Source organism: Primulina eburnea, chromosome 9 (assembly GCF_022965805.1).
Source record: "Primulina eburnea isolate SZY01 chromosome 9, ASM2296580v1, whole genome shotgun sequence".
Classification (NCBI taxonomy): Eukaryota; Viridiplantae; Streptophyta; class Magnoliopsida; order Lamiales; family Gesneriaceae; genus Primulina; species Primulina eburnea.
The window spans coordinates 15193816-15337994 of record NC_133109.1 but is presented as its reverse complement, the minus strand read 5'-3'; the positions used below and the strand labels follow the sequence as shown (position 1 = coordinate 15337994).

The 144179-nt window shown below is 39.4% G+C and overlaps 8 protein-coding genes across 9 annotated transcripts; 6 read left to right on the top strand and 2 right to left on the bottom strand.

The window, feature by feature from the left end:
• Window positions 1-26491: 26491 nt before the first annotated feature.
• LOC140840432 (uncharacterized) lies at window positions 26492-29694 on the top strand. Its single transcript, XM_073207630.1, has 2 exons — window positions 26492-29288; window positions 29345-29694. Exon 1 carries the CDS (start codon window positions 26866-26868, stop codon window positions 28906-28908), a length of 2043 nt encoding a protein of 680 aa, XP_073063731.1. The 5' UTR covers window positions 26492-26865; the 3' UTR covers window positions 28909-29288; window positions 29345-29694.
• A 26808-nt stretch (window positions 29695-56502) lies between these two features.
• On the top strand, window positions 56503-71715 carry LOC140841306 (uncharacterized). Its single transcript, XM_073208605.1, has 5 exons — window positions 56503-56943; window positions 69349-69385; window positions 69494-69730; window positions 69882-69929; window positions 70907-71715. The coding sequence occupies exons 1-5, from the start codon at window positions 56642-56644 to the stop codon at window positions 71396-71398; spliced, it is 1116 nt and encodes a 371-aa protein (XP_073064706.1). The 5' UTR covers window positions 56503-56641; the 3' UTR covers window positions 71399-71715.
• A 2499-nt stretch (window positions 71716-74214) lies between these two features.
• On the top strand, window positions 74215-78703 carry LOC140841305 (autophagy-related protein 16-like). Its single transcript, XM_073208604.1, has 5 exons — window positions 74215-74427; window positions 74588-74714; window positions 75033-75214; window positions 75467-75662; window positions 77537-78703. Coding segments are annotated over exons 1-5 (1530 nt in total). The 5' UTR covers window positions 74215-74425; the 3' UTR covers window positions 78560-78703.
• A 15699-nt stretch (window positions 78704-94402) lies between these two features.
• Window positions 94403-95907, bottom strand: LOC140840431 (uncharacterized). Its single transcript, XM_073207629.1, has 2 exons — window positions 95314-95907; window positions 94403-95235 (listed from the first exon to the last, which is right to left on the bottom strand). The coding sequence occupies exons 1-2, from the start codon at window positions 95722-95724 to the stop codon at window positions 94600-94602; spliced, it is 1047 nt and encodes a 348-aa protein (XP_073063730.1). The 5' UTR covers window positions 95725-95907; the 3' UTR covers window positions 94403-94599.
• Window positions 95908-113658: 17751 nt separating this feature from the next.
• LOC140840749 (uncharacterized) lies at window positions 113659-117577 on the top strand. Its single transcript, XM_073207918.1, has 2 exons — window positions 113659-114057; window positions 114122-117577. The coding sequence occupies exons 1-2, from the start codon at window positions 113659-113661 to the stop codon at window positions 117575-117577; spliced, it is 3855 nt and encodes a 1284-aa protein (XP_073064019.1).
• LOC140840748 (uncharacterized) lies at window positions 117578-118213 on the top strand. The gene has a single exon (XM_073207917.1). The coding sequence runs from the start codon at window positions 117578-117580 to the stop codon at window positions 118211-118213; it is 636 nt and encodes a 211-aa protein (XP_073064018.1).
• A 96-nt stretch (window positions 118214-118309) lies between these two features.
• Window positions 118310-118681, top strand: LOC140840747 (uncharacterized). The gene has a single exon (XM_073207916.1). It carries the CDS (start codon window positions 118310-118312, stop codon window positions 118679-118681), a length of 372 nt encoding a protein of 123 aa, XP_073064017.1.
• A 2154-nt stretch (window positions 118682-120835) lies between these two features.
• LOC140840429 (uncharacterized) lies at window positions 120836-122558 on the bottom strand. 2 transcript variants are annotated; one of them, XM_073207628.1, is made up of 4 exons: window positions 121724-122558; window positions 121339-121629; window positions 121040-121242; window positions 120836-120953 (listed from the first exon to the last, which is right to left on the bottom strand). In XM_073207628.1, the coding sequence occupies exons 1-4, from the start codon at window positions 121830-121832 to the stop codon at window positions 120903-120905; spliced, it is 654 nt and encodes a 217-aa protein (XP_073063729.1). In that variant the 5' UTR covers window positions 121833-122558; the 3' UTR covers window positions 120836-120902. The 2 variants fall into 2 exon arrangements, with proteins under 2 accessions (XP_073063729.1, XP_073063728.1); XM_073207627.1 differs by having other exon boundaries at window positions 121040-121629.
• Window positions 122559-144179: the final 21621 nt, after the last annotated feature.

The window sequence follows — 144179 nt, the reverse complement described above, 5'->3', positions numbered from 1 at the left end:
ATGATCTTAACTAACACTTAAAAATTACAAAAAATTAAAGCAAAAAAGTTTACCTTTTCAAATTAAACAATTTAACTTTTAAATAAGTAAATTTATAAACCCACATATATATACATGTAAGGATTAAACAATTTAACTTTTAAATAAGTAAATTTATTTATTAATATAAATATTAAAAATAATTTCAAATTGAATATGTTATATATGTCAATTAATTATTGGTTCAAAGAAATTAATAAAAAATCACATGTTATAGTTAAGTACAAAATTTATAAAATTCTATTAAAAAAATCTACAAAAGTCTATAAAAGTCTTGCAAAAAAATCTACATAAATCCACATAAATCTGTTTATAAATCTGTGAGATTCCAAAAAAGTCAATAAAAATTTATCAAATCCATAAAAGTCTATCATTTAAAAAAGTCATTAAAAGTCATCAAAACTCTGAATTGAATACACCCCACTTAAAATTTTTCTCTCTTACACGATTTTAGTTTCGACTTAGGTTAAACTTTTTCGCTTTAATTTTTTGTAAATTTTTAAGTGTTAGTTAAGATCATTAATATTGTTAGCATAGTCTGATTCTAAGTTTTTTTTTTACATTATTAAATTTTTTTTTATTTTATGAAAATATAAACCGTCGCTAATTAGCGACGAAGTTTTGAAAACCCGTCGCTAATTAGCGACGGTTTTATAAAACCGTCGCTAATGTCAAGTCAAACCGTCGCTAATGTCAAGTCAACGTTAGCCTTAACGACAGAATAACGGTAGGGACCAATTCGAGAATATTTTGAAGACATGAAGGATTAATTAATCAGTCAAAAATCATAAGGGACTGAAATGGGAAAAGCGGTTAACGAAAAGGACGAAAATGGGTATTATCCCGAGATATGTTTCAAAGCAAAATTGACCCATAACATAATATGCATGATCAAACTAAACCACAGTACTGGGCTGGCAGGGATCATCACAGCCTTTCTACCGAACGTCCACTACCACATACAAAAGATCCCCAGTCATTCTTTACGAGGTAGATTGGTCCCTGGTCATGCTTTACAGCTTCCCAATCCTGATCAAAACCCGGTCATCTTTTACCGGGGTGGAAAGGTCCCCGGACACGTTTTGCGGCTTCCAAACTTGTAACATAATTGGTCACAAGACAATTCGCATACTTCAAAAGCATAAAACATTTTTTTTTTGCATGTCGAACATATTTACATAGCGTTGAGGGCTTCGTTGGATCTTGCTTGGGCGACTGCTGCACATACTAACACAATATTCCAGAAAACCTGGTGCTCGGGCGGTAAAATCTTACCGCTCGAGCGCGCCCATCCAGAAGGCCCGGCTCTCGGGCGTTAACATCTTAACGCTCAAGCGCCTCCCGGCTAAGCGGTTCCCAACGAAGCCTACAGCCCAAAGTCCTCAAGAAAACAAGAAAAAAATACATTTTTGACACAGTTTGAGCAGTCACCCGGGAGTGATCATAACTCTCTCTTCTCTTGTCCGAAAATTACGAATTTACTGTCAAAACGAAGATATTGAAAAGTAATACATTTTATATGTCAAAATCTTTTCCACAAAAACCGATCGAAAATTCGCAGGATTCGAAATGACAGAAGGTGACGGGTTTTGTGACATAGAAATTTCACAGTTGGAGCGATTTTACGATAAAAATCATCTCTCCCTCGTTTATTATCGGAAAATTACGAATTTGCTAGCAAATCGAATATATCAAAAAGTACTATGTTTTATATGTTGAAAGTTTTCTAGAAAACTCGCAGGATTCGAAATGACAGTAGATTCGGTTTTTGAGATCTAAAAACTTGTTCAAAATCGTTTCAAACATCATTACTCAAACTTTGCATAACTTAACTGGATTTTTATGTACAATATGCATTATAATATTTACTATGACAAGATCGATGCAGAAAAATGAAAGAATATAAATGTCTTGATGATTATACACATCAAAACGACGAATAACGACGCCAGGAGAAGCGAGAATCGATCCGGGACGACTTGTGGCACGTTTCTTGCTATAATCGAACGTGAATCTACTGAAGAAAATTGAAGGTGAAAGGGGTGGCTTCTGGATACTCTATGAACTCTAGTTCTTTTCAAAATAGAGAACAAAACAAGGTGTGTGTGTGTGTGTGTGTGAGTGTGTGTGCCGAGTGTATGTGTCTAGAGTGTAAAAACGTGTAGGTGTGTGTGTGTGTGTGTTTGTGATGATTAGGGAGATAATTAAGGGTTGATTAGTTAAATAAAAATACTAATAGCTAATTAACATGCTAAAAAAATACTAATCCCCCATATTTTAAATAAAATACCACATGTGTCAAATTTTCAAGGTTTAAATCCCAACTATTCAAATTAGTATTTTGAAAATTTTAAAATTTTAATATCACCTAATAAATTAAATTAGGCTTTAAAATGCTAAAAATTTTCATAAATCACTTAAAATATCAATTTTATTAACTTGAAATAAAATACCACATAAATCAAAAATCGCCTAAATTGTCATAGGTCTCTTTTCTAGATCACGTATAGAATATTCGTCTGAAACATAAAACTCAAGAAAATGTTTTAACGTGCATCAAATAAACATGTAATAATTTAAAATAATGAAAATCATAAATAATGCATCGTTAAAGATCATTTTAAAATTAAATAAATAATTCAACAATTTAACAAATGCATGGGTTTACGTGTTAATGATTTTGACCTCTACATGTATGGTATATGATGACAATGGGATGGGTCTGGGAATGATTTGGTCAATCCCAAGAGTTGCTTCATCAAGGGAAAATTGGGCTCGGAACCACCCCAAAATGCGTGGGATCCCATCTAGGTTAGATGTCGTTTGTACAATATTTGGGTTGCGAGTGTACCAAAAATGTAAGTGTCAAAATGTAAAAATTTAACTTCTAAAATAACCAAAAGTAAGTCTCGATTTAACCATTTATTATAATCTTCTTGATTAGACATTGAAATACTAATAAACAATTTATAAAAATGATGGTAATTAGATTTAAATTCAACAATGACAATCGAATTAACTTCGTAATTAATGGACGATATATATATATATATATATATTATATTATGCTTATATTATGTTATGTACGAGCTATTTTTAAATTGAATTAATCTTTTTTATTACGTATTATTTATTATTCACGGTTTATGCATCCTGAATCATTAGATTCACTAGACATGATCAATGTAGATGGTGTAGATGAGGAGGATAGAATTGAGCAGGCTCGAGCCAGTGGCAGTGCAAACCCGAGGACCTTATAGTTTACGGGATTTTATTATGCACATTCTAAAACTATTTTCTCTAATCTTATGTCTCAGTATTAGTGACTAGTAAGTTGAGACTTTTAAATATTATGTTGTATTTTTAAAATTATGGTGGATGTTTTAACTTGGATTTTATGGTTCTTGTGTTTAAAATGGTGGAGATTTAATATCAAACTTTATTTTAGTATGCGTAGTGACTGTTATGTTATTATAAGAGTTATATTTTTAATAAATTATTTAATAATACAATTTTAATTTTTTTCCCCAAATATTAGTATTTTAAGACACGGTTCGTCACAGTATCAGAGCGCAAGGTTTCCTGATATAGGGTTGTGCCTACTGCTGGTTGCGAGAAGCTCAGGAAATCACGCATCAAGTCTGTAGTTTTTACGATTTAAATGCATGAAGTATTAAGTACTAGTTTCTTTAAACTGCGTGTTTAAGTTTTTGAATCGTTTTTAGCATGTTATATGAGTAATTCTATTATGCATGTTGGTTAGGTGTTGGGTTGAATTGTGGAACAGTATGCCTCCTAGACATGTTATTGACTGTAAGGGTCGTGAGGCTTGTGAGGATGAGAGAGTTTCCCCTCCACGTTCACCACTAGACCTTCAGGCTCAGATGCTTATGCACATGACTCAGTTTTCGTACAGTTTGCAATGAACAGTTATGAGGTAGATAGGAGGACGAGGCCTGAGGTACTATATGAGCGATTTCATAAGATGAATCCTAAGGATTTTGGGAGAACGACTGATCCTATAGTGTTCTAGGGTAAGATTAAGTTTAAACACAATATTCTCAATGAGCTGCAATAGCTCGTGTTCTAAGAACGCATACACCGATGAATTAGATCTAGTTTGGTTTCAAATCAAGCGGAAAACACTCGATGTAATCCTTTGTAAGAAAAACTGATAGATTTTAAAATCTAATGACTTATGTAAACTGATCGACGAAATACGGGGAATCAGTTATGGCTTCTAGGGGTGGGCAACGGCCGGTTCGGTCCGGTTTTACTCTACAATGGTTCGGTTTTTCGGTTTTCGGTTTTGAATATCTCTAGTCCAAAATCGAACCATTTTATTACGGTTCGGTTCGGTTTTTTTGTAGTTCGGTTCGGTTTATACGGCCGGTTATATACGGTTAGCTAAAATTTGTTACGAAATAAAATTATACGTCACTTTATGTCTTTAAAATCTAAATCATAGTATTTTTCAAACATTTAATTTGTGGGACTTAATTTTTTATATAAAAAATTAAAGAAATATATACAGAAAAGAAAAGAAAACATCGACTGGTGAGTGGTGAGAAAGAAGAAAAAACAATCGGATTGAAAATTGAGAGTTAATGATACTAAGTTCTTAAATCTTAATAGGCCCATTATACATAAAAAGTCTTATACTAAACAATAATATGACCCATTATACATAAAAACCTTATACTTAACAAGAATATGGCCGGTTCGGTTTTTCGGTTTTTTCGGGGATGAAAACCGAAAACCGAACCGAAAAACCGAATTTCATAAATTTTAAAACCATAACCGACCGAAAAACCGATAAAAACCGAACCATTTAAACCGAATTATTCGGTTCGGTCGGTTTTTTCGGTTTTTCGGGTTTTATGCCCACCCCTAATGGCTTCTATCAGTTCAGCTATGGACAGAACTGAACTGATCAAATCAGCTTAACAAACACATTTGAGCAGTTAATACACAAGATATATTTATGGATGTTCAGAGACTTCAACTGCTCCTACGTCACCCCTTATACCACCTCGGGTAGGATCCATTAGAAGACTTTGATTTATACAATACCTTGTACAAACCCACCCAGCTTAGGACTTACTCACTGCCTAACTGAACTCCTAGTCTAGACTGAAGGCATCAAATTCTAGCCAACACTTGTTTAACGTCTATGTGTCAAAGACTACATACACAAGTTTTAAATCTTGTGCAAGATGGTATATGAGTTGTGGTGAGTGTGTGTTTTAGAACTGATATTTGAAAACAACCTGAAAGGTATTCTCACACACCGAGGGAATAAGCTTTTACACAAGTTGATATAACTTTGAACTGTTCCCTCAACTAGCTGATTGCTTCTTTGTAAGATGATATACAATAAGCTTGCCCTTTCTTTTCTCTCTTGTTTTTCACCTCTCGTTCATGTTTTTGTTGATGGTCTTGATCAGTATTTATATCAGTAGTGCAACTGTACATCAAGATTCATCACATGTGATCATTGCAGCTTGAATGCGCTCCTTGAAATTTGTGTCTCTACTTTTCCGACAACCATTCTGGAACATTTTGTCTTTAAGCTTTACTGCAACGTCCATTATTGTACTATTGATAGTACAGATGCTTTTGTACCTTTGTGCATAGCTGGATCCCATTGAATAAGCTTGTCGAGTTCTACAACTGATTGGTTATAACTGATGTTCTCAATTGTTCAGTTGAACTGGTGAGGTGAAATCAGTTGACTCGTCAGCTGAACTGATTTCACTAATTCAGTTGAACTGGTCAATTGTGTTCTTCATCAGTTGAACACTGCTGAATCTCATATCAACTGGACAATCAGTTGAACTGCTCTTGATACTTCATTTTTACTGGTTCAGTTCGATAAATCAGTTGGCACTTTCAGTTTGCTTCCCAATAGCTTTAGTTTTGGCTTGATAATTGATCAGCTCGAGTCTTGATCGGTTTCAGTTTCTGCGCACATGGGTAAAATCATTAGAAACACAATAACAAGTTTTTTCATCATCAAAATCAAGATTACAAACATGAAATGTTCCAACATGAGGTACCCTCCCGACTGATTAGGGAGTTTATGACGTTGAGGGAAGGAGACCACAGTGTGGCAGAGTTGGTGAGGAAGTTCGAGCAGGAGTGTCACTTCGTGCCCTGATAGCTAATGATGCCATAGAAAAGCTGAGGCAATTTATGAATGGTTTACAGTCGATCTTGCGTTGTGATGTTTGTATAGCTGGTCCTCATACTTATGTCGTTGCAGTGACTAGGGCTTTGGCAGTTGAACAGGATCAGAAGGACATCAAGATTTACAGGCAGCGCAAGATGCCTTTATAGGCACCACAGCGATAGTTTCAACAACCAACTAAGAAGCCGTTTCATGGGCATAACAAGGGTAAAGCACAGAAACCACAGAATAAGGCTGCTCAGCGGCCTACTGAATATCCGGTGTGCCCAAAGTGCAGTTGCAAGCATGAGGGAGAGTGTCTATGGGATTATGGCAAGTGCTTCAAGTGTGGATCCACTAACCACATTCTAAAGATTTGCCTACATTGGAAGCATCCGACTCAAGACCAAGTCTTTGCGATGCATGCCGAGGAGGCAGACCCAGACACTACACTCTTGACAAGTGATATAGTTTATTCAGCACCGTATTATTTATTGGAATTTATTATGTATAGTTCAAATTTTTGGGTAGATTAGTAGGCTAAATTTCAAATGTTTATGAGAACCTTGGGATAGTATATTCAGCATGTGCATGAGATTATGTTTAGTATTTTTTGAGAATTGTTGGGTTGACTGTATGTTAATATTATTTCAGGGATGATCTTTATGGCGGGAGTAGCCACGAATGCTCTGTTAGATTCCAGGGCTACTCATTTTTTTTATATCAAACGGCTTTATGAATTATTTTGGGGTCAAGCCCACTAGGCTGGATGTGAAATATTATGTGACTGTTCTATCTAGGGAGGAACTGTCTGCTTTTGGTGTGGTCAGAGACTTGAGTCTCGAGCTTCAAGGCCACACAGTCTATGTTGATCTTATTGTATTGCCGATGTCCTAGTTTGTCATCATTCTAGGAATGGATTGATTGTCGAAGAATGGAGTGTCAATCGCTTTCCAACAAAAATCAGTGAGGGTCAGACCACTAGGTGAGGATGAGTTTGTATTCAATACAAGTGGACGCAACATGCACGCATCGGATGATATCATGTCTTCAGGCGAGGAAGCTTATGCTTAAGGGTGCTAGACGTTTTTGGCGAGAATTATTTAAGCTCCTGTTACTACTAGTAAAATAGTAGGCAGACGTTCCAGTTGTCAGAGATTTTCCGGACGTCTTTCCTAATGACATTGTGAGTATCCCACCTGAGAGTGAGGTGGAGTTTTCTGTCGATTTTATGCCGGATACCATGCCAATATCCAAGGAACTATATCGGTTAGCGCCCACAGAGATGAAATAACTCAAACAACTATTGGATAAAGGATTCATAAGCCTTAGTTGTCCACCTTGAGGCACACCGGTACTCTTATGAAGAAGAAGGACAGAAGCATGAGACTTTGCATCGATTACCTAGAATTGAATAGAGTTAAAGTGAAGAATAAGTACCAATTGCCAAGGATCGAGGACTGATTCGATCAATTGGAAGGAGCTTCTGTCTTTTTCAAGATAGATCTTCGCTCCAAATATCACCGGCTAAGGGTGAAAGACGCAGATGTGCACAAGACAGACTTCAGAACTCGCTATGGGCATTACGAGTTCCTAGTAATGCCGTTTGGATTGACAAATTCACCAGTGATCTTCATGGATATAATGAATCGCATATTTCAGCCTTACTCGGACCATTTTTTTCATCGTATTCATAGATGACATCCTCATTTATTCGAAGAACTAGGATGAGCATAGCCAACACCTGTGTACCGCATTGCAAGTATTGTAGAATCATAAGTTGTTCCAGAAGTTCAGAAAGTGTGAATTTTTGTTAGAGAATGTGGAATTTTTGGGACATATTATCTCTAGTAATGGCATTGAAGTTGACTCGTCCACGGTAGAAATAGTGAAGGAATGAGTTGAGTCGAAGAATGCATCAGATATCCGCAGTTTCTTTGTCTTAGCGGGTTACTATAAAAAATTCATTCAGGGATTTTCTTCTATTGCAGTACCACTCACCTCGTTGACGAAAAAGAATGCCAAGTTCATATAGAGTGTTGACTGCCAGAAGAGCTTCGACATTTTGAAGTAAGCTCATATAACAGCACCAATATTAGTTATACTATCAGGGCAAGGCAACTTTGTGTTGTACACCGATGCTTCTAAGCTCGGATTAGGCTCCGTATTGATGATTCATCACGTATGCCTCCAGACAGTTGAAGGTACATGAAAATAACTATCAGACTCATGATCTGGAGTTAGCTGATGTGTTCTTTGCCGTGAAGATATAGATACACTATTTGTATGGTGAGAAGTGTCAGATATTTACTGATCATAAGAGCCTAAAATATTTCTTCACTCGGAAAGACTTGAACATGCGACAGAGACGGTGACTAGAGTTGGTGAAAGATATGACTGTGATGTTAGCTACCATCCGGGAAAGCCAATGTAGTCGCCAATGCCTTGAGTAGAAAGGCATGAGTTATGTCGTAACTGTCGATACAGAGACCTTAACAGTTAGAGATGCAGAAATTCGATCTCGAGGTTTATCCTAGGGGCAGAGCTCCTAGATTATCTACATTGACAGTGCAGTCCACTTTGATAGATCGTGTAAGGTCCAAAATATGATGACGTAATCCAACTGTATGCAAATCTAGGGAAAATAGAAAATGGTTAATTAAATGGTTTTAATGGCATGAATTAATTATGATATGCATGATTACATGTTTAAAAATAGGTTTTACTGTTAGAATGCATAAAACTGTATTTTCAAAAGTTATTCTAGACGCAATCGACGAACGGAGAACGTGGGGTGAAAAAAGAAAATATTTTTATTAAATAACTATTTTTAATTATTTAAAATATGGTACATGTTATGTGATTTTTTTGAAAATGAGGTAATTTTATACGCCAAGACGTATTTTTAAATGGTATTTAATTTTCGACGAAGATATGAACTTTTTGAGAACTCGGCTAATATTCTCACAACCTTTTCTAAATAAAATATTTTAAATATTACTTAATGTGCCTAGTATACCATGATAATGGACTTAAGCTTGTACTATGTGTTTTAATTAAAATAAAAGGCTAGCAAACCATCCCCAAAACCCTTATATTACACACCCCAACCCTCTAATTAAATACTAAAGGTTCTAAATCGCCGTTCTTCGCATCGCCAACTCGTTTTCATGCATAATAAGCGCAAATGCATGCCTTAATCTCATTTTTTCTAATCTATCACACCATATTACATGTTTGAATTATGTTTGCATAAAAATATGTGTACGTTGCAATTATTTTCGTTTTTATGCTATGTCATGTCAAGAACTTATTATTTCATGATCCAAAAACCTATGATATTATCGTATGAAGGGGCTTTAGTGGTAGGACACTTAGGAAGGACGTTTTTCCATGGTGCTAAGGGACACATGAAGTCACGGATAAAGGCTGGACAAGGGCTAGGGAAGGTTGATCAAAAACTTGCATGTTTACTGAACTAGGGTTTGGCTAGGAAGAAGTACTGCGTGCGGCTTGACCAGGGCTTGAGTTGGATGTGGTTAGCTGTGAGGAAGAGTCCTAGAATGGCTAGGACTCACCCACAGCAACTAGGGAAGAGTCCATGCGAGATAGGACTCTTCTCGTGCGATCCAAGGACAAGCAGCTATGTGAAGGGTCACGATTTGGCCAGGGTGGGGTCAAGGCTAGGTCTAAGGGTGGTCAGTGAGGGTCATGAGGGTTCGGGCTCGGGTGAGGTGTCCTCATCTAGTTGGAGTGTTATTGCATGTTCGATCGTGGTTCACGTGCAGAAATTTGTGGCGTGGGCTAAGGGATGGTTCAATGGATCAGTGGGGTCCCTATGGGGTTTGGTCAGGGGTTGGCTCGGGTGCGGCTTGAAGAAAACACGAGATGGCTGGAGAGGAAATAAGCTAGGGTTCAATTTTTTGAGTTAAATGGTTAAGGGGTCGATTCATGGTTCATGAGGGTAATTTAGGTATGAAAAGTTCATGATAAAAGTTTGAGATTAAAATATTAAAGTTTGAATTAAATTGAGAATTTAAATTCTTTACGAAGTAATAAATATGAAATTAAATCAAAAGCCTCGAATTTAAGTTAAATAAAAATGTTAGAAATTTAATTTAAACTTAAATAATTATTTGGGATGATCTAGAGTCAATGAAAGTAAGAAAAAGTCAAAACCGATAAATTTTACGTCTAGAGGTAAAACAGTTATTTTACACATAAAAATAGTTAGGCGTCCTGACAGTGCCCTGAATGTTGTAATATATGCAAAAAAAATTATTTTAAATGTTATGAAATTTTATGATAAACGCTAATGCTAAAAGACATGTTGCATGCTTGATTTAAAAGAAAAATGAGTTTTACATGCAAATGAATTTTTATAAGTGATGAAAATATGAAACGTTGAAGGAGGTGAAATGATTGTGACTAATACGATGATACGATGATATGATTGAAGATATCGTGATAGAAAAGACATCAGAGGGAGCCCGTTTATGGGAGAAGGCCCCAGAGGGAAGCCCGATGATCGTATTTTCATTGACATGGTATGATGATATGATAGGCCAAGACACAGTTGACGGGTGAGAGTATCGTTGATGTCCCCGCCGCCCAGTACTGTGGTTATACGTAGATGGATCCATCGACCTTCACCCGATATGTAAGTCACAATTAACGGTTCAAATTCAATAAAAAGAAAACGTTTACGTATATGATGAAAGAAAATATGATATATGATGAAAGAGAAAATGTTTAAGTTTATGCATGTTCATGAAAAACTATTTTAAATAAATGTATTTTAACTGTTACATATGTATGTATATGTATTACTTGTTATCATGTTTAAGGCTTGCTGAGTCAATAGAGGTTTTATGACTTATGGTGATTTTGAAAGGTTTTGAAAGAATGTTAGGGTTGAGCTAGTTTTGAAATTGTTAAAGTTAGGATTTGGTTGACGATTTACGGTTTTGATGCTTCGAATTTCTTTCTTTTCAATTTTCAAATAATAGTTGGGTGATTTATTTTAATTGTACAAAGGTATTTTAAAAATATATTTATATATATGTATGGTTTCGGGTGATGAGATGGGAAAAAAATTTGTAGTATATTTTAAAGAAAAATGAGTAGTAGACGTTTCAGACCGTATTCGTAGTGGACAGTCATATGATGAGAAATTGCAGAAATGGCGATCGAGAGATGAATCTAAGGGCAGTAAGCTTTATACAGTGAGCAATGGGATTGTAAGGTATAGATAAACGATTGTGTACCTAGGGACGATACGATTCTAGGATATATATTGTCAGAAACGCATACAACACCATATTTCATTCATCTAGGAGGCACCAAGATGTATAAAAACTTGGAGATACTATATTGGTGGCCGGGAATGAAACGAGACATTTGACGCTTTGTATTTGAATGTCTAACTTGCCAGTAGATGAAAGCTGAGTATCAGATACCAGGACGGATGATCAATCCTCTTCGTATCCTCGAGTGGAAATGTGAGAACATTATCATGGATTTCGTAGTCGGTTTGCCGAGGTCAGTCAGAGGATCTAACGCTATTTGGGTAATCATTGATTTATCTTACCAAGTCGGTGCACTTCTTGTGAGTAAAGACGACATTTTCTATGACGCAGTATGCAGAGCTTTACATCTGGGAGATTAGTCAGATTACACAAGATCCCAATTACCATCGTATCTGACAAAGACCCGAGGTTCACATCGTCCTTTTGGAAGAGTTTGTATTCTGCAATGGAAACAAAATTGCAATTCAGTACATCATTTCATCCTCAGACAGATGGCCAGTCCGAGAAAGTGATACAGATTTTGGAAGACCGTTTGCAAGCAATCATGATCGATTTCCGTATGAATTGGGAATCGAAGTTACCACTAGTGGAGTTCACCTATAACAATGTTGCGACTCTAATTGTTGCACTCCCAAGAGCAGGTTGTCCACAAGTAGTATAATTCGGTGAGTCCGATATCGTATCCACAGGGAAGCTAAAGTAATTACAAGTCCACTACAATATCTTTTTGTTTTGTTTTGTTTTTGTTTCTTTTTAATTTTAATTGTTTGAATCTTTAATGGGTAAATTTTAATTGTTCAAATTTTAATTTAAGTAGTTGAGATTAAAGGATCCACTCTTGGTATTTTAATAAAGTTAACATTAACGAACAATATTGAAATCCACTTAATAAAATGGTTCCAATATATTAAATAATCATATTATATTATGTTATATATTATTATCTTATAAGTATATACTATATACCAAAACTTATAAATGTGGTCAAGTATTTATTGTGCTATATATATTTGTAAACACTAAATCAAGGTTCCCACTTTAAATGGTTGGTAAAACCAAACTAACATTTAAATAGTACCAAGAAATTAATATTATGATATATTTATATATAGTAAATCAAGGTTCCCACTTTAAATGGTTGGTAAAACCAAACTAACATTTAAATGGTACCAAGAAATTAATATTATAATATATTCATATATAATAAATCAAGGCATCCACTTTAAATAGTTGGTAATATCAAACTAACATTTAAATAGGTTCCAAGAATTTAGTGTAACATATAACAACAATAAATCAAAACTCCCACTTATAAGTAGGGTATAAAAATACTTAAAGAAATAAATATAACATAAACAATAATTAATGATTAAATAATATAAAACATAGATTCTTACCTTTTAGTAACCTTATTATCATGCCAAGAGTTTCACCTTTTCATCTCAACTTTAGGAAGTTAGCTATTCATTATTCAAAGTGTAAAACTTTGAATATGAAATTATCATGCTAATTATATTTAATGAAGAAATAAAGGAAAAATATAGAGAGAAATATTATGAACTCAAAGGTTTGTTCATAGAATGAAGGATATCTCAATACATTACAATGCACCCCTATTTATAGCCAAATTTGGGGAGACAACCACAAATAAAATATTATTTTTTTACACAAAAGTCTTCATTGGTGTTCCAAGATATTATATTATATTACACATCACTTTTGAAAATCTTCTTCTCCGAATTTGCTTCTTCACATAAAAAGAAACATGTGGATAATTGAGTTGTCTAGTTGTGGTATTTTTTTCAAACCATTTGACCAAGTAATTTGAGAGATATGGTCAAAATACTAGAGCATGGTAAAACTGCCACTCTTTGGGTAACTTTATTTGTTGCTTAATTTGATCCCACTTGTGAGAAGATTTTTATCTCATGCTTGCCATCAATATTGTAGATATTAACATCAACTTTCTACAGGTCCAAGAATCATCTTAATCCCATTTGAAACTCCAAGTTTATTCTTGTTTTATCGAACCTGTAAAAAATAGTAAAAACTTGTAATTACACAACAACTTATATTTTATACAATTTATTATAAAACATATAATATTTAAACATTTAATAAAACAAAAACTATATATTTATATTATAAAATATTTAATTAATGTATAATTTTTATTTTATCACACCTCCCAACCAGCTTATTGCTAGTCCCTAGAAATTTAAGCGTTAATTGCAATAGAAAACATATTGATTAATTTAAATAGAAATGCAATCAGAACTATCTAAGTGTTTAAATTAAATCTGAAAACTGTCAAAGTTATATCAAGATCATCATAATTATAATTTATGAAATAATTTGAGATGATCAATTCAAAGCTTATTTCAGGTAGTTAAATGTACACGGTCATCAGAAATTCCTAGTAAGAGTCTCAACTTCATATCCTTACAGGTTAATAAATGTTTCAATTTATGGCAACGATTTCTCTCATGGAGTTGGAATACAGATAAATGCTCAGAAAAATGATTTACAAAATGCAGACAGACAGACGAGCCAAACTAATCAAAAGATAGAAAATCCATTGATTCAAAATCTAGTTGTTCTTATTATATATTTTTTTCCTGATATTTTTTTCTTTTTTTCATAACATCATGGAATCAGACTAAGTTTATGCTTCTTGACCACATATTTATTTAATTTGTACAATAAATTTCTCTCTTTCTTTTTTTTTATTATTTTTTTATGAGAGATATATGGGTTGTAGCATATAACTTAAAAATTACATAGATCTTCAATATATTTCTTTTTGTATTTTTCTCCTCTTTTTTTTCGGGAAATATCATTTTTTTTCAAAATAAGAACTCAAGATCTAAACAATAGATAGTCTCTCTCATGATCAATAAAGGCTCGAAAGCTGTTTTCTCAGTCCTTCTCCACTCACTCACAAAATATGTGTGAGTTTAAAATTTTAGGCACTCTTATAAGGTATATCTTGGGCCATATACTTTAATACCTGATTTTATCACAATGGTTAATCACTCGAAAAGATTTCATAAATCATATTTTTATATTGATCAGAATATTAAAATTGACTTTTTTTTTCAAATAAAAATTAAACATCCTTAGATAGATTAATACATTTTCTAATTTAAACCTTTCAAATATGTAATGTATGATATTTTTGCAAAAATTACAAAGATACAAGCAATAAACATGATTTTATTATAAAATAATATATATATTTTTTTATATTGTTTTTAAAAAATTTTTTTTATAAGTTTGTTCTCCCCCCAATCAGAATATGACATTGTCCCTAATGTCAAAATAACTATTAATAAAGAGTACATAATGAAAGAGATATCACCTGGAATTTTATTGAAGATAACAATCTGAAACAAACGCAAACCAATCCACGACTTTTGAATCAATGATCCAACTTTCTTTTCTTACTGCTTGATTGCGACCAATTGATCTTTGTTATCATCGGATCAGCTTATGAACAAAAGCTTCCAAATTATCAATTAATTGGTCGGCAGTCGAAGCACAGATGAGCATCCGTCGTGAATTTTAATTTTCCTCTAGTTTTACGTCCAGAAACGGCTTCAACGCCTTCTATGAGTCGAGGATATGCTTCCCATCCAATTTTCTTATAAATTGGCAAACATGGTCTTTTTTAATCGGATTCCCAAGACTATGACGCTCATCTTGGAATTGTTTCCATAAACGGAGAAGTTCAATATGCACATGTCCACTAGAATGCGTCTCAAGAGTCAATAAGATGTTATCTAAAGACTCCTTACTCAGCCCATTCTTAATGAAACCAATTTTATCTTCTCTGTTATTGGAACACATCCCAAAGATCTGCATCGTTTGTCACAAGTCCATCTCGCACACTTATGACAAACCCCTAAACTTTTGGCCCTTCGTTTTTTCGCATAAGTGCTTTTTCCTAATCCAGGCAAATACCGAATGAGCAATGATTGTGGAACTTCTCCTCCTAATCGGACCTTAGCTTCTATTACAAGACGAATATCTTCTGGAATTCCTTTTTGCATTAGCAATCTCAATCTTTCACACCTTCCTACATAAATTTTTCTTAGAACATTTTCAGAAACATAGGGAAAATATTTACAAATTTTTGAGAGAATTTCATCCATTTTGAAAAGAAAAGAAATGATTTTTTTTAATTTTGTATCAGCAATTGTGGGAAATTGATTTAACCGACTATGAGAGTCACGGAGTACCGTTATCCGCCATTTAACCGGGAAATAAAAAGATTAAAGAAACCTGAAATAAAAACAAACAAAATTAAATGCAACATAAAAATTTAAGGATCAGAAAGGGAAATAAACTCTTCTTGAAAGATTTCATTTTCCAAAAATGGTTTAATCCTTTGTCCATTTTCTTTAAAAACATCACCATTTTTAGGATTTTCAATATCCACAGCTCCATAAGGATATACATGCTTTACAACATATGGGCATGTCCATCTTGATCGTAATTTTCCTGGGAATATGTGAAGTCGAGAATTATAAAGCAAAACTTTTTTACCAATCTCAAAAGATTTTCTAAGAATTGTTTTATCATGAAATGACTTGATTTTTGCTTTATAAATCCTTGAATTCTCATACACGTCATTTCTGAGTTCATTAATTTCATTAAGTTGCAATTTACGCAATTTGTTGGCATCATCCATGCTTGAATTTAAAGTTTTGATCGCCCAATAAGCTTTATGTTCCAATTCCACAGGCAAATGACAATGTTTTCCATAAACCAACCTATAGGGAGACATATTCAATGATGTTTTAAAAGCTGTTCGATATGCCCAAAGTGCATCACTAAGTCGCAGAGACCAATCTTTTCTATTTGAGTTAACAGTTTTTTCCAAAATTTGCTTTATCTCCCTATTAACTAATTCAACTTGTCCATTTGTTTGAGGATGATAAGGAGTAGTTACTTATGAGTAATATCATATTTTTTCATTAATGAAGCAAATGGTTTATTAACAAAGTGAGTTCTCCCATCACTTATCATGGCTCGAGGAATTCCAAATCTACTAAAAATATTTTCTTTTAAAATTTTGATGACGATTTTATGATCATTTGTTCGACATGGAATTACCTCTATCCATTTGGAAACATAATCAGCTGCAACTAAAATATACAAGTATCCAAACGACGGTGGAAAAGGTCCCATAAAATCAATTCCCCAACAGTCAAATATTTCAATTTCAATGATATGATTCAAAGACATCATGTTTCTTTTTGAAATCGCACCCAATTTTTGACAATTTTCACAGATCTTGCAGATTTCGTGGGTGTCTTTAAACAAAGTGGGCCAATAAAAGCCACACTGCAAGATTTTTGCAGCCGTTTTCTTTGAAGAAAAATGTCCTCTGCATGCTTCTGAATGACAAAATTTAATGACACTACTTACCTCATTGTCGGGCATGCAACGTCGAAAAATTTGATCTGGACAATACTTGAACAGATACGGATCATCCCAATAAAAGTTTTTTACCTCATTCAAAAATTTTCTTTTATCTTGGGAACTCCATTGCGGTGGCATTTTTCCTGTCACAAGAAAATTTACTATGTTAGCAAACCAAGGTGTAGTAGTAACTGAAAATATATGTTCATCAGGAAAATCATCGTTAATTGGTGTCATTTCACAAGATGATCCTGTTACTAGTCTCGATAAATGATCGGCTACGACATTCTCGGTTCCTTTTTTATCTTTGATCACAATGTCAAATTCTTGGAGCAACAAAATCCATCGTCAGTCGTGGCTTTGCATCCTGTTTGGTCAACAAATATCTAATAACAGAATGATCAGTAAACATAATAGTCCTTGATCCAATCAAATAAGAACGAAATTTATCTAATGCAAATATTACAGCAAGTAGTTCTTTTTCAGTTGTGGAGTTCATTTGAGCATTGTTTAAAGTTCTACTTGCATAATATATCACATAAGGCTTACCGCTTACCGTTTCTTCTTTGACCCAGTACTGCATCGACTGCATAATCACTCGCATCGCACATGATTTCAAATGGTAAAGACCAGTCAGGAGGTTGCATGATAGGAGCTGATGTTAAATGTCGAATGATTTTATCAAAAGCATTTTGACATTCTTGAGTCCACTCAAATGCAGTGTCTTTTGTTAAGAGGTTACAAATGGGTTTAGAGATTAAACTAAAGTCCTTATAAACCTCCTATAAAATCCAACATGTCCCAAAAATGAGCGAATTTCTTTAATGGTTTTTGGAGGGGGTAAATTGGCAATGACATCAACTTTTGCTTTATCAACTTCAATTCCATGAGATGACACGACATGTCCCAAAACAATTCCAGAAGTAATCATGTAATGACATTTTTCCCAATTTAAAATAAGACTTTTTTCCTCGCATCTTTTTAAAACTTTTTCCAAATTTTCAAGACAATTATCAAATGTATTCCCAAAGACAGTTAAATCATCCATGAAAATTTCCAAACAATTTTCAACCATGTCGCAAAAAATGCTTAGCATACATATTTGAAATGTTGCTGGGGCATTGCATAATCCAAATGGCATCCTTCTAAATGCAAATGTTCCAAAAGGACATGTGAATGTAGTTTTTTCTTGATCTTCGTGTGCAATGGGAATTTGATAATAACCTGAATATCCATCAAGAAAACAGTAGTATGGATGACCTGCTACTCTTTCTAAAATTTGATCCAAAAATGGTAATGAAAAATGATCTTTTCTAGTGGCGTCATTTAATTTTCTATAATCAATACACATCCGCCAACTAGATGGGACTCGACTTGTTAACAAATCACCTTTTTCATTTTTTATCACTCTGATGGCATATTTTTTTGGAACTACTTGTGTTTGGCTTACCCACTTACTATCAGAAATAGGGTAGATAATCCCAACATCGAGTAGTTTGAGAACTTCAGTTTTCACAACATCTTTCATGTGTGGATTTAATCTCCTTTGTGGTTGTTGAGATGTTTTAGCATTTTCTTCTAAGTGAATTTTGTGAGTGCAAATTAGTGGATTAATGCCCTTGAGATCTTTTATTGTCCAACCAATTGCATTTTTATGTCTTTTAAGCATATCAACTAATTTACCTTCTTGATTACTTGATAGTTTGGAAGAAATTACCACCGGATATGTTTCATCTTCTCCAAGAAATGCATACTTCAATTCTTCTGGCAAGGGTTTTAACTCCAATATGGGTGGTTCGTCTTTGTTTTCATATTTTGCATCAAATTCTTTCTCTGATCCTGGTAACGAGTGATACCTGATAAAATCATCAAGATCAATTTCAATACTTTCTTTAATAGTTTCAATTGAACAAATATCTAATTGATCACGAGTACTCCCTTTTTGAATGTTTTCTTTCACAAGAGTTGCAATAAGATATTCATCTTCACTTTCATCTCCTTTGTCATGTGGTTGCTTACAAAGATTAAAAACATTAAGCTCCAAGGTCATGTTACCAAATGACAACTTCATTATTTCATTCCTGCAATTTATAAGAGCATGAGAAGTTGCTAAAAATGGACGACCTAAAATTACAGGAATTGCATTACAAGCTTCAATAGGTTGTGTATCTAAAACTATGAAATCGACAGGATATACAAAGTTATCAACTTGGACCAACACGTCTTCTACCTTACCTCTTGGCACTATAACAGATCTATCAGCAAGTAAAAGTGTTACCGAAGTAGGTTTCAACTCGCCTAGATTGAGTTCTTTATAAACTGAATATGGAAGTAAATTCACACTAGCTCCATGTAGTGACCCGTTCCAGAATCACCTACTAATCAGAACTTAAGCATGCAAAATTAACATTTAAAACTGAATCAGGTAAACAGCGGAAAAACAGTAATACAACCCAATCGAATCTGTAAGTACAAAATACTTAAACAACCAGATCGAACTAAATACCAAGAACAAATACCAACAACTACAGGTCAACCTCTGCCAGCTCCCTGTCCACTCCCTCCTGGACCGTCCAACCTGAGACCTCAAACCAGTAGATCCTAGCAATCAGTCCTAGAATCAAGTCTGCGTCCGTAGTCAGCCCACTGATGCCGCTAGCTCCCAACTAGAGCACAGCTCCGCTACAAAACCAGTAGCTCCCCGCTAGTGCCTAAACCTCGGGAAAAGACTAGAAACCCATCAGAAACGACTAAAACGCTCTGGAACACTCGGAATTGGCGAGTAACAAATGAAGCCTCGCGCCTCTATTTATAGACAACGATCGGACGATCCAATCCACTTCGGACGATTCGATCCACTGTACACTTCGGACCTTCCGAACCCTTATCGGACGATCCGAACCCTGCATGTCTTCCACGTGTCCAGACACCTGTCTTCGGACGATCCGAACCCTGATCGGACGATCCGAACTCTGCATGTCTTCCACGTGTCCAGCCACCTGTCTTCGGACGATTCGAACCCTCTTCGGACGATCCGAACTCTGTTCGGTCCTTCCGATCCCACCGAAATATAATTAATCCAATAATTAACTCAAATTAGGCATCGGGATACTACACTCCAAGGTCAAGCAATGCTTTTTAAATTTTTCGTTCTCCAATAATACAAGAAATAGTAGGATAACTTGGGTCTTTGTATTTCAATGTATTATTACTTTGAATGATTGCACTTACTTGTTCGGCTAAAAATGCTTTCTTTTTCACATTCAATTTTCTTTTCACAGTGCACAAGTCTTTCAAAAATTTGGCATATGATGGTATCTGTTTTATTGCATCTAATAAATGAATATTAACTTTTACTTGTTTAAAAATATCATATATATCAGAATTCAAATTTGATTTTTTGTATTTTTCAATGCATGAGGGAATGGTGGTGACACTGTCTGTTGAACCTCATCTTCGCAAATTATGGGTTCCACTTCCTTACCCTTTGAAGTTGATTTATCATCATCTTCACAAGGTTCAAGAATGGATTTTTCCACAACCATATCACTTCGAAGGGTAATAACAGATTTTACATGATCCATCGGTTGAGTTCCAGAAGTTCCAGTTTGTGAATGATGATCCTTGGGATTAGGCAAAGGTTGTGAAGGAAATTTACCTTTTTCATGAAAATTAAGTGCAGATGCAAATTTAGCAAGAGTATCTTTCAAATCTGTCATGGTTTGAGCAGTTTGAGTATTGATAGACTCTTACTTTGCAATGAAAGAATTCAATAAATCTTCCAAATTCCTTTTAGGCGGAGGTGCATAATTTTGAAAATTTTGTTGATTTTGAAAATGTGGTTGCGGAAATTGTGCAGCATTATCATTCCTCCAACTAAAATTTGGATGATTTCTCCAACCTGGATTGTAATTTTGAGAAAATGGTTCAAAATTTGGCCGTTTGAAATTGTTTAAAACATTGGCTTGTTCATGGAGACATTCTTTAAAAGAGGGCAAAATGGGACAATCTTTTGTAAAATGATCACTTGTATCACAGATGTGACACACAATTTCTTGAACAGATTTTAATTGACCATTCTTTTTCAATTCAAGTGCCTCAACTATTCTTGCCAAAGAGGTAAATATAGCTTGAAGATCATATTCATCTTTGAGAGTGTACATACCTCCACCAGATGTAGGAGATTGAATCTTGTTTGATGGTTCGATTGTACCTATAGTGTCCTAATTTTGAGCATTTTCAGCTAATGAATCGAGATACTCAATTGCCTCGTTTGGATCTTTATCTTCAAATGTTCCATTACACATAAATTCAACCATTTGCCTATCTTTAGGTGTTAAGCTTTCATAAAATTGAGAAACAACCCTCCAAATTTCAAAACCATGATGTGGACAAAGATTAAGCAATTCTTTGTATCTATCCCAACACTGATAAAAAGTTTCTCCTTGTTTTTGAGTGAAAGTGATGATTTGCCTTTTGAAAGAATTTGTTCTATGCGATGGAAAAAACTTTTTCAAAAATTGTTGTTGCAATTCATCCCAAGTTCGAATGGATCCCGATCTAAGATTTTGTAGACAAGTTTTAGCTTTATCTTTTAAAGAAAAAGGAAAAAGCTTAAGTCGAATGGTGTTCATGCTACAATTTAGATCATTATATGTGTTGTACAATTCTTCAAACTCTCGTAAATGCATGTATGGATTTTCAGAATCTAAGCCATGAAAGTTGGGTAAAAGTTGGATAATACCAGGCTTAAAATTGAAATGAGATGCATCGAGGGCAAAAACTAGACATGAAGGTGCACTAGTACGTGTAGGATTCATGTGATCTCTAAATGTTCTTCGTCTATCATGATCATGTTGAGATTGAATTTCATCTTCATTTTCTTGGATGGGTTCTTCCGCCATGTTTTGTAAAAATAAAGGGTTATTTCGAATGAGTCGACCACTAAGTGTACGTGACCAAATGCTCATGCAAAGGCAAATGCAAATGCAAAAGAATAAAAACACACAAAAGCAATAAAAATTCAAATAAAGAAAAATAAACTATAAAGTAAATTAAATAGACTTGAAATTAAATTATACTTCCCCGGCAACGACGCCAAAAACTTGTTGCGACTCTGATTGTTGCACTCCCAAGAGCAGGTTGTCCACAAGTAGTATAATTCGGTGAGTCCGATATCGTATCCACAGGGAAGCTAAAGTAATTACAAGTCCACTACAATGTTTTTTGTTTTGTTTTGTTTTGTTTTTGTTTCTTTTTAATTTTAATTGTTTGAATCTTTAATGGGTAAATTTTAATTGTTCAAATTTTAATTTAAGTAGTTGAGATTAAAAGATCCACTCTTGGTATTTTAATAAAGTTAACATTAACGAACAATATTGAAATCCACTTAATAAAATGGTTCAATATATTAAATAATCATATTTATATTATGTTATATATTATTATCTTATAAGTATATAATATATACCAAAACTTATAAATGTGGTCAAGTATTTATTGTGCTATATATATTTGTAAACACTAAATCAAGGTTCTCACTTTAAATGGTTGGTAAAACCAAAATAACATTTAAATGGTACCAAGAAATTAATATTATGATATATTTATATATAGTAAATCAAGGTTGCCACTTTAAATGGTTGGTAAAACCAAACTAACATTTAAATGGTACCAAGAAATTAATATTATAATATATTCATATATAATAAATCAAGACATCCACTTTAAATAGTTGGTAATATCAAACTAACATTTAAATGGTTACAAGAATTTAGTGTAACATATAGCAACAATAAATCAAAACTCCCACTTATAAGTAGGGTATAAAAATACTTAAAGAAATAAATATAACATAAACAATAAATAATGATTAAATAATATAAAACATAGATTCTTACCTTTTAGTAACCTTATTATCATGCCAAGAGTTTCACCTTTTCATCTCAACTTTAGGAAGTTAGCTATTCATTATTCAAAGTGTAAAACTTTGAATAAGAAATTATCATGCTAATTATATTTAAATGAAGAAATAAAGGAAAAATATAGAGAGAAATATTATGAACTCAAAGGTTTGTTCATAGAATGAGGGATATCTCAATACATTACAATGCACCCCTATTTATAGCCAAATTTGGGGAGACAACCACAAATAAAATATTATTTTTTTACACAAAAGTCTTCATTGGTGTTCCAAGATATTATATTATATTACACATCACTTTTGAAAATCTTCTTCTCCGAATTTGCTTCTTCACATAAAAAGAAACATGTGGATAATTGAGTTGTCTAATTGTCGTATTTTTTTCAAACCATTTGACCAAGTAATTTGAGAGATATGGTCAAAATACTAGAGCTTGGTAAAACTGCCACTCTTTTGGTAACTTTATTTGTTGCTTAATTTGATCCTACTTGTGAGAAGATTTTTATCTCTGCTTGCCATCAATATTGTAGATATTAACATCAACTTTCTACATGTCCAAGAATCATCTTAATCCCATTTGAAACTCCAAGTTTATTCTTGTTTTATCGAACCTGTAAAAAATAGTAAAAACTTGTAATTACACAACAACTTATATTTTATACAATTTATTATAAAACATATAATATTTAAACATTCAATAAAACAAAAACTATATATTTATATTATAAAACATTTAATTAATGTACAATTTTTATGTTTATCAAACAACAATTTTCAGTCATATATATAGGTATGGCTTCCTACGAGGCAATATATGGAAGAAAGTGCAGATCGCATATTCACTGAGATGAGGTTAGAGAAAGATCAAAACTTGGTCCAGAGTTTGTTCAGCAGACTGTATATATAGTAGTCAAAATTCGGGACATGATGAAGACTGCTCAGAGTCGTCAAAAGAGGTAATTTGACAAGAGAAGGGGGGACTTTGAGTTTGCCGTAGGAAACCATGTCTTCGTAAAAGTAACACCTATGAAAGGTGTTTTTAGATTTGGGAAGAAAGGAAAATTAAGTGCGATATTTATAGGATCATTTGAGATCCTCGAGAAAGTTGGGAAATTAACCTATCGAGTAGCACTGCCACCGAATCTTGCATGTGTTCACAATGTGTTCCATATTTTTATCCTAAGAAAGTACATAGAGAATCATTCATATGTACTGAGCTTCAAGACGTTACATCTATTACCGAACTTGTCATATGAGGGGAGACCTATTCAGATTTTAGATCGACAGGAGAGGAGACTACGGAACAAAGTACCAAGTTGGTCAAGGTCAAGTGGCTGAACTATACTGATGAGCAAGCTACTTGGGAGACTGAATCCGACATAAAGAATCGTTACCCAGAGTTGTTTGGTAAGCCTTAATTTCGAGAACGAAATTTATTTAAGGGAGAAAGGAATTGTCGTGCCCAAAAACTAGTACACATGAACCGCATAAATAATTGTTAATATATTTATTTAATTAAAAATCTAAGTAACGAATGCTATGTGTTAAATTATTTTAAATATATGTATACTTTAAAATGTTTTCTCAAGTTTTATCCTTCACACGAATATTCGATGCCGAACCGGGATAGGAGACCTAAGACGATTAAGGTGTTAAATATTTAAAGTTATATTTTTATTTAAGCCGAAAAATTAAGTATTTAAAATATTTTTTAAATTTTAGCATTTAAGTGCTAAATTTAATTTATCGAATAAAATAAAGACGTTGTTAAGTATTTTAATCAGAATATTTCAAAAAATAAGATATTTAAATACGACTACTCGAAATACGATATTTTAATAATTGTTTTTATTATTTAATTAATTAAATTAGTTAGTATTTAATTATAAGTATAGTTTAAAAATTGTAGGACCCTTAATTTCTCAAACTTTAAAAAGCTGGAGGGCTTAATTAGTAATTTAAAATGTGATTAATTAACTTAATTAACTAGCTATTATTTTCTTTAAATATAAGGTATAGTCATACCCGAAAACCTTCAATCACTCACGCACACACACAACACACACAAAACACACACTAACACACAATATTTTAACACAATTGGCCGTGAGTTTCCAACCTAAGGGCTTGTATTGTTTTCAATTTTATTCCATCAGCAAGCTTACCCGATCATCACACTACCATCCATGGTAAATTTAGTCACTTTTCAGGCTATTAATATAGAAAATCGTCCTATTCGGCCTCCGTTCTTCTCAGTGTTCGTTTGTCAATGTATCGTGTGTTTTAACGCAAATGTATTTTTAAACCTTTCTTATATGCATCAATCTTGTTATATATTGTATTTTGATACAAATTATGCATGAAAACTTGTTAGTTTGATCATATGTACGTTAGAACGATACCAAAACTATTCTTGGATACGAAATATACGTGACCTTCTACGTTTTTTCGAGTTTTTAATCGCCCTCTTCACTGGACCGATCCTATGGCTTGCTGCTACGTATGTTCATGTTAAGAGATGTGTTTAGGTGTCATTAAGTGGTCCACGATGGACTGTTAGGCCGCTGGTGCAGTAAGAGGCGAAGGAAGCTTCACGCGTGATTGAAGGCCGATCGCGAGTTTGTGCACGGGTTTGCTTCCTAGGCTGGGCCAGGGCTCATGGATAGGGTCTAGGAGGGGTATTAGGGTCCCTGGGTAGGCCTAGTATGGGTTGGTTAGGAACCGGTTGGGTGGAAATACCTGCTGGAGTCGTGAATATCAGCTTGCACGCGTAGGGCTTAGGCATGACTAGGGCTCACATTGTTTTGTGGTTTAATGGGCTGTGGTGCATTATGGTATATAATGGGTTGGATCAGAGGCTTAAGTGATATCTAAGGTTCGAGTCTAGTGTTTGGTTCGGATTTGGTTTGAGTTAGAATAGCTAGGAAGTCAAATGGAATGCATAGGTGTCATAGCGTCACTCTTTGGGAAGCTTGTGTCTATATTTTTCATTGTGCATGGTACGGGGTGCGATTATGGTTCGAGGCTGGTTTAGGGCCTTGGGCATTAGGTTAGGATGTGTTTTACGTATGGTTTTAGTCCGAAGTCGATTGGTACGTCCTAAGTAGTTCTATTTAATTCGAGAGTTGTATGTATCCAAATGCGTCTTAAGGGCTGTTTTGGATATAAATTTTAGTGTGTTAGGGCATATGTCCAAGGACAATCCAAGAAGGTTCAAGACATTCATAAGTATGTATGACGTGCAAAATAAATATTTTTGAGGTTTGTGATTTGTCTTGTGGCCAAATCTCCAACCTCTTCGGAGGAATTATGTTATGTTAGGGAATGGACATCCAGTCCAAGGACTGTGGTGATACCTGCAAGCCCAGTACTATTGTTTAGTTTGATCAAACGATTTATTTATGGGCCACTTGCATTGAACATAAAATGATTTACGATTACGATTACTACGAAGAGCACAAAAATATGATTTTTATAAAAATGTTTATGCAGAAAAGTCGCGTTATACATATTTATGCTTAAGTTATGCTATGCACGAGTTATGTTTAAATTGCATGAATCTTTTTTATTATGTATTATTTGTTATTCACGGTTTATGCATGTTGAGTCTTTAGACTCTGATACCTAGGGATGAACCCATCAAGATCTGGCCCAAACTCCCGGCCCATCTCTAAGACCCACAGGTGAATGGCCCATGACAAGCCCAGGTATTCTCCTATAAATACCAGGTTTGAGCGTATGATATTTCATTCAATATTGTTTTCAGCAGCACCCTTAGCTGCTCCCCCCATATATCCTCAGTCACTGACTTGAGCGTCGGAGGGGCTACGCCAGGACACCCTCCTGGCCCCCTCTTAACGGTCTTTTTCTTGATTTCAGGCTCAGGGTCATCTTAAAGCCCACGCCTGAACTAGTGACGCTCGTTGGGATCGGACCCTAGATTTCCCGTGAGTATCACTTGGCGCCGTCTGTGGGAACATTTGAGTTGAGACGTAGAGATGCTAGGGAAGAGAGGGAGTAGAAGAGCTAACTCAGCAACGTCGCGTCCTCAGAGGGGACCTGAACAGTCTCATGCTGAGGCGAGGCAGGAACAACCCCATCAGGAGGCGAGAACAGAACAGCCTCGTCAAGAGAACAGGGTCGAGCAACCCCGTCCTACTGAAAATGTGGGGAACTTGACCCTGGAGCAGTTGGGCCATTTTATCACTCGAACAGTGGATGAGGCTATGAAGAGGAACCAAGAATCTATGTTTGCTGAAGAGCAAGCCACTCGCCAAGAGCAAGAGGAAAATCCTGAGGGCCACCAGAGCAGAGTTGAAGAGACACAGCCCCACCAAAGTGGGGAGAGTGGTGAGATGAGAGAAATGTGGAAGGAAATACAGATGTTGAGGCATCAGTTGGGAAGCAGAGCGCCAGCACCCAAGAGAGGGAGCCCTTTTTCACTAGCCATCTTGGAAGAGGGGCTTCCTCCGAATTTCCGACAATCAAACGTTGGAGAATATGACGGACATACAGACCCCGAAGAACACTTGGGGAGATTTGAAAATGCGGCTCTGTTGCACCAATATTCAGATGGAGTCAGGTGTAGGGTTTTTCTGGGCACGTTGGTGAGGTCAGCCCAGCAGTGGTTTAACACCCTGCAACCCAACTCCATACAGTCGTTCGAGGATTTCTCTGCAGCCTTCTTGCACCGATTTGCTAGCAGCAAGAGGCATCAAAAGAACTATTTGAGTCTGTTTGTGATGAAACAGCAAGAGGCTGAAACTTTGCGGGAGTTTGTCCAGCGCTTCAACAATGCAGCCCTAGAGATACCAGCGGCTACCCCTGACACCATGATAAGTGCCTTTACACAAGGACTGAGGGGAGGAGAGTTTTTTAAGTCGTTGGTCAAGAAGCCTCCGTCGAGCTATGATGATTTGTTGGCTCGAGCTGAGAAATATATAAACTTAGAAGATGCTCAACGGTACAGAAGGATGGAGAGCCGGCCCGGAGGAAGTAGAGTTGAGGGATTGGAGAAAGGAGGAAGGAAGAGGGGTGCGGGGGAAAGAGAGGAGGACAAAACTAGAAGTAGAGGACAATTCTCATCACATGTTCCCCGGGATAGAAGTCGTGATGAGGTGATGGAGGTGAGGGAGCTCGCGGGGAGGTGGGAGAAATCACGAAGGATTGAGTGCAGTGCTAGGTTTCCTTCGCGGTACAGACGAGAAGGATCCGTATCTGGGAGTCGACCGAGGTCTCGCCCGTCCCCTAGACGTGGTCAAGGCCCTCCGTGGATGAATCAGGAGGTCGGGGAGCAGAGAGGTGAATGTCGAGGTCAAGATGTCCTTCAGGAGCCCGTCGAACCGAGGAGGGGAACGAATGAGGATAACCACCCTACGAGAGGAATGATTCATATGATCTCGTGGGGTGCTACTGATGGAGATTCCGGGCGAGCGCGAAAGGCGCATGGGATGAGGTTGGAGAATTTCGAAATATCTAGGGGTGCGGACCTACCCCAGGATCCTGTCATCAGTTTTGGACCGGATGACCTCCGAGGCATTGTGGCTTCTCATAACGATGCCTTGGTGGTAACGACCACCGTTGCCAATTACGATGTGGCACAAATCTTTATTGATAATGGAAGCTCTGTTAATATCCTGTTCAAGAGCACTTTGGATAAGATGAAGGTGGAGGGATTTGAGTTCGAGCCAATCTCTACTCCTCTATATGGATTCGCAGGACATGCCATCCCACCGCTCGGTCAGATTGTCCTTCCTCTATCTTTGGGACATGAGCCTCGGCGGGTAACAAAAATGACAACATTTACTGTGGTGGACACCCCATCCGCTTACAATGGAATTCTGGGGCGACCAGCCCTAAAGGAATTCAGAGCTGTAGTGTCCACGTATCATCAGAAGTTGAAGTTTCCTGTGGGGAAGGAGGTTGGAGTTTTATGCGGGGGTCAGAGAGCCGCGCGTCGATGTTATGAGGGGATAGTGAGGGAGGAGGGGAAAAGAGCGCGTGTAGAGGTTCACATGATTAAGAGAGGAAAAAGTGAGTGACTTTGTTCCAGGGAGGTATAAGAGGAGCATAAAAGTTGGAGAAAGCACAGGGCAATGCTTCAAAGAGACTCTGAAATGCTTACCACCTCAGAAAATATTACTCTTGAATTTTTTGCTGATGTATTTAATCTTGGCATTTTCCCATGTAATAAGTTGGAATTCAATAAAATCAGGTTTCCCTTGTCAGTTCATGAATGTTGTTGTATTATGAGGGTGATAAAATAATTAAATTTTCCTACTAAGGCATGGCCTAGTAGAGGAGTAGGGTGAAGGAGAAAAATTTTATTTTCCTGCTAAGGCATCGCCTAGCAGAGGAGCAGAGGTGGCGAGGAGAAGAATTTTATTTTCCTGTTAAGGCATCGCCTAGCAGAGGAGCAGAGGTGAGGGTGTTGAATTTTATTTTCCTGCTAAGGCATCGCCTAGCAGAAGAGCAGAGGTGGCGAGGAGAAGAATTTTATTTTCCTGCTAGGGCCCGACCTAGCAGAGGAGTTAGAGGGTGGAGAGGTTGAGTTTTTATTTTCCTACTAAGGCATCGCATGGTAGAGGAGCAGAGGGCAGGAGAGAAATTTTATTTTCCTACTAAGGCATCGCCTGGTAGAGGAGAAGAGTGAAGGAGAAAAATTTTATTTTCCTGCTAAGGTGCCGCCTAGCAGAGGAGTTTGAGGGTGAGGGTGGAGAATATGTATTTTCCTGCTAAGGCGTCGCCTGGCAGAGGAGTTAGAGGATGACGAGGTGGACTCTTTATTTTCCTGCTAAGGTGTCACCTAGCAGAGGAGTTAGAGGGTGGGGGCGGTTGATTTTTTATTTTCCTGCTAAGGCCCGGCTTAACAGAGGAGTTAGAGGGTGGATGTGTTGATTCTATTTTCCTGCTAAGGCCTAGCAGAGGAGTTAGAGGGGTTAGAGGGGTGGAGGTGTTGAATTTCTATTTTCCTGCTAAGGTATCACCTAGCAGAGGAGTTAGCGAGTGGAGGTGCTGAATTTCTATTTTCCTGCTAGGGCCCGGCCTAGCAGAGGAGTTAGAGGGTGGATGTGTTGAATTCCTATTTTCCTGCTATGGCGTCACCTAGCAGAGGAGTTAGAGGGTGGAGATGTTGAATTTTTATTTTCCTGCTAAGGCCCGGCTTAGCAGAGGAGTTAGAGGGTGGAGGTGTTGAATTCCTATTTCCTGCTATGGCGTCACCTAGCAGAGGAGTTAGAGGGTGGAGTTGTTGAATTTTTATTTTCCTGCTAAGGCCTGGCTTAGCAGAGGAGTTAGAGGGTGGAGGTGTTGAATTCCTATTTTCCTGCTATGGCGTCACCTAGCAGAGGAGTTAGAGGGTGGAGATGTTGAATTTTTATTTTCCTGCTAAGGCCTGGCTTAGCAGAGGAGTTAGAGGATGGAGATGTTGATTTTATCTTCCTGCTAAGGCATCGCCTAGCAGAGGAGTTAGAGGGTGGACGCGTTGAATTTTATTTTCCTGCTAAGGCATCGCCTAGCAGAGGAGTTAGAAGGTGGGCGCGTTGAATTGTATTTTCCTGCTAAGACCCAGCTTGGCAGAGGAGTTAGAGGGTGGGCGCGTTGAATTTTATCTTCCTGCTATGGCATCACCTAGCAGAGGTGTTAGAGGGTGGAGATGTTGAGTTTTTATTTTTCTGCTAAGGCCTGGCTTAGCAGAGGAGTTAGAGGGTGGAGGTGGTGAATTGTTATTTTCCTGCTATGGCGTTGCGTAGCAGAGGAGCAAAGTGGAGGAGGAGAATTAAATTTTCCTGCTAAGGCATCGCCTATCAGAGGAGCAGAGTGTGGGAGGAAAAATATTTTTTTGGTTGGTCGATAACGAAAGTTGTTGGGGGAGCAGAGTTTACGGGGATCGACCGTAACTGGGAGATGGCGTGAAGCAAACTGGGCGAGCTTGCGAGGCGTGTCTTGGGCGAGGGCGAGAGGCTGCTGGGCGAGAGCAGGGGCGAGCTGGCGAGGCGTGTCTTGGGCGAGGGCGAGAGGCTGCTGGGCGAGAGCAAATGCGAGCTGGCGAGGCGTGTCTTGGGCGAGGGCGAGGGCGAGAGCTGCTGGGCGAGGGGCTGCTGGGCGAGTTGGGCGAGGGCGAGGGCGAGAGCTGCTGGGCGAGGGGCTGCTGGGCGAGCTGGGCGAGAGGCTGCTGGGCGAGAGCAGGGGCGAGCTGGCGAGGCGTGTCTTGGGCGAGGGCGAGAGCTGCTGGGCGAGGGGCTGCTGGGCGAGCTGGGCGAGGGGCTGCTGGGCGAGGGCAGGGGCGAGGGCGAGAGGCTGCTGGGCGAGAGCAGGGGCGAGCTGGCGAGGCGTGTCTTGGGCGAGGGCGAGAGGCTGCTGGGCGAGAGCAAATGCGAGCTGGCGAGGCGTGTCTTGGGCGAGGGCGAGGGCGAGAGCTGCTGGGCGAGGGGCTGCTGGGCGAGTTGGGCGAGGGCGAGGGCGAGAGCTGCTGGGCGAGGGGCTGCTGGGCGAGCTGGGCGAGAGGCTGCTGGGCGAGAGCAGGGGCGAGCTGGCGAGGCGTGTCTTGGGCGAGGGCGAGAGCTGCTGGGCGAGGGGCTGCTGGGCGAGCTGGGCGAGGGGCTGCTGGGCGAGGGCAGGGGCGAGGGCGAGAGGCTGCTGGGCGAGAGCAGGGGCGAGCTGGCGAGGCGTGTCTTGGGCGAGGGCGAGAGGCTGCTGGGCGAGAGCAAATGCGAGCTGGCGAGGCGTGTCTTGGGCGAGGGCGAGGGCGAGAGCTGCTGGGCGAGGGGCTGCTGGGCGAGTTGGGCGAGGGCGAGGGCGAGAGCTGCTGGGCGAGGGGCTGCTGGGCGAGCTGGGCGAGAGGCTGCTGGGCGAGAGCAGGGGCGAGCTGGCGAGGCGTGTCTTGGGCGAGGGCGAGAGCTGCTGGGCGAGGGGCTGCTGGGCGAGCTGGGCGAGGGGCTGCTGGGCGAGGGCAGGGGCGAGGGCGAGAGGCTGCTGGGCGAGAGCAGGGGCGAGCTGGCGAGGCGTGTCTTGGGCGAGGGCGAGAGGCTGCTGGGCGAGAGCAAATGCGAGCCGGCGAGGCGTGTCTTGGGCGAGGGCGAGGGCGAGAGCTGCTGGGCGAGGGGCTGCTGGGCGAGTTGGGCGAGGGCGAGGGCGAGAGCTGCTGGGCGAGGGGCTGCTGGGCGAGCTGGGCGAGAGGCTGCTGGGCGAGGGGCTGCTGGGCGAGCTGGGCGAGAGGCTGCTGGGCGAGAGCAGGGGCGAGCTGGCGAGGCGTGTCTTGGGCGAGGGCGAGAGCTGCTGGGCGAGGGGCTGCTGGGCGAGCTGGGCGAGGGGCTGCTGGGCGAGGGCAGGGGCGAGGGCGAGAGGCTGCTGGGCGAGAGCAGGGGCGAGCTGGCGAGGCGTGTCTTGGGCGAGGGCGAGAGGCTGCTGGGCGAGAGCAAATGCGAGCTGGCGAGGCGTGTCTTGGGCGAGGGCGAGGGCGAGAGCTGCTGGGCGAGGGGCTGCTGGGCGAGTTGGGCGAGGGCGAGGGCGAGAGCTGCTGGGCGAGGGGCTGCTGGGCGAGCTGGGCGAGAGGCTGCTGGGCGAGAGCAGGGGCGAGCTGGCGAGGCGTGTCTTGGGCGAGGGCGAGAGCTGCTGGGCGAGGGGCTGCTGGGCGAGCTGGGCGAGGGGCTGCTGGGCGAGGGCAGGGGCGAGGGCGAGGGGCTGCTGGGCGAGCTGGGCGAGGGCGAGAGGCTGCTGGGCGAGGGGCTGCTGGGCGAGCTGGGCGAGGGGCTGCTGGGAGAGGGGCGAGAGCAGGGGCGAGGGCAGGGGAAAGGGGCGAGGGGCTGCTGGGCGAGCTGGGCGAAGGTGAGAGCTGCTGGGCGAGGGGCGAGGGCAGAGGCGGGGGGCGAGGCGCGCAAGGGCGGACGCACGTTGTTGGGGCTGGCGTGCAGGCGACGAGTGTTGTGCTTGAGCGAGGTGATGATGAAGCGGCGCTAGGATTGCTATTTGATTTGTTTCCAACTTTTTGGAGACTGACGGAGGGCTGGAAGAAAATGCACAACTCACATGTTGTAAACCGAGAACAACGCAACTAATCGAACTTTGAACCTACGATTCAGTTCGACTCGGGAGGGGGAGACTGGTGATACCTAGGGATGAACCCATCAAGATCTGGCCCAAACTCCCGGCCCATCTCTAAGACCCACAGGTGAATGGCCCATGACAAGCCCAGGTATTCTCCTATAAATACCAGGTTTGAGCGTATGATATTTCATTCAATATTGTTTTCAGCAGCACCCTTAGCTGCTTCCCCCATATATCCTCAGTCACTGACTTGAGCGTCGGAGGGGCTACGCCAGGACACCCTCCTGGCCCCCTCTTAACGGTCTTTTTCTTGATTTCAGGCTCAGGGTCATCTTAAAGCCCACGCCTGAACTAGTGACGCTCGTTGGGATCGGACCCTAGATTTCCCGTGAGTATCAGACTCAATAGACATGATCGGTGCAGATTGTGTAGATGAGGAGGCTGGTAGAGGTGGTGACCAATGAGCAGGCTCGGGCCAGTGGAAGTGCAAACCTGTAGACCTTCTAATTTATGTGGTTTTATTATGCACGTTTTGAAACTAATTTCTCTAATCTTATGCCTTAGTATTGGTGACTAGTAAGTTGAGACTTTTTAATATTATGTTGGATTTTTAAAATTATGGTGGATGTTTTAACTTGAATTTTATGGTTTTCGTATTTAACATGGTGGATAATTAATATTAACTTTATTTTAGTATGCGTGTTGACCGTTATTTTATTATAAAATTTATATTTTTAATAAATTATTAATAAGAAAATTTTAAATTTTTTTCTGCAAATATTAAAGTATTAGTATTTTAAGCCATAGTTCGTCACATGTGGGTTCACAACTTCATGTGATTCAGAATAACATTAATTCCTATCTGGGCTTACCCTAGTTTGTCTCATTCTTTTTATCAACCCCTTGATCGAGAATATCAGAACTCAAGTCTGGTTACATCCATCGGTCATGGTAAGAGCGTCTAGTAGTATCGACACATGATCTCATAGGTATCACTGATAGTGCCTACAAGAACCTTTTTTTATTATTAGCGTACAGTATGGTTCTTGTAGGCACCATTAGTGATAGCCTTATGTTATTATTAGCGTACAGTATGATGCATTCAACACACACACACACACACACACACACACATATATATATATATATATATATATCGATTAAATCTATAATCATTGGTATATCGAGATTCACAAACGAATTCAATAACGATGTGATATATCTTTGATTAATAATAGTGACATTGTATGTGCAAATGAGGAATACTTTCTAAAAAACACTTGTTTTACTCTGGCCAGATATCCCTTCAAGTTTTAACTCATTATATCACATAGGATATCTTCACCCGTAGGCACGCGGTGAATATCTGACTACAATACATTGGCTATTACATATTTTGAAACTACACTCAACATCGCCACCTGATGAATCTCAATGGAGTTGATAAGCGGATCAAGGTGCATGCTAGTAAGTTGAGCCTTTACATTGTCCCGAGTCAAATAACTAATGACGTACAATCAAAACTGCAGACTATTCGACTCGATAAGTGATAGCCACTTGTACAATCCAAGTGAAGGTTATTCAGTGTATCATCAAATGATTACACACCTGTATGATAGCCACTTGTACAGTCCAAGTGAAGGTTATTCAGTGCATCATCAAATGATTACACACATGTATGAATAGTCATGATCTTACCAATGAAACATGATGTTTATATCACAAATACTAATTTCTCAAGCGATATTTATCCTTATGTAGGCTATTGATTCGACTGGAAACCAGTTCAGAATAAACAGTACATCTAATGAGTTTCATGATCTTACGTTGCAATGTAAAACTCATGGTACATGTTGTATATTTAAAAGGCTTTATTTTTGCAGCTTACATGAGTATATTTATCCAAACCAAGCCAAACAGTATCAGGCTTGAGCTTGGATCATTTAAGATTGATACATGCTCCAGCTCAATTCGAGCTTTTATCATCAGGCTCTAGCTCAAATTGTCTTGAAATTACTAAGATCGCGAAAAGTTTGAGCTAGACTCATTAAAAGCATGTTTATCATGTTAATCAAGCCGAACCAGAGCTTGATTCATTAATAGCTCGTTCATCATGTTTAACAAATCTCGCTTGAGTTCGGCTCATTTTATAGCTCTTAAAACATACAATTGAGTTCGAGTTTGAGCTTGGTGAAGATTAAATATATATATATGAACTAATTTTAAATCACACATAAAAGTGAAAATTTTATCAGTAATAATATTTTTATTTGTCAACTCAACAAATGAGCCGAGATTGAGCATACGAGTCACCTAAACAAGCCGAGCTCGAGCTCGCGAGCCTATTAACAAATATGTTTGAAAGCTCACGAGCCGAATATCCTTAGGCTTGAGCTTGGTTTGATTAAATTATCGAACTCGAAATCGAGCTTAAACTTGGCTTAATATGTTTAACAAACGAACTCAAACGATCTTTTTGTCGAGCTGAGCTCCGAGTAGAGCGTGAACGGTTTTGTTCGTTTACATCCCTAATGATAAAGTCGATGTCACAATTATATAAAAAAAAAAACATTAAAGTATGAGTAAAATAAAGATTTTGTGTACATAAGAGACAATAAAGCTCGAGTCACAAGTTGGATTGTTCAGCACCTACGCTAACACTTAATTCTTGTCCAACCCTTCCCCCTTCTGATTTCCGGTCCATTGCCGTCGAAAAAGGGCATCTGATACTAACATAGGTCCTATAGCATCGATTTGTGGCTTTAATCAAAATATTTGAGCAAGAATTCACAAAAATGGATCCCAAATGGGAAAAATCGATTTTTCTTTGTTTTGGTGGAGTTTTCAGCTATATTCCAGAACCTTTGCCTGGGTTTTTTAGGCTTCCGATTATTAGAAATTTTTCCTGCTCGATTTATCTTCGATTATTGAGTTTTGAAGCTCAATTCCTACTTGTATTGGTCGATTGGTGGGATGCCTCGAATGAGAATTCTACCCATTCGATTTCAACTAATATACCACGCCAATATTGTTTTGGTTGTTTTTTTTTTTTTGTTATAGTTTCTGAAATGTTCGATTTTGACGTAAAATTCGACAACTTTAAATTAGTTTAAATATTTAGTTACGATAAAATTGGACCAACTCTTCATTACAAGATGAAAGAATAGTTTTTAGCAGATTCTATGATTATTTATATTTACCGAAAGTTTGTTGAAAAAATTTATAATAATATAGATAATTAATGAGTTTGATTTTAAAAAAGAAACAAAGATCACAACTTCAATAATTTTGTTGCTCTATGATTGAATGTGTTGAATATTAAATGCTTTCCTTCTATTTTATAAATTTGAATTAATTAATTTATTGTATCGGAGTTAATCGCAAGTATTTTTGAATCCTGTCTGGTCACGTCCAACCCAATTCTTGAATGTTACGTTAATTATTACTCCTTTCCCGTTGTACGATATTGGATTATATGAAGTGGTTGGACAACTCAACCAACTAATTTGCTCTCAATTTCCAACTCAATATAATGATATAATATACCACCAAAAAAAAAAAAACAAGATCGAACATCCCTTAAATTATACAATCAATGGATTTAATTAATAGTTTTAATTAATTTTCCTGCAATTGGCATGTTGGCAATTTTGAGTAGGTCTCTTGTGAGACGGTCTCACGAATCTTTATATGTGAGACAGGTCAACCCTACTGATATTCACAACACGATCCGTTAGATCATCTCACACAAATTTTTGTCTTAGTCGAGAAAAATTTCTTCAATTTCACCCGCATGTGATGCAAACTCGCATGGAAACGTGGAGTTGTCATCCACAAGTTAAAACATTTTTAATATGATGACTAATGATAATTATTATTATTTATTACCACCGTACACTTGACCTAACCACAGTTACACCATTGGTTTAATTCTAGAATTAAATAATCTTCTTATTTAATGATTACCTTACAATTTTTATTTTTTTTTGAAAATATAACTTTTATTATAAAAAACAATAATCAGTGGTTAAATTTTTATTCTTGTAAATCAAGTAGTTTAGATCATATAAATTAAGTTTTCTATGCCGACCCAAAGATATTAAAATTTAAAATTAATTTCCGTACTTGATATTTCATTTTCGATTTCGGTTTCGGTTTCGGTTTCGCAATGAAAACTAATTAAAACTGGTTATACCAAGGATTCAAATAATATACCATAGTTACACCATTGGTTTAATTATTATTATTGCATGTGACGCCCACATCTATTATGCTAATCCCACAGCTGGGAACCAGCTCATTAATCTTGATTTGCGTAATCATAGTTTGACCATTTGATATCAATCCTTCCCTTTCCATCATAATAGAAAAAGTATTATCTGTTCTTTTCTTACATCATTAATTTTATTTTTTTTATGTCCTGAGAATCTGTAACCGCTATCTTTTGTTGTGCATTTGATAAACTTTCGAACTAACGTAATAACATGTAAAATATGTTACTCAGATAAACGACACTGAGCAAATTTTATGTAACAAGCTCATATAAAAATATGTTGATTAAGATAATTGAACTCGTGACTATTGATCAAATACTCATATACTCACATAAAGACATTATACATTAGTTAATGTATTTGAGATGTTATATGATTTAAATTTGTGTACACTTAAAGGTGGTTGTATGATGTGTATATAAGCTTCACTGTGAAAAAAAATATATTTTAAAATTTTATTTATGTCAAATCAAATAATAGATCAATAATATATAAATATAAACAGTTTTAAATAAATGCATAAGTCTAAAAATAAATGTATAAGTATTAGAAATTTTTAATATAAAAGTAGTCGCAAGGAATAAATTGAACTAAATTTTAGATCTAATTTAAATTTTCAGGTGTCTCCGGACTAACAAATTATATATATATAAGTTATAATATTATTTAATATTTTTTTGTTTTTTTATTTTTATTTTTTACTTAGGCTCATATTCCTTTATTTAATAAAATGAGTGGGTCTCATGTGAGACCGTCTCACGGATCATAATCTGTGAGACGGGTCAATCATACTCATATTCACAATAAAAAGTAATATTCTTAGCATAAAAAGTAATATTTTTTCATTAGGTGACTCAAATAAGAGATCAGTCTCACAAATACGACCCGTGAGACCGTCTCACACAAGTTTTTGTCAAATAAAATAGGATTTAAGGCCACATACGAAACATCTAATTAAGTTTTGTTGGGTTGTGAAAAAGCTATCAATCTTAATTGTGATGATATCAAAACATGTTGTTGTGTTTATAATATTTTTACTCAAATAAATACTTGTAAGATGTCAACTTGAGATATTTGACCAACTGAAACTTAAATGGAGAAAAACTGAAAATATAGAGAGGTAAAATATGTCGAAGATATCTCACAAACCATTAATCCCAATGACTAGCTGACAAAATTGTTAGAAAGTCAACTCAATTATCTAGTAATCATATTTGAGGTCAGTCAAGTGAATTCAGATGTTATCAAGGCGAAATTGAAGTTGCAAATTCCGACCGGAAAAACATCTTCGAGCTAGACGGCTCGATAGACCAACTCTAGTATTTTGACAATATCTCTAAGCTCAATTATTGTAATGAAACGATTCAGCATACGATGGAAATATAAGACAATGCTTTACAAAGCTACCTCAAATGTTGAAGTTTGAATCGAAGCTTAAGAATCGGATAATTCACTATGAAGTTGCTAGTTTTGCACAAATTGCAAAAAGAGTTCAAGTGTGTACACCGTAGAGTATTTTAAGTATATCTATCTCTCGTACGAAATTGAAAGTGAGTGATTTAATTATATGAAAAGTTAAGAAAAATGATTACAATTTTCATATTTACTACTTTGCTCGGAAATCAACGAATCAAGAGCTATATTTACTGGATCAGACAACGTTTCACTCAACCATTTTACTCATTTAACCGTTTTGCTAATCCGACCGGTTTATTAAACCGTTTACTCCTAGCACCTGACCGCATTAGTAACCTTCCAGAAAGTCAAATATGACCGTTGCAATGTTTAAAACAGTACATAATATTTTCCAACTGTCATATTTACGTGTATAATGAATATATCACTGTTGGAGGTTATATATACAATATCATGAAGATCAAACACAAGTTTTTGAAGAGAATTCAAAGCATGATCAGTTTATATAAAAAAATTGCTAAAATGATAGCAGACCAAGAAGGGAGTCTACTGTTAAGAAATGAAATTTCAGGAATTTTGGTATATAATAAATTAGAAATCAACCGCGGTTAGAAATTCTCAACCGCGGTTAGAAATTCTCAACCGCTAGTTTTCAACCGTCTATTCCTTATGGTTCAGTCGTTTCATTTAAGAGATCTACTTATTGCTTTCCAACATTCCCTGACCGGTTGAATGCAATTCAAATTCTCGAAAGTCAACGATCTCACATCAATTCCAAGGAAGATATGCATTAATAACTCTTTCCTAGAAAAGACATTCAGAGACAGTTTTCATATCCTACTGCTGCATGTACAGTCGCTCAAAGGAGTAAACCTCAAGAAAAGAGCTTCAAATTTATGATAAGCAAAAGGAAGTTTAAATACAAGTATTTATTGCTCATAAATGAGAAAATGACTCATCTGATTCAGGAGCTCAGGTTTACGGTAAATGTACTTTCTGACCGTTACATCACTCGGTTATATTATCTGGAAAGAAATGAAAGCTAGACAAGCAAGCTACACAACTCTAACACTGATTGAAAGAAGTCTTTCAGCTTGCCTTCACAAAAATCTTAGAGCGCATTCACAGTTCATATCTTCATTATCGCTCATTTGCACGCAGCTTTACAGTCACATATTTGATCTCTCAAGGATCCTTTCGTGCTACCAAAACAAACTACTGTTTTATCAATAACCTATGGTTACTTGATTAAAGTTTGGAAGTCTGGTGAACTGAGGGTTCGTAAACATCCAGAAGTGTAAAGTGATCACTAGGAGTTCCAAAACAGGCAATGGGATAAGTCCTGATTGGATTGGGCTGTTACAAACGATTTGTAAAGTCAAAGTCTTTTAGTGGATTCCTTCCTACCAAGGAAGAAGGGGTGACGTAGGAGTATTTAATCTCCGAACATCCATAAAATACTGTGTCATTTATCTTATGCAATCTGTTATTGATATTCTTGTTGTTTAGATCACTAAATATTTGAGAAATATCCGTCAAAAGGAAGTGAACCATCTTCCGCACATTTCTGTGGTTCACCTCTTTCGACCGTTTGAGAGAGAAGTATTTCGAACCGCCTAAAAACGGTTGAAAATATATTTTACAAAAGAAAATGTGAAAGAGTTCATTCACCCCCCCTCTTAACTCTTTCTCGATCCTAACAATTGGTATCAGAGCGGGTTCTTCTCAAACATTGATATATCTTGAATAATATGGCTTCTTTCAACAAAATCCCTATGTTTTCCAAAGAAGATTATGACGATTGGAAAATTCGTATGCAGGCACATCTGGCAGCTCAGGATGACGATATGTGGTTTGTAATTACTGATGGACCAATGAAGATAATGAAAGCAAACACGGCTGTTGGGATAACTGAAGGTGCTCCTCAAATGATGGAGAAGCACAGATCTGAATGGACCGCTGAAGATAAAAAGAAAGCAAACTTAGACAACGTAGCAAAAGACATTCTCTATAAAACTCTTGATAAGAACATGTTCGCCAAAATCAAGACCTGCACTACTGCAAAAGAAATATGGGAAAAACTCACTCAACTGTACGAAGGAAATGATCAGACCAAAGAGAACAAACTGACAGTGGCTATTCAAAAATTTGACAATGCAAAGATGAAGCCAGGAGAAACTCTTGCAGAATTTGATGAGCGATTCAGCAGCATTATCATCGAACTTACCTCACTTGGAAAAGAATACTCCAACAGAGAAATTGCTTTAAAGGTCATGAGAGCTCTTCCCAGAGAGTGGGATGTGAAAACAATAGCTATGCGCGAATCCAAAGATCTAAACAAACTGGAACTACATGATTTATTTGCTGATCTCAAGGCATATGAATTTGAGCTAGGAACACGAACTGAAGAAGAGCCGTCCACAACCCAACAAACAAAAGCCTTGGCAGCAGCTACAGTGACTCTTCCGGTCGAAGAGTCCACAAGTAAGAAATCGGCTGAGCAACTAAGCAATGAAGCCATGTCTTTGTTCGTTAAAAAATTTGGTAAATTTATGCGCAAAAATCAATCTCAAATGAATAAACCTTACTTCAAAAAAGACCATACTGAGGATGGTCAAGGGTGTTTTAACTGTGGAAAGAAGGGACATTTTATAGCAGAATGCAATAAGCCAAAGAAGGATGAAAAGAAGCCGGAAAATAGAAGACGATTCAAAAACGACAAGAAGTTCTTCAAGAAAAGGAGTCAGAAAGTTTTGGTTGCAGAAGAAGACAAAGGCAAATGGGCTGAAACAGAATCAGAAAAGTCTTCTTCTGAAGAATCTTCGAGTGAAAGTGAAGACGAAAGAGTCGAATGTCTTATGGCCAAGGAAGATCAAGAAGCTACTGATGAAATGGTATTTGATTTTAATTCTGAAGAATTTACACGTGAAGATCTTGTTACAGCACTTAACGAGATGGTGAATGAGTTCAAAGGACTATATAAGAAATTCAATGAAGCTGATACAGAAAAGAAAGACTTGAAAAACAAACTAACTCTCTCCAGCTGTTCGCAGCACAAAGAGGTTGAAAGTTTAAAAGTCAAGCTAAGTCTGATAGCAGCTGAGAATGATGATTTACGAAAACTGTTCCATGCTACTTTAAAAGAAAACAAACGTTTATTAAGCACCATCAACATGTGGAACAAGTCCTCTGCTTCTCTTGATAAGATACATGAAATGCAGAAACCAGCCGGGGATAGAACTGGGCTCGGTTACTGCATAAATGATTGTAATACCTCAGAAGCTTCAACTCAACCGTTGCTAGAAAAAGACAGTTTAAGATCAATTAAATTTGTCAGATCTAGCTCGGTATATGAACATGACGAGCCTACGGTTCAAGGCATTCAAAACATAAATCTTAAGAACAACGGGAGGCGATGTGGTTTGGGTTATGAATCCAAACAATTTTGGCACAAACTCAGGCCAAATCCAACTGGATACGAAGGGTCAACCTGTAGTGACCCGTTCCAGGATCACCTACTAAGCAAGAACTTAAGCATGCACTTTACTTAATAACAGTAATCAGAGATAACAGCGGAAATAGTCAACAAACTATAACTATACAATCCAATCGAAGTCTATAACTCAACAATAAAATACAAGTACAACCATATCGAATAGAACAATACCGAAAACTAAACCAACCCGCTACTCAACGTCCTCCTCCTGCTCCTCCTGAGCTGTCCAACCTGAGGCCTGCCCCGTGGGAATGGGGTGTCCAAGAATAAACAAAACCGAGGACGTGAGCGATAAGAACGCCCAGTACAAAAGTATGAGTATACAGACCTATATGAAATGCACATGCTATGATCATGATACCGGGGTAGTCAAGAAACAGGAGTCACAAAAGGATCTCAACAATGCTCAGTCTAGAGGCGCCAAGTGGATAGTGCCGCGCGGTCCAACCTCTGGGTCACTGCATCCACTACAAGACAGACGTGGACCTAAAATGTCCCGGACCACCGAAGCCCTCCCGACCCGTCGGCCACTGTGTACTCTCGGTGTCCATGCGTCCACAAGACAGGGCTGAGCGGCCCCAAGATATAGCTTATCTCGAAAGAGATACAGCTCAACAGCAAAGGCTATCTCGAAGAAGATACGGCTCAACATGAAATGCAACGTGCAGTAATAAACGTGACATAATAGCATGCATCATATGACATATATCAATGCACCACATAATCATGCAACACATATATGAATGTATACTCAACCAGGATATCTCGGATAGTACTTTCGTACCTCTATCACAGCAATCCTAATCCACTGGAACAACCAGACAACAGGTCTAATCCAAGCCTATTCATCAAGTGAAAACCATCACTAAACTTATCTACCAGACTTAACTAGATAATCCTGAGATAAATACTGATAAAATTCCAAACCTTCGTCCGTCGCTAGCCCGCTGATGCCGCTAGCTCCCAACTAGAGCACAGCTCTGCTACAAGACCAGCAGCTCCCCGCTAGTGCCCAAATCTCGGAACAAGACTAGAACCTGTCAGAAACGACTGAAATGCTATGGAACTCTCTGAATTGGCGAGTCAAAATGAGGAAATCCGACCACTATTTATAGGCCATGTTCGGATCGTCCGAACCCTCTTCGGAACGTCCGAACTCTTACGTGTCCAATGGCTCTTGACAGCTCATGATCGGATCCTCCGATCATACACTTCGGACCGTCCGAACATGCACGTGTCCAGCTGCTCTTGACACCTCATGATCGGATCCACCGAACCTACACTTCGGAACGTCCGAACTCCCACGTGTCGATCAACCCTTGACACCTAATGATCGGATCCACCGAACTCACTTCGGACCTTCCGAACTCTTCGGTGCTTCCGAACCATCTTCAGACCTTCCGATCATGATCAATCACCATTAATCCGTTAATTACCCAATTCGGCATTCGGGCTACTACATTCTCCCCCCCTTAAAAAGATTTCGTCCTCGAAATCAGGCTTAGAGGATGAACAAAATGAATAACAATCATTGTTATTACATCTCAGACACACCAAACACTTGGCTACAAACTGGTAAACACTTCTCTTCATACCTTTCCACCAAAACTTGGTTTTCAAATCCTTATACATTTCCATGCTTCCAGGGTGGATACTCAACTTACTCCTATGAGCTTGAGATAAAATCTCGTCTCTCAATTTAGAATCTTCTGGAACTACGATTCTTCCTGACAGACACAAGGTTCCATCTGTTTGGAATGCAAAACCAGATGTGTGTCTCCGTTAGCTAACCTTGCTAACTGTTGTTTCAACTCTTTGATCTCTGTTGGTGCCAAACTTCATTAAATCCATAATGTTGACACGGTTCCTACGTCTCCTTTCATCATGATCTCGGTGACGTCCTCCGTCACGATCTCTACGACGATGTTCTCTGCCAGCCTCATCGTCGCTATAACGGCCATGTCCCACACTACCGTGACTGCTTCCATCTCCTGACATCTGAAAGGAAACTAAAATCAACTCCTAAATCCTCAAAACAGAATTACTAATGTCCCAAAAATCTTTGCATCTATATCCCAAAATCGCAAACATGCTCTGATACCATAAATGTAGTGACCCGTTCCAGGATCACCTACTAAGCAAGAACTTAAGCATGCACTTTACTTAATAACAGTAATCAGAGATAACAGCGGAAATAGTCAACAAACTATAACTATACAATCCAATCGAAGTCTATAACTCAACAATAAAATACAAGTACAACCATATCGAATAGAACAATACCGAAAACTAAACCAACCCGCTACTCAACGTCCTCCTCCTGCTCCTCCTGAGCTGTCCAACCTGAGGCCTGCCCCGTGGGAATGGGGTGTCCAAGAATAAACAAAACCGAGGACGTGAGCGATAAGAACGCCCAGTACAAAAGTATGAGTATACAGACCTATATGAAATGCACATGCTATGATCATGATACCGGGGTAGTCAAGAAACAGGAGTCACAAAAGGATCTCAACAATGCTCAGTCTAGAGGCGCCAAGTGGATAGTGCCGCGCGGTCCAACCTCTGGGTCACTGCATCCACTACAAGACAGACGTGGACCTAAAATGTCCCGGACCACCGAAGCCCTCCCGACCCGTCGGCCACTGTGTACTCTCGGTGTCCATGCGTCCACAAGACAGGGCTGAGCGGCCCCAAGATATAGCTTATCTCGAAAGAGATACAGCTCAACAGCAAAGGCTATCTCGAAGAAGATACGGCTCAACATGAAATGCAACGTGCAGTAATAAACGTGACATAATAGCATGCATCATATGACATATATCAATGCACCACATAATCATGCAACACATATATGAATGTATACTCAACCAGGATATCTCGGATAGTACTTTCGTACCTCTATCACAGCAATCCTAATCCACTGGAACAACCAGACAACAGGTCTAATCCAAGCCTATTCATCAAGTGAAAACCATCACTAAACTTATCTACCAGACTTAACTAGATAATCCTGAGATAAATACTGATAAAATTCCAAACCTTCGTCCGTCGCTAGCCCGCTGATGCCGCTAGCTCCCAACTAGAGCACAGCTCTGCTACAAGACCAGCAGCTCCCCGCTAGTGCCCAAATCTCGGAACAAGACTAGAACCTGTCAGAAACGACTGAAATGCTATGGAACTCTCTGAATTGGCGAGTCAAAATGAGGAAATCCGACCACTATTTATAGGCCATGTTCGGATCGTCCGAACCCTCTTCGGAACGTCCGAACTCTTACGTGTCCAATGGCTCTTGACAGCTCATGATCGGATCCTCCGATCATACACTTCGGACCGTCCGAACATGCACGTGTCCAGCTGCTCTTGACACCTCATGATCGGATCCACCGAACCTACACTTCGGAACGTCCGAACTCCCACGTGTCGATCAACCCTTGACACCTAATGATCGGATCCACCGAACTCACTTCGGACCTTCCGAACTCTTCGGTGCTTCCGAACTATCTTCAGACCTTCCGATCATGATCAATCACCATTAATCCGTTAATTACCCAATTCGGCATTCGGGCTACTACACAACCAGACATTACTTAAAAATCAGACCTTACAATTACTACAATTGCCGACCAGTTCAAAAGAGGTATAGATTGAATGATGATAATCAAAGGCCCAAACAACATGTACTGCATTCACCAGAGTCCACTTTTGATCATGATTACCCTGGAACATATCACAAAAAATCCGCAAGGATAATTCAAGTGTGGATTCCTAAGGGGCTAATTAACCCTGGACCCAAATAAAAGGGGTACCAATCTTTCATTGTCAGGAACTAAAGAAGAAGAACATAGAAAAGTCATCATGGTTCCTAGACAGTGGATGCTCAAGACATATGACTGGAAATAAAGATCTCTTATCAGAAATTGTAGATCTCAAAGGACCAACAATCACTTTCGGTGACAACTCTAAAGGTAAAGCTATGGGTAAGGGTAAGATTACTCATGGCAAAATTATCATCAAAGATGTTCTGTTAGTAGAAAACTTATGCTACAATCTGATCAGTATAAGTCAACTTTGCGACAATGGGTACACGGTTGAATTTCATAAAGAAAAATGCATGGTTAAAACCACTGCAGGTTACACAGTGTTGACTGGTTATCGAAGTCAAAATACTTATAGGGTAGAATGGAATGATCAAAATTTAAATACATCTACTTGTTTCGTTGCTTTAAATGGAAATAAAAATTGGCTATGGCATAAACGACTAAATCATCTAAATTTCGAATCCATCTCTACCATTAGTAAGCTTAAGTTAGTATCTGGACTGCCTAACGTTGATTTTTCCAAAGATAAAGTATGCAATGCTTGTCAGCTTGGAAAACAGGTTCGATCAACTTTTAAAAGCAAAGGTAGACATTCTTCAAATAAATGTCTAGATCTTCTTCACATGGATCTATTTGGACCAATCCCGGTAATGAGCTTAGGAGGAAAGAAATACACTCTCGTTGTCATTGATGATTATTCTAGATTTACATGGGTAATATTTCTTGGCTCCAAAGATCAAACTGCTGATCATCTAATCAAGCTGCTCAAGAGACTTCACAATGAAAAGAGGGAAAACATTAACAGAATCAGAAGTGATAAAGGAACTGAATTTCTGAACAAATATCTATCATCCTATCTTGAAGATCATGGGATTAAACATGAGCTATCAGCTGCAAGATCGCCCCAACAAAATGGAGTAGCAGAAAGAAGAAACCGCACATTGAAAGAAGCAGCTAGAACCATGCTGGCTGAATCCGGTATCTCGCAAAAATTTTGGGCTGAAGCCATTAACACAGCATGTTTTACTCAGAATCGATCTATGATTAATAAAAATCATGAAAAGACTCCATATGAAATATGGACCGGCAAAGTGCCAGAAGTGGGGTATTTTCGCATCTTTGGCTGTAAGTGCTTTATTCACATAAATGAAAAAATACATCTCACTGCATTTGATGTAAAGGCTGAAAATGGCATCTTTCTGGGATACTCAGCAGTAAGTAAAGCATATAGAGTATATAATCAAAAATCTCTCACTGTCGAAGAATCCATACACGTTGTTTTCGATGAATCATCCATATGTCATGACAATAGCAATAGCAACATGCATGATCTAATAAATAATTTTGAAGCTGCTAATCTTGAAGCTAGCAATGATGAAGATGAAATAAACTTACGAAGAACAGGTGAAACAATCTTCAAAGAGAATCCAACCGGTCAAGAAAATTGTCAACAAACAAATGATCAAGAGAACAACCATCAACCACAGATTACACCACTGGCAGAAGAGGCAACAGAACGAGAAAATGACATCACTCCACCAATCGAGGAAGATCAATATGGACCATGTCTCCGGTGGAAAAAGGATCATCCACTCGAACTGGTCATTGGTAACCATACTGCTCCCCTTAGAACTAGAAATCAAATGATAGGTGAATTTTTGCAAGCTGCTTTTGTTTCTCAAATTGAACCCAAGAAAATTGATGATGCTCTCCTAGATACAAACTGGATAGAAGCCATGCAAGAAGAACTTAATCAGTTTGAAAGAAACAGAGTATGGCACTTAGTATCTCGACCTAATGATGCTAATATAATAGGAACTAGATGGGTTTATAGAAACAAAATGAATGAAAGTGGTTTAATCATAAGAAATAAGGCTCGTCTAGTGGCTCAAGGATATAGACAGGAGGAAGGAATAGACTTTGATGAATCTTTTGCCCCAGTTGCCCGATTAGAAGCCATTAGAATATTTCTAGCATTTGCAGTTTTTAAAAACTTCATAGTATATCAAATGGATGTTAAATCTGCATTTCTAAATGGTATGCTAAATGAGGAAGTTTATGTAGAACAACCACCCGGTTTTGTTAATCATATATTTCCTGACTATGTTTACAAATTGGATAAAGCGCTATACGGACTGAAACAAGCCCCAAGAGCATGGTATGATACACTAACCAAATTTCTGCTTGATCATGGATTTTCTATTGGTACAATCGATAAGACTTTATTTACATTCTCCAAAAATGATCATTTACTGTTTGTTCAAATATATGTAGATGATATTATTTTTGGGTCAACTAATACTAAGCTCTGTGAAAGATTTTCAAAGATGATGCAGGAACAATTTGAAATGAGTATGATGGGCGAATTAAATTATTTCTTAGGACTGCAAGTCAAGCAGTCTGAAAATGGCATCTTCATTAATCAAGCCAAATATACTCGAGATATGTTAAAGAAATTTGGAATGGAAAATTGCTCTCCGGCTGGCACTCCAATGAGTTCATCAATCAAATTGGATAAAGACGAAGGGGGAATTTCGGTGGATACAAAAATGTATAGGGGACTGATTGGATCTCTACTGTATCTAACCGCAAGTCGACCGGACATTATGTTTGCTGTATGCTTATGTGCACGGTTTCAAGCTAATCCTATGCAATCTCATTTTATTGCTTCTAAACGCATACTCAAATATTTGAAAGGAACAGCAAATGTAGGTCTTTGGTATCCCAAAGATTCAAGCTTTAACCTTGTAGGTTATTCAGATGCAGATTATGCAGGATGCAAAATTGATCGAAAAAGCACAAGCGGCTCATGCCAATTTTTAGGGGAAAGACTTATTTCATGGGCCAGCAAAAAGCAAACATCTATCGCTACATCAACCGCTGAAGCAGAATATTTAGCAGCTGGAAGCTGTTGTGCTCAAATGTTATGGATCCAGCAACAGTTAAAAGACTATGGAATTCAAGCGGTTGAATCTCCTATATTTTGCGACAATACAAGTGCAATAGCTATAACATACAATCCTGTCATGCACTCTCGGACAAAACATATTGATATTCGACATCACTTCATCCGAGAGCATGTGATGAAGAAAGATATACGGCTTGAATATGTTCACACTGATCAACAAACGGCTGATATCTTTACAAAACCTTTACCCGAGGCTAAGTTCTCTCATTTTAGAAATATGCTTGGCCTAACTGATTTGTCATAATATGTTTATTTATTGAGTATGTTCTAGATTGGCAGCAAAGCAAAATAATATTTCATTAAAAAAAAAGGGGGAAAGGGGGTTTTGTACATCATCAGAGACAGGGGCGAACCCTCTCAATCTCTTTATCTACGTACAACCTCCAAAGGGTTAACCATCCAGTCATCCCTCCTAAGGAAATACGTGAGAACTCATCTGAGATGGCCACCTTCTTCAGAGCCCTCTTCTCCTTCAGCAGCATGAGAAGATAAACACCGTTGTCAGAGAAGACTCCAGCGTTATCCGCGACACGAAGCCGTCGCCGATATCTTTTCAATGCCGCTTTATTTCTGGGAGAGAGAGCCTCCCCGCTTTCAATAATGGCCTGTATTGTGTGAACTCGCTCCCAAATGGCCAGAGGCTTTTCGTGCACTCTGTCCATTATGGTCTTCTTTCGGGCAGCCAAGACATCCCTCATTAACTCCTCAGCTAAATCAGGACTGCTATCTCTATTCATCCTGTTTAACCTTGAAGTATAATGTTAACATCTTTGCTGATATGTATAGATGAAGATCAAGCGTTGAGGGCTTATGTCATCATGCCTCTGATGGGAAATGTGAAGAGTCTTTATCATATGCAACCGACGGTTTTATCCCATTCATGCACGTGTTTAGGGGGAACATGGTTAAGAATGTTAATCATTGTCTATAACCGGTTCTACCTAATAATATTAATGATCCGGTTCATATTTTGTGGACAGAATTGATCCACGTCATTTTCTTAAAACACACTCTAAACTATTTTTCGTCTGCCCCAATATGACGTGACGGTTATCTCCTTGAAATTTGAAAAACACTCATTTTGCCGCCGTCCAAAATTTTAAAATATTTTTGAACACACTATATCAACAGTCCTCTATATGGATATGTTCGTACATCCTTGAACCGGACATACATATTTTTACTTAATCGTTTCTCATCTTATTGCAGTCCACATTACAGGAACTACCTTCCAAAAATCCTTTCTAGTATCCTCAAATGGCTGCATCCATCTCTCAGAATACAGTGGCCATCAACTTTCCATCTGTTTATTCTATGCCTAACAAACCAATGAAGGCCATGTTCCGTACACTTGAAGAATCTGGGCTTCGAACTTTTCTGGGTTGTCGATACTCATACTCTGAATTACTGCTGAACGAGTTCTTTGAAACTGCTCACATGAAGAATGGAGAAATTATATGCTCTGTTCAGGACAAACATTTTACTTTCACCCAGAAGGTGTTTGCTGATTTGTGTAAGTTACCTACGGCTGGTATTACTGACTTCTCTACATTACCAGATGGTAATATTGACATTTGGCGTCAAACTTTCTCCCTTACTGCCTCTCCTATCTCTCATCCAACTTGTCAAAAGCGAGATCTAAAAATTGAATATCGACTGTTAGCTGATATTGTGGCTAATGGAATTCTTGCTAAAGCTGGTGCTTATGATAAGATTACACTGGAAAAATTTCTTGTTATGGCAACCATTTCTTCTCAATTAGGAGTCAATTGGTCTGATATCCTCTTCAACATTCTGGTGGCCATGGTAAAGAAAGTCAACCAATCTCAAGGGTTTTCAGTTCAAATCTGCCATATGCTACTTTCTGCCGGTGCTCAACCAGTTGAGATGATTGAAGTCGGTAAAACCAAACTGTTTTCATGGGTATCGGTCGACAAATTTATATCGAAAAACAAACCGACAGATGAAGAATTCGTCCACATCAAAACAGAAACTGGAGTTGAATTTGTGAAACAAAAGAAAGCAACTGCCTCCACTCCCAAGGAAACTAAGAGAAAATTGGTTCTGAAATCCAGTTATGACGAGGAAACTAAGGATGATATTCCGGTCTCTCAGGTGTTCAAAAAGAAACGGACCGCTCCTGCCAAAGTAACAAAGATTAAGTTAATCAAGCATATCTCTGCACCACTTATTCCTGCACCTATCCCATCAGCCTCGATTTCAAAGTTGAAAAGTATTCAAATTACAGAAAAGGACATCCAATCATCTTATTCAGGAGTTCCGATCATTCTGTCATCAGACAAAGGCAAACAGGTTATGAGTACAAACCCTCCGCAAAACCATGCAGTTCATACGGCAATCGTTCTCACAAGTCAGCGTGTTTGTGAAGCTGTTGAGTCCCAAATTAAGAAGTTTGATAAATGGGTAAAATATCGCACTTCTATCTCTTTTGATTCACTCCTCGAAACCGGGAAGATACAGACTGCAGCCAAGCTTGAACGGTCTATTTTGGAATGGGCAGAAACAACAGACATTCCAACCGCTCTTCAAAGACGTGATTTCATAGAAATTCAAATGAAAGAGAGCACTCTCAGAATCATCATCCAGTTAAAGAGGAAAAATTTTGATCCAAATAGTCCTACCGCTCAAGATGACTCTGCAGTAATTTCTCAACTTGAAATGGATGCTCTGTCTCTTGCTACATCAATCGCTTTCATGCGAAACTCGCTCCATCTTCCAGACAGTGCCGCACAGAATAAATTTGATTCCTTGATGGACATTCATGATGATTTTAGCACAGAAACAGTTCCCACAAAGGCTTCTCCGAAGGCTTCCTCGTCACACCCTTGCACTAGTTCTAAATTTTCTACCCAGGGCATTCCGACCGCAGCTCAACTGGAGCTAAAACTCGTTCCGGAAACTCAACCGTCAGATCAACAGGTAGCATCTCCCACTTGTCCAGATGTTTTATCTACTCCACATGATAAATCTGCACTACCTACGGTTATCGTTGAACCGATTCAATCAACTACTCAAGACACGGTTCATACACCGTCTGACCCACCTCTGAACAAAGATTCTGTCTTTCCCATCCAACAATGCGGTCCAGAAATTGTCCCAGTCGCTTCGTCACCACATTCCGATGCTGGCATCCTTGCCTCTCAGCCTGTCATTGAGTCAGTCAGAGCTTCAGTTCTTTCAGTTGATGAAGCAGAACGATTTCTCTCTGACTTTGACGCTGTTCAACCATATCAGGACTCTATTGTATCTTCGATAGATCCTCTCCCGGTTGTTGCTTCCATGAAACTTCACACACAGCCCTCAGCTTCTTTGACAGACATTCCGCCAGCTGAGATAACCATCTCCTCACAACCTTTTTCTGCTGCTGACCGAATTGACAACTCAGAAGAATCCAAGATCATTAGAGCAGCATCTTCTGTATCAAATGACGACATTGATAAATTTATTGAAAGTATCGCAGATGACCCCACTGCTATTAACCCATCGCCATATTCTGCCAAAGCCACATCCTCTAAATTAATCGCTTTCAAAGGCAAACTTCTCGGTGATCCCAAAGCAGCTGAAGTCCAAGAATTGTTCGACCCTGCGGACGAAGTAGTTGTCGAAGCAAACTTTCGTCAGGATCTGCTCAGTCGACTTGGCAATATGGATCAGTCTATCCTCGCTCTTAACCACAAAAATTTTGATCTAAAAGAGGAACTACGGTCTATCAAAAGCAGTATAGCTAAGGATTTTGATGTTCTCAATTCAAAGGCTTCTAACAATCATACGATAAGTGTCAATATGTGTCTTGGTCTTTCCTCTCAAATCACTCGTATTGAACAAAGGATGGATGCTCAAGGAGCTCAGCTAACAGAAATCATGGACTTTCTGGTAAATGGTGATGTCAAAAAGGGGGAAAAAGAGCAAGAAAAGAGAAAGCAAGAAAAGCGTATTCAAAAGGAATTGGCCGCTCTTAAAACAAAGGAAGCCAAAAATTCAGAATCCAAGAAATAGCAAGATTGTCTCTGATTTGGCTAATAGAATTTCATCTCAGTTTTATCATCACCAAAAAGGGGGAAATTGTTAAGAAATGAAATTTCAGGAATTTTGGTATATGATAAATTAGAAATCAACCGCGGTTAGAAATTCTCAACCGCGGTTAGAAATTCTCAACCGCTAGTTTTCAACCGTCTATTCCTTATGGTTCAGTCGTTTCATTTAAGAGATCTACTTATTGCTTTCCAACATTCCCTGACCGGTTGAATGCAATTCAAATTCTCGAAAGTCAACGATCTCACATCAATTCCAAGGAAGATATGCATTAATAACTCTTTCCTAGAAAAGACATTCAGAGACAGTTTTCATATCCTACTGCTGCATGTACAGTCGCTCAAAGGAGTAAACCTCAAGAAAAGAGCTTCAAATTTATGATAAGCAAAAGGAAGTTTAAATACAAGTATTTATTGCTCATAAATGAGAAAATGACTCATCTGATTCAGGAGCTCAGGTTTACGGTAAATGTACTTTCTGACCGTTACATCACTCGGTTATATTATCTGGAAAGAAATGAAAGCTAGACAAGCAAGCTACACAACTCTAACACTGATTGAAAGAAGTCTTTCAGCTTGTCTTCACAAAAATCTTAGAGCGCATTCACAGTTCATATCTTCATTATCGCTCATTTGCACGCAGCTTTACAGTCACATATTTGATCTCTCAAGGATCCTTTCGTGCTACCAAAACAAACTACTGTTTTATCAATAACCTATGGTTACTTGATTAAAGTTTGGAAGTCTGGTGAACTGAGGGTTCGTAAACATCCAGAAGTGTAAAGTGATCACTAGGAGTTCCAAAACAGGCAATGGGATAAGTCCTGATTGGATTGGGCTGTTACAAACGATTTGTAAAGTCAAAGTCTTTTAGTGGATTCCTTCCTACCAAGGAAGAAGGGGTGACGTAGGAGTATTTAATCTCCGAACATCCATAAAATACTGTGTCATTTATCTTATGCAATCTGTTATTGATATTCTTGTTGTTTAGATCACTAAATATTTGAGAAATATCTGTCAAAAGGAAGTGAACCATCTTCCGCACATTTCTGTGGTTCACCTCTTTCGACCGTTTGAGAGAGAAGTATTTCGAACCGCCTAAAAACGGTTGAAAATATATTTTACAAAAGAAAATGTGAAAGAGTTCATTCACCCCCCCTCTTAACTCTTTCTCGATCCTAACATCTACATATCTATGTTAGATTAGTGAGAGCTTTTTTCCCGTGTGTGATGATATATTTAAGATTATATACACGATAATGAATTAATTTTCTCACACACACAATCATTCACATATACAAGGGAGACGAACTTCAAAGTTTAGTCGAGTGAGAGTCTTCATACAACGACATTAAATATTATGTTTTCAGTTTTGACATAAATACGTTAAACATAATGAGTATTATGATGTTGAAACTTATAATCGAGAGTATGCTATGAGTTTTGATTGGGCAAGAGATAATTCCTAAGTCGAAATGGGCTTGTACAAATGGTTGTACAATTAAAGTATTCTAATGAATCATTCCAATAAGAAGAAAGGAGTGACCTAAAAGTTGTTAATCTTTGAACTTTCATAAAAAAAAATTGTGCATATTTATTTATCCTATTTACTTATTTTTGATACTATAAAAATTTTGCATATTTATTTATCTCATTTACTTATTTTTGATACTATTTTTGGTAGGCATAATTGAATAATTTATTTGTTTTTCGATTACCAGTATATTACATATAAAGTTTTTGATAATTGCTTCAACAGAAGCATTCTTGTTATTTCAGCTTGCATAATTTTTAACTACTTTTCAAAAAAATTAATCAGTTTTTAGAATAATTATCTTGAGTTTCTTCCACTTAGTTTTAGAACCAAACTCAATTTAATTCTCGGTGCTTGATTCATTTTTAACATTTAAAAAACGACCTATGATAGCTCTTTTAATTACAATTTTTTTAAAAAGTTTATTCACTATCTCTCTAAACTCTAACTCGTCCCTTAAATTTCTTCCAATATTATAATTTTAATTTATTTACATATAAGATTAAGAGTTGATTTTAATACTTTTAAATTAAAACTAAATGTTATATCTAATTTATATTTGAAAGATCTCTCCCATGAACAATTTTTTTATATATAAAAATAGCTAATCTTATATTATATATATATATATATATATATATATATATGTATATATCTTAATTTTGTTTACTTAAGATTATGTTCTCTTATTTAATAAAGTGACACTTGAGATCACATATCAAACTTTCAAAAATAATTTTCAAAATAGTGGTGAACGCTCGTCCTTTTTTTTTAAAAAAATATTATTTATTTTTAAATTTTTAACTAATTTATCTTCGAATAAATATGATTTGCACTTTTATATATATGAAAATTTGTACTAGGGAGAGACCTTACAAATTTAAATTAGATCTAAAATTTAATTCAATTTAAAAATATATTAAAATCAACTCTTAAAAATAAAATAAAATAAATTTCTGAGTTTCATATTACTAATTTCAAATCAAATATATCGTGTTTATGTGAGTATAAAAATGGGTATAACAAACCATAAATATTAAAAATAAAAAATGTATAATTAACAGATAAATTATCTTAAAGATTGTGATAAGCATGAGATCAATAGAAGCTTTAATCTAAAATTTCAAATTATTTTTAATTTTGGCATTATAATTTGATTTTTTTATTTATAAAAAAAATTTAATCCGTATTTTAAAAAACCAACTGATCTATCTAAAACATTTTTTCTTAAATGTAGCCAAGTATTAAATAGCTTTAGTCTTCTTATTCATTTTATCACATATTTACAAATTTTTGTTTTATTCAAATTAGAATAAAAAATTAAAAATTTAGAAAAAAAAAGGGTTGCTTGGGGCAGCGTGACCTTCGTCATGATTCAGCATTCGCTACCGTTGTTATCGTCGTTGTCGTCGTAGATAAGATGTCAGGAGATATTTTACAAAAATTTGTGTTAGATGATCTTATGAGTCGTATTTTGTGAGATTGATCTTTTATTTGAGTCATTCATGAAAAACTATTACTTTTTATGCTAAAAGTATTAAATTTTTATTATAAATATCGATAAAGTTGGTCTGTCTCACAAGAGACCTACTCAATTAATTTTGATTTTTTTGTTATAAATATATATAATAATAATAATAATAATAATAATAATAATAAAATCCCCTTTTTATCACAATCATTTGATCCAAAAAAAATTAGATTTTTAAAAGAGGAAAATCTAAAAAAAAATACGAGAAATTGGCTTCAGTCTCCAGCCGTCGATTTTTTTTGTGTTCAGTCTTTGGGTACTTTTTTAGTACCATATTTCCACATAAAATGTATCACATTTCCACTTGAAATATACCACATTTTGTACGACACAATATCACAATTTTATGGATAAAAAGTAAACCCATAGAAATGTTTTATCCAAGATTTTTCACCAACTTCTCAAAAAAAAAAAAAAAAAAACAAGAAAATGACAAAAGTGCATATTAATTTCAGCAAAATTAAAAAAAAATAAAATAAAGCACATTTGGCAGCATTTAATTAACAAGAAGCATCACAGCTGGGATTTCTTCCATTTCTTTCCTCTGCTCCTCTTCTATCCACTTCCATACAATTTCCACACGCACCGCAGATTACAGTTTCACAAGCAGCAGCAGGAGTTGCTCCTTGATAGAGGAAGGTATGGGAGGGGTGACATCATCAATGGCTGCGAAGCTAGCGTTTTTCCCTCCTACTCCTCCGAGCTACAAAGTGGTTACGGATGATACCACTGGGCTCCTGCTGCTGCACCCGTTCCCGCACCGGGAAAACGTCGACGTGTTGAAGCTGTCGACGCGGCGGGGGACTGAAATCGTGGCGATGTACGTGCGGTACCCCATGGCTACTTCGACGGTGCTGTACTCGCACGGCAACGCGGCGGATGTCGGGCAGATGTACGAGCTTTTCGTCGAGCTCAGCATTCATCTCAGAGCTAATCTCCTTGGGTGATTCTTGATTTCAGTTGATATTTTATCATTGTTTTTTTTATAATGTCAGCTTTATTCTTTTATGAACTTTGAATTTTTTTTTTTGGCATTTGTTTAATTATTTTTGGATGCGATTATTTCGAACTTTGTGCCATTTAATCCACATGTTGGATTGACAATTTCATGTGAAGATTGTGATAACCGAAAAATTAAGTCTTTACAGATTTTAATTACGTGAAATTTGTTGAGTTTACTCGCTCAGATCGTCAGTTTATTCGTTCATTAATTTTAGGATAACCTTGTTTGGTTAAGATGTGGCATTCGGTATTTGTGGAAATCCGGTTTGGTGTGAAGTGCATTTGTTAAAGAGCAGGTCTTTTGTGAGACGGTCTCACGAATCTTTATCTGTGAGACGGGATGACCTTACCGATATTCACAATAAAAGTAATACTCTTAGCATAAAAAGTAATATTTTTCATAGATGACCCAAGATCCGTCTCACAAAATATGACAAGTGAGACCGTCTCACACAAGTTTTTGCCTTTAGTAAATGATGATTCTAGGGACGGTTGGGGTGGATTTAAAATATATAATGGAAGTTTGCCATGCGAGTTGATGTTGTTGGTGAAAATATTTGGAATTCATTTGGGCATGGAGAATCAAGGCAAGAGTTGAATTCTTTGAATTTAGAACCTTGTTGCCCCATGCAGGTGCGAGAACTTGAAACTAGTAACAATGTGAGAACTTGAAATTAGTAACAACTAACAAGTCTCACGAACCACAGAAATGTTTACAACACTAGTATATTTCTGTAGAACTGTTGTACTTGGCTCCAATCTCGAATTCTAAGGGTTGAATTCTTAAAAATTCCAAAAAAAGATTTTGTAGGTTGCGTTTTAGTTATACATTTCCAAAAATTATGGATCAAAAAGTCACGACTTTTCATGTAGCGTCTTTACCCTGGCCACTACTAAACAAACTAATAAGCATGCATAATTAAATTTGATAATTACAATTAAACAGCGGAAACCAAATAATTTAATTATCTCACAACCCAAATGAAAGCAGAACAATTATCTCAGTCTTAATCGTTAATACAACCAAATCGAAATCATAATCATGCACGAGAATATGAGAAACCAAATAAAACATCAATTGAATCACTACCGAAAACTCAACTATTCTAGTCACTGCCCTGGCTGTCCGAACCGTCCAACCTAAGATCTGCTCCATGGAATAAGGTGTTCAAGATGAAAACAAGAACGTGATCGACAATCGCCTAATATGAGAATGTCCGAGTATATAAACTGTTATGATGCATGTGAAATGCAATATGCACGGATAACAAGGATCAAGTTAAGAGAGGCACTTGAGTGTGTAGTCTCTGATATTCCCTAGGTATGTTTTGGCTCCCACACTCATCATCATAAGACGTGAACCTACAATGTCCATGGTCATCAGAGCCCGCGGGTCTCGTCGGATAATGTAGCTCTCGAATCCAACCGTCCACAATACACAACAGGGCTGAGTTGCCCCAACAAACAAAGTATATCTCAAAGGATATCAGGCCCAACGTGATATGTCATGCATATAATGTCAAAAGAGTAAAACATGTATCATGCAACCGTTAAATATGCAGCATTTAAGTCTGTATACTACGGTTGGACATCTCAGTCAGCATCACGTACCTCATTAAAACAATATGACAAAAAGTTTACTCGTCTGAAAATAGACAAAACCAACATACTGAAATCACTATCAAGCAATATCCAAAATCACTAAATATGCTTCAAAGTTCTTCCTAATTGTCACGCCCCGGGATGGGGGTTAGTTGACACCGGCGTTGCTCTCAAATATTCATTCGAAAACAACAAGCATCAGAAGTACAGAATTTCAGAAACCCGTCTTTTATTCATAATACTGAATATTCAATGTCTGATACAACTCAATTAATAATGTTTTACAGCGGAAATGTAAAACCAAATATTACAGTATCTTAACAGATGTAGCGGAATATAATAAACGTAAACTGAGAACAACAGTCTTCTTCACCAGCCCCAGAACTGGATCTGTTCTTCTTCTTCTAACATTTCTTCAGTACTCCTATCTGAGATGGGTTTGGTGGGTGAGTGATATGATTGTCACTCAGTAAGCAGGGGCGGCATTAACTCCCAGTTTTCGAAAATCATTTTAATACAGAAACAATAATACAATATATACAGAAACTCGTATTTCATAACAGAAATCAGAATTCAGAATTTGCAGGTTTCAGAACAGAAATCAGAATTAGTAAGCACTGAGCACGTTAGTGAATTTCATGGCTAAACTGATATCAGTCCCCTATATGTTCTCTCCTCTAAGGGGTGAGGCCAGAATCAGAATCAGAATCAGAATTCAGAAATGTTCAGAATATATATTCCTACCATTAGTTCACTAGGGAGTTTCAGTGCTTCAAAACCATATATCAGAAATCAACATACATAAACTGATCTTTAAAACAGAATTATCAAACAGATTTCAAGATATTTATATATAAGCCCACTTACAGTAATTTGCTAGAGTTTTTCGGTTGAAGTCTGGAAATCTGCTTGCTTCGCTACTAGATTTTACAGCTTCGAAAATGCACTCTCTTAGCTCTAATTTCAAGTTATAATCTCAAGATTTGTGTAACACCAATTCAGAAGTTGAGTGTGCTATTTATAGGCCAAAAATCTGACTGTTAGCCTCCCAAATAAATGGCCATAATCTGCCATTAACAGCCTTTATTCCATGTTAATGCTTCAGTTACAAGTCTAAGCTGAATCAGTAACTGTCTGCTGCTTCTTCGCTCTTCTGCTGCTGCTGCTTTCTCGCTCTTCTGCTGCTGGATTCTGTCTGCTGGAAAATACACGTCTGCTGGAAAATATCAACTTCTGAAATATTAGCTTGATGCTGGAATTGCTAGCTTCTGCTGGAATTTTCATTTGCTACTGAAATTGCTAGCTGCTGAAAATTCGAGTTCTCACATCCCTCCCTCCTTATGAGAAGTTTCGTCCTCGAAACTTGGTTGCACATGCTCCTCAAAGAGATAAGGGTATTGATCTCGCATCTTTTCTTCTAACTCGCAAGTAGCTTCTCTTTCGGTGTGGTTGGACAATTGTACTTTGACATATGGAATAGTTCGTCTCCTCAGTACTTGGTCTTTGTTATCCACAATCCGAATCGGGATTTCTTCATACTTCAGTTCTTCATTTAGGTTGCTCTCAACCAAAAGTGGTCCAGCTTCCAGAACATGACTTGGATCAGAAATATATCTCCTCAGCTGCGAGACGTGGAATACATTGTGAATTCTTGACATGTCGGGTGGGAGTGCTAATCTATAAGCATGTGTTCCCACTTTCTCAAGAATTTCAAATGGTCCGACGTATCTGGGATTCAGTTTCCCAGCCTTATTGAATCGGATTACACCCTTCATGGGTGACACTTTCACATATGCCTTCTCTCCAACTTCAAATTCCACAGGCCTTCTTTTCAGGTCAGCCCAGCTTTTCTGTCGATCTTGCGCAGTTTTTAATCTCTCCTTGATCACAGCAATTTTATCCACTGTTTCTTGGATCAGTTCGGGTCCAACGATGGCTTTTTCCCCTACTTCATCCCAATACAGTGGTGATCGACATTTTCGTCCATACAGAGCTTCGTATGGTGCCATTCCAATACTACTGTGGTAACTATTATTGTACGCGAACTCGATTAAGGGCAGATGTTCGCTCCAAGTACCATTGAAGTCTAGAGCACATGCTCTCAGCATATATTCTAGAGTTTGAATTGTCCTCTCTGTTTGGCCATCGGTCTGAGGATGATAGGCCGTGCTAAGAGTAGTTTTGGTTCTCATAGCTTGTTGAAAGCTCTTCCAAAAGCGGGATGTAAACCTCGGATCTCTGTCTGACAGTATGCTATCTGGAACTCCATGCAATTGTACAATCTCATTCATGTACAATGTGGCTAGCTTGTCCAAATTATAATTCATGCGGACAGGTAAGAAATGTGCAGATTTGTGAGTCTATCTACGATTACCCATATTCCGTCATGACTCTGTCTCGACTTTGGTAAACCAACTACAAAATCCATGGAAATATGCTCCAATTTCCATTCCGGGATTTCTAATGGTTGAATAAGTCTACCAGGTCTTTGGTGTTCTGCCTTGACTTGCTGGCACACGTGACACTTGGAAACAAAAATTGCCACGTCTTTCTTCATTCCACTCCACCAAAAATTTTTCTTCAAATCTCTGTACATCTTGGTACTGTCAGGATGGACTGAAAATTTCGACTTATGTGCCTCAGACATTACTTCTTGTCGAAGGTTATCAATGTCTGGTACGCACAATCGACCTTTCATCCACAAGATTCCTTTGTTATCCGTCTCGAAATCTTGTGATTTCCCTTCTTTACCTTGCTCTTTTAGTTTCACCAAAGCGGAATCCCTATCTTGACTCATCTTGATTGTCTCTCGAAGACATGGTTGTGCTGAAAGTGTTGTCAGGATCACCTTACTCATATTCTTTCGACTTAAAGCATCTGCTACCTTGTTGGCTTTGCCTGGATGGTAGCTTATTGTCCAGTCGTAATACTTCATGAGTTCGATCCATCGTCTTTGTCTCATATTTAGTTCTTTTTGTGTGAACAAATATTTGAGACTTTGGTGATCGGTGAAAATCTCACACTTGGCTCCATAAAGATAATGTCTCCAAATCTTTAGTGCGAATACCACTTCAACTAGTTCGAGGTCATGTGTTGGGTAATTTTGTTCATACGACTTCAACTGCCTTGATGCGTATGCAATCACCCTTCCTCCTGCATGAGTACACATCCTAAACCTTCTTTGGATGCATCACTGTAGACGGTGTAGTCCTTACCTTCCATAGGTAATACTAGCACTGGTGTGGATGTAAGCTTCTTCTTCAAAGTTTCGAAGCTTTGCTCACATTTTTCACTCCATTGAAACTTAGAGTTCTTCTGTGTGAGCTTGGTGAGAGGTATGACTATTGAGGAAAATCTTTCAACAAATTTTCGGTAATAGCCTGCTAGTCCCAAGAAACTTCGAATTTCAGTCGCATTCTTTGGTCTGAGCCAATCTGAGATTGCCTCTACTTTCATTGGGTCCACAGAGACTCTTGATGCTGATATTATGTGCCCCAAGAATGTGACGCTCTCTAGCGTTCGCATTTCTTGAACTTGGCGTATAGTTCCTTTTCTCTTAGCTTCTGGAGGGTGAGACGAAGATGTTCTTTGTGGTCTTCTTCACTTGACGAATATACTAGAATGTCGTCGATGAATACCACAACAAACTTGTCAAGAAATGGTTTAAACACTCTGTTCATGAGATCCATGAATACTGCCGGAGCGTTTGTTAATCCGAACGGCATCACTGTGAACTCATAGTGTCCGTACCTTGTCCTGAAGGCTGTCTTGGGGATATCGTCTGATTTGACCTTCAATTGGTGATAGCCTGACCTTAAGTCGAGCTTGGAAAAGACTGAAGCTCCTTTGAGTTGGTCAAACAAGTCATCTATCCTTCGAAGCGGATACTTGTTTTTGATTGTAATCTTGTTCAGTTCTCTGTAATCGATGCACATCCTCATGCTTCCGTCCTTCTTCTTTACAAATAGGACAGGAGCTCCCCACGGAGATGCGCTTGGTCGGATTTTCTTCTTGTCCAACAACTCTTGAAGTTGCTCTTTGAGTTCTTTCAGCTCTGCTGGAGCCATTCGGTATGGTGCTTTTGAGATTGGTGCAGCATTGGGCACTAAATTAATCTCAAATTCCACTTCCCGATCGAGAAGTTCGCCAGGGAGTTCTTCAGGGAAGACATCCGGAAACTCTTGTACTATCGGAATCTCTTCTAGTGTCAGTGTGGTTTCTTTCTTTACCTCGCTTAACATAGCTAGGTAAACTTCTTCTCCACTTTTCATGGCTGTCCAAGTTTGAGAAGCAGAAAGAAGAGTCTTTCGTTCTTTGGTCTTGCCATGAAATAAAAGTTTCTCTTGGTGTGGGTTTTGGATGGTTACCGTCTTTCCATGACAGTCTACTAAGGCATGATTCTTGGCTAACCAATCCATTCCCAGAATTACGTCGAATTCCACCATGTTTAATTGAATCAGGTTTGCCTTGAAATTCTGATTTTCTATGAGAACACTAATATCCCGATATAGAGTGCGAGTTTCTAAAATTCGATTTGCAGGAGTGGCTACTCTATATGGTTCTTCTAAGTTATCAGGCTTAGCTCCTAACTTCTTGGCAAATCTTTTAGACATGAATGAATGCGTAGCACCACAATCAAATAACACATAAGCAGGTACATTATTGATTAGAATGGTACTGACTACGACATCATTCGAGTTGTCAGCCTCTTCTTGAGTGATAGCATAGACTCGAGCATTTGGCTTGTTCTCCTTAGGCTTGCTTGGAGTTGTTCCTCCTGCTGGTCCGTTCCTTGGATCTGGAAGAGGACATTGAGCAATGCGATGGTCCATCTTTCCACAACGGAAACAAGCTCCAGAATTCCTACGACATTCACTAGTGTGTGTGAATCCGCAAGTTTGGCACTTGACTCCTTCTTTGCTTGATTGAGAAGAAGCGGTTCGGTTAGTTGGGGCACTGGTGAACTGGTTGCTTGAAAACTTAGGCCTCTTGAATTGTTGGCCCGATTGGTACTGGCTTGACTGAGGACGTTTGAGTTTATTCTCACCTTCACGCCTCTTAATGTCATTCTCAGCCCTGATGGCGGCTCCCATCAATTCATCAAAATTGTTGGGCTCGATAACGGCAAGGGCAGATTGAATACGGCTGTTCAATCCCTTCTTGAAGCGATGCATCTTCAAGGCCTCGTCTCCCATTATGGTTGGGGAGTAAGTTCCCAATGAGTGGAACTTAGATGAATACTCCACCACAGTCATGTTTGGTTCTTGAACCAAGCTTTCAAATTCTGACAGCTTTTGCACTTGAACTGCTGTCGGAAAGTACTGCCTCAGGAATGCCTCTCGGAACCTTTGCCAAGTGATAGGTCCCGCCTCTATCATAGCTGGTGAGACTCCTTCCCACCATTTGGCAGCTTTATCGACAAGAAAAGGTGTAATCACCTCTACTCTGCTCCTTTGGGGAACCTCAAGTAGTCGAAGATGATTTTCCACTTCTTTCATCCAATTCTGTCCGACCTCTGGATCGGTGCTTCCATCGAAGTTAGGGACTCTTGCTCTTCGGAGAGCCTCATAGTGCTGCTTAGTCCCATTCTGAGCTGGAGGTGGTGGTGGTGGCTGATTAACATTTGGGTTGACAAACCCTTGCAGCGTAGTTGCCACAATCGTGGCTATGGCCATCAAATCGGCCTGACTGAGTCCAACCGCTGGTGGTGGTTGTTGTTGTTGTTGCTGCTGCGGTTGTGCATCCTCATCGTTGCGGTTGTTGTAACGAGGGTTGCGGTTGTTTCTCACTAGTCTTCCGTCCATATCCTACAATTATGAAAATTCTAAGGTTTTGGCAGAATATGAACAAAACGAAAGAAACACAATGTTTAAGTAATTGCTCGAGAATTAAATATGAAATCAATTGATAGAAAGAAATTTTATTGATTTCCCAAGAAAGTGCAATTACAACTGAACTTCGAAAATGAAAACAGAGATGCAAATAGAACAAGTGCTATTACAAAGAAAACAACTACTGATAGGCTAATCTACTACTTCTCCTAATCCCAAATCCATAGGATCCTCTTCAACTTCTTCTTCTTCTTCTGGTTCCTCTTGGTTGGCTATTACTGCTTGTAGATATTCAATATGGCCATGCAGAACTGCATTCTGGTCACTAAGAACTTCAACAATACTCTGCAACTCTTGAATCTGAGCATCGGTATGTTTTCTATACTGATTATGCTGGTGTACGAGTTGGTGATTCTGATCCTTGAGTATTTGGATCTTGTCAACTAGTGTGTCACGTAGCTCGATGAATTCTGCCATAGTCTCTTGGGATATTTCAAACTTCTCTTGAGTCTTCCTATTCCTCTCTTCTGCTTCATGCAGATAGTGAGCATAACGTTGAACATCACCCTCTAAGTGCTCTGCTCGACGCTCTAACTCATCTTGGTCCAACTTTAGGCAGTAGTTATTCTCCTTGAGTTTTTCTAGTTTCCTTTCTAAGCTCTTAATGTTGCTAATTTGGTCAGCCATATCCTACATCCAAAACATGAGAGTGAAGGTTCAGAAACGATATCAAGAATACAAGTCGAACTATAGACAATTACTGGAATGAACAGAATCAGTATGCCTATACAATTAACAGAAGAAATAGCCCAAATATTTTCGGTCTCAGAATTCCGTGAAAAATTTACTAAAAATCCTTCACATCAAGTACATGAATGGTACCAAGTTTGGTGTAAAAATGCTAAGCCAATTGGAAATGAAAATTCCTCAAAGTTTCAAAATTTTGGAAAATTTCACGGAAATGATGATATCACTATCTAAACGATGGATTTTGGGGTTCGTCGGTGGTGCTCGAACGATGAATCGTTCCAGATTAGGTTCTCCTCGTCGAGAGCTTTCCAACGCCTACTCTTAATAGTAAAAATTCTTCCTGGAACAAAAGTTATGGCCGTTTGAAGTTTGCGCGAAAAACACCTCAACTTCCATGGCATTAACAAGGTCTACTGCATTCACTTGCTGGAATACACTGTCTACTGCAACTCTGATGCTTCTGCAATCAGTCTTCTGCTTTTCCAGCATTGTCTGCTACTTTCCAGCAGTATTAGAACCAATCTGCTGCATTCCGAGTCTACTGACCCAGTCTTCTGCATTCAGATCTACTGGTTTCCTTCTGCTGGTTCTGGTTTCGGATACTGGTTTTGGGTCTACTGTTTTTTTTTTTTTAAAACATGCTACTGTATTCTGATTTGCTTCCCTACTGATTTTCCTTACTGTTCGTAGTTAGTCTATCATTTCAGTAGTCTATTACAGTAGCTTATTTTCAGTAGTCATTTCCCGAAATTATCAGAACTTATTTTTAGAACTTTTCAGAACTTATTATTTCTAGTCCCTCCTACCCAGATTATGAAACCCGGTTCTGCTCTGATACCACTTCAATGTCACGCCCCGGGATGGGGGTTAGTTGACACCGGCGTTGCTCTCAAATATTCATTCGAAAACAACAAGCCTCAGAAGTACAGAATTTCAGAAACCCGTCTTTTATTCAAAATACTGAATATTCAATGTCTGATACAACTCAATTAATAATGTTTTACAGCGGAAATGTAAAACCAAATATTACAGTATCTTAACAGATGCAGCGGAATATAATAAACGTAAACTGAGAACAACAGTCTTCTTCACCAGCCCCAGAACTGGATCTGCTCTTCTTCTTCTAACATTTCTTCAGTACTCCTATCTGAGATGGGTTTGGTGGGTGAGTGATATGATTGTCGCTCAGTAAGCAGGGGCGGGATTAACTCCCTTTTTTGGAAAATCATTTTAATACAGAAACAATAATACAATAATATACAGAAACTCGTATTTCATAACAGAAATCAGAATTCAGAATTTGCAGGTTTCAGAACAGAAATCAGAATTAGTAAGCACTGAGCACGTTAGTGAATTTCATGGCTAAACTGATATCAGTCCCCTATATGTTCTCTCCTCTAAGGGGTGAGGCCAGAATCAGAATCAGAATCAGAATCAGAATTCAGAAATGTTCAGAATATATATTCCTACCATTAGTTCACTAGGGAGTTTCAGTGCTTCAAAACCATATATCAGAAATCAACATACATAAACTGATCTTTAAAACAGAATTATCAAACAGATTTCAAGATATTTATATATAAGCCCACTTACAGTAATTTGCTAGAGTTTTTCGGTTGAAGTCTGGAAATCTGCTTGCCTCGCTACTAGATTTTACAGCTTCGAAAATGCACTCTCTTAGCTCTAATTTCAAGTTATAATCTCAAGATTTGTGTAACACCAATTCAGAAGTTGAGTGTGCTATTTATAGGCCAAAAATCTGACTGTTAGCCTCCCAAATAAATGGCCATAATCTGCCATTAACAGCCTTTATTCCATGTTAATGCTTCAGTTACAAGTCTAAGCTGAATCAGTAACTGTCTGCTGCTTCTTCGCTCTTCTGCTGCTGCTGCTTTCTCGCTCTTCTGCTGCTGGATTCTGTCTGCTGGAAAATACATGTCTGCTGGAAAATATCAACTTCTGAAATATTAGCTGGATGCTGGAATTGCTAGCTTCTGCTGGAATTTTCATTTGCTACTGAAATTGCTAGCTGCTGAAAATTCGAGTTCTCACACTAATAATCCTTAAGTCTCTATTTAAGACTTTAGGATTATACCTGCGTCCGTTGTCCGCTTGCTGATGACGTCTTGATCAGCATGTCCCGGTTCACCGACTTCTTCTCGATTCGACACTAGCTCTGAAGTTTCCCAACGCTAAATTGTCATAGAAACTAACTAGAAAACCTAAGGTATATAGTTAGAACTCCAGAGAGAAACTGAGGAAAAGTGGTGTAGGACACAAATGAAATCAGCTTCCATTTATATGCTGCATCCAGACTAGTTCAGAAGATTCGAACTCAATTTTATCTTCCACTTGTTATAGTCACATTCATCTAGTTTGATTTCTCGAGAGAACCTAATCTGAACTAGATTAAGTGGTCAATTAGATGGCTCCAAACATGTTGATCTTCAATTAATCAATTCCTTAATAATATTTAATTAACTACTCTTTAATCATGTCTTAATTAGTACTTCATTTAAATGAGAGTTCGGGTCATTACACTTCACTTTAGAGTCGCGAGTCCAAAGCTGGAGTTGTGAGCACCAGCTCCATACCTTCTTTTGCAAGGTTAGCCTTGGCGACGCGGCAGCCACTTTATGGCATCATGGCTGGACGTGAAGTACGAGGATGAAGATTCTGTTGGGTGAGTTCGGGAAAATATAATAAATGGTTAACAAGATCATTATTTTTTTGGTTATTCCTGTCCGATGAGTTGGCTCTCATAAATAATCATGTTCATTATGTTGTCTAACATGTTTGAGTGGTATGTAACTGTGGGTTCTACATCATTACCTAGTCGCAGATGCTTCCGCTAACTATGGTCACTGAGAGAAAATCTTTGAACCTTTCAAGGATAACTTGTTTTGTTGTACTCGTAATAGGGGTGTCGTGAAGTTGGACAATTTAGGATGTCCGTATTTGACACTGATTTAAATTTTGTGCTAAGAGGTCTTCGTATAGGCCCCTATCATGTCTTCAGTTTCATTAATAAACGGGTCGGGTTTCAGCTGACTACCCACCATGGCATTTGTGTATTGGGAAAAAGAATGAAATTGAATTGGAATCCTTCAGTGGGGAAGTGCAATGAAATTGAATTTGGTGACTACGAATCATGGAGGGGACTATTGGTTTGTATCAATTGTGCATTTCTCCATATCATTTCTTGTAGCATACATTAGATAATGATTATAAAAATTGATGTCAATCCATCGGTTTATGGGTCCATGCAAGTAAAACTCTACTCAATGAGTTACACCCTGAACAATTTCAGATTTTTCTTTGTTTTACGGAAATGATTAGGTTAAGTCGCAAGCATACATTTTTAAAGATTTTAAAATTTTTCCAATTTTCTTTTCGACTCAGTGTGGGATCAAGTGGTGGCTGTAGTTGGTCTTTTTTTTATTAATGTAGAAAATTGTGAAATTATGGCAGTAGACTAAAAGCTCATAGTTTGCAAAGTGTTTACAAGTTAGCGGAGTATGATAACATTGATCAGAAATTTTTGAGTAATAATTAGTAGATTTATCGTTTCTCTAAAGGTTATTATGTTCACCAACAATAAACAGATCATTATGGAGCGAATACTTGAAAATTAAATTTTTTACTTTCTATAGTGCTTACTGTTGCAAATATTTTCCAATAATGCCAACTCAAATCAATTTGCTGGATTAACAGTTACTTATTCAGAGATTGCACTGGAAATTTTGAAAAATTACTTTATCTCCACATGTATTTAAAAAAATTACCCCCTTTGTTGAATTAGTATAATGCAATGGTTTGCATTACGTGTTTTTAATAAACGGAGGTCATTTTTTAAAATAAATGTTGTTGGAAGGTTAAAAATTTAAATGCCCCAGATTGCACAGATGATAAAATCATATTTAAAACCTTAGAACTTCTACTTGATATTTTTATTAGGAGCATTCTGCTTTCATTTGATGGATCCAGAATGTTGTGATCTAGGTTACAGTTTAATCCAAAATATGCCCAACAATGGCTAAGTGATCAGGGGGAAATACATATTAATCAATGCTTGATTACAGGATTTCTCTTTCTATTATGTTAGATGTGTTGCTTTCTACTGAGCTTCTAAGTTAAATATCTTATGTACATCATGTCTTCAGATATGACTACTCAGGTTATGGCCAGTCATCTGGAAAGGTATCTGCTGATGAATTTTATTGAGAAGATTTATTTCCTTCCTTCATTACTAAACGATTGGATGCCTTAGAGCATCTTTTGAAGTTGACATATGTTGCCATATTACAGCCAAGTGAGCATAATACTTATGCGGATATTGAAGCTGCATACAAGTGTCTTGAAGAAAACTATGGGACCAAGCAAGAAGACATTATACTCTATGGACAATCGGTTGGGAGTGGTCCTACCGTAGATCTAGCCTCTCGTTTGCCACAAATAAGGGCTGTTGTCTTGCATAGTCCTATTCTATCAGGCTTAAGAGTCATGTATCCGGTGAAGCGCACATACTGGTTTGACATCTATAAGGTATATTCTTAATTTCTCATTTGCACCAAGTATATTTAATCAAACGGACATGTATTCCTGGCGTTTGATTGTTATCTTATTCTAAGCTCGTCCATCTACAATGTTTCCTCATCTCTTTATGTAAACATGATCTGCATTTTATGTGATGCAGAACATTGACAAAATCGCCTCGGTGAAGTGTCCGGTGCTGGTTATTCATGTAAGCATACATTTTGGTGGAGTTTTCATTATGTAGTAGTGCCTTCGTGGTATGAAGCAATCACTTGCATTTTTAATCTGCTTTATCCGTTAGTGGCCTTTTGGGTTTGTCCGTGAGTATTTGGTGTACAAATTTAAAATATCGGTCTTGTGTTCCTGCATTGGTTTCTTCCTGAACAATTTCGCCAGCTGATTATATATTGGTAAAACTGCTGATTCAGTGAGTGCTCGTATAAGTTTTCACATGGTTAGATTCTCAAGCTCCATATGCCACTGAATATATGTGAAACGTCCTCGTTAACCTGGTCTGGTGACAGAAAACCTGTCAGTTTTGTTGATTTTTACTGGGTCTTGCTAAAGCAATCATAACGAGGAGGTTGGGCAAATAAAGGCCTCATGAGAGCCCAATCACTATTCTTGAAAATTGTATTTGAACACATTTGAAGTCATCTGATGTCTGGATTCTACAAGGATCATTAGCCAACTTCAACCTCCAGTAAACTGACTAATGCCCAACCACTGTCAAATGCTGCTGTTTTTTCATCCATATGTCTTATAATAGATTGATATGTCGTTAATTTTTGTGTTCATATCATATATATAGTGTGAAAAGACGGTTTAGTTCAACCAACCTCAGGGTAGATCCGTTGGTCGCCATTGTTTCCGAAAAACAAATTTGTATGGGGTCAAGCAAGAACCCCATGTATTTGGACCAATGATAACCATTGAACAGTTGAGGTAATATCCCCGTGGTCTTGGGAAATTAATTAATTCAGTTTGGATCAGCTTTATTTCTTAGCTTCTAAGTATCAAATGCATATTTACCTTCGAGTGCTTCATCAGTCATTTTACCTTCCAGTAGCAGGGAATTCATAGGAGTTATATTTTTGTTGGTTAGAGTGTACTCTGCAGTCTGCACCCAAACACCCTTTTACTGGGCTCGTTTGATTCAAATATCATTTCCTGGTTCTTATGCAGGGCACAGCTGATGATGTCGTTGACTGTTCTCACGGTAAACAACTTTACGAACTATGCCAAGAGAAGTACGAGCCATTATGGATCAAGGGAGGAAACCACTGCGATTTAGAACTCTATCCCGAGTATATTAAGCACCTAAAAAAATTTGTACATGCAGTCGAAAAGCCTTCTGCAATACATGCATCGAGGAAAAGTGTAGACCGACCTGAACATTCCAGGAGAAGTATAGAGTATATTGAAGCTCCAAGGAAGAGCACAGACTGGAGAGAGAAACCCAGGCGTAGCACTGATAGGCAGCCTGAAAAACTCAAAACCTACGAATACAAATTTCATAAAGACGACAAGCTTTCCAAGTTGAAAGCATCTCTCGATCAAATGGAAAGATCTCGGAGGAGTGTGGAGTATAATGAGAAGTCCCGAAGGAGCATTGACATTCACTTAGAGAAAGCACGGAAAAGCATTGATTGGTTGGATAGATTACGAACTTCATGAAGGGAAGGAAGCGATAAGAGGAGTGTATTACTTTAAATTATGGGTTTTGGGGGGGTGTAACACATTTACTTGCCCTTCTGGATCAGCGTAGGCCTCCATTGAAAAGGTTTCATTTTTCTTTGGTGAGATAAAAGAAATGGTGGGTATAGTTTGATAGTACCAATTCATTGCACTTTGGATAGTGATGGTTACTCTTTTCTCATGGTTGGAGTCATGTGTGTATAAAAAGGATGTATTTGACATTTGATATTCTATTTTACACATTAACTTTTGTATCTTTAACCTGGCATATTAATTAAAAGGTAAATATTTTTTGGGTTTTTGTAGACTCTGGTATTGGGGAGACTGCTAAATGATATAGAAATATCAGTATCATAAGTGTTTCTGATATAAGTATGGAGCAAAATGAGTCAAGGATAGATTATCTGGTTAGTCTGTTTGATTCGTTGTATTATTTATCCATGTTTGATGCACCATATTATTTATTCTTCTATCAATCATTTGTCTTACCTCAATCAAACCATCAATCATTTATCTCAAATAAATCAAATCATTGAATTTAAATTACAATATTACCTTTAATAAATAATATTATAAATATTTTATTGATATTTTCAAAACGAGTAATATCATATTATCTCAAATTTAATCATATTAATCCATCAAATCAAATATTATATTAACTATCATTTTTATATATTTTATTATTAAAAATATTACTTATCTCCATACTGTTTGTCTCATATCACGAACCAAATGATATCTTAGTGTATTACCAAATGATAAAAATAGGGATAAAAACTCTCATTTGCAAGCATTCAATATATATGTTGATACAAAGTTCTCTTTATCTAGACCGTTTCACATGAGACATACTTTTATACTTGTCATATGTAGTTCAATTTTTTAAGATAAGAACAAAGTATTTTTGTATTTTTTAAAGAGTACGAAGTTGATTTAATACTTTCTTTTTTTAGCCAAGAATTTAAAATTTTACTGTTACTAAATCATATAAATTATTACAATTAGATAACGTTAAATACAAACTATAAGATATTGATTGTTTTCACATACTCGTTTCATTCAATATAAGGCTGAAATTCTACATAATTTGAGTTATACATCATTCCATTTATCGTTACTTACAATTTAGTATTATCATGTTATATATTATCTATTAAAATCTCATCTCAGAGCCAAATCATAGTGTATTGTTGTCTCAGTTATTATAATTAAAATTAATTATCAAAATATTTATTAATTTAAATCTGAAACAAAAATAAATATTTTAAAAAGGATCTCAAGTCTTTTAACCAACAAACTCATGAATGGTACGTTGGAAGAGTTTTTAGGTGTGGTCATTTCGACTCTCAAGACAATATTAGCTCATGAAAATAGAAAAATCTCGACATAAACGCACACATAATGTGATATAAGCTGAATAATCAAATGAATATATTAACACGTGTATTTATAAAAAGAAAATAATGATGACCTTGTTCGTACAACCCATAAGCATGCCACGAATAGACATCCGACCAAGCCTATATTGAATGTCTTCTTAAATGCTTCATTAAATACAACATTATGGTCGTACTACGATTTACAAGTCTGTCTTATCACTAACTTTGTCGGATCAACTTTATCTCATTCGTGCACCACCTGACATATCCATGATTACAAACCAAGTCGACCCTATAACGCCGCCCGATCTTTCCCTTCATTATCCGGATAAAAGGTCATATCCTCGAGACAAGTACCCTTATCTGGACCTAGTTTCCGTCTTTTGGCTCCAACTTAGTATCTTCTTGAATATTAGACTCCTCAAATCATGTCCGAGCGGCATTGCCACTCATCTGAACTTGGGGCCCGAGCCTATGAATTTTCTTCCAAGACACCGTCAACCACGTTACTGTATGCTTGATTACAATAGTCCTTATGGCGAACCAAATCTTTACTGTCATAGCATCATCTTGAGCCAACTCCCGGAACTCGGTCACCAAATATCTGAACTCATCTATTCACCTCGACTCGGAGATTGTCGGAATATTTCACCCTACTTTGTGGGGTATTGCACCATGAGAAGATCAAAGATCCAATTTTAACCTCACATATGTGGGGTCCACCAATTCATATGCGGGGTCCACAAATTTCTTTAAAATCAACGGTCCAGATCCTGTGGAGGCACTGCCCCCACAGGTAGCATCGACGCTACCGAGATTGTCCAATCTCCTCCTCCGTGGATGTAATTTATCCGAGTTTTTCTTTTTATATAGCCCTGAGAACTTGGTCTAGGTCCTAGCGAGGCTCGGAGCTAATTTCAAGTTATTTTAAAAATACTATGAAACAATGTTAATTTTTTTTAAGTTTCATGTAATTATAAGCCCTAATTTTTTAAAGAATATATTTGATTTCACTTATAAGGTTTTTAAAGAGTTTACGAGCTCTAAATAATGAGATAAAAAAAATTGACAAAAACTTGTGTGAACGGTCTTACGTGTCGTATTTTGTGAAACAGATCTCTTATTTAGGTCATCCATGAAAAAAGATTAATTTTCATGCTAAGAGTATTAATTTTTATTGTGAATATCAATAGGTTGACCCGTCTCACAGATAAAGATTCATGAGACTGTATTACAAGAGACCTGCTCAAAAAATTTATAGAGGTTACAAAACTAATCATTTAACTTGTTTCGAAAATTGTTAAATATTTTTTTTTGAAGAGAAAATATTATTAAATTTGCATGTACTAGAATTGTAAATTTACATTTTAAAAACGAATAAATAATTTGCAATTGAAAATGAGTGTGTCCACGTTAACTTCTTAGTCACCGTGCGGAGTCGCAGCACCGTATGGTCGAAGCCTCCGATCTAAATCCAGAGAATATCTTTTTCCTTTTGCAAAATTTTACATCTTTTTAAGAATTAATTAATTATCCGCTAATCTGTAATGAATGCTTGGAAAAATCCACAAAATTTTTAGTAAAATCACTGAACGATTCGACGATCGACAAAAGCGACGCCAAAATGTAAGTTTCCGAACAAGTAGTTGAGCAGTGATTGCATGATTTCATTTTTTCTCGGTATTGTTGATCCTCGTGGGTTTTGGGGTTTCTGGGTCTGATTCTTTCTCCTCAATTAATCGTACTGTTGATGACCCTTTTCTTGTTTTTGTTTCTGCTCTAACAGGGTGCAAGAAGAAATAGCAGTGGAAGCAATAAAACATGCTTTACGAGCTCTTAAGAAGCGGCATTTACTAGAAGAAGGCGCTCACTCCCCTGCTTTCAGCGCTCTCTCTCGCCCCATTCTGTCACAGGTTGTGTTCTTGATTACAATTGCGATTAAGAATGTGTTCTTTGCATATTTGAATGAAAGAGGGGTGGGTCCTTTATTTTTTCTGTCAGTGTTTTAGAAATATTCAAAGTTGGATAGCTTTTCCAAGCTTCTTGCGATTAAATTTTTCAACCCATCATAATGAATTTTTTTGATGTTCTGGATTTTCTTGGCTTCTAAATTTCGTTGTGGATGCATTGTGAAGGGAACAGGAAGGAAGGAACGTGTTTATTTACATGTATTGGTACTCTAGTCCTCGTAAATGAGTTTGGGCTGAATTTTTTTGATGTTGTAATTTAAGGGATCGGAGTGGAAAGAAAAATTTGAAAATCTTCAGGTTGAGATCCACCAATGCTACAAAGTACAATCTCGACTTTCGGAACAACTTGCGATTGAAGTGGCTGATACTAGAGCTTCAAAAGCTTTGCTGCAAGAGAAAGAATCCATGATATCTGAATTGCAAAATGAGGTTAATCAGTCAAGGTTTCGATTTCTCATTCGTACTCCATTTTCTTTCTTGTTTCTGGCCGTAAAAGTATCATAAGTATGAGTTGTGAATGCCCCCGGGACAAAAAATTATTCAAATTTACTTGTAATTTTTTCGAATATCTAAATATTTTCACCCCAAATGTGGCAAATGGTCCTCAAAACTGGCCATCGCCCGAGGCCCCACTGCTACCATCCCTGAGTTGTTATTGAATCTATTTCTCAGCTTTAACTCTTTATTGTTCGCAGGGATGAATGCTCTCATTTAGCTGGTGTGTTAGAAGAGAAGACAAGGGCCTTAGAACTGTTGATATCTGAGCACCAGAATCTTATAGAACAACTCAAAGCAACCAGACTAATAGCTGACAATGCTGAAGCAGAAAATAAGACATTGATCGATCGTTGGCTGGTGGAGAAAAGGAAAGATGCTGAACCCATGAATAAGGTATTACAGTGTCATTTTCAAGCTTAGATTTATTGTCTTTTGTACTTTATTGAATGGAGTATGATTAACCGCCGACACAAAGAGTGCCATTGGGTTTTATTCAAGGTTGTAAATGGCGGGAGGCGGTGGCGGGTCGGTCACTACCGCCTCGGCCGCCTCGGCGGTGCCCAGACGGTGCCTAGGTGGTTGAGTTTTTTTAAGTAATTTTTTTATAGATAATCATGCAATATAATCATTTTTATATAAAATGTGCAATTAAATAATGTTTCATGACAAAATATAATATCATCTAGATAATGTGCAATTAATAAAGATTCATCATCATATTAATGTTATTGTGCTAACAAAATAATATAATTATTTTTACAAAACAACAAAGTTTAAATTTCAAAGTTTCAATCAATTATCCATCATTAGAACAAGTAGTAGACTAAACATAACTAATCTTTCAAATCATCTACATATGCACCATCTACTACATCCATAACCCTCTCATTATTCTGACTACTGGAGGCAGTAGGCGGCGGCGGGGCGGATTGTGTGTGGTGGTTGAGAGTTAAGAGTTGAGAATGAAAACCAAAAATAAAATAAAGAAATTGAGATGTATTAGGGTTTTAATATTTAAAATTAGTTGACTTTGACTAGATTTTTAAAATTGTTGACTATGTTTTTAAAATTGTTAACAACCTAAAAATCTTGACTGCCTCGCTCGCCGCCTCGCCTGCCTCGACCCGCCTGCTCGCCGCCTCGACCCGCCTCTCCAACGCCGTCTAGCTTGGGCCGCCTAAAACACCTGCCTCATGCATAGGCGGTGCGGTCGAGGACCGCCTACCGCCTAGGCATGTGCCTAGGCGGCCGCCTCGACCGCCATTTAGAACACTGGTTTTATTAGATTTAGTGGAAGTTTTACCAGCTTTTCAATTAATGGAAAGATAGCCACGTACACAAAATTCCACTGATATCTTTAAAGTAATTTTAGTAAGTGCGTATTAAATTTATTTGGCTCAGTGAATAGCCTTGATGGAAAATATAAAAAACAGTAAGTAAAGTTCAGGATACAATTAATGATTGAATAAAACTGCACGGATGATCCTTAATGATCAGATTGAACTGGTAAGTTGTGTTTGAGAATGTGCAGATAGACATGGTAAGCGAGTTGAATGCTTGAGAGTTTAATGCTCGTAAATGTTTAAAGTGTCAAAGTGTCGTGAATACCGATGATTTCATTCTTAAATACTTGATATTCCGATGTTAAATTCTAAAAAAGTGGATGTCATACTCTGCTTGTGTGCATAAATCCAACTTTTGCTGGGCTCCTTTCCAACTATAGTACTTGTGCATTTGATATTCTCTGATAAGCACTGGCAAATTTGTGAGAAGTACTGCAAACTTGCGAGATGTATGTTCCAACGACTTCTTTAAAATATCTAGTCCTTTTCACACGTCCAGCCGAGTTTCAGATAAATCAGCTAAATTTCATTTTATCTTGTTTTAGCTGGGTAATACTTCACTGGTGTGTAGCTTAGCTTTTGTAGAACTTTTCAATATTTGCTCATTTGATATTTCAGTTGATATAGTAATCCAGAATGTTGTACAATTATGTCCCCTTATTTACTTAGTCTTTAGCAGCTGGGTTCATCCAGCTAGGTCAATATTTTTGTTGTCATCAAAACTTAGTTTGTTCCAACTACTTGTTTGTTTTGGTAACTATTAAGGTTCATTTTGTTTTGATAACTATTAAGGTTCATTTTTATGCTCTATTGATCATCATACCAGACTTATTTGCTTGTTTCAGTGTTATTTTCCTTCCTACTGATTCTGCCCATTTGCCTGCGTATATTTAATAGCATGCCCTTCTTGTGATCTTATATTAGACGAATCCTATTTATGAAGACATGCTGGATCACGTGAAGGGAAACGATATACAACAAATCGCCCGTCAACAAGTGGATGGTGTTGTCCGTCAAAGTGAAGAAGGTGCTGAGTATTATGTTGAGTCGGTGATTCCCACTACATGCAAGCGAACAATCCCGGCCCACGAAGGAGGTTGCTCCTCGATATTTTTTGAGTATAATTCTGGTATGTTGGTTAGTGGGGGTCAGGACAAAGCCATCAAAATTTGGGATACCAATACAGGGTCGTTAAGTCGTACGCTTTATGGTTGTCTGGGCTCTGTTCTCGATCTTTCGGTCACCCACGATAACAAAGCTGTCATTGCAGCCAGCAGTGCAAATACCTTGTACGTTTGGGATGTAAATTCGGGTCGAGTCCGACATACACTCACTGGCCATGTAGACAAGGTCTGTGCCGTGGATGTGAGCCGAGTGTCAAATCGCAATGTCGTGAGTGCTGCTTATGACCGTACGATAAAAGTTTGGGATCTTCAGAAGGGATACTGTGTCAACACTCTAATATTTCACAGCAATTGCAACACCCTTTGTTTTAGCATAGATGAACAAATTATTTGTTCGGGCCACATGGACGGGAATCTCCGACTATGGGATATTCAGACGGGTAAACTTCTGAGTGAGGTTACTGCCCATGCAAATGCTATCACATCTCTGTCATTGTCTAGAAGTGGAAGTACAATCTTGTCCAGTGGAAGAGACAACTTACACAATTTATTTGATATCCGTACTTTTGAAATATTTGCCACTTTGAGAGCAAACGACAATAGAGTGGCATCTAATTGGAGCAGATCTTGTATCAGTCCTGATGATGGTTATGTAGCTGCTGGATCTGCTGATGGATCAGTACATGTTTGGTCGGTAGAAAATGGGAAAATAGCGAGCACTCTAAAGGAGCATACGTCTCCTGTGTTATGCTGTTCATGGAATAATCTTGGGAAACCTTTGGCTACCTCGGATAAGAATGGTGACATATGCATTTGGACTTGATGGTTTTTCCTGAAAATTCGATGTTCGTCTTTACATGGCGATGGTTGACGAAGACTTCTTAACTGTAAGGTGTGATGCTTCCTGAAGATTATACAATACTTGAGTGTAAATATATATGAATGGTTATTGAGATTGTTCATTTTTTGTCCTTCATTATTATTTTAAAGTTTCTAATGATTATTTTTTGAAATTTCTCCAATGTAGAAACCCACCCTGCTTCATTCATTTTCTGCGAACTATCATTTTTACATTTATATATGTTATTTTGTTTAAAAAAAAATATAATAATGTTGTGATAAAAGTAAAAATTTATGGTAAAAAGTAAAATCTCAAACTCTCAAAATTTATCAAACTACACACTTTATAATATTTTTCTCTCTACTCAATTGTAATTTTCTTTACAAATGAGAGATCTATTTATAGAGTTTCATTACACATAATCCAAAAAATAAAATACATAATTACCTACATCATCACACACAAATTTCTAATTTTACAACTCTTATTTTCAACATTCAAATATTCAACTATTACTTTTCAATATTCAAATCATTTATTTTCAACACTCCCCCTTGTGATGATGATCATGATACGATGATGTCTTCATTACGTGTTTTGTACTGCCTCGTTAAAAACCTTACTTGGAAAAACCCATTGGGATAAAAACCATAGTAAGGGAAAAAGAGTGCAGTCACGTAACTCCCCCTGATGTTGACATGAACAATTCTTCACAAATTTCGTAGATTGCGCATCCCAATATTATATATGTGCTTTCTGAATATTGACGTAGGAAGTGCCTTTGTGAAGAGATCTGATGAGTTTTCACTTGATTGAATGTAACAAACATCAATACATTTATTCTTCTCAAGCTCCTTGGTGAATGCGAAGAACTTAGGAGGAATATGTTTAGTTATGTCGCTTTTTATGTATCCTTCTTTCATTTGAGCAACACATGCAGCATTATCTTCATATAGTATCACAGGCTTCTCATCGAATGATAATCTGCATGACATTTGGATATGTTGGGTCATTGATTTTAACCACACACATTCACGACTTGCTTCATGTAGTGCAATAATCTCGGCATGATTTGATGAAGTTGTTACGAGCGTTTGTTTCTGTGAACGCCAAGATATTGCAGTGCCTCCACGAGTAAATACATATCTAGTTTGGGAACGTGCCTTGTATGGATCAGATAAGTATCCAACATCAGCTTAACCAATTATACTTGGATTAGCATATTTTGAATACAAAAGTCCCAAGTCTGTCGTTCCTCGTAGATAACGGAATATATGTTTAATTCCGTTCCAGTGTCTCTTTGTTGGATATGTGCTAAATCTTGCCAACAGATTCACGGCAAAAGATATATCAGGCCTTGTACAATTTGTAAGGTACATAAGGGCACCAATGGCACTTAGATATGGTATTTCTGGACCAAGAATATCTTCATCATCTTCACATGGACGGAATGAATCCTTTTTTATGTTTAATGATCTAACAACCATTGGAGTACTTAAAGGATTTCCTTTATCCATATTAAAACGTTTAAGGATCTTTTCTGTATAATTTGTCTGGTAAACAAACATTCCACATTCTTTTTGTTCAATTTGTAAACCCAGACAATACTTGGTTTTTCCAAGATCCTTCATTTCAAATTCTTCCTTCAAGTATGACACAACTTCTTGAATTTCCTTATTCGTTCCAATGATGTTTAAATCATCAATATATACAGCAATAATTACGCATCCGGATGTTGTTTTCTTAATGAAAACACAAGGGCATATTGAATTATTTACATATCCCTTTTTCATCAAGTGATCACTTAGTCGATTATACCACATTCGACCTGATTGCTTTAACCTATATAATGATCTTTGTAATTTCACAGAATAACATTCCCTGGGTTTTGAACTTTGTGCTTCAGGCATCTTAAATCCTTCAGGGATTTTCATATATACATTACTATCAAGTGGTCCATATAAGTAAGCTGTAACAACATCCATAAGACGCATTTCTAAATTTTCAGATACCGCCAAGCTAATCAAATACCGAAACATAATTGCATCCATCACAGGAGAATACGTTTCTTCATAATCAATTCCAGGCCTTTGAGAAAAATCTTGTGCAACAAGTCGAGCTTTATATCTTACTATTTCATTTTTCTCATTTCGCTTTCGAATAAAAACCCATTTGTATCCAACAGGTTTTACACCTTCAGGTATAAGAACTATATGTCCAAAAACATTACGTTTATTTAGCGAATCTAATTCAACCTGGATGGCATCTTTCCATTTTATCCAATCCTGCCGATTTTTACATTCACCAAAAGATTTTGGTTCATGATCTTCGTTATCATTTATGATGTCGATTGCCACATTATAAGAAAATATATCATCAATTTCATCTATATCTTTTCGGTTCCATATTTTTCCAGTATTAATGTAATTGATAGAGATTTCATGATTCTCGTCAGTTTGTGGTTCTGACAAAACATTTTCATCATCATGTGTTTCTTCAGGAACACCATTCTCTATTTTGTGATCATCATGTGTTTCTTCAGAAACATCATTCTTTATTTTGTGATCATCGTGTTTCTCTATGAATTTTCTTTTTCGAGGATTTTTATCCTTGGAACCGACTGGCCTTCCACGCTTCAGGCGTTTAATGACATCATGAGTATCTTCCATTTGTTTTCTTTGGAATTTCAATTCGAGCAGGGGCATTTGCAGCATGTATATATGATTTAGTTACCCCTTTTATGTCTGCAAATGCATCTGGTATTTGATTTGCTATTCTTTGCAAGTGTACAATTTGTTGTACATCTTTTTCACATTGTTTTGTTCTTGGATCCAGATGTAACAATGATGATACATACCATGTAATTTCATTTTCGGTATGTTTCTGTTCTCCCCCTAACATTGGGAAGATTTCCTCATTAAAATGACAATCAGCAAATCGTGCTGTGAACACGTCGCCTGCCTGAGGCTCAAGATATCGAATGATTGATGGACTATCATAACCGATATAAATTCCAACCTTTCTTTGAGGTCCCATTTTCTTTCGTTGTGGTGGTGCAATAGGCACATACACCATACATCCAAAAATTCTCAGATAAGAAATGTTTGGTTCTTTACCAAATGTAAGCTGTAATGGGGAGTATTTATGATATGCACTTGGTCTGATGCGAATTAATGAAGCAGCATGTAAATTACATGTCCTCATATAGAAATACGGAGCTTTGTTTTCATAATCATTGGTCTAGCAATCATTTGCAGACGTTTAATCAATGATTCAGCCAATCCATTCTGTGTATGTATATGAGCAACAGGATGCTCAACAATGATTCCCATAGACATACAATAATCATTGAAAGTCTGGGAAGTAAATTCACCAGCATTATCAAGTCTAATTTTCTTGATTATATAATCGAGAAACTGATTCCTCAATATTATTATTTGAGCAAGTATTCTTGCAAATGCAACATTTCGAGTTGACAATAAACATACATGTGACCATCTGCTGGAGGCATCAATCAATACTATAAAGTATCTGAATGGTCCACATGGTGGATGAATTGATCCACAAATATCACCCTGAATACGTTCAAGAAACATTGGTGATTCAGTTTGGATTTTGACTGGTGATGGTCTTATAATAAGTTTTCCAAGAGAACATGCTTTATATTGAAACTTATTATTCTGAAAGATCTTCTGGTCTTTAAGTGGATTACCATGTGTATTTTCTATAATTCTTCGCATCATTGTTGAACCAGGATGTCCCAATCGATCATGCCAATTGGTTAATATCGAAGAATTATCAACTACCATGTTTAATTCAATGGGACTTATATGTGTATAATGCAATCTAGTAGGGAGCATTGGTAGTTTTTCAATCACATATTTCTTTCCTGATTTATATGTGATAAGACACATATATTTCTCATTCCCTTCATTCAATGTTTGAGTATCATACCCATGGGAATATATATCATTAAAACTCAACAAATTTCTTTTCGATTGTGGTGAATATAAAGCATCATTGATAAAAAAATTTGTACCATTAGGTAACAAAAATTGTGCTTTACCACATCCTTTAATCAAGTCTACAGGACCTGATATTGTATTCACCGTTGTTTTTGTTGGTTTTAGTTCCAAGAAATATCTTTTATCTCGGAGGATAGTGTGCGTTGTACCACTATCGGATATGCAAACTTCAGCTTTGCTCATAGCATTTTCCATATTTGAACTTCAAAAAAATATGCAATGAAATAAATTACTGGCAATATATATTTAAATATAACACATATCATAATTATACAATAAAACATTATTCTATGAATACATGAAAAATAAATTATTGTACATTTATATTCTACCATTATATTGTTCATTTTCAGAGAAATCGTTGAGAAAATCTGCAGCATCAATATTGTTCGTTTCTATCCCACCAACATATTGATCATTTCCAGAGAAATCATTCATAAAATCACCAGCATTAAAATGAGTTGAATCACTCAAACGGTCACTGCGTTCAGTGAAGTTGGTCTCCTTTTCTTTCCCCTTTAATGATTCTTTATAAAGTTTACAAAGGTGCTCAGGGGCTCGACAAACTTTGGACCAATGTCCTGGAGTACCACATCTGTAACAAGAACTTTCATATCTTTTTGAGTGATTCTCATTAACACTTGTATCCTCATGATGCTTTTTCAGTGGATGGTTTGGGACGCTCTTTTGAGATGAGTTATAAAAATAACTATCTCTATTATTTTCAAAACCACGGCCGCGTTCACGACCACGACCAATTCCACGTCCACGTCCACGACCTCGACCTCGACCAAAACCTTGTCTTTGAAATTGATTTTGGTTTCCAGGTTTAAATTCATTTTTACTTACAGCATTTACTTCTGGAAATGCTGTTGATCAAGTGGGTCGGGACTGATGATTTCTCATTAATAGCTCGTTGTTTTTTTCCGCCACAAGAAGACAGGCGATGAGTTCAGAATATCTCGCGAATCCACGTACTCTATATTGTTGCTGTAGAGTAATATTTGATGCATGAAACGTGGAAAATGTTTTTTCAAGCATCTCAGATTCTGTGACCTCATGTCCACAAAATTTTAATTGCGAGATTATTCTATACATCGCCGAATTGTAATCACTAACTTTTTTAAAGTCTTGGAATCTCAATGTATTCCATTCATCCCGGGCGGTCGGAAGTATATCTTCTCTTATATGTTCGAATCTTTCTTTTAATTCCATCCACAAAGTCATGAGATTTTTTTCAGTCAGATATTCACATTTCAATCCATCGTCGAGATGTCGACGCAAAAATATCATGGCTCTTGCCTTTTCTTGTGACGTGCATATGCCATTTTCTTTAATGGTCTCGCTTAGACCCAATGACTCAAGATGCATTTCTACATCTAGAGTCCATGACATATAATTCTTTCCCGTGATGTTGAGCGCAACAAATTCGAGCTTTGTTAAATTTGACATGGTGGTACTAAAAAAATTACGATGCATTTTATTAGTTAATAAATATTGCAATACAAAGTAACGGATAAACAACAAGTACAAGTATTTGTAAAAATAAAGAAAATGTACGAGGAGGATATTCTCCAATAAATACAAGACTCGTGAGTATGATAACCAAAATAATTAAAAATATCCTTGAGAAAGCCATCTTTTTTTTTCTTCGAAAAATTTGATGATGAATAATTTTTAGAGAAGAAGAGAAAGTTGGAGTGATTGAATGTGTTTGTGAGATCATATTTATAGGGCAAAAATTAGCCCGTTTTTTTTTACTATTTATGATCGTTGGTGTACAAAAAAATAAAGGTATGTATTTGTATAATTTTATGGTAATAATATGATATATATAATATTAGACATGTTTAAATAATTATGTATATCATATCATAATATTATAATGAGTGTCATAATTTATTTTGTTTAAAAACCTTATAGGCTTTTATACTTGTCGTATCCCTTACCGGGAGTGTGGGATGTCGTCTTAACATCTTCCCAGGATTTATAACAAGTTTATGAAAAATGTATTTTTATTATTTCTAATAATAACATTATATTGTATATTAAATAAATACACAATAAATAAATAACAGTAAAATAAATATTATTACTTTTGTTACATTTTTCTTCTGTTTGGAGCTTGGAAAAGTATGTAGGACTTTTAGAGCTTCGTGCTAATAACGTGTTGTGAAAAATTAAAAATTTATGGTAAAAAGTAAAAATCTCAAACTCTCAAAATTTACCAAACTACACACTTTATAATATTTTTCTCTCTACTCAATTGTGATTTTTTTCACAAATGAGAGATCTATTTATAGAGTTTCATTACACATAATCCAAAAAATAAAATACATCTGTAGACAATTAAATTGTTGTCTATGAAATTATGGCAAGTACAAAGTAATATTAAATATAAAAAAAATCTATTTATTGAGATATTAGATTCCTACAAAAAAATAAATAGTTAATTGATATTTTAATATATTTTGTGTGAGCAAATCAAGATTTTAAATCAAGATTGCAATCTTGTGCTAAAAAGAGAAGAAAATACTAACATTTTAGTATTAAAATCCAATATTGCATAAGATGGAAAAGAATACTAATATTTTTAGTATTTGAAATCAAATACTATGGTTAATAGAAATAAATCATCAAATCAATCATGAGGGGCCAATCAAATCACGACACCTCATCAAATGAAAATGGAAAGAATTTGCATCCTTCGGCTATAAATAGAGGAGCGGAGGGGCAAGGAAAACACAACACAGAAGGAAAAGAAGTAGAGAAGAATTCAAGGCATAAATCCTCTCAACTCAAGCTCTTCAAACTCAAGAAGATCAACGAAGTTCAAGGCGTGATTCAAGGCGTTCGTCGTGTTCTTCCTCAAATTCATTCAAATTCAAAAAAATCTTGTTCTTCATCAAATTGAAGATAAACAAATTCAAAGCACGATTCACGGCGTTCATCACGTTCTTCTCAAATTTTGAAGGTTAATTCGATATCAAGGTTTTGACCCATTGAATTAACGTTATTGAAGAATCAAATCACCTTCTACAAAAATCAAATACTCAAGAAATTCAAATTCTACAAGAGATCGTCATTGAAGAGAATAATCAAGGGATCATTTAGAGATTGCATCCACAAAATTTTATTTAATTTCAAAAATTCGAATTGTATCGTTATTTCTTTTGCGATTTTGCGAAATAAAGAAATTTGCGTTACAAATTTCTGGCACGCCCAGTGGGACCTCTCTACCCTTCATCTCTTCTCTTCAACCAAAAAAGACAACATGTCGGTCGATGATAAAATCTCAAACACGAGTGTTTCTTATACAAAATCAGTAGGAAGCCTCGGAGTCGTCACACGGAATATGTCCAAAAGGATGCAAGTATCATCTGGAGTAGCTCACTTCAATGAAACCACTCAAATGGATGAAGGTGAATATTCATCATCCATTCCTCGATCATCATCAAGCTACTTGTACACCTCAAATATGGCACCCGCAATGGTGACGAGCGCCACAACCTTGGAAGATCAAGTAGCGAATCTGACGAAAGCCATAGAAGGACTCGTCAGACATGTTCAAGAACAAGACTCTCAAATTACAAAATTGATGGACAAGATAGATAATGCCGACGCAAGCCACATGAAAGGAAAACATCATGAAACTAACGATGACATTGAATCGTCATCAGAAGAAAGAGAAAAGGTTCCAACAAATAAATTTCATGTCTCATCCGATGGAACAATCCCCATTGACCAGCTAAAAGAGTTCATTATGGGGACTATCAAGGACAAAATTGATGGATGCTCAAAGTCTTCTCTAGCTTATGCCAAGGCATATTCGCAAAGGATTGATAATCTAAGAATGCCGATGGGCTATCAACCTCCAAAATTTCAGCAATTTGACGGTAAAGGGAACCCGAAGCAACATGTAGCTCACTTTATTGAAACCTGTAATAACGCTGGCACGTATGGAGACCATCTGGTAAAGCAATTTGTTCGTTCACTAAAGGGAAACGCATTTGATTGATACACTGACTTGGAGCCATACTCGATCGATAGTTGGAACCAATTAGAACAAGAATTTCTCAATCGTTTCTACAGCACCCGACGAGTGGTCAGTATGGTTGAGCTAACGAACTCACGACAATGGAAAGAAGAACCTGTCATTGACTATATCAATCGTTGGAGAAACTTGAGCCTTAACTGCAAAGACCGATTATCTGAATCCTCTGCCATTGAAATGTGTATTCAAGGCATGCACTGGGGACTTCGATATATTCTTCAAGGAATCCAGCCAAAGACATTTGAAGAATTGGCTACAAGAGCCAATGATATGGAGCTAAGCATGGCTGCAAGTGGGACAGATGGGCCTCCGACTCAAGAACATCATAAAACTAAAGAAAAAGAACGTTCTAAGGAAGGAACCAAGTCTTTCGCTAGGACCCCGATCAAAGAATCTATGCCAATCAATGCAACCCCGATCAAGGTAAAAGGAAGCACAAGTGACAAGAACAACCCAAAGAAAGAAACCTCGCAAGAAATTGAACGGAAAAGATTGACTTTAAAAGAAATGCAAGCAAAGCAATATCCTTTTCTTGATTCTGATGTTTCTGGAATATTCGATGATTTGGTTAAAGCAAACTTGATCGACTTGCCAGAAATGAAGCGTCCTGAAGAAGCTGAGCGAGTGCATGACCCAAAATACTGCAAATACCACCGATTGATCGGACACCCTATTCATGATTGCTTTATATTCAAGGATAAAGTCATGCAGTTGGCTCGCCAGGGGAAAATCACACTTGAGGAAGATAATGCAACCGTGAATAGGGTCGAAGTCCAATGGAATGGTGATGAAGTGCATAACCATGATGACGTGTCTTGCTACATGACAAATTTACAAGGAAGTTCCTTCGATGAAGTTTTTCAGTCTGAAACAGAAAAATACTGTGTGACAACCTTGGCATTTACCGACGAAGATCTACCATTCGGTTCTGGATTTCACAATCGGCCACAATTCATCACAGGCTATAGTCGTGAGCAAAAGGTGAATAGAATATTGATTGATGGAGGGTCAGCAGTCAACATTATGCCCTTGCGCACAATGAAAGAATTGAACATTCCCATGGAGGAACTTGCAAACAGCCGTCTTATGATCCAAGGATTCAATCAAGGGGGGCAAAGGGCTCTTGGGGCTATAAGACTAGAATTAGTGATGGACAATATGACCTCAAGTGCATTATTTCATGTCATAGATGCCAAAACGTCTTACAACATGTTGCTTGGTAGACCATGGCTTCATGAAAATGGGGTTGTTCCATCTACATGGCATCAATGTTTTAAATACTCCCGAGACGGAGTGGTGAAGAAGGTTCTTGGAGATGAGAGACCATTTACTAAAGCTGAATCACATTTTGCTAATGCCAAATATTACTTTGAACATAAAAAGACAAGAATCGAAGAAGATGTACCAAATCAAGAACCCAAAAAGCAGGACGATGAAACCTCGGCGGTCCCTAAAGGCCAGTCGAGAGGCGAGTTACCCCTCCAAAAGACGGATCCCTTAATACTCCCCCTTACAAAGCTTGACGGATTCGTTCGCCCAACTCAAGGTATCGAAGTAGAACATGGGGACTGCTCAGACCTACAAAGCATTAAGGGTTTTGATCCAAAAGCTTACAAACTTTTCGTTAAGGCTGGCTATGATCCAAGGGAGAATCTTGCATTAGGTAAACTTCCCTCGGTAGTTTCTGACAAACAGGGGCATGGAATGACTACTACTCCGAAGATGCCGAAAGAAAATGGATATCTCGTTCAAAAAACTCGAGCAAGCCTTGGGTTCGTCCCACCAAGCCCTGTCCGCATCGCCATCAAAAGAGTCAGTATCAACTATACTGCCGAAGAAGGATTCTCTTCAACGAATAATGCCTGTTACGAAAAACAACGAGTGTCTGTCTTCGATAGGCTAGGCCGATGTAAAAAGTGGAAAGGTAGGAACAACAATCGTAAAGAGTTAAACACATCTAATCATCTGAGGGAAGCAAATAAACAACAAGAGCCAGGAAGATTGCGGAGTCTGATTCCATCCCGTATGAAGCGACGCACCACCTTGATCATATCATGCGATAAATTTCTGAAGGCTAAGATAAAGACCGTGGTTTACACACGAGTCCAAGAAAACGAAGATGATATAGAGAATGTATCTTCATGTACTAACGTGAATTGCCACATTCCCCATGACATCTTCCAAAAGATCGAAGTTCAACCACTCAAACATACCCTCAGAATAATGCCCGATATCGCACAAATCAACGATGTGGAAAATGTGATGAAGAAATGTGAAAACCTTATGAATATCGAGCACTTATACGAAGACTTGGCAACAACATGCCACATCACCTCAAAGGAAGAAGAGGCTCCGTTGGAGGAAGATGCTGAAACCGCCTCTCCTGAACTCGAAAGTGGAGTTAAAGCCACAACAGACGAGCTAAAAGAAATTAACTTGGGTAGTCCGGATAACCCTCGACCAATCTACCTCAGCGCCTTGTTGTCCATTGATGAAGAAGAAGCATATGTCGAGCTGCTGCACGAATATAAGGACATATTTGCATGGTCTTATAAAGAAATGTCCGGATTGGATCCGAAGGTGGCGGTCCATCATTTGGCTGTCAAAAGAGGAACTCGACCTATCAAACAGGCACAACGAAGGTTTCGTCCTGAGTTAATTCCACTTATTGAAAATGAGGTCAACAAGCTCATTGAAGTCGGATTCATCCGTGAAGTCAAATATCCCACATGGATATCTAGCATAGTCCCTGTAAGGAAAAAGAACGGGCAACTCCGAATTTGTGTTGACTTTAGAGATCTCAATGAAGCGTGCCCTAAAGATGACTTCCCATTGCCCATAACCGAACTCATGATTGACACTACCATAGGTCACGAAGCACTGTCTTTCATGGACAGATCATCTGGATACAATCAAATTCGCATGGCGCCGGAAGATGAAGAGCTAACTGCATTTCGTACTCCGAAAGGTATATATTGGATTAAAGAATGCCGGTGCTACTTATCAAAGAGCAATGCAAAGGATTTTTGATGACATGCTCCACAAAAGTGTTGAATTTTATGTTGATGATGTGGTTGTCAAGTCAAAAAAGAAGAAGAGACATCTTGAAAACTTAAAGGAAATTTTTGAGCGTCTGAGAAAGTACCAACTTAAGATGAACCCACTAAAATGTGCATTCGGTGTCACATCTGGAAAATTCCTAGGATTTATTGTTCGACATCGAGGGATCGAAATTGAGCAAGCCAAAATTGATGCGATCTTAAAAATGCCTGAACCTCGAAACATCCACGAGCTAAAAAGCTTGCAAGGGAAATTAGCGTATATCCGGAGGTTCATATCAAATCTGGCCGGTCGATGTCAACCATTTAGCCACCTCATGAGAAAGGGAGTTCCATTCGAGTGGGACGAATCTTGCAAAAATGCTTTTGAAAACATCAAGTCTTACTTGATGAAGCCTCCCGTGCTGGCCGCTCCAATTCCTGGACGTCCATTAACTCTCTATATCACTGCTCAGGAATGTTCTGTTGGAGCCTTATTGGCCCAAGATAATGACGACGGGAAGGAAGGTGCATTATATTATTTGAGTAGAATGATGACGTCAAATGAATTGAACTACTCGCCGATAGAGAAGTTATGCTTAGCCCTTATATTCGTCATTCAAAAGCTAAAACACTACTTTCAAGCCCACATTGTTCGTCTTGTTTCAAAAGCAAACCCGTTAAAATACGTTATGTCAAGACCAGTTCTTTCTGACAGGCTCGCAAGGTGGTATCTTCAACTACAGCAATTCGAAATTATATACATTCCTCAGAAGGCTGTGAATGGGCAAGCCTTAGCTGACTTCCTAGCAGATCACCCAATCCCTGCCGATTGGGAGTTATCTAATGACTTTCCGGACGAAGACGTTCTTGTGATAGAAGTTGCTCCTCCTTGGAAGATGTACTTTGACGGAGCTGCGCATAAAGAAGGGGCCGGTGCTGGAATTGTATTTGTCACATCTGAAGGGGAGGTGTTGTGGGGACCCGGGCTCTAACTCAATTCTTTTGCGATTTATTGGATCTTTGCTCGAAAATGTGGGTCAAAATTTTGCTTCCAACATTAATTCTAATGTATAATTAAAGCATAATCTGTCTCTACAATAATTAACAACATAGTGTACATACAAATCTGTTTAGTACAAACATACACTAATATTCAAATACCAACTACACACATAAGTAGTACAAGTCTAGTAGGAAAACACTAGAAATATTCCACGCTCGAGATCTCCACGCTATCATCAATCTCTCATCTAGCTCGAGACCCAGATCCTGCCCCACCTGTTGCCATGCACACATACAGACACGACAACAGCCGGATAACTCCGGTGAGAACAAATCCCAGTATAAAACATGTATGCATGCAATGTAATAATCATGTACAAAAGCATAGCATATATATCAAGTAACATGAATTAAAATCTAAACATGTAAAGGAATACAAATCTGTATTCAACATTTAGTTCTTGACTCGATTCATTTCTAATCTAGGGATCCCGATGTGAATAAGACGTCACTAATCTGTCACCTACCCTCCCAATCGGGGTAACGTACGTCTTATTCCTAGACTTTGGTCAAATCTGTATCGAGTGGCTACACGTAGAGATGATCTGCTCCTACGCGTCGATACACCGAACGTCTAGTTTGACAAGTTTGTCAATGATTCCTATCTCAAAGGCTTGAATGTAAATCAATAAACAAGACATTACATAATCAAATGTAATAACAATCTAGTATATGATTTAGGGAAACTCGTATCAAATCTGATCGAGTTGTGCAATCCCATGACCACATGAATTATACCTTTCTTGTCGAATAGTCGGTGTCGTAGTCGGATTATTGCGTTCACAATAGCCAATACAAATCTGAAATGGCATAATCAATGTGCTATATATATCAAAACACAACTCAAACAATCTTGTGCAATTCAATAATCAGTCTCGGTATAAAATCGACGGCATAACGACGTACGTCTTCCATACCGATAACTCAACAACACTAAGCTCAATATCAACAATTCATAATCTCATCAAAACACAATATCATACTGAAATTATTCCATCTCAACTCAATAAATATGCTGGAAAATAGAAACAACGTCATACGGTATCTGAAAATCGATCCGGTAGCAATTCTATCCTCACCATGAGCATAAGAACACATAATCATAATCATATCAACATTTCCCCAACATGTATATTTCGAAACATGCTGAAACATAACAAAACTTACTTCCTTTTGTAGCCAATGATGCAAGGATCAATAATCTCTACTCGGATTCAAAATCGGATGCACAAATCTTTCAAAACCAATGCTCTCATCTACCTTGAAGCTTAAGGATTCTTTGGAGGAGGAGTTCGGTTCTTGTGTCTGAATGAAAGGGGAGAGGAAGACAACACATCAATATGCATGGCCAAAGACAAGTGTTATTATTTTTCTCTTGACACGCACAACCGCGGGTGCGGTATCTCAGCACCGCGGGTACGCTATGCTCTTGGCAGCCCTTTCATTTTCTGAAATTCATTGACCGCGGATGCGGTCCCTGCAAGGCCGCGGGTGCGGTGATGTTACGAATAAAATCTGCCAACATACTATCCATACACCGCGGGTGCGGTGTTTCCTAGCACCGCGGGTGCGGTGTGGCTTCGATCTGCCTTTAAAAATTCTCATTTTGAGGTCATGCATTCTCATATCTTCAAATCTAACATCAATAACCACTGATAATTCTCGAGCCTTACAGGTGTTGCCGTACTCATTTGCTTTGACTCAAAACTGCTCAAATAATGTTGCTGAATATCAAGCTCTAATCCTTGGACTTGAAATGGCGGTCAACATGAAACAACTACGTCTTCAAGTGTATGGAGATTCCCAGCTAGTGGTCAATCAATTACTTGGATTATATGAAGTCAAGAAGCCCGAATTACTCACATATTGCAATTATGCTAAGAAGCTTATGAGATGGCTTGGTGATGTAGAAATCGAGCATGTTCCGAGAAATAATAATAAGCAAGCCGATGTACTTGCCAAACTTGCTTCCACACTTGCCATGCCAAATGATGAGGCTCGTGTACCAATTTGCAAGAGTTGGGTCATACCACCATTATTTTACGATGAAAGCGATGAAGAAATGGAAGATGATAGCTATATTGTCGAAGTGCTCGAGATTGAGAAGGAAGATTGGCGTCAGACATTTGTTGATTACCTGAAGTACGAAAAACTACCAAAAGACCCACGCCAAAGGATAGACATTCGACGACGTGCAGCTCGTTTTATCTACTTCAATGGTACTTTGTATAGACGTTCGTTTGATGGAGTCTTCTTACGTTGTTTAGGAGATAAAGAAGCCACCCAAGCCGTCGAGGAAGTCCATTCCGGAATTTGCGGTGCTCATCAGTCAGGCCCAAAGTTGCATTTTCGGCTCAAAAGAATGGGTTATTACTGGCCAACAATGGTAAGAGACTGCATGGATTATGCACAAAGATGTCAAGCCTGTCAATACCATGCAAATTTCATTCACCAACCACCTGAGCCACTACATCCTACAGTATCCTCTTGGCCGTTTGATGCATGGGGCTTAGACGTAGTAGGGTCCATGACTAAGTCATCTGGAGGACATTCGTATATCTTAGCAGCAACAGACTACTTTTCCAAATGGGCTGAAGCAGTGCCTCTGAAAGAAGTGAAGAAAGAAAACGTAGCCAATTTTATCCGCACCCACATTATCTACCGCTACGGGATTCCTCGATATATGATCACAGATAATGGAAAGCCCTTTTGCAATAGTTTAATTGACAAACTTTGTGAGAAGTTCGGTTTTAAACAAAGAAAGTCTTCCATGTATTATGCTGCTGCTAATGGCTTAGCTGAAGCTTTCAACAAGACATTATGCAATCTGTTGAAAAAGATAACTTCTAAATCAAAAAGGGACTGGCATGAGAGAATTGGAGAGGCTTTATGGGCATACAGGACTACTTATAGAACGCCTACTCAAGCGACGCCTTATGCATTAGTGTATGGTGTGGAAGCTGTCGTCCCCCTTGAACAACAAATTCCGTCACTAAGAATGGCCGTGCAAGAAGGTTTGACAGAAGAAGAGAATGCACGTCTGCGCCTTGAGGAATTGGAAGCTCTCGATGAGAAGAGACTTGAAGCGCAACAAAGACTTGAGTGTTATCAAGCCCGTCTCTCTCGGGCATTTAACAAGAAAGTACGATCACGCTCATTCCAAGTTGGTGATTTGGTGCTCGCAGTAAGAAGACCTATCATCATTACCCATCGAACTGGGAACAAATTCACATCTAAATGGGATGGTCCATATGTTGTCAAAGAAGTATATACCAATGGTGCATACAAACTAGTGGCTGAAGATGGTTTAAGAATCGGCCCCATAAACGGGAAATTCTTGAAGCGTTACTATGCTTAAAAAAAAAATCGAAAAAAAAATTAAAAAAAAAATTCAGAAAAAAAAAATTCAAAAAGAAAAAAAAAACTCCTGGCCCGCATGAGTATAAACTGTGCACGACACCTCCCAAAATAAATTATCAAATTTTTGAACTACGTTATGACTTGATCCCTCTGTTGGGTACGTAGGCAACTTAGATATTTTCTAAGTGCAGTCTCATTAATTTGTTGTTTTCTTTTCACATGCAATAAAAAATTTATTTAATATATTCATTGAAAAGTAAGCACGGTAAAAAAAAATCGGCAACAAATAAATTTCTAAGTGTTTTAAGAATAATGTTCATCACATAAAGCAGCAAGGGAATAAAATATCATAATCAAATACTAAACAAAAAGGTTGAACTTCTTCAAATCTTCTTTGGCAGCTTCGAGACGGGTCTTCGACGCGTTCAGATTCTCAATAGCTTCGTCATCCAATGGGGAGATATCTCCAATCCCGATGATCTATGCTTCAATTGTATGAACCTCTGCTTGAGCACCGAAAAACAATCGCTGTTGTCTCTTCAAGGAAGAAGATAAGAGTTTCTTTCGCTTCTTTAAATCACCAAGTTCCTTAACAGTGCTCTCCAAATCCTCCTGAGTGGATTTGACTTGGCTTGCTTCTTTGATCTCTTTTGTCTTGGCTTTATCAAGACGATCTTTTGCTTCACTTAATTGTTGTGCAAGAGCCTCCTTAGCAGTCTCTTCGGAAGATCTCGAACAAGCTTCACCAAAAGCAGCAGCTTTGTCAAAAAGAGATCCCGACAACTCTTCCAAACCAGAAAAATCAAAACCGTTGAGGCTCTTCATTGTACCAAGCACCAAGAACACATCGTCTTTGAGAGAAGAAATGCAATCAACCAATGTGTTTGTTATCTTCTCACGAAGGTCCATCCACAATCTCTGAAGGAAGTCCTTTTGATGATCAAATAAAAATTTTCCTCCGTCGAACACAGCAAGTGCAACAGGTTTAGGAACGACGCTGGGCATTGTTGAAATAGAACTCTTCCTGGATATTGTGTCACCAGCTGAAAGGATTGCAAGTGATTTTTGACTATCTTGCGAACCTCGAATATCATCGTTCAACAATTTGTGCTCCAACTAAAAGAAAAAATGCAGAGTTAGAAAATATTTTTATGAAGATTATTATGCTAAAATAAGATAAGGAATGGATCGCACCTCTCCCACAAAGCTTCCCGTGTGCTGCTCGTCCCTAGTTGCACAGTCGATATCAATGATTTTTTGATTTGAGGGGTCAGAGTCCTTTTTGGTTCTTTTCCAATGGCAGTCTGCATTGCTACTCTCACTGTCTTCAAGATTCTTTCTCTTGTTAGATGTAGGAAGCTCAATGGCACGAACATTGTGTTCTTTAAGGAAAGTATTTGAGGGCATATGTAGAGGATCCTCCCCAAGAAAGTCATCTCCATTATCACACACTTTGCCTTCTTGCGAGTTTTCATATGAGACAGTGAGAGACATGATATTTTCTTCCAAGTAATTTCCATGGACTGCAGCCCACCATTTCTTGTACTCATCAGAGCAAAACTTCTTCGCATTTGGGGGTATAGAAGGAAAGCGCACCTTAGACATGGAGTTGGATAAAACACACAAACGCTAATAAAGAAGTCCATCCTCCAAAGAAGCTCTGCGAATATCTCGAGTAAGAACCCCGGGTATGGTTTGGTAGAATCCGAACTGACGACTGAAGCGGTGAGGACTATAAGGCTCAATGATAAAATGACCTCCTTGACGCAAAGACAGATAACTGGAACGGATGGCAATAAAATAATTTTGCTCGAATTCCTCCGCGTTTCCATTATCGAGATACAAAAAGTCTTTGTTTCTAGTGATCATGGTGCATGTCCAAGAAACAAAATCTCCTTTGTGAATTTTCTTGCGAGCTTCACTCGGATCATAGTATTTTGCACCCCTTCTCCGGAAAAGCTCGCCATTTTGGGGCTGCGCACTCCTTGCCAAACTTGAAAATGTGTCTTAAAGTAACGTGCAAGCCAGCCATAGATAAAGTGGACGGGAAAAGTCGAAGAAACCTGGGATGGCTTTGAAGAACCAACAATTTTATTGAGACCTCTGTAGATGCTCGTCAATGTCGGAACAGCGAGGCCCACTTTACGACCATTGGCCATAATGCTTGCTATTTTAAAGGTACTCGGACAGATTGTGTTAGCATCATCAAAGGGAAGGATGAATACACATAACCAACAAGATAAATATGCTGCCAAGTATGTCTCATCTATTGAGTTATCTTTGATACCAAGCTTCGAAAATATAGCCTTCTCTGCGATGGACCAGCTTTCATGCACATTGAGGTCACCAAGGGGGTTATGCGTAGACTTAGGGCGCACTGTCTTTTTATCTTTCCGTGGAGGTGGAGAATGATACCTTAAAGATTTTTTGAACCAAAATCTAACCCATTGGTCGATGGTCACATGGGGATGTGGTTCGCCTTCCGAACTCCCGCGAAGTAGGTGGTAAGCATGAAACAAGTAGTTGCAAGAACGAGGAAAAAATCTACTGCCCGCTTCATCAACACCGGTAAGCTCCTTGGCACTAGGAACAACTTCGTCATATAAATGCCCGGTGATAGGGAGACCCGATAAAGAATGTAAATCCCACAAAGATATAGAAAGCTCCCCAAGTGAAGTCAACAGGGTATTGTTTGCTGGACACCATGCCTCGCAAAACGCCTTCATGATATTTGTGTTTCGATCATACGTGAACAATGAAGCATACACTGGATCATATATTTGCGCCGCTCGAAGCTTCTGATCACACCGACTAAGAATGTCTTCGGTCCACTCCCAATAGCCTTTAATATAATGAAACTCGCCAGTGAATCGAAGTGTATCATCCCACGTCGCCTTGCCTTCAATGATCCGACGGCCCAATGACGATAAATGAATATGCTCTTTTGGTTGTTGATGGTGAGTTGCTCGTAAAGTCCAAACTTTAGAAGTTTTGTTGAAGGGAGTCTCGATCGACCACTCATCGGTGTAAAATGGGTTTGTCAACCGTGGCCATGGCTTTGCATAACGACCAGCTACGGGCTCATCAATGGCCAAAATAGTGCCCTTTTCTTCGGATTGACTCTCGTCGTCTAGTATCACCAAGCGTTGAATGCCGGAAGAAGATGATATATCTTTGAAGAAGACCATTGTGCTGCATAATACAAGAAGAAAAAGCATAAAAAAAAAATAAAATTCAAATACTGTCAAGGAAATATGTTCGGAAACAAGAAGCTAAGAAGAATGCTAATTCATGCGACGTATTTCTTACGGCATGCAACATTTTTTTTTCAACAAAAAAAAAAGAAGAAGAATCCGAGTAAAGAGTTGTTAATTACAATCTTCACCAACCTTTGATTTGAGATGTGAAAGAAATAAGTGCCTATACAGCAACTACGAAAGCACGACTAAAGATTTCTCCAACTTTTCCAAATCTTCTGGATATTTACGTAAATAAAGCTACGTTAGTCAAGCTACGACTAAAGGTTAACGCAAGGCAACTTTTCGGAATGAAGACGACATGCAAATAAAAAATAATAATCAACGTGCCATTCAAAAAATATTCATGGTGTACGTGTCAAAAGGCATAAAAACAAAAGCATGTGGCAAACAAAAACAAAAATATTCATGAGACCAAGTAAGCTTCCACCACCATGGTGTACGTGTCAAGTGTGGAGTGAAACCAATTCACATCTTATTTAATATTTTAACACTGCACTTTGATTAAAACTCATGGCTTGAAAACTAGAGGAAATATCCATGCTATTCGTGAAAGGAAACGGCAGTGGCAAGAAAAACAAAATCGAAGGCATAAAACAAAAAAAAGGGGGTGAGAAAGTATACGTACCTGTGCTTTGATCGAGAGAGGGAGATTTATGTATTGGTGCTTCTATATTTTATAGTTGAAGATGGTGTTGCAAATAAAGAAAAAATAAAATAAAATTTCCCATCGGTCACATGTTTGAGTAAGGAAAAAAAAATCTATGTGACTAATATTATGGGAAAAGTTGCAAATTTGGGAATAAGAATTTGTATGAAGAAGGATGCAATTTGTTTCCTAATAGAAAAAGAAGAAAGGGAGAAGAAAATAGCACAAGTCAAAAAAAGAAAGGAGGAAGGAAATCGAGAGAAAAAAAAAAAAAAGGGGGGGGATGGCAAAGAGAAATATGGAAATAAAGTCCAGCAAGAAAAAGTGGTTGGATTTATCTCAAAGGTCCAAATTTATGCCAAAAAAAAAAAAAAAAAATCCAACTCCAACAAAGAAATTATCGTGACTTGTTCACTCAAAAAAAAAAAAATCAATTCGTGAATAAGTCCCGAAGGGGTGATTTGAAGACAATTAAATTTGTTGTCTATGAAATTATGGTAAGTACAAAATAATATTAAATATCAAAAAAATTCTATTTATTGGGATATTAGATTCCTACAAAAAAATAAATAGTTAATTGATATTTAATATATTTTGTGTGAGCAAATCAAGATTTTAAATCAAGATTGCAATCTTGTGCTAAAAAGAGAAAAAAATACTAACATTTTAGTTTTAAAATCCAATCTTGCATAAGATGGAAAAGAATACTAATATTTTTAGTATTTGAAATCAAATACTATGGTTAATGGAAATAAATCATCAAATCAATCATGAGGGGCCAATCAAATCACGACACCTCATCAAATGAAAATGGAAAGAATTTGCATCCTTCGGCTATAAATAGAGGAGCGGAGGGGCAAGGAAAACACAACACAGAAGGAAAAGAAGTAGAGAAGAATTCAAGGCATAAATCCTCTCAACTCAAGCTCTTCAAACTCAAGAAGATCAACGAAGTTCAAGGCGTGATTCAAGGCGTTCGTCGTGTTCTTCCTCAAATTCATCCAAATTCAAAAAAATCTTGTTCTTCATCAAATTGAAGATAAACAAATTCAAAGCACGATTCACTGCGTTCATCACGTTCTTCTCAAATTTTGAAGGTTAATTCGATATCAAGGTTTTGACCCATTGAATTAATGTTATTGAAGAATCAAATCACCTTCTACAAAAATCAAATACTCAAGAAATTCAAATTCTACAAGAGATCGTCATTGAAGAGAATAATCAAGGGATCATTTAGAGATTGCATCCACAAAATTTTATTTAATTTCAAAAATTCGAATTGTATCGTTATTTCTTTTGCGATTTTGCGAAATAAAGAAATTTGCGTTACAACATCATTACCTACATCATCACACACAAATTTCTAATTTTACAACTCTTATTTTCAACATTCAAATATTCAACTATTACTTTTCAATATTCAAATCATTTATTTTCAACAAATAAAAGTTAAATATTATGTTTTGCAATTTTTTGGAAGTTACTTCTCGAATGATATTTATCGCCCACATATTGCTTATTTTTTCAGCTTACGCTTAAAACTACCATTGTTTATACAATAATTTTGTGAGAAAAATATTCAAGATCAGTGTTACAAGGATATGAAATTGTTGGAGCTAAAAATTTAGTTAGGCCGAAAGTTAATTGAGCCCAAAGCCCCAAAAAAGAATAAGATCCCATTTGAAATTCAAACTGGTTTGAATTGATCAGATTATATAAAGATATGAAAAGATAGTAGAAAATAATGGAACATCGTGGAACATGGGAATAATGAGAGGAAATCGCCCAATCATCTGAAAAGAAAAGAAGAGCATTGACCGATTATTCGGTTGGGAAAAATTCTAACAAGCGGATTAGGTCAAGTTATAGTACGAAACGTCCAAGCATCGATCCCATAGATACTATTATTTAATTACTAAGATTGAATTATTCTATTTAATCTAAGCAAATAATAACGATTGATTTGATTATTATTCAAACTAAGTAAATTTTAAACTAATTTATGCTAACTTAACGACTAAGATCAAATTTCAGAGAAGCTTGGACTTGGGGATTTTCAGATTTAAATAAAATGACCGGGAACACACGACGGTAACAAACTATGATTATTATCATGCACTGGAATTATTGAAATACAGATTATTCGAAGTCACGATGCAATTCCCTAAGTTAATTATAAATCTATTTCTAGAATCTATAATTCTATTTTTATTAAATCTATTTCTAGAATCTATAATTCTATTTTTATCTAACAGTCCAATTATTTCTAATTGAATTTAATTAAACAAAAACGCATGTATCAACGATGGAATCACAGCTTTAGCCTAAAATCGCACACTGAAACTGAATACTATTTCTAGTCGGTTTAACCGTGTGTTGATTAATGTTTTGAAGCTAATTCCAATCTATTCCCTTTCGAGTCAAGATCGAACGACAAACATGCAAATAATTGACCAGATCAAAAGCACGAAATTTACGCAAACATTAATCAATAACATAAAACAATTTTATAAATCAAACACTCCAATAAATAAACAAAATCAGTCGTTTGTCCCTATCGTGGTCCCGATCACAAGAGAAACTACTCCATAAATTCAAAACTAAAATCAAATTTAATGTTTGAATTCATGGCTGAAAATAAGAAGATAAAATAACAGAAAAGAGAAAATCTCAGTGATGGTGCGCGGTTCTTGCGTAAGAATTGTGCGTATTCTCCTCTCGTTTCTCCCAAGTCGTCACCGTCTTCAAGAATCTCAAAGCTTGCGCCCCCTTTTCTCAAAGTCGGCTCCTTTTTTTTCAGAAAAATTAACAACCCCTTTTCTTTCTAGGTTTTCCCTTTTTTATTCTCCTCCAAATCACGAGCAAATCTTCGCCAAAATCTCGATCTGATATCAAGGACACCGACCCCGTGCCTGCATCCGGAGAAGGGTCCGTGTAGACTCGGTTAAAACTCTCTTTTAGGAATATTGGACACGCACCCCGTGTCGAGGTCCGTCTCTGGGTCCGTGTAGGCTCTGGATTTTTCTTCTCTCGGATTTAACGGACACGGACCCCGTATACAGGTCCGGCAAGGGGTCCGTGTAGACTCTGTAAGTTGTGTCTCGGAAATTGAATGGCACGGACCTGTCTCCGGGGTCCGTGTCTGGGTCCGTGCTTCTTCGGCTGAATCCTTCTTTCATGGTTGAATGACACGGACCCGTCTCCGAGGTCCGTGTATAGGTCTTTTTTGTCCAATTTTTTTGCTCTCTCCTATTTTTCCGGGTATTTCTGATGTGGCGTTGCGAGGCTTGACTTTTCTTTCATTTCTTTGGCTTTCAACCTCTTTTGGTCAAACCTGCAAATAACCATAATGAGACGAAATAAGCGCAAAACTCGGAATAAAAATGCCAGATAAGCACGAATACGACAAAATAAAATCCCTAAAATGCTATATAATTCGTGCTTATCAACTCCCTCACACTTAACCTTTGTTTGTCCTCGAACAAATCAGATAAAAATAAAGATGTGAAATATCTCAGATTCAGAACTCAAGTACCACAATCAAAACTTTTCAATTTGTCGACTCTTTCACCCCCGATCAAAAGATCACGCTTCGCTTATCACAAGATTCGTTTTCGTCGCAATTTAAGATTCAAACATTTACCCAGTCAGGTTCAACAGAACAAGATGTGTGTAGTGTGCAGGTCAGACTCGTACTCATCTCCAGCTACTTAGTTTCATGATCACTTATTTTCATTTGTTATCGAGACGCCCCATATGCTTGACTTTCATACCCCTCTCTACTAAATGTAGAACGACGATGACTTGGTTAATAAGTCTTTTCAAGCTTATAACGTAAGGCCACGGTTCACAGTTACAATAGAAGTATGGGAATCAAAAGTGAGAGGAAATAAAAATTAATCCCGCAGCACATTCATCTAACTTTCGACTCGTCAACAATTACTGTATTTTCACCATTTACAGATCTCTATCGTATCCTTTCTTTCTCATTGTCCACCAACTTTCACCCACAGATTTTTCGGGTGTTTTCAATACTATACACTTTCCTCTTTTTTTTCCATGAATAAGAATTCATCGACTCCTTAACACATATTTTTTCAATCCATCAGAGTAATTCAAACATTTCAATGTGCACAGGAGGTTTATTTCTCTCACATGTAGGTAGGAGAAGTGTATAGGCTAAGATTCAGGTAGTTGATGTGGGACATTGAATAACTGACGAATGAGGGCTAATTGTGTGTCATTGACACACACCATTCGATTTTTACAGGCTCAAAAAAGGTTACTAGAGATAATAAATGATGTATCGGTTAGGCTTGAAAGGCTCAAACGGTCCAAAGATCGCCTAAATCATCCCTAAGTCAACATCGTTCGTATTTTCGCTTCGAGGGCTAATCAGACGAGTTCTAGGGATCGTTGATCGATTTTATTTATTTATTTTTTATTTTTATTTTTTTAGTTCACAATTCACCAATTTACTATCAATGAGTAAAAGTTTGACCAAGTGCATTGAATGAAAGTTGAAACATAACTGGTTCATGTCTGACCCTCTCCTTGAAACTACGACTCCTCTCATTCAATACTAGGCATGAAACTATTTCCCGGGTGATCCAAAATCTAACAAATTAATCCGATTATTAAGTGAAACAAGAGTTCTTTATCTAAAAATAGTTCCATCCTTTCGTGAAAAGTGTTGTTAAGTGATGTGCAACGATCTGTAACAAAACTGACCGACCCCCACACTTTGAAACTGACACTGCCCTCAGTGTAAAACGATATAATATGAATTAGCAAGAATTTGAAAACAAACACACTTCCCTGGTTAAATGTCGAGTACGTGGTGGAAAGAGGTAGAAATGAACAGATCCTGAAAGAATGACATCGAATACACCAAAACCCGTAAAATGGTATAGACAAAATACGCAAGCACTCCAATAAAGTCCAAATGATAAGAAACATAAAGAGCATGTCTGAAAACATCAATGCCAACATAATGAAATGGTGAAATCCAGAAAAATGAATAAAGTTCTCCACACATCCTAACAAAATAAATCTACTGCTTGTCCTCTGATCCCAGTTCTAAGTTCACGAAGTCATCGAGTGCAGCTCTGTCCTAGGGTGGGGCATAGGCGTCGGGGGACTGTTGCTCGATTCGAGCCAAGCGGTTGCGGATGTCGTCCATGCAATCCAGTAAGGATGAGTAAAATTGACGTCTGACTCGCGAGGTGCGCTGTCTAGGAGGTATACCAGTGTGAGGGCCAGCTCGGACATCCATAGCCGCTTCTTCCTCCACACGATCTTCCCAGGCCCGGTCATCGAGTGTAGGGGGAGGTACTGGGGGATCACGGGGATGAGGACTGATATGTCTGCTCCCTTGATTTCGGTACCAGGCTCCCTGTCTGAAAATGAAATACATCCCCTGCATGGCCTGGGGTGACATCATCTGAGTGGATGTCGGGAGGAAAGAGGCCTCACCCGTGAAATCTACACCATGAGCCGCTATCGAGAAATGATGATCGGGAAAGGGGCGTATGGTGTCTTATTCTTCGTGGGATCCACATGGACGACGGAGCGCATGTGAGAAATGATGATAGACGCCACTGGGATTGCAGGAATCGCCCATAGTCCATTCAGCATTTTATCAATAATGTATAAGTCCATAATCCTGACCTCGTTATTACGGGCCTTCCGCGGGATAATGTTCGCTCCCGTGAAGTAACAAATCAAGCGATCAAGTAGCGGGAGGGATGTCGGGAGGACACTGGAGCGGGAGCCGGTAGGGGATGTATGGTACTGGAGCTGGCGCCGAGCCTCCGGGATCCGAAATGTGATGTCCGAAAAGAAGATGTCTAACTAATTGAAGGATACCGGCGGCCCTTCATTTGGCACACTTAAAATCACAGCTAAGTATGTGCTGGTCACCTCAATCGGTACGCCTTTGACATAAGAACGTAAGTGGGGCAATCCGGTGATCTCTTTCTCCTCCACATTTGCATAGAATTGCCAGATCAAGTTAGGGTAATACGGTCCGGCAATGTCTAGAAGAGGGGCCCCATCCAAATTTATCAAATTCGGCCCGGAGTGGCACTTCGTTGTCAATGCGTGGGTGTATAGATCGCTCAACAATCACTGAGTTCCCGTGCAGCGCTGAGTACCACTCAAAATTGTCGTGACTCGTGAACTTAAAAGTGTCAAAGGACAACCTGGCTGATCCGGAGGATGAAGAAGCACCGCTTCGAGCACGCTTACCAGTATGTCGACGAGGAGGCATGGCGATGTATACGGCTGGATTCAACTATGTAATCAAAGAAGCACAACAATCCCGACTCAGAAACACAATCCAAATGATCCCAAACAACTAAAACAATACACAGGCCAACACCAACACAAGGATAAGGAAACAACACCCCCAATATACGGGCAATAGCCTCCAAGAACAATTCAATCCCAAAATTAAACCAACATGATGATATAACAGGCCTCAAACAAGCAAATCCGGCACTTTAAGAATCGACGAGGAAGATCAAGTAATAATCAAATAGATGGCACAAGATCTCAACGTGGGTAGGCGAAGATTGGAGTTAAGGGAAAACAAAGCTTACTGGAAAGTAGGAGGTGATGGGAAGGTGTTGATAGGTGGCCGGCGGCGAGTGGCGGTGAGAGAGGCGGCGACGGGAGTAAGTGTCGGGAGGCGGCAACGAGAGTAAGTGTCGGGAGGCGGCGAGTGGCGGTGTGAGATATGGTGGGAAATCGATTTGGGGCTTTAGGGATTTGGGGATAGGGTCTGCGCGATTTTATTCTGAGTATTGCCTGAAATTAGAGTGCACGGACCCTGTGTAGGGGTCCGTGTACAGGTACGTGGACACTCGGGTTGAGGGATTCTGAGAGGTGTAAGACACGGACCCCGTGCAGGGGTCCGAGATAACGTCCGTGTAGACTCTGGAAATCGGCAAATTGGAAAATGAGAGACACGGACCCCGTGTAGGGGTCCGTGAATAGGTCCGTGTAGACTCGGGAATTTGGCGTTTTTGAAAGTGATGGACACGGACCCCATGTAGGGGTCCGGGGCAAGGTCTGTTCAGACTCGGAAATCCCCCTTCTTTTTTTTAACATAGCACCCAGATCAAAATGTGACGCCATGAATGCACAATTCTATAAATCTAGACATCATATTTGACACTCGATCAAGCACACAAGATGCAAGAATTGTACAGAAACTTATCTGGTCTATCTGAGGTTCTGAACCCGTTCGCCTCGATAGACTCCCTTGCATTTGAAGATTCCACCACCAGTGAATAGATTATCTGCACCACCATGAACTGAGATTAACATATGAGATATGCATGAAACAAAAAAAGAAGAAGAAAGAAACTGAAATAAAATAAGAAAGAAAAAAATAAAACTAAACACTGGGTTGCCTCCCAGCAAGCGCTAAATTTAGAGTCGATAGCCTGACTGTTCTCCCTTGATTCAGTTTGGATCCTGCAGCTCCACTGTGGTCGGATCATCGGGTATGGTACCACCATGATAAACCTTCAGCCTATGCCCATTTACTTTGAAAGGTCCAGTTGCTTCACTAGTGATCTCGACTGTCCCATAAGGGAAAACTTGCATGATGGTATATGGTCCTGACCACCGTGAACGCAACTTACCTTGCATCAACTTCAATCGAGAATTATATAACAATACCTATTGACCCACCACAAATTCTCGATGAACAATATTCTGATCATGCCAACGTTTGGTTTTCTCCTTGTAAAGCTTGGCATTTTCATATGCCTCCAACCTAAACTCATCCAATTCGTTTAGCTGCAGCACTCTCTCGTCACCTGTGGCTTTAGCATCAAAATTCAGAAATTTAGTAGCCCAATAAGCCTTATGTTCAAGTTCTACAGGTAGGTGACATGACTTTCCGTACAACAATTTGAAAGGGGACATGCCAATGGGGATTTTAAAAGCAGTGCGGTACGCCCAAAGTGCATCGTCGAGTTTCCTAGACCATTCTTTCCTCGAAGCACCCACAGTCTTCTCAAGAATGTGTTTAAGTTCTCTGTTCGAAACCTCGACTTGGCCACTAGTTTGGGGGTCATAAGGTGTTGCCACTTTATGTCGGACCCCATACTTAGCCAAAAGATTGTCAAATTGACGATTACAAATATGAGTACCCTCATCGCTAATAATGGCTCTAGGTGTTCCAAAACATGAAAAAATATTTTTCTTTAGAAATTGAACAACCACCTTAGAGTCATTAGTCTTGCATGCAAGAGCCTCCACCCACTTAGACACATAATCAACGGCTACCAGAATATACTTGTTCCCAAAAGAGATAGGGAAAGGACCCATAAAATCTATACCCCACACATCGAATAATTCACACACAAGAATATTATTGAGAGGTAATTCATGTCTCTTGGAGATATTACCTGTGCACTGACAGTTTGAACATTTTGTGACATAATCATGTGCATCCTTAAAAAGAGTAGGCCAATAAAAACAGGACTGGAGGACTTTGGATGCAGTTCTAGTTGCCCCAAAGTGGCCTCCAGCCAGACCAGCATGACAATGAAACAAAATTTCACTTACCTCTTCCTGGGGTACACATCTACGGATTATACCGTCTGCACATATTCTAAACAAATAAGGATCCTCCCACAAATAATATTTCAAATCGGAGAAAAATTTCTTTTTCTGCTGGTAAGTAAAGTGGGGAGGAATGAACTTACTTGAAAGATAGTTAACAAAATCAGCATACCACGGTAAATTGGTGACCTCAAAGAGTTGCTCATCTGGAAAATTGTCTCGAATAGTTTCATTGCTTTGAATCGGGTTTTCCAAACGAGAAATATGGTCTGCAACTTGATTCTCTGTTCCCTTCCTATCGATTATTTCCAAGTCAAATTCCTGCAACAGAAGAATCCAGCGAATTAGTCTTGGTTTTGCATCCTTCTTGGACATCAGATATTTCAATGCTGAATGGTAAGTGTGCACGACGACTTTACTCCTTATCAAGTATGATCTAAACTTGTCCAAAGCAAACACCACGGCTAGGAGCTCTTTTTCTGTAGTGGCATAGTTCAGTTGGGCAGCTGACAGTGTCATGCTAGCGTAGTAGATGACATGGATGCATTTTTCTCTCTTTTGTCCCAACACTGCCCCTAGCGCTGTGTCACTTGCATCACACATCACCTCAAACTGGCGACCCCCCAGTCAGGTGCTATCATCACAGGTGTTGTGATCAATTTCTCTTTCAAGATCTGAAATGTCCTGCACACACTCAGCAGAAAAATCAAAAGGTACCTCTTTTATCAGTAAATTAGTCATAGGCTTGGCAATGCTAGAAAAATCTTTTATAAAGCGTCTGTAGAATCCCGCATGCCCAAGAAAACTACGCACTCCTCTAATGTTGGTTGGGGCTGGGAGTTTCTCAATCACTTCAATCTTTGCCTTATTAACCTCAATCCCATTTTCAGAAATTTTATGCCCCAACACTATTCCCTCTCTCACCATAAAATGACATTTTTCCCCGTTTAGGACTAAATTCGACTCCTCACATCTCTCCAAAACCTTAGACATGTTAATTAAACAAGTATCAAACGAGGAGCCAAATACAAAAAGTCATCCATGAATATTTCAATGAAGTCCTCAATCATATCATGAAAAATTGCCATCATGCATCGTTGGAAGGTCGCTGGTGCATTACATAGACCGAATGACATTCGTTTATATGCAAATGTCCCATAAGGACAAGTAAAAGTGGTTTTCTCCTGATCTTCAGGGTCAATGGGAATTTGCATATAACCCGAATAACCATCCAGGAAACAGTAAAAAGGATGTCCAGCCAATCTTTCCTACATTCAATCGATAAAAGGGAGGGGGAAATGGTCTTTACAGGTGGCGTCACTAAGTTTTCTATAATCAATGCAGACACGCCACCCCGTAATAGTTCTGGTAGGAGTTAGTTCATTATTTTCATTTTTCACAACAGTGATCCCACCTTTTTTTGGAACAACTTGCACTGGACTAACCCACCTACTATCAGAAATCAGATAGATAATACCTGCGTCCAGTAGCTTAATCACCTCTTTCTTTACAACCTCTTGCATGGCTGGGTTTAGACGCCTTTGGGGTTGAGTGGACGTCTTGTGATCGACCTCCATCAGAATCTTGTGCATACACATAGAAGAGTTGATCTCCTTAATGTCTGTGATGCTCCAGGCGATGGCTTTGATGTTGTCTCTCAGCACTCGTAACAGCTTTTCCTCCTCCTTACCTGTCAAAGTAGATGAAACAATCACTGGCAATTTATCTTTATTAAGCAAAAACAGATATTTTAAGTGCGAAGGAAGAGATTTCATATCTAGGATCGGGGCTTCTTCGATGGATGATTTTAAAGGTCTTGGGATATGCCCAAGCTCCCCAATCCTAGAGTTTACCGTTTTCGACAGTGGTCTGCCGGCCTCCAAATAGGAGATACATTCATCAAGATCTTGATTTCCCAATTCTTGTGGAGATGAATGAGTTAAGCAAACCTCCAAAAGGTCCTCACCTATCAGTCCATGTAGATCACACTCAACAAACTCATCAGTAGCATCAATTCGAAAACAATCAGAAGTATCATTAGGATATTTGATGGACTGAAAAACATTGAATATGACAATCTCTTCATTAAACCTCAAGACTAATTCACCCTTTTGCACATCTATCAAAGCTTTCCCGGTGGCTAAGAATGGTCTCCCTAAAATAAGAGGGATCTCTTGATCCTCCTCCATGTCTAGCACAACGAAATCCACCGGAAAGATAAACTTATCAACTTTCACCAACACATCATCTACAACTTCCCTAAGATATTTAATTGATCTATCAGCTAACAGTAGGGAAATTGTAGTTGGTTTCACCTCACCTATCTCTAACTTCTCAAAACAAGAGTACTGCATTAAGTTAATGCTTGCACCTAAGTCACACAAAGCTTTACTAAAATTTGAAGTTCCAATAGTGCAAGGGATAGAGAAACTACCTGGATCCTTAAGCTTCGGAGGGAGTTTATTTTGTAAAATTGCAGAACATTCCTCCGAAAGCTTAACTGTCTCAAAGTCAACCAATTTCCTCTTGTTTGATAAAATCTCTTTAAGAAATTTTGCATATGAGGGCATTTGAGCTAAAGCTTCTGCAAATGGAATATTTATATGCAGCTTTTTGAAAATCTCAAGGAATTTTGAAAATTGAGTATCCAATTGCAGTTGCTTTGCTCTTTGGGGAAAAGGGAGTGAGTTAATACCAATACTGGAGTTCGAGTTTAGAGACTTACCTTTCTCCCTGGCGTCCTCTGACCCTTGCTTGGATAATTCCTTCTTCTTCACATCGCCTTCAGCATCGATCACTTCCTGCTTCATGGGAGACGTCACCGTGACTGCATTGACACCTTTTGGATTCTTTTCCGTGTCACTAGGTAGTGTACCCGGAGCTTGTGTAGCCATTTGTGTCGCTAACTGCCCTAGTTGCGTCTCCACTCTTTGCATCATGGCATCATGGTTTTGCCATCTCATCTCATTCCCGGCTATGTACTTTGCAAGCATGTCCTCAAGGTTTGACTTGCTATCATGTGGCTTGAAACCGGGTGGCATAGATGGTCCAGCACCTTGCGGAGGTTTAGGTGGTTGTTGAGGAGGTTTTTGTTGTGTGGGATGCTGTGGAGGATTAAATTGTAGTTGCTCGACAGAATTTTCTGGTTGCCTCCACCCAAAATTCGGATGATTCCTCCAGCCCGGATTATATGAGAAACTGTATGGATTATATTGTGGACGACCTTGGTTTCCCACATAATTCACCGAGTCCCCTCCAAAACACTGTATTCCCTCACAAGACATATCTGGCGCGAAGGGCATGTCACTAGATGATCGACCAACTGTCTCAGCACTTCCCTGAATTTGATGCACTGGTTTGGCCGGTATTGATTTATTTGCCTGTAACTGTGCCATCTGATGTGTCAACCCGTCAAGCTTCGCTGTGATCGCTGTCAAAGCGTCCATTTCCAGAAATCCTACCTTCTTCTCCCTTCGGTTATCTTGCCAACCCACATTGCTCTCCGCCATATTCGAGATGATTTCAAGTGCTGCGGTTGGTGTTTTCCTGTATAAGCTTCCGTTGGCTGCTGCATCGAGCATAGATCTCACAGAAGGATCTACCCCATAATAGAATGTCTCAACCTGTTGGCCTATTGAAAAGCCATGTCTCGGGCACATCCTCAACATCTTGTTAAACCCCGCCCATACTGAATTCAGTGATTCCCCATTTCTCTGTCTAAATGATGTAATTTCATTTCTCAACTGTGTAATCTTGGTTGGGGGAAAATACTTGTGCATAAAGACCTCGACCAATCCATCCCATGTCGTGATAGAACCAGCTGGAAGGTCTCGAAGCCACTCCATAGCCTCTCCTTGTAGGGAAAATGGAAATAACCTGAGTCGAATGGCATAAGTACTCACCCCATTGCACTTGATTGTGTCACAGATGGACAGAAAGTTTTCTAGATATGCATTGGGATCTTCGGAAGGTGATCCTCCAAATTTGACTTGAAGTTGGATCATCTGGATGATGCCCGGTTTAAGCTCAAATGTATTTGCCTTTATTGTAGGACGCACAATACTAGACCCATAACCTCCGAACGCGGGTCGATGAAGCTCCATCAACGTACGATTATCCTCTTCTCCGGCCATTTCCTCAACCTCTGGTTTACGGTCTAATTCAGATTCTGCTTCAGATTCAAACTCCAGAGTCAAGTCGTTGTTCCTTAGAGCTCTGCGGATACTGCGGAGAGTGCTTTCAATCTCAAGATCAAGTGGCACTAGATTCCTGACGTCTTGAGCACGGCTCATATAACACGAGCTAACCCCTGAAATCAAAAATTTAAGTGCACGATTTAAGCTCCAAAAGAGTATAAAAAGCTGAAACAAAGTTAATTAAAATACTAAAGGAAGAATGGAAAATTTAAAACTAAGAATAAAAGCCTAGTCTCAAACAAATAATTTATCCTAATATCAAATAAATAGTCCCCGGCAACGGCGCCAAAAACTTGACCGATTATTTCGGTTGGGAAAAATTTTAGCAAGCGGACTAGGTCAAGTTATAGTAATTGAACGAAACGTCCAAGTATCGATCCCACAGACACTATTATTTAATTACTAAGATTGAATTATTCTATTTAATCTAGGCAAATAATAACGATTGATTTGATTATTATTCAAACTAAGTAAATTTTAAACTAATTTATGCTAACTTAACGACTAAGATCAAATTTCAGAGAAGCTTGGACTTGGGGATTTTCAGATTTAAATAAAATGACCGGGAACACACGACGGTAACAAACTATGATTATTATCATGCACTGGAATTATTGAACTACAGATTATTCGAAGTCACGATGCAATTCCCTAAATTAATTATAAATCTATTTCTAGAATCTATAATTCTATTTTTATCTAACAGTCCAATTATTTCTAATTGAATTTAATTAAACAAAAACGCATGTATCAACGATGGAATCACAGCTTTAGCCTAAAATCGTACACTGAAACCGAATACTATTTCTAGTCGATTTAACCGTGTGTTGATTAATGTTTTTGAAGCTAATTCCAATCTATTCCCTTTCGAGTCAAGATCGAACGACAAATATGCAAATAATTGGCCAGATCAAAAGCATGAAATTTACGCAAACATTAATCAATAACATAAAACAATTTTATAAATCAAACAATCCAATAAATAAACATAATCAGTCGTTTGTCCCTATCGTGGTCCCGATCACAAGAGAAACTACTCCATAAATTCAAAACTAAAATCAAATTTAATGTTTGAATTCATGGCTGAAAACAAGAAGATAAAATAACAGAAAAGAGAAAATCTCAGTGATGGTGTGCGGTTCTTGCGTAAGAATTGTTCGTATTCTCCTCTCGTTTCTCCCAAGTCGTCACCGTCTTCAAGAATCTCAAAGCTTGCGCCCCTTTTTCTCAAAGTCGGCTCCTTTTTTTTTCAGAAAAATTAACAACCCCTTTTCTTTCTAGGTTTTCCTTTTTTATTCTCCTCCAAATCACGAGCAAATTTTCGCCAAAATCTCGATCTGATATCAAGGACACGAACCCCGTGCCTGCATCCGGAGAAGGGTCCGTGTAGACTCGGTTAAAACTCTCTTTTAGGAATATTGGACACGAACCCCGTGTAGAGGTCCGTCTCTAGGTCCGTGTAGACTCTGGATTTTTCTTCTCTCGGATTTAACGGACACAGACCCCATATACAGGTCCGGCAAGGGGTCCGTGTAGACTCTGTAAGTTGTGTCTCGGAAATTGAATGGCACAGACCTGTCTCCGGGATCCGTGTCTGGGTCCGTGCTTCTTCGGCTGAATCCTTCTTTCATGGTTGAATGACACGGACCCGTCTCCGGGGTCCGTGTATAGGTCTTTTTTGTCCAATTTTTGTGCTCTCTCCTATTTTTCCGGGTATTTCTGATGTGGCGTTGCGAGGCTTGACTTTTCTTTCATTTCTTTGGCTTTCACCCTCTTTTGGTCAAACCTGCAAATAGCCATAATGAGACGAAATAAGCGCAAAACTCGGAATAAAAATGCAAGATAAGCACGAATACGACAAAATAAAATCCCTAAAATGCTATATAATTCGTGCTTATCAAGCATCAAGCAGTTTTCATGTTTTTCATTCTAGATTTAATTAGCTCAAATAATTCTCATTCAAATTTCACCAATGTTCTTTTATTCTATGTTAATATTTTGTAAACTTTTACGGTTTATTGTAAAGATAAATCATGTTGGAAGTTTATCTTTCAATTTCCAGTAGTTTTATTTTGTTTGGCGCTGTATTTGTTTAGAAAATTATAACGGACAGTCAAATTTGTATGTTGTTTTTGGAAGTTACTACTTTTTTCACTCAAGTTGGTTCTTTTAACACCTGGCATGCCCGTAACTCAAAATCTTTTGCAAAAAAAATTTGCTCTCATTTATACTCCTTAATTTATGAAAAAACATATGATATGTATCTCTCCCATTTTCCAAAAAAAATTAAAATTACTAAATATTTATTATCTATTAATTCATTTGAATTACAAAAATATAGGATATATTACTTTAATCTTAAAAATTAAATTTTTTTTTACAATAATTAATTTAATTAAAGAATACATGCACGTAAATAATCGAATGCATGAATGACTATTTTCATATTTTTTTTAAGTATTATGTTTGTTTATTGATACCCAGGGATGAGCCCATCAAGATCTGGCCCAAACTCCCGGCCCATATCTGAGGCCCACAGGTGAAGGGCCCATCAGAAGCCCAGGTATTCTTCTATAAATACCAGGTTTGAGCGTATGATATTTTATTCACTATATTGTTTTCAGCAGCACCCTTAGCTGCTCCCCCCATATATCCTCAGTCACTGACTTGAGCGTCGGAGGGGCTACGCCAGGACACCCTCCTGGCCCCCTCTTAACGATCTTCTTTATTATTTCAGGCTCAGGGTAACTTAAAAACCCGCGTCTGGATTAGTGACACTTGCTGGGAGCGGATCTTAAATTTCCCGTGAGTATCACTTGGCGCCGTCTGTGGGAAACACTTGAGTTGAGACGTAGAGATGGTAGGCAGGAGAGGAAGTAGAAGAGCTCCCTCAGCATCATCACGTCTTCAGAGGGGACCTGAACAGTCTCATGTTGAGACAAGACAGGAACAACCTCGTCAAGAGACAAGAACTGAGCAGCCCCGTCACGAGACGAGGGTTGAGCAAACCCGTCCTAATGAGAACGTGGGAAACTTAACCCTGGAACAGTTGGGCCAATTCATCGCCCGTACAGTAGATGAGGCAATGAGGAGGAACCAAGAGTCCATGGGTGTTGGGGAACAGGCCTCTCGTCAGGAGCATGAGGAAAATGTTGAAGTCCACCAGAGTAGGGTGGAGGAGACGCAATCCATACAAAGTGGAGAGATTAGTGAGATGGGGGAGATGTGGAAGGAAATACGGATGTTGAGACAACAGGTGGGAAGCAGAGCGCCGGTCCCCAAGAAAGGAAGTCCTTTTTCGCTTGCCATTCTGGAGGAAGGACTTCCCCCGAGTTTTCCGACAACTGAATGTTGGAGAATATGATGGACATACCGACCCCGAAGAGCATTTGTGGAGATTTGAGAATGCGGCTTTGTTGCATCAGTACACAGATGGAGTGAAATGCCGGGTGTTCTTGGGCACGTTGGTGAGGTCAGCCCAGCAGTGGTTTAACACCTTGCAGCCTAACTCCATATGTTCCTTTGAGGACTTTTCAGTCGCTTTCTTGCACAGATTTGCCAGTAGTAAGCGACATCAGAAAAATTATTTGAGCTTGTTCGTGATGAAACAGCAAGAGGCCGAGACTTTACGAGAATTTGTCCAGCGTTTTAACAATGCGGCGTTGGAGATACCAGCGGCTACCCCGGACATCATGATAAGTGCTTTCACCCAAGGCCTGAGAGGAGGGGAGTTTTTTAAGTCGTTGGTCAAGAAGCCTCCGTCGAGCTACGATGATCTGTTGGCTCGAGCTGAGAAGTATGTAAACTTGGAGGATGCTCAACGGTACAGAAGGATGGAGAATCGGCCCGGAGGAAGCAGAGCTGAGGGAGCGGAGAAAGGGGGAAGGAAGAGGGGTGCGGGGGAAAGAGAGGAGGACAAAAATAGAAATAGAGGACCATTCTCGTCACATGTTCCTCTTAATAGGAATCGTGATAAAGTGATGGAGGTGAGGGAGTCAGAGGGAAGGTGGGAGAAGTTGCAGAGAGCGGAGGGCGGAGTTAGGATGCCTCCAGTGGACAGAAGAGAGGGATCCTCATCCGGTGACCGACCAAAACCTCGCACGTCTCCTAGACGGGGTCGAGGTCCTCCTTGGATCAACCGGAGGGTAGGAGAGCCGAGAAGAGAAGGGCAGGGTCAGGATGCTCCTCGGGGACCTGTCGAGCCGAGGAGAAGAGCAGACGAAGATAACCACCCCACGAGGGGAATGATTCACATGATCTTAGGGGGTGCTACTTATGGAGACTCTGGGCGAGCCCGGAAAGCGCACGGAAGAAGGTTGGAGAATTTTGAAATATCCAGGGGTGCAGACTTACCCCAAGATCCTGTCATCAGCTTCGGGCCGGAGGACCTTCGAGGCATCGTGGCCCCTCATAACGATGCCTTGGTGGTGACGGCCACCATTGCCAACTACGATGTGGCAAGGATCTTCATTGATAATGGGAGCTCTGTAAATATATTGTTTAAGAGCACGATGGATCAGATGAAAGTTGAAGGATTCGAGTTTGATCCAGTCTCCACTCCTCTATATGGGTTTGCGGGCCATGCCATTCCGCCGCTGGGTCAGATTACTCTTCCCCTATCCTTAGGACGTGACTCTCGGCGGGTAACAAAGATGATAACATTTACCGTGGTGGATACCCACTCATCGTATAATGGAATCCTGGGGCGGCCAGCCTTAAAGGATTTCAGAGCCGTAGCTTCCACGTATCATCAGAAGTTGAAATTTCCTGTGGGAAAGGAGGTGGGAGTCTTGTGTGGAGACCAGAAAGTTGCACGAAGATGTTATGAAGGAATAGTGAAAGAAGAGGGGAAGAGGGCTCGTGTGGAGGTCAATATGATTAGAAGAGGGCGAAGCGGGTTGCCCGTGGTAGTGGGGGAAGTTCATGAGGTGATGGATGAAAAGCCGGAGATTGTGACATTGGGGCCCGATGAGAAGACTCTCAGAATAGCCCCTGATCTTGACCCAAAAGTCAGGAAGGAACTCATTATTTGTTTACAAGCTAATCTCAGCGGATTCGCTTGGTCAGCCCAAGAGCTCACAGGGACGAGCCCAGATATAGCAGAGCACCGATTGAACATCTTACCGAACTCTCGTCCCGTAAAGCAGAAGAAGAGACATTTCGGGCCTGAGAAAGATGTAGTTATAAAAAAAGAAGTGAGGGAGTTGCTCAATGCTGGGCACATTCGAGAGGTGCAGTTTCCTACTTGGCTCTCGAATGTCGTTCTTGTTCCGAATAATTCAGGGAAATGGAGGATGTGTGTGGATTTCAGAGACCTCAATAAGGCATGCCCTAAAGATTGTTATCCTCTACCTCGGATAGATCAGTTGGTGGACTCCACAGCGAGACATCAATATTTGTGTATGTTGGATGCTTATCAGGGATATCATCAAATTCCCTTGGCTGTGGAGGATCAGGATAAAGTGAGTTTCATAACCTCTGAAGGAACTTTCTGCTACGTGGTTATGCCCTTTGGACTCAAAAATGCCGGAGCCACGTATCAGCGATTGATGGATAGAGTCTTTTCTGAACAGGTAGGGAGGAATGTCGAAGTGTATGTGGACGACATCATGGTAAAATCAAAAGACTCATCCCAGCTTGTACCTGATTTGGTGGAAACCTTTGCAACCCTCAAATCCTACGGGCTGAAGTTGAATCCTCAGAAGTGTATCTTCGGGGTGAGGAGTGGAAAGTTTTTGGGTTATATGGTGACAGAACGAGGGATCAAGGCCAACCCCGAGAAAGTCCAAGCTATCCAAGATATGGTCTCTCCTCGGGGACCCAAAGATGTTCAACAGTTGACAGGAAGGATTGCTGCTCTGGCACGTTTTATCTCGAGGTCCGCTCACAGAAGTTTACCATTCTTCCGGACCTTGCGCAAAGCGAAAAAATTTGAATGGGGTCCGGATTGCGAGAAGGCTTTTACCGAGTTGAAGGAGTATCTTGCTGAGCTTCCTGTCCTGGCCAAACCGGCAGCAGGCGAGCCTTTATGGGTATATTTATCTGCCACTGAAGGAGCTATGAGCTCGGTCCTGGTCAAGTCAGAAGGATCAGTTCAGCAGCCGGTTTACTACGTTTCACATGCACTCAAAGGGGCAGAAATCAGGTATTCAGGGTTGGAAAAATTGGCTTTGGCATTGGTGATGACAGCCAGACGCTTGAGACCTTACTTCTTATCTCATCCGATTGTGGTGCTCACTAACAGTCCATTGGGCAGAATCCTAACTCATTCGGATATGTCTGGCCGTTTGATCAAGTGGACTACTGAGCTAGGAGAGTATGACATTCAGTATGAGCCAAGAACATCCATTAAAGCACAAGCCTTAGCCGATTTTTTGGCTGAGACCGTGCATCTTGAAAATGAAGACCCTTGGAAAGTGTATGTTGATGGTTCATCTTCTAAGGATGGAAGTGGGGTGGGGGTAGTATTGATTTCGCCGGCCGGGGAGGAAGTGAAGTTAGCAGTTAGGTTGGATTTTCGAGCATCCAACAATGAGGCAGAGTATGAGGCTGTGTTGGCCGGACTTCGAGCAGCCAGAAATGTGGGAGCTACCCGAGTACTTATTTTTTCTGACTCGCAGTTGGTAGCACAACAGATGAAGGGGATGTATGATGTGAAAGATGAGAAACTTATTGAGTATGCTCGAGAAGTGGACAGAGTTAGAGAGAAATTCACGGAGATTACATTTGAACAGATCCCCAGGAAAGAAAATGAAAAGGCGGACGCTCTAGCCTAAATGGCTGGAACAATGGGAAGTTGGAAGACTAGAGATGTGGTATTTCAAATCGAACTCACACCTCAAACGAGTTCGCCCGCAGTTGAACAGGAGGAGGAAGATTGGAGAACCGCTATACTTGATTACTTGAAGGAGGGAAAACTTCCTGCTGACCCCAGAGAGGCTCGTAAGTTGAAGGCAAAATGTGCACGCTATGTAATGGTTGGGGACGTGTTGTTTAGAACGTCTTTTGCAGGACCGCTCCTTCGGTGTTTGAGTTACCAAGAGGCTGATTATGTGCTTCGAGAAGTTCATGAGGGGTGTTGTGGAAATCATTTGGGAGCTTATGCATTGGCCAGGAAAGTGCTCCTCGCCGGTTATTCTTGGCCCTCAGTACTGCATGATGCTCAAGAGTTGGTAATGTCTTGTGATAGTTGTCAACGTCATGCGCGGTTGAGTCACCGGCCGGCCGCAATGATGAAGGCTGTCACGGCCGCCTGTCCCTTTGACCAGTGGGGAATGGATATCGTGGGACCGTTTCCTATAGCTCCCGCTCAGAAAAAATTCCTGCTGGTAGCAGTTGATTATTTTTCAAAGTGGGTGGAAGCAGAGCCTTTGGCCAGAATCACTGAGAACGACGTCCTGAAATTCTTGTGAAAGAGTATAGTATGCAGGTACAGGGTACCTAGGAGGCTGATATCCGATAATGGGAGACAGTTCCAAGGGGACAAAATCGAAGCTTGGTGTAAAGAGATGAAGATCCAACAAGTCTTTACCTCTGTAGCTTACCCGCAGAGTCATGGCCAGGTGGAGGTGACTAATCGGATGCTAGTACAGGGTCTGAAAGTTCGACTGGGCAAAGCCAAAGGCAATTGGGTGGAGGAGCTACCAAGTGTCTTATGGGCATACCGAACCACTCCGAGAGAGGGAACCAAAGAAACTCCTTTCAGTTTGGTCTACGGTAATGAAGCAGTGCTCCCGGCTGAGATCGGGTTGGAATCGGCAAGGGTGATGTTTTATGACGAGGACAATGGAGCGAGACGCGCTACTGACCTTGATCTTTTGGAAGGAAAGAGGGAGGCTGCCAGCATTCAACTGGAAGCTTATAAGAACCGCATTGCATAGTCTTATAATCGGAGAGTCGTGCAAAGAAACTTTCAGGTGGGTGATTTGGTCCTGAGGAAGGTGCCAGAAGAGCAGAGGGGAAAATTGGACCCAAAGTAGGAGGGTCCCTTCAAAGTGATCGAGAGGCTGAGCTCTGGAGCCTATTACTTAGAAAATGCGTAAGGCAAAGCTTTGAAGAGGCCTTGGAATGCTTATCACCTTAGGAAGTATTATTCTTAGTTCTGTCGTCGATGTATTTTATTTTCTGAACTTTCTTATGTAATCCATTGGAATTCAATAAAATTAAGTTCTTCTTTCCGAATTTATGAATGTTGTTATGTTATGATGGGGTTGAATTTTATTTTCCTACTAAGGCATCGCCTAGTAGAGGAGCAGAGTTGGGGCGGAGATAAATTTTATTTTCCTACTGAGGCATCGCCTAGTAGAGGAGCAGAGTTTGGGTGGGGGAGAAATTTTATTTTCCTACTCAGGCATCGCCTAGTAGAGGAGCAGATTTTGGGGCGGAGATAAATTTTATTTTCCTACTAAGGAATCGCCTAGTAGAGAAGCAGAGTTGGGGCGGAGATAAATTTTATTTTCCTACTAAGGAATCGCCTAGTAGAGGAGCAGAGTTTGGGTGGGGAGAAATTTTATTTTCCTACTAAGGCATCGCCTAGTAGAGGAGCAGAGTTGGGGGGGAGATAAATTTTATTTTTCTACTGAGGCATCGCCTAGTAGAGGAGCAGAGTTTGGGGCGGAGATAAATTTTATTTTCCTACGTAGAGGAGCAGAGTTGGGGCGGAGATAAATTTTATTTTCCTATTGAGGCATCGCCTAGTAGAGGAGCAGAGTTTGGGTGGGGAGAAATTTTATTTTCCTACTAAGGCATCGCCTAGTAGAGGAGCAGAGTTAGGGCGAGGAGAAATTTTATTTTCCTACTAAGGCATCGCCTAGTAGAGGAGCAGAATTTGGGAGGTGTTGATTTTTGTTTTCCTGTTGAGGTATGACCTAGCAGAGGAGTTAGAGGGGTGAGGTGGATAATTTTTATTTTCCTGCTAAGATATGACCTAGCAGAGGAGTTAGAGGGTGGAGATGGTGTTCATTTCTATTTTCCTGCTAAGGTGTCGCCTAGCAGAGGAGTTAAAGGGTGGAGATGGTGAATTTTTATTTTCCTGCTAAGGTATGACTTAGCAGAGGAGTTAGAGGGTGATGGTGTTGATTTTTATTTTCCTGCTAAGGTGTCACCTAGCAGAGGAGTTAGAGGAGTGAGGTGGATCATTTTTATTTTCCTGCTAAGGTATGACCTAGTAGAGGAGTTAGAGGGTGATGGTGTTAATTTTTATTTTCCTGCTAAGGTGTCACCTAGCAGAGGGGTTAGCAGGGGGAGGTGGTTGATTTTTATTTTCCTGCTAAGGTGTCACCTAGCAGAGGGGTTAGCAGGGGAAGGTGGTTGATTTTTATTTCCTGGTAAGGTATGACCTAGCAGAGGAGTTAGAGGGGGGAGGTGTTGATTTTTATTTCCCTGCTAAGGTATGATCTAGCAGAGGAGTTAGAGGGTGATGATTTTATTTACCCTAACAGGTTAATAGTATCAGAGACAAACTCGTGAGAAGTAGTAAATTCAAATGCAAAATACTCAAGGTTGCATAAATAAAACGAGTTCGTACATGTCAAAAGTGCGCAAAAAGAAATAACCAAATGTAAACGTCCCAAAAGTCGCATAATCCTATGGAAAATAAAACAATGCAGAAAATGACATAAATAAAGGAGCTCAATCTAAGAATCGAGGGGGAGACTCGATATGAAGCCCTCGAAGTCGATAAAGTCAGTAGGGGCGCCTGGCGGAGGATAGCCCTGAGCATGGAAAAGGCCGACTGCACCCTCGAAACCCACCCCCAGGTAGTGAAAAGCTTTCGGGCCACAGATCTCGACAAATTCTTCGGATTTGAGAAATTCCTCTTTGAAGGAGGAGGCTTCTGCAACATGTCATGCCTTGGCGTCTTTAAGCTCAGCCTGTGAGTTCTTTAATTCTTTCTTCAGCTTCTGGATCTCTTTAGCTTGATCCTCTATCAGCCGCTGAGACTCCTGCTTCTGTTTTGAGAGCTCGCCGCACTGGATCTGGGACTCCGACAATTGAGCTTGGGACTCCGAAAGCTCCTCGGCATGCGACACTTTCATCTCATCAATAGTAGCCTGGAGCTGTTCGCGGAGAGCCTGAGCCTCGCGTAATTCTTGACAAGAGTCAGATCGAGCGGCATAAGCGCTCAGCCAACTCCCCGACGTACATCATGCCCTGCATAAGTAGACAAGGGTGAAAAGACGATAAGAAGATCAAATGTATATTAAACATCAATCTAAAGGTTATAAGGAGAAGTATACCTCGATGACACTGCTGCATGTCCGGCGGAGGAGGTCTGACCACCCCAGTGAACCCATGAACGTTGCATCGGCGTCGGAAGGAAGCTGATACATTATCTTCTGAGCCAGATGAGTAGGACCCCGCCCCACGATGGCCGAATCCAAAGTGTATAGAGGATGCACCGCCGATGCGAGGGGAGGCCCCTCATCGGGCTCGGACCCCTCTGGAGAAGAGATCGATACGACAGAAATCTCAGAAATCTTGCGCTTGCCATGCTGAGGGGCTGACGGGCTAAGATCAGTGGATGCATTTTGCTTACCAGACGGAGGAGGGGACTTGGCGCGAGGAGGTGGCGAGGAGGCTCGCTCTGGGACGGAGGAGGAGGAGCATGCCTTCTTCTTCTTCGCAGCAGTAGGGGAGCTAGGGGAGCTAGCAGGCTTCTTCGCGGTAGTTGAACAGGAACCTGTTTTCTTTTTCTCAGCAGCAGAACAATCTCCCTTTGGGCCCATCGTGACTGCCGGGGTAATGGATTTCTGGGAAGTTGATGAAGAACCCCCAGCCTTTGTCTTGGAAAGCTCACGGAGAAATAGGGCGTTCATGACTCTAGTACCTGCAAGCAGAGACAAGGAACCAAATGAGAATGTTCTCCAATAACATAATAAGCAAAAGAAAAACAAGAAGTATGGACAGATGAGAATATCTACCAGCATTCTCCTCCAGCTTAATTTTAGTGGGACTTAACCCGGCATGACATAGGAGATCCTCAGATAGGAGTTTGGGAATGTTAAAGCATCGATCTCCTAGTACACTCATTATCTGCAGGTACTCCTCATCTTTCTTATAACTCTTGGAAAGTTTGGGTTTAGTGAAGACAGGGTACCAATTGGTAAAGCAAGTCAATTCTTTGGGTGGCTGTACAAAGAAGAAGTATTTTTTCCAGTCCTTCACATGACTGGGGGCCCCATCGAACAGTTTGTGGCTAGACCGGGAGGTTACATAGAAAGGTCCATCTTTTGACCTGGACAAACTAAGAAGTAGGAAAAAGTGGTGCAATTCAAAGGGAGGCCTAGAGCCTTGAATAACACAGCGAAACAGCTTATCAAACGGAAGGCATTAGGCGTGAGTAAACCTAAGTGCACATGATAGTACTTGCTTATTTCTTGAAAGAAATCACACAGGGGGAAACGAAGGCCGGCATCAAAATGATGCTGAAAAAAGGTATAATAGCCCTTAGGGGCTAGGTAAGGTCGGTCTTTTGGGCCAGGAATGATGATCTGGTGGGAGGAAGGAATGTGCCACAGAGTCCTAATTTTTGACTCACTACCAGGAGGAATGTGGGATGACAAGTGAGCATACCATAAGTTATCTGCCTCAGATATGTTCATTTGTTGGGTCACGTGACGAACTTCCTTACCCGGACGACTATGAACGGTGACTTCCTCCTCAGGAGGATCAAGGGTAAAATCAGGATCAGCTAGGGAAGTCCTACCCTGGCTAGACTCGCTGGACCTGCTAGACTTGCTGGACTCACTAGACCCGCTGGACCTCTCGAACCACTCGAAGAACTAGACCCGGAATCTGAATAAGACATAAATGCTAAGGATAGTCGAACAGAAAAAGGAGAGAACTGACCCGGGTGAGACGTGAAAGAATACTCGAGAAGTAGGGCCGCAAGTACAAGCAAGTGAGGAGCAAGGAGACGTGACCGAGTGCTCGAGGGCGAGCGTGAGTTGCTGGTACGAGCGTCGGCAGGTGCTGGGGCGAGCGTGCGGGCGAGCGTCGGCAGGACGAGCACTCAGCGCTTGGTTGGGCGAGCGTGGGCGCTGGGCCGGGCGAGCAGACGCGTTTGGGCGAGGGTGGACTGGTGTGAGGCGAGCTGGGGAGCCGGGCGAGCGTGGCGCTCGGCGAGGGTGAGCGCTCGGCTAGGGCGAGCTCTCGGCTGGGCGAGCGTGGGCGTCCGGCTGGGCGAGCAGGTGTGCGGGGGCGAGGCGAGCAGGTGATGGCAAGGCGGGCTGGGCTGGGCGAGCGTGATGCTCGGCGAGGGCGAGCGCTCGGCTGGGCGAGCTGGCTTCTGGGGCGAGGCGATGGCAAGGCGGGCTGGAGCGGGGCGACCGTGGGCTCTCTGCGGAGCCTGGAACACGCGCGCGCAGGGCGAAGAAGGGCGAGCGTGCGGCGCGGCTGGTAGAAAGGCGAGCACGCGCTAGGGCGACGTGCGTGCAAGGGCTAATGTGCGGCAGGCAGTGTGTTCTCGGTGGGCTGGTGGCGAGGCTTGATGGAGGGGCGCGAGGGCTGCCGAGCAAGGAGGTGCAGGGTGGCGAAGCAAGCGCGTTGAGCGTAGGCGGGAGAGAGCTGTTGAGTAAATCGCAGAGTTGATTTTTGTGACAGAAGTGAGAATGAGAGGAGGAGATGACATATATTTATAGGGGAAGCCAAGATTGCGATTTGATATCTTACCAAGATTGCGATTTTATTTGATATCTTTCCTTTCAGAACCAGATTGCGATTTGATTTGTTTCCAAATCTTGGGAGACAGGAGAACGGCAGGAAAAATGCACGGCCTCACCCTTGCGAGTGCTTATTTTTGAAAAAATTATGGGGGCGTTGCCCGTCAGCGGCAAACATCGTTCGTCAATGGCAAACGAAATAGATTTTTCTAGTACGGTACGTCCTCATCGTCGATAAACTAAGGACAACACAACTAATCGAACTTTGAACCTACGATTCAGTTCGACTTGGGAGGGGGAGACTGATGATACCCAGGGATGAGCCCATCAAGATCTGGCCCAAACTCCCGGCCCATATCTGAGGCCCACAGGTGAAGGGCCCATCAGAAGCCCTGGTATTCTCCTATAAATACCAGGTTTGAGCGTATGATATTTCATTCACTATATTGTTTTCAGCAGCACCCTTAGCTGCTCCCCCCATATATCCTCAGTCACTGACTTGAGCGTCGGAGGGGCTACGCCAGGACACCCTCCTGGCCCCCTCTTAACGATCTTCTTTGTTATTTCAGGCTCAGGGTAACTTCAAAACCCGCGTCTGGATTAATGACACTTGCTAGGAGCGGATCCTAAATTTCCCGTGAGTATCACTTATTATTTCAGTAATTTTAACAACAAAAAATATGTTTAACTGTTTTATCCGAGTTCACGTTTATTTTTGTTTCTAATTAAGACTGATTTAATTTTAAACATGCATTTATTTATTTATTTATTTTCTTCAAAAAATAATAAAATATATAAAATAAGAATCAAAATCGAGAAACAAAAACATCATTCCTCCGTAATGTATATACTTAAAAGCAGAATGATATAATTATAAACTAAAAAATGTCAATAAATACAGTGTTTCTATGGAAATATCTACAAATTAAAAGATGTATAACTCACGTAAAAATATTTCCAAAATGTTAAATGTTTAATAATCCTGGTGTTAGAATTATTAAAACTAATAATCCTAACGCTTGGTTAGGATCAAGCGCTTATCACTAGGTCAAAATCTATAGTTATTAACCTATTTATGGTAGCGCAGAGTGCACCTGCATGTGTGTTAATGAGTCGGACTGTTAAGCCCATGAGTCCGGAGATGTGTGTTTCTATTGTTGGTATGGTATTCTTTTGACTTGGAATATGGGATAGATATGGGTGAACCAAATGGCTAGGAGAAAAATAGTCGAGGCAAGAGTTTGACTCTTTTTCCTTAAAACGATATTGCCCCGCCCCGATGCTCATGGTTGTTGGCAATTCGTTTCCATAGATACAACGACTACGGCGTTAAAATAGTAGCACTACAAATTTTAAAGCCACACGAACTTGAAATGTTTAGAACGCTATCAATATGGTATTGCAAACTTTCTAATTTCGAATTCTAAGCGTTAAACTTAAAATCCAATTCCAAGAGTTTAAATCTTGCAAAACTTGGATTTAAGCGCAAATGCTTAAAAAATTCAATTAAAAAATTCAAAACTAGAAGACAACTCTCAAATTTAATCCCAAAGTTCGAATTAAGCGTATAAACTTAGAAAATTCAAACTCAAGATTTTATATCTTGAAAATTTGAACTTTAAGCACTAGGTGCTTAAAAATTCGCATAAAGAATTAAACTTGAGAGAGAAGGAGAAGAAGAGAAATGGTGCAATGAATGCAAATGAAGGGTTCTATTTATAGTTGATGAAAAGCCTTGAACCAAAAGCCATGCATCTTCATGAAATGATACACCATTTCATAATAAAAAGACACACAACACTTCATTAAAATCACATGGCCTTTCGGCCATTGTGATTTCAAAAATTAATTTTTTTTATTATTTAATTAATATATATATATATATTATAATATTATAATATAATATAATAATATATTATAATATACATAATCTTTTTAATTCAATCTTTTCACTTGATAAAATTCGAATTCAATTAATTTCTCATTCACCCTAATTGATAATCGAGAAATAATTTTGTCCGCCACGTAGCTTGTTCACATTATTTTATCGATTCTAAATGAGTCAAAACTCATTTTTCTAACATCTATTTGCTAGTGCTGTCTCATATCCATTAGAGATCAGTATTACTATTTTCCTATCGTCGTTCTTGTCCCTAGTAGAGACGATATTACATGTTAAGATTTGTCGTCACTACTTTTACGACCAACTAGATCAGGCGATGCAACGTCAACAGCTTGACGTACGAGGTCACTTATCTCATTGTTACTCTCACTCATGCACGCTTAACCCAACAATTTAGCTTCAAGTTTTCCGTCTTGAAGCTAGAATGTCTCTCGTCCAATATATGTCCTCCAATACTATAAGCTTGCTCCACTGTAACCGATTGAAACGCAACAAGCTATACTTTCTTTTGCTAATTATAAATTGGATATATTTGTGTTTTTAGAGACCCTCAAGATGTCGAAAGTTTCGTCATCTACATACTAAAATAAAAAATAGTAATAAAATAATTATCAAGTTTTTGACTGGAATTTGAGGATCCTGGTGGACCTTTCATCAGTTCTCTTAATAAAAATTGTGTTTTAGTAAGTTTAAAAGTAATATTTTCAAGTGGTAGTATATTTTATTTCACGTAGAACAATTTTACCATCATATTTGATGTTATAGTCATTAAAAATATCATAAAAATTAGTTTTGATAGTAAACAAAATCAATGAGATATCAAGAACCATTTCCAAAAGTAGGTCTAAAGATTCACAATATAATGTTAAAATTTTTGGGAAAATATCTAATTTAAGTATGATTTATAAAAGAAAAGCACATAAAAATATTTCAGAAATTTGTAAAAAAATATTTCTCAATTTTCTTTTATGACAAAAACACATCGAACAAAAGCATCATCAATAAATTTAATATGTTCACTAAAAATAAATGTTGTGCTGCAACCTAAATGATATATAGAATAATAAACACTAGATAATTGATCACTAGCATCATTAAAAAACTTTCAAAATTTCACAAATACTAGTGCATATGTTTCATTGATTTGAAAATATTACAAGCTTGAACATGTTGATGAAAAAATATACACAATAAATTTTTATATTCAAAATACGATAATAACTATTTATATGTTGAATTCCAACGAGTTGGAACGTCTCGTGCAAATCGTTTATGCCTCATGTCGTTTATTTTGAAAATTTTGCCCAGATGTTTTTTTAACATGGGGTGTGCCCATAAATAATGAATTATATTCATAATTGATTGAATATGTGATGATATTTTTTTGGTGCATCTTGAAAACACAAATTTTAAATATGATATGTGCATTTAATATGAAAAATTTACCAACTATTGATGATCTGCATATTTCAATAAGCTCGTTAATACTAGAAGTATTTGCACTAAAATTATCAAAAAAAAGTATTGAAAAAACTTGAGAAGTTAGACCGTATTATTATAAAATAACAAAAATAAATTGAGAAATATTTTTTGTCGTGTTAGTTCCGCTAAACAACTATATGCAAGCAACATTTTTTTAATGTTTCAAGAATTATCAATCCATTTATATTCAATATCCATTTATGAACAACTTTGCTGATGATCACTCTAAGTATCGGAACACAAAGAAACTTTATTATTTAAAATAGAAAGCTATTAAAATAATTATTTTATTTGATCAATGACTAATTTTTGAAGTGTGATTTGAAAATATTTAGCGGGATATGTCAAATAGAAGGATTTGTACTTGTAGAAAGCTAATTTTTAGAAGATAGTTTCATTAAAACTAAAATAAAGTTTTTCAACCGTATAAAATTTAGTCATTTATTCTCTAAATTTAGATTCATCAAATTTTAAAATGTTGAGAATCATTACCCGGTCGAGAAGAAAATGCCGGAATTTTAGTTTGAGAATGATCAATACCATATTATACGGGATGATTTTTCTTCACGTGTCGCATCAAAGTTCCATAACCATCTTCTTGTCGAAATCTGTAAGTTTTCGAACAATATTTACATTTGAGTTGCATATCACCGGAGAGAAGTGTCCCTTTTCGAAATGTTTGGTCGGATGTCGAGTGAGGAACTCTCGATTTTTACTTTACGCTCTATCGTATTGCTAGTACTTTCTTGAGTTTGATGATGACATGTTTATTGAGCATCTTGTTCACGTTCTTGATGTTGCTCATCATAATAATTAAGATAATAGCCATCGAAATTGAATTAAAAAAAATCGCGATACTCGAACTTAGGTGGCATGATGCACATTCCCTTTTCTTTGCCACCCATACGACTTGATCAAGCTCTGGCCAATTATATAAATATGAAATTGAAGTAATTATGAAAATAAATCGATAAATGACAATAAACCAATAATTGAGAGATTTGATATTTTGATAATCAAGAAACAATTGAGAAATAAAAGATCGAGAGAAAATTGTGTTTCGGACAAAAAATAATTGTGTAACAATCGATCTGCTTTCTTGGGTCGACTGCAGAACGACCACGTTATCGTGGTCGTTGATCATCAACGGGCATAAAATCATGATAGTTGATGGTGATACCCCTATAAGGGCTCGGGTCCTGGAGGACCCGGGAAATGTCATTGAGTAGCCCCTATAGAAGCCGGGAGGGCGATTGTTACCCACGCGACTGGGCGCTTCATGCATGACCGGGTATTTACTTACCTCCCGAGCAACTAGGGACCGGGCTTTCACGCTAAAGCCGAGGGCTCAATACTCGAGTAACTTACTTAGAGGATCTTACAGATTGTAGGGCAGAAAGCGACTGGGCGGGAAGTGAACGTCTTCCGCCTGAACGTATCCCCGAAAATATGGAGAAGAAAGGGACTGGACATGCAGTCAACGTCCCTTATTCTTGGAGTACCCACGAAGCTATCGGGTAGAAAGGGACCCGACAGGCCGTCAACGTCCGAGGGTACAAGTAGTAGGTGAGCACGCGCATCAAGGTAACCCTAGCTTCTCTTCAAATAGCAGGTATCGTTGACATTCTACAGAGGTCTAAAATTTCTTCACTCTCAAGCATCCATACATATTGCTTTAAGTTCCTTTCTCGACAAACCTACTGACTTAAGCATCGGAGTGGTCACGTCGGACACCCTTCCGGCGCCCATTCACGAGTTCCTTTCATTGTTTGCAGGTCACGATCGAAGCCATCTACCTTGTTCATTTTCCTAACAACACTATAAATTCTTGATTTGACCCGGCGGAGCACCCGACCCTGCTCATCCATTTTATCCGGATCACATCATTGGCGCCGTCTGTGGGAAATTGAGACTAAGGCGTTGATATGGCTCACACGAGGAAAACTAACCAGAACACTTCCCGGGTCCAGGGAGTTGACGCGAATCATTCAAGACAAGAGGACGCTCCTCCCGATCTTATCACTATGACTCCAGCGGAGTTTGATAGACACATTAACGAAGCCATAGAGAGAGCTATGGCTAGGCGGGAAGCTTCCCACCATGATATACCACTCGAGAAGGAACCAGAAAAAGAGCAGGAGCAGCAGCAAGAATTGAGGGAGGAGGAGAAGAGGGGAGAAGTGGAGGAATCTTCTGCTGGTTCTAAGTCACCAACGATGGTCGAGGAAATGCTGGAGTTAAAACAGAAAATGAAAGTCCTGGAAGGACAGTTGTAAAATCGTGGTTCTTCTCGGACGTTTGTCAAAGGACGCCCGTTTGCTGAGGCTATCATCCGGGAACCTCTTCCTGGAAACTTTAAATCTGCTAAAGTAAGGGCATATGATGGAAATGAGGACCCGGAAGAACACTTGGCCAGGTTCGAGAATATGGCTATGTTGCACTGTTACACCGATAGGATCAAGTGTAAAGTGTTCTTGACCACGCTGGTGGACTCAGCTCAAAGATGGTTTGATGGGTTGGCTCCATTGAGTATTAAATCATTTGAGGATTTTCAGAAAGCCTTCTTACACCATTTCAGCAGCAGTAAGAAGTATAAGAAAACTGCTTTCAGTTTGTTCGAGGTGAGACAGGGGCCGGAGGAAAGTTTAAGGATGTATATCAAAAGGTTTAACAAAGTGGCCTTGGATGTGCCAACTTGTGCTGCAGAGACAAAAACTACTGCCTTCACTCAAGGCTTAAAAGAGAGTGAGTTCTTCAAGTCATTAACGAAAAAAGTGCCTGAAGATTTTGAGGATTTGCTGTCTCAGGCAGAGAAGTATATCAATATGGAAGAAGCCCAGAAACAAAAGAGGGAAGCCATCAGGAAGGAAAGAGGGGACTGGGCACCTAAGCCCGAGGAGAGGGGACCGCGGCGGGGTAATCCAGGACACTTTTCCCCGCATGTGCCTTTGAAAATTATCCGTGAAAGAGAAGTGCAGGAATGCAGTGGGGATCCGGTTCCTAGTCATCAGCTGTCCCAACCCGGGAAAAGTGGTTTTGCACCAGGCATGGTGTATGTCAGCATAACACCGAGAATTGTAAAGCTTTGAAAAGAAGTTATGTCCCACCCACCAATCAGGGGCACGACCAGTACACCAAAAGGTCGAGAGGTCCACCTTGGACCCCCCGGCCACCAGTATCCCATGCTCGAGTGGACTCAAGAAACAACCCGGGAAACCATATGGGTAGGAGGAGGGAGCCGAAACCTGAGAAGAGGAGCCCTTCGTCCCCTGTTGCCGGATTGATTAAGATGATATCGGGAGGATCCACCGATGGAGATTCAAATCGGGCCAGGAAATCAAGAAGTAGGCGGGAGTGTCTGGAGGTGGAAGGATCTAGGAGGAACGAGGCCGTGATCAGCTTTGGCCCGGAGGACCTGAAGGGAATAAACATGCCCCACAATGACGCTTTGGTTATCCAAGCCCAGGTGGCCAATTACGACATTCTGAGAGTCTTTGTGGATTCCGGCAGTTCAGTCAATGTGATTTTCAAAGATGCCTTAGTGCAGATGGATTTGCAAGGGTTTAAGTTGGAAGCTGTGGAGACTGCCCTTTTTGGTTTTGCTGGACATGCAGTTTATCCGGAAGGAGAAATTGTTCTGCCACTCACTCTAGGCTCCCGGGACATCAAGAAAACGGTCATGACCACTTTCACAGTGGTGGATTCCCCATCATCTTACAATATCATTTTGGGGAGGCCGGCCATGAATGAGTTGAGGGCAGTAGCATCTACTTATCATCAAAAGATCAAATTTCCAGTGGGAAGCCAGGTGGGAGAAGTTCGTGGAAATCAACCCTCTTCCCGAAAATGTTATGTGGAAGGTATCCGGGCAGATCAGGGCAAGTCGAAAAAGGAGGGGAAGAAACCTAGGGTGGAGGAAGTTTGGAAGGGTGGAGTGGAGAAAGGAGAAGTTCACTTTGTAGCAGAGGAAGAGCAGGAAGCTGTGGAGATAGGACCAGGCCGACAGATCCGGGTGGCCCGAGACCTCGATATATCCACCCGGGTCAGTTTACTTAAATGTTTAAAGACTAATATTCATGTATTTGCCTGGTCCCAGCAGGAACTAACAGGGATTTCACCCCTGATATCTGAGCATCAATTAAACATTCTCCCGGGAGCTCACCCGATCAAACAGAAGAAGAGACACTTTGGTCCCGAGAAAGACAAAGTTATTGATGAACAGGTGAAAGAGTTGCTGCAAGCCGGCCACATCCGGGAGGTACAATTTCCTACATGGCTCTCGAATGTGGTGCTGGTACCCAAAGCTGCCGGGAAATGGAGGATGTGTGTTGATTTTCGGGACCTCAATAAAGCTTGTCCCAAGGATCATTACCCATTGCCCCGGATTGACCAGTTGGTGGATTCCACCTCAGGCTTCGAGCTGCTCAGTTTCATGGATGCCTATCAGGGATATCATCAAATTCCCTTAGCAAAAACTGATCAAGACAAGGCCAGTTTCATCACCTCGGGAGGTACATTTTGTTATGTTGTGATGCCTTTCGGGTTGAAAAATGCAGGGGCCACATATCAGCGTTTAATGGATAAAGTCTTTGAGAAGCAGCTGGGAAGGAATCTGGAGGTTTATGTGGATGATATTCTGGGAAAGTCAAAAGAGGTGATGGATTTTATTGCTGATTTGGAAGAAACCTTTACCACTCTGACATCTTATGGAATCAAGCTCAATCCTGCTAAATGTATTTTCGGAGTCAAGAGTGGTAAGTTCTTGGGCTTTATAGTGACAGAGCGGGGGATCGAGGTCAACCAAGAGAAAGTGAAGTCCGTCTTATGTATGTCTTCTCCCCGATCTGTCAAAGAAGTGCAGAAGCTGACCGGGAGGATTGCCTCCCTATCTCGGTTTATATCTCGGTCAGCCCACAGAAGTTATCCTTTCTTTCAGGTTCTCAGAAAAGCCCAAAAGTTCGGATGGGATGACAAGTGCGAGCAGGCTTTCCAAGATCTTAAAAAGCATCTAGCCGAGCTTCCAGTTCTGGTAAAGCCTGAGCCCGGGGATAAATTGTTTGTCTATTTATCCACTACTGAATATGCTGTCAGCTCTGTCCTAATAAAGGAAGAAGGCTCGGACCAAAAGCCTGTCTATTATGTCAGTCACGCCCTAAGAGGTCCCGAGCTGCGGTATAGTGAAGTGGAAAAGATGGCCTTGGCTTTAGTTGTGACTGCCCGGAAATTGCGGCCTTATTTTCTATCGCATCCTATTATCGTTCTTACTAACAGCCCGCTTGGAAGAATTATGACTCACTCTGAAGTATCCGGGCGGATGATCAAATGGAATGTGGAATTGGGGGAATACGATATTGAGTATAAGCCCCGGTTGGCCATAAAAGCGCAGGCTTTATCCGATTTCCTCTCTGAGATGATTCAACCTGCTGAGGAAGAGAGATGGAGGGTGTTTGTAGATGGGGCTTCTTGCCTGGTTGGATGTGGAGTCGGAGTCGTGATAATCTCCCCATCGGGAGATAAGATTAAATTGGCAGTCAAAATTGGTTCCCGGGTAACAAATAATGAAGCAGAATATGAGGCTGTTCTGGCCGGCATCCGAGCTGCTCGAGAAATTGGAGCGGCTAGGATTATATTGTATTCCGATTCACAGTTGATTACTCAGCAGATCAAGGGCGTGTATGAGGTCAAGGACGACAAAATGCTCAAATATTTGCATCTCATCAAAGCCCAGGCAGTCGTATTTGTGGATTGGAGCATCGAACAGATACCCCGAGAAGAAAATGGAGAGGCTGATGCCCTAGCAAAAATGGCTGCTTCTCTGTCGGAAGACAGCACCCGGGAGGCTTTATTTGTTTCCCGAGCAGTTTTAACTATTGAAGAGGAAGAAATGTTGACAATACCCGAGGATTCTTGGATGACCCCTCTGATCAAATTCATTCGGGACAATGAATTGCCCGAGGAGAGAGCTCAAGCACAGAAAATAAAAAGACAAGCCCCCAGGTTTGTTCTCTTAAATAATATCTTATACAGGAGATCATTCCAGGGACCATTGTTAAAGTGTTTGAGCGGGAAGGAAGAGATTTATGTTCTTCAAGAGATTCATGAAGGATGCTGTGGTGAGCATTTGGGGGGAACATCTTTAGCTCGGAAAGCGATGTTAGCCGGATTCTGGTGGCCAACTCTTCACCATGATTCAGCTCGAGTGGTCCGGACTTGTGAAAGCTGTCAACATCATTCCAACTTTCAGCACAGCCCAGCCACTCCTATGAAGCCTATTTGGGCATCTTGTCCTTTTGATCAGTGGGGTATGGATATAGTCGGCCCATTTCCAGTTGCTCGGGCCCAGAAAAAATTCCTGTTGGTAGCTGTGGATTATTTCTCCAAATGGGTGGAAGCTGAGCCCTTGGCTAAAATCACCGAGCAAGAGGTCTTGAAATTCTTATGGAAGAATATAGTATGTCGCTTCGGCATACCCCGGCGATTGATCTCGGATAATGGGAGACAGTTTCAAGGAAAAGAAATAACGTCTTGGTGCCAGGAAATGAAGATCACCCAGTCCTTCACTTCTGTTACGTACCCTCAGGCCAACGGGCAGACAGAAGTTGTAAACAGAATCATTGTGCAGGCTTTAAAAACAAGACTGCAAGGCAAAGGGAAGGACTGGGTAGAAGAATTACCCAGTGTACTATGGGCATACAGGACTACTTCCCGGGAACCTACTCAAGAAACTCCGTTCAGCTTGGTGTATGGATCTGAGGCCATCCTTCCTGTTGAGATCGGTCAAACATCTGCCCGGGTAGAATCTTACCCGAGCAACAATGAGGATAGCCGTGCATTGAAACTGGATCTATTAGAAGAAAAGAGGGACCAAGCCATGATCCGGATGGAGGCATATCGAAACCGGGTCATGAAATCCTACAACAAAAAGGTCCGAGTTCGAGACTTGCAGATAGGGGACTTGGTGATGAAGAAGGTTAATCCAGCTGGGGACGTGGGCAAGCTCGAAGCTCGATGGGAGGGGCCTTACAAAATCATTAAGAGAGTCAGTTCAGGACCCTTTTACCTAGAAGATGCTCAGGGTAAACTTCTTAAGAGACCTTGGAATGTACTTCATTTGAAGAAATATTATGCTTAGCCAATGTACAGCTGTAATTTTCACTTTGAAGAAATAGTAAAGGATCGTTTTCCTCATACTTTTGCCTGCTATAAGTGATATTGCGTAAAACTGAGGAAACATAAGCCCAGGGTTCTACTCCCTGGCTCGGGGCTCCGTACCTCGACCATTCCAAAGTCCCGGGACCTGTTCCCCGGCCTAAGGTTCCGCACCTTAGTGTTACATAAGCCCAGGGTTCTACTCCCTGGCTCGGGGCTCCGTACCTCGACCATTCCAAAGTCCCGGAACCTGTTCCCCGGCCTAAGGTTCCGCACCTTAGTGTTACATAAGCCCAGGGTTCTACTCCCTGGCTCGGGGCTCCGTACCTCGACCATTCCAAAGTCCCGGGACCTGTTCCCCGGCCTAAGGTTCCGCACCTTAGTGTTACATAAGCCCAGGGTTCTACTCCCTGGCTCGGGGCTCCGTACCTCGACCATTCCAAAGTCCCGGGATCTGTTCCCTGGCCTAAGGTTCCGCACCTTAGTGTTACATAAGCCCAGGGTTCTACTCCCTGGCTCAGGGCTCCGTACCTCGACCATTCCAAAGTCCCGGGACCTGTTCCCCGGCCTAAGGTTCTGCACCTTAGTGTTACATAAGCCCAGGGTTCTACTCCCTGGCTCGGGGCTCCGTACCTCGACCATTCCAAAGTCCCGGGACCTGTTCCCCGGCCTAAGGTTCCGCACCTTAGTGTTACATAAGCCCAGGGTTCTACTCCCTGGCTCGGGGCTCCGTAGCTCGACCATTCCAAAGTCCCGGGACCTGTTCCCCGACCTAAGGTTCCGCACCTTAGCTCCTCATAAACCCCGGACACTACATCCTGTTAAGTGTCCGTTCGTTCCAGACATTCACATCACAGATATCCATTTAAAGTGCGGAAGGCTAATACCCGTTCGCATGATTTGGTATCTTAGTTAGTTCTCAACACTTGGCAAATTGTTAGATTTGTTAGAACAAGAATATCCTGATTATATAAGGATCGAGTACTGAATTTTTATAAATATTGCGAAGAAGGATAAAAGGAAAAGAAAATATTGCATTACTACGAAGCCCGAAGGCAAGGAGTGAACTTAAAAATGAAAAGATTACAAGCCTATTCTATATCAGCAGTGCTGTTTTCTGGCTCTTTCGCCTCCTCTGTCGGCTTCTTTATTTGCTCTGCTTCTGTTTCTCCAGGTTTTCCTTTTTCCTCCCCCTCTACGGACTTCTCCTGCTTTTCCTCCTCTACAGGTTCCTCTCCGTCCTCCTCTTCTGATGTACCTTCATTGCCTCCCACCCCGGCTCTTGCAAGAGATGCAATGGCTAGCCCGAAATCTGGAAAGTTGGCTCTTTCCTTGGGGATAAGCTCGGCTTCCTGGAATTGTTGAAGGCATCTTTTGAAGCCGGTCTTAAAGAAAGGATAGGCTCGATCCTCAACGGCCGCCTTGAATTCTGAGGATTCCAGGAAGGAAGTCCGCAGTTGCTCTTTTTGGCGCTCAGACTCGGCTAGAGCCTCCTCTGCTCTTTCAGCCCGAGACATTTGTTCTTCTACAGCATCCATCAGGGAGGCGTTCTTGCGATCAAGAATCAATTGATGCTTTTGAAGAGTTTCCTCCCTGATATGACTTTCCTTTATTTCCTCCCGGGCTTTGGCCAGCTCCGCCTGAGCAGACTCCACAGAACCCTGAAGGGTTGCCACTGTCTGTGAATGGAATCCCTTCAACTGAGCAAGCTCCGCTTGAATAAGCTCGTGCGTCTCTTGGAAGACCCGGAGTTGGGGAGCCTGGTGGTTGGCTAAGGAGGACACCTCTTCGTAGGCTGACATTAACATATGTGCACCCTATTTTTCAAAGAGAAGGCAGGGTCGGCAAGGCCATAATAATAAAAAGAGAAGAGAGGAGAGGGGAAGAAAGAAGCTTACAGCCAGAAGCTTGTTCAAGCCATCCAGGCATCGAGGGGTTGGTGGCATGCTCTTCAGGAAGGCCTGATCAGTAGGAAGGAGCATTTGCTTGAGGAAGTCTGCCCCGACCCGGGAGACTCCTTCGGTGGAGAAGACAGACCTGCTGGGCTGCGAAGGGAGGATGGGCCCTGTCAAGGGCCTCTGGAAAGATTCTGGGAGAGGCCCTTGGAAAGATTCCTGTGAAGGTTCTTGGAGGGGTGCCTGGTCATCGTGCCGAAGGGGAGGCGTGTCTGATTGAATCGCTTGAAAGGATGCATGGCCTCCCGCTTGATCATCCTCACTAAGAGTCACCACCGGGATGGTCGTGACTCTTCTTGGCCTTTGGCTAAGGGGGAGGAGGTCCTCATCATCTTCCCTGGATTCAGGCTCCGCTCTCTTAAGTTCAAATTGTACCCTGGCCGTCTCCTTCGCCCGAGCAGCCACATCCTCCGCTCTCTTTTCAGCAGCAGCCTTTCGGGCTGCCCTTTTCTTCTCCTTGGCCGCCTTCTCGGCTGCCCATCTCCTAGCAAAAGCCTCCTCCATTAAATCTGCATATAAAGCAAAGGAGGTTAGAATCCAAGTGCAAATATCAATAAAGGAGATGATGGCATAACAGGTAAATGAGAATTACCGGGCTGAAGGCCCGAGCCAGCAGCTTCGTCGACTACTCGGTTAATCGGATCTTCAGCCCGGTTACTTAGGTGATAGGTGGCCAGATGCTCTTGGGTTATAAGGGTGGAGGAAGAAAACTTTTGACCCTCCACCAAGGCTAGGCTTCGGGTATAAAACTCCTCAAACTTATACGCTTGGGGAAGCTCTGGCTGACGAGGAAGAGAAGGAATGAACCCGGTCGGACAATCGAGACTAGCCGGGAGTTTGATAAAAAAAATATCTGCCTTTCCATCCCTTTTGAGAGGAGGGGATATCATCAAGGAAGCGGGCATTAAGCCGAGCAGAAAGGGAAAAAGCATTATCACCTAATCTACAAATAAAAAAGTAATGAAGAACTTTGGAATTTATTACTAGGTCATGCATTCGGAAGAGGACAAAAACCGAGGCCATAATCCGGAAAGAGTTGGGATGGAATTGATTAAGAGGTACACCAAAGAATTTGGCAACCTCGATATAAAATAAGGGAATAGGAAATCGGAGACCATTTCGAAGCTGGTCTCGGAAGAAAGTAATATAACCCGAGGGAGGTTGATCAGCCCGGTCAGAGGGCTTGGGTATGAGAATAGTGTGTGAAGAAGGAATGACCCCCAGGGTTCGAAGTTCTTCCTCTGCTCCTGGACGCAAGGAGCTCGACAGAGAAGAAAACCAGGGAATCCCTGGAAGGTCGGCTGAAGGTTGGTCAGGTACCCGGGCTTTACCCTTACCCTTAATTTTTTTGGGGATCCGGGATATGCCCGAAGAAGAAGGTTTAGAAGGTCTCGAAGAAGATGGGGGTTTCAAGCTTATAGGTTTGCTGGCGGCATGGGTAGAAGGGCGGCGAGATTCATACCCCGCCGAGCCTCGTGCATTGGCCCCAGAGGTGGAGGAAGTAGAGTTAGACATGATGGAAAGGAAAAACTTACAGATGCGGTGGAAGATCGTCGGAGCAAGGAAACTTTGAATGCCGGAACTGCGAGAAGAGAATTTGCAAGGGCTTCGCCGAGAATGCTGACTTGAAAGTGATTTTTGGGAAAACCTAGATTCGCTATATATAGGAGATGGGGAAGGATCGGAACCGTCGATTGAGTGAACACGTGTGCGGTTTCGATGCGCCTCGAAAGTCGCGACGGGCAGAACGAAAAGACAGTTACACAGATCGAGATGTCATGATGTTTTATCTCCTCGGAATACGAAACATTACTAGCCGTCGAGATAGATGAACACGTGTCGTTGTAATGACGTGTGGATAGGCCGGGAGGTTTGGGAGAACCCGGCAAGTTTGTTTCATAGCTCGGGAGCCTAGAGACCCAGGACGGAGATTTCTAAGTCCGAATAATCCGAGACCCCGACATCTTGTTATAGTCAAAAGGTTCGATAGCCCGGGAGTATATTTTAAGTTCAGGGGGATCAGGTTATTACAAATAACTGTAAGTCTATTGATTCGGTCAGCATAAATTCGCACAAGATTTATTTGCAGAAGAGTAAAGCGATAGAAGTCGATAAAATTTCCATTACATAAAATAGCGGCGAAAAGTTATGGGATCCATTATGTTAGATACAGAATCCTGCCACTCCGTTATCCAATTAGTTAATTCGTGAATGCGGAGGTCAATGAAGGATTCATTCTTCATTATCTTGTCCAGGGCATGCCACTCTTTCCACAGCATCATGTGCAGCAGAACTTCATCGTCAACCAGATCGGTCACCCGGTCTACTGCGAATTCTCGGATATACTTCCTCGTTCTGGCTCTTTGCGTTCGAGTAGTGGCCAAGCGATTGCGATAGATATAATCCAAGTCATGAGCCTTGTCCCGCACGGCCATGACCTTCGCCCATATATGTTCCTCGATTTCCCTCTTCAGTTCCTCCACATGAGGACGCATCTCCGGGGTCACCAGGACATGTGTACTGCTGCAGGCACTGGAACCGCTTGAATTCGACATTTTGAATTGAGGGTCACTTTGCATCTATCCCCCCTTATTTGTAGGTGAACGTTTTTAAATGTGGAGGAAATACAAGGGTCCCAGCCAGCGGAATCGTCCCCTCTATGAGTCAAAGGAAAAAGTTAATCGAAGCCATCGAATCTAAACACGTGGGCGGTCAGGATATTCCTTGAAAATTGTGCTAAGAAGGTGAAGGGGCATTGACGGTTACCAAGGCGCCCGACTGATACATCTAGGAATACGGAACGCTCTCATTCGGTGAAAGTTTTAATGATGAGTTGTATATCATCCGGATACCACGTGAATAGTCCGGGAGGTTTGAGATCCCGGCACATTATTCTAAGCCCGGGAGGTTTGAGATCCCGGCACATTATTCTGAGCCCGGGAGGTTTGAGATCTCGGCACATTATTCTGAGCCCGGGAGGTTTGAGATCCCGGCACATTATTCTAAGTCCGGGAGGTTTAAAACCCGGCACGTTATTTTCAGTCCGAGAAATTTGAGGCCCCGGCATTTTATTCCAAACGAAGCTCTAATTGCTTTGTTTAAAGTAGGTGAGATTTTTGTTCTGGATGATTCAATCGCGTATTTACGAATTATATTCGGTTTATCATTGATAAACGTGCGAAGAAGAAAGTGAAACAAATAAACAGATGTTATTCATAAAGGAATCGCTCATGCCTAGCACCAATTATTAGTACACCTACAACATGCTGCCACTCATGGATCCAGTGGGTTAGTTCAGGAGACTGGGCGATGTTAAAGGACTCAGAGGAGGAAATCTTTTCCAGTTGACGCCCTTCCTTCAGCAGCATCGCGTGAAGCAGGACTTCATCAGTAGCTAGCTCGGCAACATGGTTGACTTCGAGCTCCCGTTTATACCTCCTCGCCACCGCTCTTTGTGCCCGAGTGAAGGCCAAACCCTCTCGGAGCGTGGCATTAAGATCTTGAATCTTATGCCAAGTGGACATCACCTTCGACAGGACCAACTCCTCAATGGTCCTCTTCAGATCCTCCGTATGAGGAGGTAGGGTATTGGGCGCTGGAACGTAGATGCCACTGCAGACCGTAGATTCGCTCGAACTTGCCATGTCGAAGATGTTATCTCTTACCTTCCATTGCCTCCCTGTATTTATAGGCACATAGCATTTATTATCAAAGTAGACGAAGAGACTGTTACGAATATCGAGATACTAAAGTATTAATCGTCAGAGAGGAAAGGACACACGTGATTATCGAGGCGTTAGACTTATTTCTTTCCCGAAATACGAAGCGTCTCCAGGAAGGAGTTAAGGCTTACACCTGTTATCATAACAATCGGGACATCCGGGTAAGCGGGGAAATATTTGTATTGAGTCCGGGAGGTTTAAGGCCCCGGCATTTTATCTTCAGACCGGGAGATTCGAGGTCCCGGCATATTATTGCAAACCCGAGAGATGCGGAGCTTGGGCGCCCTTTTTGTTTTAAATACGAAATCCTCACGTCTCCGTTCGTTACTTATTATTAGTTAATCTTGTCAATCGAGTTATGCAGCCCGTGGGATATGCATCAGATAAAGTGGTGCAAAGACAGTAAACTGGGATAATAATTTTATTTAACGAAATTACTTCGGATTACATCGAAATATGCCTCCTCTACGAAGGCTTTCCACAGGAACATCCAACGTCTCACTTCTCGTGTAGCCCTTCCTTCGTAGCCCTTGGTGTCAGTGATATCGTTGAGAGTGTTCCTCTCTTTTTGAAGCATCAGTTCGTACATGCGGTCCTCTTCAAAAGGATCCCCCAACTCGGAAATATTTAGATACTCCCGATACTTCTCCAATTTCGCCAGAAGCCGAGGAGTATTAGCCTCACCACAGTAGTAGAGAAGCTGTAACTCCTGCAGTGCCTCCCAGAAGGCAAGAATCTTGTGAAAGACCTCCTCCTCTATTTCCGTCTTATGCCTCTCTGTAGATGCATTCATGAACTCTGCCGCCAGATCAGGGACGCTGGGATTGCTAGCACCTGCCATTGTATCTTCCTAACACCACTTTGCTGGTATGATGGCGGATCGGTAAGACACTATTTATAATAAGAACAAATTAATAATGACCGTTAATCTTCAAGATGCCTGAACGGTTGAGATAAGTTTTGGAAATTGTGCCGGGAGGTGAAAAGACGTGCACAGTTGTCGAGGTGTCAGACTTATCCATTTCTCGAGATGTGGAGCGTTTTCTAGTAGGAATTAATTGTGGGTGCATCTCATTATAACGAATGCAATATCCAGAGGGGCTGGATAACAATTCATTAGGGTCCGGGAGACAAGTCATCCAGGCGTGACATCTCTTCTACGGGATATTTAAAGGCTCCGATGCTATTATACACCGTGAATTATTTCACACCAATCGGGACAGCGAGTGAGACTCTAGCCCGACTATTTTAGGGATGGGTGGTGATACCCCTATAAAGGCTCGGGTCCTGGAGGACCCGGGAAATGTCATTGAGTAGCCCCTATAGAAGCCGGGAGGGCGATTGTTACCCACGCGACTGGGCGCTTCATGCATGACCGGGTATTTACTTACCTCCCGAGCAACTAGGGACCGGGCTTTCACGCTAAAGCCGAGGGCTCAATACTCGAGTAACTTACTTAGAGGATCTTATAGATTGTAGGGCAGAAAGCGACTGGGCGGGAAGTCAACGTCTTCCGCCTGAACGTATCCCCGAAAATATGGAGAAGAAAGGGACTGGACATGCAGTCAACGTCCCTTATTCTTGGAGTACCCACGAAGCTATCGTGTAGAAAGGGACCCGACAGGCCGTCAACGTCCGAGGGTACAAGTAGTAGGTGAGCACGCGCATCAAGGTAACCCTAGCTTCTCTTCAAATAGCAGGTATCGTTGACATTCTACAGAGGTCTGAAATTTCTTCACTCTCAAGCATCCATACATATTGCTTTAAGTTCCTCTCTCGACAAACCTGCTGACTTAAGCATCGGAGTGGTCACGCCGGACACCCTTCCGACGCTCATTCACGAGTTCCTTTCATTGTTTGCAGGTCACGATCGAAGCCATCTACCTTGTTCATTTTCCTAACAACACTATAAATTCTTGATTTGACCCGGCGGAGCACCCGACCCTGCTCATCCATTTTACCCGGATCACATCAGTTGATTTCAAATGATTTTTAAAAAAAAAAAAGAGAAAAAGAACGGTCGATTTGGCGGGTGGACCCCTTGGGTCGACAACGGTAACGTAATCGTGACCTTAGATCTTGAACGGTCACTTGATGACCGATCTTGACCGTTCATTTAAAATATAAAAATAAATTAAAAAAAATTGTTTGAACCGTCTGGTCGAACCCGAAAAGATGGGTCGATGGGTTTTACACCCGTAAACCATAATTGGACCGCCTTAAGGCAGTTCCGGTCATTGTTACAGGTCAAACCCATTGACTTGGTTAATTGTATCGTTGACCACGGGTCGGTTCCAGTTCGAGCCCGTATTTGACCCAGCTCTTGGCCAGGTCTATCCTACGCCTAGGCGGTGTCTAGAAGGTTATTATTTTTATGTAAATATCCAATTCTTCTTTGTCATTTTCATATTTTTTAAAATGATTCAACTATATCGTATTCAAACTAAGAATTAATGACATATTTCTCCTCTTTATTTTTTTAAAAAATTAAAAGGTATATATCACATAATTTTGATTAAATATAGAAACTAAATTAGGTTTTTTTGGATTGATATATATACCACACATAATATTATTATTTAAAAATAAAATAATGACGTAAGGATATTTTACTTATTTTAAAAGTGATAAGATGTTCCGTCATCATTTTAATTAGAGCAAGAAAAAAGGTGCATTGATAAAGCATTAGTTTTACTTATCCCGACTTTTAACTTTCTTTTAACTAATTAAGTCGGTCACATAAGTACAAACTTATCGTTAAAAAGATTTTTTTCTAAAAATGTAAATTTCTTAACTACTAGATAAAATTGATTAAAAATTCACATACCTTTCAAGGAAAAATATCACATACTTTTTTTTTTCCTTTTTTCATTTGCAAAAGCATTCATGGCTATAGTAGAAATTATAAATGTTGCCATATGTTCAATAAATTTTATGACATAATAAAATAATTCAAATACATAATCAAAACATGTAAGAAAATTTTGTATAAAAAAACTTGTAAGAACATTTGAATAAAAAAAATTTGTTAGAAAAATCAATAACTTTAGCATCCTCGTACAATTTTACAAAGTTATTAAAGAATGATGGATAATTTTTTTGTGTAAGATTAAAAAGTGGAAGGCACGATTTGCCCCGAATATCACTGGAGGTGTAACTCCATAAATTTTGGTATATTAGGTTATTGTAACTCCATTGCCATTGGATCGTGCTAAGGGTATGAGATTTGTGGGGATTTGTCTTTTTATATCTAATTATTTATTTCATTGTCTCAAATATATGTATATGTTTGCTTGATTTTTTATACAAATTTTAAAAATAATTGAAAAAAAAAAGTTTTAAAAAACGTTTCTGAATCCAGAAACTACATTATATATTCAGGACAACTGAAAAAAGAAAAACGTTCTAAAATATCTATATATGTACAACGAGTCAACCAGTGTATACATAAAATGCAAAGTAATATTTTTGGTATAAAATAATATTTTTCCTAAGTTGGGTCAGATAAATGATTCGTATCACAAAATTGACATGTGAGATATCCTTGTAAATACATGGGATGGAGGAAGTATTTATTATAATTTTAAAATTTGTTAGATTAGATATATCATCAATGGAAATTAACAATCTAATCATAGATGATAGTGATATTATTAATTCAATCTAGAGCAATTATTATTTTTTCAATTATATGTACACATGACATATATAAAATCTTGAATAATATATTATATTGATGATTTGAATTGTGTATAGAAACCAATGAGGGGACGGCATTTTGTAACACGAAGTGGTCAATTTATGGAAATATACCAAAAGCTTTTTTTTTTTCTGATGCAAATATAATCTAAAACTATGCCAAAGATTTAATAAAATTCGGGTTGTGATTCATTATTTATTTTCAAAAGCAATTTTTTTAAAAAAAAAAACAATTGGTCAAATTACTTAAATTATCCGGAAATAAATCATGTTTTAGATCAATAAAGTTATCATATTACCACATAGATACGATTGCTGCAATTGTTATCATATTTAGCAACTCCAATAAGAGACCTCTTTGGTTCTAGCTATTAGAGTAGATGTCCTGCAAGCCAACGGTTGACTAGGGAATTTATTGACTCGAGTGTAATAAACAATCTTTATTTTAATATAATTTACTTTTTAAAACTTCCGCTGCGTTTGGGCGTGTAGAAAACCTGGATCCAACACTAGCTAGTACGGATGTCAATTCGGGTGCATTTAATCGGTCCGCTTCATATTGAACATGGGCATTGCAAAAAAATTCACAACCTGAATCTGAAAACTATGAATCCAAACACGACACACCCGATATATTTTTTTTAAAGATTTTTACTTTTTTTAGATATATGATTTCTGTAATTATGTAACATTATTATTTTATTATTTAACAAAATAATTAAATAAAAATTCAAATAATAAATATTTTAATTTAAACAAATAATAACAAAGCATCCTGTAAATATATGATAATCATGTTTCATGAA

Bases quoted from the DNA above. Each gene is read 5' to 3' on its own strand.
- LOC140840432 (XM_073207630.1), top strand. From the start codon at position 26,866: ATGCTAGGGAAGAGAGGGAGTAGAAGAGCTAACTCAGCAACGTCGCGT.
- LOC140841306 (XM_073208605.1), top strand. From the start codon at position 56,642: ATGGGAGGGGTGACATCATCAATGGCTGCGAAGCTAGCGTTTTTCCCT. The intron at 56,944-69,348 runs GTGATTCTTGAT...TCATGTCTTCAG, and splicing joins CTCAGAGCTAATCTCCTTGG to ATATGACTACTCAGGTTATG. The intron at 69,386-69,493 runs GTATCTGCTGAT...GCCATATTACAG, and splicing joins ATGGCCAGTCATCTGGAAAG to CCAAGTGAGCATAATACTTA.
- LOC140841305 (XM_073208604.1), top strand. The intron at 75,215-75,466 runs GTTTCGATTTCT...TATTGTTCGCAG, and splicing joins AATGAGGTTAATCAGTCAAG to GGATGAATGCTCTCATTTAG. The intron at 75,663-77,536 runs GTATTACAGTGT...ATCTTATATTAG, and splicing joins ATGCTGAACCCATGAATAAG to ACGAATCCTATTTATGAAGA.
- LOC140840431 (XM_073207629.1), bottom strand. From the start codon at position 95,724: ATGTCTAAGGTGCGCTTTCCTTCTATACCCCCAAATGCGAAGAAGTTT. The intron at 95,236-95,313 runs GTGCGATCCATT...TTTTTCTTTTAG, and splicing joins CGGGAAGCTTTGTGGGAGAG to TTGGAGCACAAATTGTTGAA.
- LOC140840749 (XM_073207918.1), top strand. From the start codon at position 113,659: ATGGTAGGCAGGAGAGGAAGTAGAAGAGCTCCCTCAGCATCATCACGT. The intron at 114,058-114,121 runs GTGGGAAGCAGA...TTCTGGAGGAAG, and splicing joins TACGGATGTTGAGACAACAG to GACTTCCCCCGAGTTTTCCG.
- LOC140840748 (XM_073207917.1), top strand. From the start codon at position 117,578: ATGGCTGGAACAATGGGAAGTTGGAAGACTAGAGATGTGGTATTTCAA.
- LOC140840747 (XM_073207916.1), top strand. From the start codon at position 118,310: ATGAAGATCCAACAAGTCTTTACCTCTGTAGCTTACCCGCAGAGTCAT.
- LOC140840429 (XM_073207627.1), bottom strand. From the start codon at position 121,832: ATGAGTGTACTAGGAGATCGATGCTTTAACATTCCCAAACTCCTATCT. The intron at 121,630-121,723 runs GTAGATATTCTC...CTCTGCTTGCAG, and splicing joins TAAGCTGGAGGAGAATGCTG to GTACTAGAGTCATGAACGCC. The intron at 120,954-121,039 runs GTATACTTCTCC...CTACTTATGCAG, and splicing joins CATGCAGCAGTGTCATCGAG to GGCATGATGTACGTCGGGGA.